At 33.9% G+C, this 113,982-nt stretch overlaps 17 protein-coding genes across 22 annotated transcripts in view; 6 read left to right on the top strand and 11 right to left on the bottom strand.

The window, feature by feature from the left end:
* The window catches only part of LOC133690911 (probable alpha-amylase 2), a 4,335-nt gene extending 758 nt beyond the window's left edge, over positions 1 to 3,577 (bottom strand). The window contains exons 1-11 of the mRNA XM_062111191.1: positions 3,392 to 3,577; positions 3,227 to 3,311; positions 2,745 to 2,769; positions 2,608 to 2,645; positions 2,364 to 2,490; positions 2,034 to 2,260; positions 1,687 to 1,832; positions 1,481 to 1,593; positions 987 to 1,075; positions 593 to 715; positions 184 to 219 (exon numbers count right to left, since the gene is read on the bottom strand). Of these exons, the coding sequence (XP_061967175.1) occupies positions 184 to 219; positions 593 to 715; positions 987 to 1,075; positions 1,481 to 1,593; positions 1,687 to 1,832; positions 2,034 to 2,260; positions 2,364 to 2,490; positions 2,608 to 2,645; positions 2,745 to 2,769; positions 3,227 to 3,244 (942 nt within the window). The 5' untranslated portion in view covers positions 3,245 to 3,311; positions 3,392 to 3,577. The remainder of the gene's footprint in view (positions 1 to 183; positions 220 to 592; positions 716 to 986; positions 1,076 to 1,480; positions 1,594 to 1,686; positions 1,833 to 2,033; positions 2,261 to 2,363; positions 2,491 to 2,607; positions 2,646 to 2,744; positions 2,770 to 3,226; positions 3,312 to 3,391) is intronic.
* A 7,174-nt stretch (positions 3,578 to 10,751) lies between these two features.
* Positions 10,752 to 12,934, top strand: LOC133690874 (uncharacterized). Its single transcript, XM_062111140.1, has 2 exons — positions 10,752 to 12,107; positions 12,212 to 12,934. The coding sequence occupies exons 1-2, from the start codon at positions 10,846 to 10,848 to the stop codon at positions 12,552 to 12,554; spliced, it is 1,605 nt and encodes a 534-aa protein (XP_061967124.1). The 5' UTR covers positions 10,752 to 10,845; the 3' UTR covers positions 12,555 to 12,934.
* Positions 12,935 to 13,296: 362 nt separating this feature from the next.
* LOC133691087 (F-box protein SKIP23-like) lies at positions 13,297 to 14,743 on the top strand. Its single transcript, XM_062111421.1, has one exon. The coding sequence runs from the start codon at positions 13,351 to 13,353 to the stop codon at positions 14,530 to 14,532; it is 1,182 nt and encodes a 393-aa protein (XP_061967405.1). The 5' UTR covers positions 13,297 to 13,350; the 3' UTR covers positions 14,533 to 14,743.
* A 4,382-nt stretch (positions 14,744 to 19,125) lies between these two features.
* On the bottom strand, positions 19,126 to 20,363 carry LOC133691102 (uncharacterized). The gene is made up of 3 exons (XM_062111439.1): positions 20,182 to 20,363; positions 19,822 to 20,086; positions 19,126 to 19,681 (listed from the first exon to the last, which is right to left on the bottom strand). Exons 1-3 carry the CDS (start codon positions 20,309 to 20,311, stop codon positions 19,459 to 19,461), a joined length of 618 nt encoding a protein of 205 aa, XP_061967423.1. The 5' UTR covers positions 20,312 to 20,363; the 3' UTR covers positions 19,126 to 19,458.
* Positions 20,364 to 25,487: 5,124 nt separating this feature from the next.
* On the bottom strand, positions 25,488 to 27,864 carry LOC133691653 (pentatricopeptide repeat-containing protein At5g40410, mitochondrial). The gene has a single exon (XM_062112254.1). It carries the CDS (start codon positions 27,773 to 27,775, stop codon positions 25,913 to 25,915), a length of 1,863 nt encoding a protein of 620 aa, XP_061968238.1. The 5' UTR covers positions 27,776 to 27,864; the 3' UTR covers positions 25,488 to 25,912.
* Positions 27,865 to 31,516: 3,652 nt separating this feature from the next.
* On the top strand, positions 31,517 to 33,907 carry LOC133691605 (thiosulfate sulfurtransferase 16, chloroplastic-like). The gene is made up of 7 exons (XM_062112184.1): positions 31,517 to 31,715; positions 31,838 to 31,906; positions 32,005 to 32,130; positions 32,322 to 32,395; positions 32,517 to 32,587; positions 32,674 to 32,727; positions 33,647 to 33,907. The coding sequence occupies exons 1-7, from the start codon at positions 31,633 to 31,635 to the stop codon at positions 33,719 to 33,721; spliced, it is 552 nt and encodes a 183-aa protein (XP_061968168.1). The 5' UTR covers positions 31,517 to 31,632; the 3' UTR covers positions 33,722 to 33,907.
* On the bottom strand, positions 33,313 to 35,726 carry LOC133691603 (U11/U12 small nuclear ribonucleoprotein 25 kDa protein). 2 transcript variants are annotated; one of them, XR_009841715.1, is made up of 5 exons: positions 35,096 to 35,721; positions 34,892 to 34,997; positions 34,641 to 34,740; positions 34,286 to 34,444; positions 33,313 to 33,765 (listed from the first exon to the last, which is right to left on the bottom strand). XR_009841715.1 is itself a non-coding variant. In XM_062112183.1 (5 exons), the coding sequence occupies exons 1-4, from the start codon at positions 35,487 to 35,489 to the stop codon at positions 34,349 to 34,351; spliced, it is 696 nt and encodes a 231-aa protein (XP_061968167.1). In that variant the 5' UTR covers positions 35,490 to 35,726; the 3' UTR covers positions 33,313 to 33,765; positions 34,316 to 34,348. The 2 variants fall into 2 exon arrangements, 1 of the variants encoding a protein (XP_061968167.1); XM_062112183.1 differs by having other exon boundaries at positions 34,316 to 34,444; positions 35,096 to 35,726.
* Positions 35,727 to 37,724: 1,998 nt separating this feature from the next.
* Positions 37,725 to 39,129, bottom strand: LOC133691091 (glutathione S-transferase F11-like). Its single transcript, XM_062111425.1, has 3 exons — positions 38,824 to 39,129; positions 38,696 to 38,744; positions 37,725 to 38,421 (listed from the first exon to the last, which is right to left on the bottom strand). The coding sequence occupies exons 1-3, from the start codon at positions 38,974 to 38,976 to the stop codon at positions 37,976 to 37,978; spliced, it is 648 nt and encodes a 215-aa protein (XP_061967409.1). The 5' UTR covers positions 38,977 to 39,129; the 3' UTR covers positions 37,725 to 37,975.
* A 4,789-nt stretch (positions 39,130 to 43,918) lies between these two features.
* LOC133692270 (glutathione S-transferase F11-like) lies at positions 43,919 to 45,156 on the bottom strand. Its single transcript, XM_062113087.1, has 3 exons — positions 44,860 to 45,156; positions 44,728 to 44,776; positions 43,919 to 44,615 (listed from the first exon to the last, which is right to left on the bottom strand). Exons 1-3 carry the CDS (start codon positions 45,010 to 45,012, stop codon positions 44,170 to 44,172), a joined length of 648 nt encoding a protein of 215 aa, XP_061969071.1. The 5' UTR covers positions 45,013 to 45,156; the 3' UTR covers positions 43,919 to 44,169.
* A 2,638-nt stretch (positions 45,157 to 47,794) lies between these two features.
* Positions 47,795 to 48,993, bottom strand: LOC133690496 (glutathione S-transferase F11-like). Its single transcript, XM_062110720.1, has 3 exons — positions 48,743 to 48,993; positions 48,590 to 48,638; positions 47,795 to 48,485 (listed from the first exon to the last, which is right to left on the bottom strand). The coding sequence occupies exons 1-3, from the start codon at positions 48,893 to 48,895 to the stop codon at positions 48,031 to 48,033; spliced, it is 657 nt and encodes a 218-aa protein (XP_061966704.1). The 5' UTR covers positions 48,896 to 48,993; the 3' UTR covers positions 47,795 to 48,030.
* Positions 48,994 to 54,390: 5,397 nt separating this feature from the next.
* On the bottom strand, positions 54,391 to 62,316 carry LOC133690640 (serine/threonine-protein kinase STY46-like). Of its 3 annotated transcripts, none has more exons than XR_009841485.1 (16): positions 61,923 to 62,316; positions 61,694 to 61,808; positions 60,556 to 60,653; positions 60,375 to 60,458; positions 59,530 to 59,584; positions 58,383 to 58,493; positions 58,055 to 58,105; positions 57,681 to 57,838; positions 57,495 to 57,602; positions 56,751 to 56,824; positions 56,429 to 56,604; positions 55,987 to 56,082; positions 55,777 to 55,857; positions 55,577 to 55,630; positions 54,997 to 55,085; positions 54,391 to 54,922 (listed from the first exon to the last, which is right to left on the bottom strand). XR_009841485.1 is itself a non-coding variant. In XM_062110875.1 (16 exons), exons 1-16 carry the CDS (start codon positions 62,099 to 62,101, stop codon positions 54,857 to 54,859), a joined length of 1,641 nt encoding a protein of 546 aa, XP_061966859.1. In that variant the 5' UTR covers positions 62,102 to 62,316; the 3' UTR covers positions 54,391 to 54,856. The 3 variants fall into 3 exon arrangements, 1 of the variants encoding a protein (XP_061966859.1); XM_062110875.1 differs by having other exon boundaries at positions 54,997 to 55,131; XR_009841486.1 differs by lacking the exons at positions 54,391 to 54,922; positions 54,997 to 55,085; positions 55,577 to 55,630; positions 55,777 to 55,857 and having other exon boundaries at positions 56,014 to 56,082; positions 56,182 to 56,604.
* Positions 62,317 to 70,099: 7,783 nt separating this feature from the next.
* Positions 70,100 to 73,273, bottom strand: LOC133692788 (uncharacterized). Its single transcript, XM_062113936.1, has 5 exons — positions 73,123 to 73,273; positions 71,613 to 71,792; positions 71,406 to 71,453; positions 71,063 to 71,296; positions 70,100 to 70,693 (listed from the first exon to the last, which is right to left on the bottom strand). Exons 1-5 carry the CDS (start codon positions 73,168 to 73,170, stop codon positions 70,394 to 70,396), a joined length of 810 nt encoding a protein of 269 aa, XP_061969920.1. The 5' UTR covers positions 73,171 to 73,273; the 3' UTR covers positions 70,100 to 70,393.
* A 12,948-nt stretch (positions 73,274 to 86,221) lies between these two features.
* LOC133692790 (ornithine decarboxylase-like) lies at positions 86,222 to 87,469 on the top strand. The gene has a single exon (XM_062113938.1). The coding sequence runs from the start codon at positions 86,222 to 86,224 to the stop codon at positions 87,467 to 87,469; it is 1,248 nt and encodes a 415-aa protein (XP_061969922.1).
* Positions 87,470 to 88,432: 963 nt separating this feature from the next.
* On the top strand, positions 88,433 to 89,594 carry LOC133691403 (uncharacterized). Of its 2 annotated transcripts, none has more exons than XM_062111893.1 (4): positions 88,433 to 88,606; positions 88,681 to 88,763; positions 88,854 to 89,111; positions 89,260 to 89,594. In XM_062111893.1, the coding sequence occupies exons 1-4, from the start codon at positions 88,492 to 88,494 to the stop codon at positions 89,371 to 89,373; spliced, it is 570 nt and encodes a 189-aa protein (XP_061967877.1). In that variant the 5' UTR covers positions 88,433 to 88,491; the 3' UTR covers positions 89,374 to 89,594. The 2 variants fall into 2 exon arrangements, with proteins under 2 accessions (XP_061967877.1, XP_061967876.1); XM_062111892.1 differs by having other exon boundaries at positions 88,434 to 88,606; positions 89,197 to 89,594.
* Positions 89,595 to 92,696: 3,102 nt separating this feature from the next.
* Positions 92,697 to 93,508, top strand: LOC133692416 (plastocyanin B, chloroplastic). Its single transcript, XM_062113330.1, has one exon. The coding sequence runs from the start codon at positions 92,861 to 92,863 to the stop codon at positions 93,365 to 93,367; it is 507 nt and encodes a 168-aa protein (XP_061969314.1). The 5' UTR covers positions 92,697 to 92,860; the 3' UTR covers positions 93,368 to 93,508.
* Positions 93,509 to 93,670: 162 nt separating this feature from the next.
* Positions 93,671 to 99,224, bottom strand: LOC133692415 (phospholipase D delta-like). Its single transcript, XM_062113329.1, has 10 exons — positions 98,134 to 99,224; positions 97,404 to 97,520; positions 96,525 to 96,719; positions 96,108 to 96,389; positions 95,945 to 96,013; positions 95,674 to 95,821; positions 95,271 to 95,419; positions 94,754 to 94,903; positions 94,328 to 94,528; positions 93,671 to 94,140 (listed from the first exon to the last, which is right to left on the bottom strand). The coding sequence occupies exons 1-10, from the start codon at positions 99,028 to 99,030 to the stop codon at positions 93,847 to 93,849; spliced, it is 2,502 nt and encodes an 833-aa protein (XP_061969313.1). The 5' UTR covers positions 99,031 to 99,224; the 3' UTR covers positions 93,671 to 93,846.
* A 3,266-nt stretch (positions 99,225 to 102,490) lies between these two features.
* Positions 102,491 to 110,341, bottom strand: LOC133691093 (uncharacterized). Of its 2 annotated transcripts, none has more exons than XM_062111428.1 (14): positions 110,021 to 110,341; positions 107,410 to 107,521; positions 106,484 to 106,596; positions 105,687 to 105,809; positions 105,383 to 105,609; positions 105,119 to 105,194; positions 104,884 to 104,970; positions 104,703 to 104,783; positions 104,524 to 104,556; positions 104,298 to 104,351; positions 104,168 to 104,209; positions 103,873 to 103,951; positions 103,722 to 103,792; positions 102,491 to 103,098 (listed from the first exon to the last, which is right to left on the bottom strand). In XM_062111428.1, the coding sequence occupies exons 1-14, from the start codon at positions 110,183 to 110,185 to the stop codon at positions 103,009 to 103,011; spliced, it is 1,353 nt and encodes a 450-aa protein (XP_061967412.1). In that variant the 5' UTR covers positions 110,186 to 110,341; the 3' UTR covers positions 102,491 to 103,008. The 2 variants fall into 2 exon arrangements, with proteins under 2 accessions (XP_061967412.1, XP_061967413.1); XM_062111429.1 differs by lacking the exon at positions 110,021 to 110,341 and adding an exon at positions 108,831 to 110,010.
* Between the last annotated feature and the right edge of the window lie 3,641 nt (positions 110,342 to 113,982).

Raw genomic sequence — 113,982 nt, forward strand, 5'->3', positions numbered from 1 at the left:
TTCAAAATTCTCCAGTTTTCTTTCCATCGAAACCCCTAACCTTTAAAACCAAACAACAAATAAGAACTGAACAAATGGATCCATGTTAACACAGGTTGTCTTCGCTGTCCAGTTTAAATCATGGGGAACACAAATCATTCAGCTTATTCAACAAATTTGCATAGTGAACATAAGTCGACGTACCTCCATAATATGATCCGAAGGGAAAGGCCAATGAGCCTGCATCAATGAAATGATCAGAAAGATATTACTTCCTATTTGAAAAAAGAAGAAAAAATCTTGATCACTGATATTGCACAATTATCAACTTGCATTTGAAGGTGATAAATAGATTGGATTAGGATGGGTGGGAGTGTGTGTGTTGGGGGGGTTGCCCAGCAGCCTATCTCATATGCTAATCAGTACTTTCTACAACCTTAACAAATCATCAATGGTGGAGAAACTCAAGTTCTAGCATAAATTAGGTTTAAGTTGCTCGGCTTAATATATCGGGACCGCAAGACCATAGAACTGCCCAGCAGAAGCAAAGAACGAAAAATAAGGAGAGACCATCTGTCTATTCTTTCAATGATAATAGAAAAATATTGGATACCTGTGTTGAGCCTGTGTCATGATTATCAATGAATGTGACAGCCCTCGAGGGCCACCATCCCAATACACCTGGTGGCTTTCCTTGCGGGTCACGCAGACGCCAGAATTGCCCCTTTACAGCTTCCTTCATTGAAAATCAGGAATTGGTATTACCAGAAAAGTGATGTAACCATAGAAGAATATAGCTTCTTATGCCACCTTATTATATTGAACACTACCCATTCGATTAAGACTTATTTTATCTCAAACGAAAGAGGCTCACAACTAAAATATAAAAAATTTCCAGTTGTCCTAGCATCATCCAAAAATTAGCCTGATAAATTAGTTAGTCAGTCCCATCAAGTCAAGAAATAATTAAAGAAAAATGTTCAGTGATATGATATCCCTCGAAGTACCTGAAGAATTCCCTTTGTTGTGAAGTCAAATGCAGCTGAGAGCTGGCCTGTTAAATCAATCCAATTGACTATCCGCTGCCTATGGCTGTCTGATGGAGGAATTTACAGAACAATGTTAAGCATAAAAGCACCCACAGGCATCACGATCAACAAAGCAGCATTTTAAAGTCCTATTCAAGATTTTTAATGAAGACATGTTTATAATAGGAAAGTGCAAATAACATAAGTGTAAATTGAAATCAAGAATTGACGAGCAAAACCTGAGAGTATGAAAAGAAACAAGAAGGAGAAGAGGGGGAAAGTGGGACATGGAAACAGTGAGTAATCCAGACACTAAAAGCTATGCAAGCAAACCTTTATTAATTACAGGTGTGACATTACCCTAGCTAATCCAGACCCCAAAACATTATGGAAAGAGAGTACTCCTATCTTTAGGTGGCATGGCTGAGAGTATGCCAATGAGTACGGATGCAGGATATATTTAGAAGTAATACCTTGGTTGTATTCCAAAAAATGGCCATTGTAATTGCAAGAATCCCAGTACTCTCCAACTGAAAATATGGGCTTCGCTCCTTCAATGTATTCTTTCACATATTTTGGAGAATAACTAAATTGCAGATTGTGGAGATGTAAGTGATGAATGCAAAAATAAAACTATCAGAATAAAAAAATACACTGCCAGTGCAAAAAAGATGTTTACCCTCTTGCAAAATCAAAACGGAAATCCTGAAAGCCAACATTCTTACGTAACCACTGCAGCCATGCAGTTATGTCTTTTCGAACAAAATGTTGAGTATGGTCAATATTTGGAACCCCATTGAAGTTGTCACCAGTGCTTCGATTACCCTGGAAAGCAGCAGTAACAGGTCAGCAATCCGTGTCTGAGACTCTGTATCCCATCTTAGTATCAAGGAATCAATGGTCAGATCATATTAAGATGCAAGCCTATTTACCCTGTTTATCATTCCTATTCATAAGGATCACCTGCATAAACTTCCCCCAAACTCCACACACACACACTGTCCACGTGCATGAAACTAAACTTACCAATCCACCAGTACAAGATGTAACAGCACGTTCATCCCACGATAATGGAACTCCATCATAACGATTGTACATTCCTCCGTGCCCTTGCGTTGTTCCAACCCGGTGATTGATAACAATGTCAGCCATTGCTCTAACATTGTACTGCTTCATCTTTTCAAGTAAAGCCTTTAAGAGTTGCTCGGAACCATATGAAGAGTTGAGGTTATAAAGGTTCTGTGGAAGATAACCTGAAAGAACAAAGAGTAAAATTAAAAACAAAGATCACCCCTTTCTTAGGCACATAAACAAAATCATAATCAGCCTCAAATATAACAACTTTATCCCTCTAACCTTCGGGTGCGAAGGAGTTAGTAGGCGGCGGCAACCATGCTGTGGTAAACCCAGATTTCGCAATATCAGCAACTTTCTTCTCCAATTTTCTCCACCAGTCATGCTTATGTGACTCCCAGTTAAAAGCCTGTTTAGCAAAGTTTCAATCAAACCTAGAAACTCCACTCCTGCCCATCGACTAAAGCAGCCTAATTTGAAGTCTGGCATGAACAGTTTCTTTCAATATTTTTCTACCCAAAATTACCTGAAGAAGGATTTCTCTTCCGCTCCGCAGCACAGCTCCTAACCAAAAGTAATTAACCCCGTCACAGTTCATAATTAATGAACAAAAACATCTAATTAGAGAGACAATTACTGAAAGGAATGATAAGAGCAGCATACCATTATCAGTCTGCTGGTCGTTTCCCTGCATTTGTTAAAAACAAAAAAAAAAATTAACCAAGCTTCTAGCTCAGGCAAAGTGATTAGTGACGGCTTATATTAAAAAAATTTCAAATTAAAATCATTTTTTATAAAAAAAAATCAAACCAGGTACTTGTCGTTAATCAGATTTGATTTGACCGTCAATTATTAGAGGTGTTCGAGTGTAAGATAAAAGATTATGGTTTAAATTATTTTTATTTAAAAATATATTAAAATAAATTATTTTATTTTTTAAAAAATATTTTTATTATTATCATATTAAAATAATTGTAAAAAAATAATTAGAAAACACAATTTCAATAGCGATATCAAACGCTACCTTAATTTAAAATTTAACCGGGAGGTTCTGGGTTGACAAGTCATCACAGCCTAATCGGGTTTAATAACACAGTATTAAGAGCAGGAAAGTAAATAACAACAGTGAAAAGCAAGATACATACATTACTGTTGTAAACCATGTCGGCCCACTAGGCTTCAATAATTCGACGCCGGATCGTATTATTTTGTTTTATCCAAGTAAAAATCCTGCAGTCACAATCACCTCTCGGTGTTCGAATTCAAGTGCGGAGACAAAATAAGACATTGGAATAGTGAGAAGGTATTACCGAGCTAGAGGAAGCGATCGCAGCGTGATTTTGCTGGGGTGCATTTGGGGCTATAAATAGAAAATGTAAGAGGAGAATTCAAGTGGGTGACTCCACTCGCTTGGAATCAATCACTTGGTTGTCGTTCAATTGAGAAAAAGCAAATTCGATTACAAGAGAATTTAAAATGGTTTCGAACATTACAGAGTGCAAAGGGAAAAAGGAGCGGAGTGGAGAATTTAGGAAAAGGGAATCGGTTTTTTTGAAATGGGCGAGAGAAAGTAAGTCTGCCTTTATGTTTCAACGGTTTGTTTTTTTTTTTTTTTTTGTCGTTGGGATCGGCCAATCAGGGGATTTGGCATCTTGATGGGGGAAATGCTTGGACGGTTGTGATTTGAAGGCCGTGGTGTTGAGAGCACGTGCTGTTTTGGGAATGGGAGGGACTCTGGTGATGTGACGGGAATGAGGAGGGCGCGTTTGCGCGGTGAAGATGTTGACAACTGAGTTCTCTCTGATGGTCAATTTGATTTAAGTAGATATTTTTTTGTTTTTTTAACTTTAACTAGTTTGGATCTAAAATTGATTGGGTTTTGAATTAAATTGCTGGATCAGTTCGTGTTATACAACTATGACCTAGAAAAAAAAATTATAATGAATAATAAGTAATTAGTTATATTCAATTAATTACTTTTTATTATTTGTTTTGAAAAAAATATATAAAAAAAATCATGACACGTTAAAAATTATAAAAATACCTTAACCTATAATTTTTATCAATCTATCTATTTCTTGAAAATAATTCTCAGTAAATAACTAATAGAATATGTACCATAAAATTACTCACAAACTATTTTTAGTTTTCTTTTCGAGAAAAGTAATAGTGTGAAACAAAAAATAAATTATGGCCTTTGACTTTAGTGGAGAAGAGGGAGGGTATGCAGAAGCCTAAAGAAAAGCAGAGAAAGTCATCCTAACCCATTAAAAAAAAACTAGTTGTGTGGTGATTTTAGTGCCGACACTGTATTGCGAATTGGAATAATAAGTTTTTTATATATAAATTTTTAATTTGGTTGAACTTTTTTCTTTACTTAATTTAGCCATCTTGGGTCCAAATTAATTGTCATCACATCTTTTTTAAAGAGAGGATGATATTGAAATGCAAAGTACTATAGTGAAAAACACAAAGAAAATAGATGGCCATTTTAAATCTCAACTAAAAAAATTAGTTTGGTCTCTTATTTTTTTTAATTCATAAGTGACCGGTTCTTTTAGTTGTCAAAAAATTAATTTTGATATCAAAATTTATTTTTTTCTTTTTTCAATCAATTATATTGTCAGAATTTGGCATATAAAAAAAGTTATTGTTGTTACCTATTTAAACTATAAAAATGATTGAGATCGGTGTTAACGAGATTTATTCAATGAAAAAGGTCTTATAATGATTGTTTTTAGCCTTGATATTGCATAAAAACCATATATAAGTGAGAATGATAAATTTTATTCGAATTGATTTTGTGATTTGAACTCTTTTTTTATTTATTAAGTTGATATATTTGTTGTTGATGTTTTAAAAGTGTTTTTGGACAAAAATAAATTTTTGAGTAAAAAACTCATAGCCCTAATTTTTCAGGTGACACAATGGTGTCCAAATTTTGGGATGGCAAACAATATGTTGCGTGCCATAACAAGTGATGTGTTATCGTTTATTTTTTTATCAAAAGAAATAGAAGCAAACAATAAGTCATCTATCTCTTTAAATGAAAAAAAAAATTACAAGCCCAGACACACGGGCTTAGGCTTGAAGGCTCACATGCCCATGCTCTTCCTTTCATTGGCATATATCGCAAGGTTGTTTTTTAAACTTTTATTTTAGTATATTTAGGTTAAATATAGATTTATATAAAAAAATGTTGGACGAGTTTGAGTCCATAATTCATATCACAAGTTTGACGGGTTAGGCTATAACATCCAATTTATTATATTTTTTCCTTCTTTTTGTTTGATATATTTTTTTGTCCCTTAACTTAAAAAAAATATAATTTCACCATTCATTATCAAGTGCCGGTTCTTTTAGTTGTCAAAAAATTAATTTTGATACCAAAATTTATTTTTTCATTTTTCAATCAATTATATCGTCGGAATTTGGCATATAAAAAAAGTTATTGTTATTACCTATTTAAACTATAAAAATGGTTGAAATTTGTGTCAACGAGATTTATTTAATGAGAAGAGTCTTATAGTGATTGTTTTTAGCTTTGATATTGCATAGAAACCATATATAAGTGAGAATGATAAATTTTTTTCAGATTGATTATGTGATTTGTACCCTTTTTTAGTTTATTAAGTTAATATGTTCGTTGTTGATGTTTTAAAAGTGTTTTTAGATAAAAATGAGTTTTTGAGTAAAAAACTCATAGCCCCAATTTTTCAGGCGCCACAATGGTGTCCAAATTCTAGAATGGCAGACAACATGTCGCGTGCCATAACAGGTGATGTGTTATCGTTTATTTTTTATTAAAAGAAATAGAGGCAAACAATAAGTCATCTACCTCTTTAAATGAGAAAAAAAATTACAAGCCCAGACGCACGGGCTTAGGCTTGAAGGCCCACACGCCCGGGCTCTTCTGTTCACGGGCCTACATCGCAAGGTTGTTTTCTGGGGTTTTTTTTAGTATATTTAGGTTAAATATAGATTTATATAAAAAAAAATGTTGGACAAGGTTAAATCCATGATTCATATCACAAGTTTGACGAGTTAAGCCACAGCATTCAGTTTATTACTAGATGCCATGCCCGCGCGATGTCGCGGGCTTCTGGCATGCTTGTGCGTTGTTGTGGGTTCGTGGAAAAAAATATATGGAGAAAAACTGTTGTAATTCACAATATTTTCAAGGAAAAAAGTAAAAAACTAAATTCGCAACCAGCTTAATATTAAAAAAATAAAATCGACAAAGATAATTTTGAAAAAAATCATAAAAAAAAATGAAAAGGAAAAAAACCAAGCAATGAAACACTGTAGCAATCTATAGTGTTTCATGAGGAAATCTAAAGTTGTAATTCTCAACCAGCTTAATATTAAAAATAATAAAATCAATAAAGATAATTTAAAAAAAAATCATAAAAAAAATACGTGGGGGAACACTGTAGCAATCCACAATGTTTTAAAGAAAAAACTACGAAGTTAAATTCTCAACTAGTTCAAAATTAAAAAAATCAACAAAAACAATTCTAGAAAAAAAATCATACAAAAAGAAAAAAAACATGTGGCGAAACATTGTAGCAATCCACATTGTTTTAAAGAAAAAAACTACAAAGCTAAATTCTCAACCAGCTCAATATTAAAAAAATAAAATCTACAAAAATAATTTTGAAAAAAAAACACAAAAAGATGAAAAAAAAAAAAGAGAAGAAGACAGTTTTGGGAAAAAAAGAAAAAAATAAGAAAAAAAAACATGTGGAAAAAGTTAAAGCTAAATTCTCAACCAGCTCAATATTAAAATCATCTAGGAAAACACTGTAGCAATCTATAGTGTTTTGTGAGGAAATATACAATTATAATTCCCAACAAGCTCAATATTAAAGAAATAAAATTAACAAAGATAATTTTAAAAAATATCACAAAAAAAATGAAAGGAAAAAAAAAATCATGCAGGGAAACACTGTAGCAATCTATAGTGTTTTATGAGGAAATCTACAGTTATACTTTTCAACCAGTTTAATATTAAAAACAATAAAATCGATAAAGACAATTTTAAAAAAAATCATAACAAAAGAAATCATGTGTAAAACATTGTAGCAATCAACGGTGTTTTAAAGAAAAAAAACTACAAAGTTAAATTTTTAACTAGCTCAATATGAAAAAAATAAATTCGATAAAGATAATTTTTAAAAAAAATCGATAAAAAAAGACATATGGGAAAACACTGTAGCAAGGCAAAAATCATGTGGGGAAACACTATAGCAATCCACAGTGTTTTAAAGAGCTACAAAGTTAAATTCTCAATCAGCTCAATATATATATAAAAAAATCGACGAAGATAATTCTGAAAAAAACAAAAAAAATCATTAAAAAAAACCATGCGGGGGAACACTGTAGCAATGCATAATGTTTTAAAGAAAAAAATTATGAAGCTAAATTTTCAACCAGCTTAATATGAAAAAAATAAAATCGACAAACACAATTCTGAAAAAAACAAAAACAAAACAAAAAAAGATGACAATTTTGGGGAAAAAAACAAAAAAAAAACATGTGGGGAAAGCTAAAGCTAAATTCTCAACTAACTTAATATTGAATAAATAAATTTGACAAATATAATTTTTAAAAAATAAACACATGGAGAAATACTGCAGCAAAACAAAAACTATGTAGGGAAACACTGTAGCAATCAAAAATGTTTTTTTTAAAAAAATTATGAAGCTAAATTTTTAACCAGTTTAATATTTAAAAAAATTGGTAAAGATAATTTAAAAAAAAATAAAAAGAAGAAGAAGTGAATTTTGGGGGGGGGGGGAAGGAAAAAAATGTAAGACAAAAAAAAAGGGAAAATAAGCAAAAAAAAAAACAACAACAACAAATACGCGGGGGAAGCTAACCTTTATCAAGCATATCACCATGACCTGGTACAGAACCAATCTTCACTTTTCGACATCCGTGATAGATATAACTAGTTACATGACCCGTGCGATGCCGCGGGTCAATAGTTTTTGTATAAAAAATATAAAAAAAAGTTAAAATCTAAAAGTATTATGTCTTTTTACAAAGTTATACCCGCGGGTCAATAGTTTTTGTATAAAAAATTTTAGGTTAACTCATCAAACCAGGTTAACCCGTCAAACTCGGGATCCGTGTCATGAAAGTCTGATAACTAAAAAAAATTAACATTAACAAACTAAATTAAACAAAAAAAATCATTAAAATAAAAAAACACAAAGAAAAAAAAAAGCAAAAAAAAAAACCCATAAAGGTATAAAAAAAAAAAAAAAAAAAAACAGAAAAAAATTAAAAATGAAAAAAAAACAGCTTAGCGTTTCACTGTGGACTGCACAATGAAACACTGAACAGTTTTAGTATATGTTATTAATTATAAAAAAAATTCGAGTTAACTCGTCAAACCAGGTTAACCCGTCAAACCCGGGATCCGTGTTATGAAAATATGATAACTAAATAAAAAAATTAACATTAACAAACTAAATTAAACATAAAAAATTCATTAAAAGAAAAATACACAAAGAAAAAAGAAAAAAAACCCATAAAGGCATAGAAAAAGAAAAAAAAACAGAAAAAAAATGAGAAAAAAAAAGAAAAGGCTGCTCAGCGTTTCACTGTAGACTTGTATAGTAAAACACTAAGCAGTAGTAGTTTATTCTTAATATAATAATAACTATGTGGAAAAAACAAAAATGTTATGTGGGGAATGGAAAAAAAGTAAAGGTTGCTTGGGAAAGTTACATTGCTTTCCCACGTGTTTTAGAATTTTTTATATATATTTTTTAGTTTGATGTTTTTTTTATCCCTCAACTTAAAAAAATATAATTTTACCGTTCATTATTAATGGTTTTTTTAACTTAAAGTTATAGTGCTTTCCCCACGCGTGGGGAAAGTTACAGTGCTATTTTTATTTAACTTAAAGCCAAAAAAAACACAACTTGACCATTTGTTATCAATAATCTGCTTTTTTTTAGTCCCATGCACTTATCATGGTTTTTTTTTAAAAAAATATCTCATATAAAAAAAATTCTCATACACTTTGTTGTCATATAAATTTATCAAATAAAAAATAATATACGAAATAAAAGTTTTATTTAACTCGATGTTATGCATGACTTGTTTCGCAAGGTTAGTTGGTTAGCTTGAGTTCACATGTTTTTTAATTGAGTTTTGTTTTTTTACCAATTTTGTTTTTTAATACGAGTTACTTGGAGATTTAACTTTTTAATTTATTTATTTTTTAAATTATCCCACACAAGTTTTACATGTCAACCCGGATTGACATAGGTAGATCTAATGCGTTTCCAACTCAATATTAAATAAAAATATCGTTCAATAAGTAGCTAATTTTAAATTTATGGTTAAAATTTATTTCTTTTTAGAAGACATGTTAGCAATACTCGAGTTTTTTTTTGCATTTGAAAAAAAATACCTTGACTCATGTCATAACACATATTAATAAACTAGTTTTATTTAAAAGTTGTGTTTTGTTTAGAGGCTAGGGCAATCTTAATTCTTAAATCAATCCTTTTTTCCTAGCTATTTTTGTTTTTTTTTTGGCCTTAATGCTTTGTTTGTCATTTATTGCCGTTTATGTTTTTCAAATTATTTTTTTAAAAAAAATATTAATTGATATTTTTATATGTTTTTTTTTTATGATTTTGATATAATAATATTAAAAATAAAAAAATAGTTTTTAAAAAATATCATTTAAATATAATTTCAATGAAAAATCACTTTTAAAAAAACATCATGAAGTATATTATCAAATACACAATTGGTCTTTGAAGGCTACGAATGTTACAACTTACAACTGCAAATAAAGAGTACCTGCATGCACAAAACTAGAAAAAAATAAAAAGAGAGAGAGGAGGAGAAGGAGAGCTAATAGCTTCCAAAATCTCTTGATTGACCGGAAACTGCTCCTTGAGAGATTATAAAGTTCATGCTACACTGATGAGCACAGACAATTGCAGGAACATCATCATAAAACCATCGGAAGGAGAAGGAGATTGGATCATTTCCAGGAACAAAAATGCTAGGTTTTTCACTCCCATGAACAAATCCAACAAATTCTACAGGAGCGACGGATGGGATTTGTTCCTGTCTATGCAATAAGTTCGGATTTTATCTTTGTCATGCATAAATTATGAATTTGTTCAAAAGATTAAAGCCAGCCATCGTTGTCTGAACGAGTTCAAATGGGTTTTTCATTTTTTTTATTAAGATTGTTTGAACTTTTAACTCGGATGACCGATCCAATTTAGATCCGAGTAACTTCATGTTAGGTCAACTAGTTGCCAGATTAATTATTTTAGTTTTTTTTTAAATTATTGAAGTTAATTTGATCAGGTTTAAATTTTACTAGGTGGACTGAATCTTGTATCAACTTCTTAAATTGCCTGGATTTAGCTAAATTAATATCCAAAAGAATTAAACTTTAAATTAACCTACAAGCTAAACCAAATTTAATAACTATTTATAGACAACACCAACAAGGTGATAAACTCCCAAGGCTCAACTGAAACTTTTGGATTGACCAGAATGTCCGAATACCATACCTTATGCTGACGTGGAGCGAACTACTGATTTTATTGATCAACGACAGATACAGTTCCTTAACTAAGGAACAAGGATCATTCCTGTCGAGCCTGCCGCACAGGAACGTGCCCTCTTAAACAATGTATCGTAGGGTTTTATCGGGGGATACAAAGCAAGCAATGTTAACACTTTAATGGATTCCTTTATCAATTTTTAAACCAAAAAAATGGAAACCCCAGCTTCAAAAACCACAGCATCACCGCCACCACAGCAAGAACCAGACCTCAAAAAGCCCAAAATGTCCACTACAACCTCTGACGACGAAGACGCCGCCACCATGACCCCTGGTGGCGACACAACCACAAAAAAGCAAAGATACAAGCGCCGCAAAATCGCAATATTCTTCGCGTACTGTGGCGTTGGTTATCAAGGTATGCAGAAAAATCCAGGTGCCAAAACCATCGAAGGGGACCTTGAAGAAGCCCTCTTTCACGCCGGTGCTGTTCCTGAACAGGACCGCGGCATCCCCAAGCGTTATGATTGGGCCCGCTCAGCTCGCACTGATAAGGGCGTGAGCGCTGTGGGTCAGGTAGTCTCGGGCCGGTTCTACATCGACCCGCCTGGACTTGTGGAACGCTTACATTCGAATCTTTCTCCTCAGTTTAGGATTTTTGGCTACAAGAGAGTGACGGGATCGTTTAATGCTAAGAAGTTCTGTGATCGGAGGAGGTATGTGTATTTAATTCCTGTTTTTGCTCTTGATCCGTGTTCCCATCGTGACAGGGAGAGTGTTTTAGCTAGTTTAGGGTCTGGTAGTGAGCTTATTAAGTGTTTGGAGTGTTCAGAGAGAGGGCGTAAGGTTGCTGGCGCTGTGGGCAAGCGCAGCTTTGAATTAACAGACATTTCTTCGAACGATAAAGATGCTTCTGTTAAATCTGAAATTAAAGAGGAGGTTGGTGTGCTTTTGGATAATGGGCTTGAGGATATTAGGAATTCTGAAACTGTAAATGAAACTAAGATCTTTCAAAATGACGGTAGCGGATCAAAACCTGTAATGCCTGAATCAGTCATTTCATCAAACAGTGAAGATGCTAATGTCAATCCTGAAAGCAAAGACGAAATAATAGTTTCCGTGGAGAATGGTGATGATGAGAAGACAAAATCCAAAGAGGAAATGGAGAAGAGAAGTAGTTTTTGTTACGGAGAGAAGGAGAAGGAGAGGTTCAATCGAATACTGGGTTATTACGTGGGGAGTCATAACTTTCATAATTTTACAACCAGAACTAAGGCTGAAGACCCCTCTGCTCGACGCTATATTGTTTCGTTTGAAGCTAAGACCACAGTTAATGTTGAAGGCATCGAGTTTGTGAAGTGTGAGGTTGTAGGTCAGAGTTTCATGCTTCATCAGATACGGAAGATGATAGGGGTTGCTGTGGCAATTATGAGGAACTGTGCACCTGAGTCGTTGATACAAACTGCTCTACAAAAGTGAGGACCAATATCTACTGTTTTTTTTCCCTTCCTCCTGTAATGGGTTGCATTCCAATGTCAATCGTGTTTTTCTCTAATCCATGTTTTACCAAAATTTACAGGGATGTTAACATCAATGTGCCTACAGCTCCTGAAGTTGGGTTATACTTGGATGAGTGCTTTTTCACATCCTATAACCAGAAATGGAAAGACAGCCACGAAGAAATTTCTATGAAAGATTATGAAGAAGAGGCAGAGGACTTCAAGATGAAGCACATATACTCACACATTGCAACGACAGAACACAAGGAAGGATCAGTGGCTCTGTGGTTACATTCTCTCAACCACCGAAACTATCCTGATCTGCGTGTTAGCAACACTGTAGATAACAACAACAGTGAAGATAATAACAATGGCAAGGAAAGCACTGGATTTGAAAACACGGCTCCGTGTACATCTCTGTGAAACTGATTACTCAGAAACTGTTTGCTTGTTCTGGAATTATTGCAGCTGGGTTTAGGTTATCCTTTTTTCCCTTGCAAGTTTGCTGATTAATTCTTGGCGTTTGCTTTCTGAAGCAACTTAGTGGTCAATGAAAATATAATCTCCTGGGTTTAGCTGTTCAGCAAATGTGTATGGTAAGGGACCAAGGGTGCTTAAAAACTCGGTCTGCTGTTTTAGGTTTCCATTTTCTCTGGAGTTTTGCTGGTTCTAAATAGCAGTAGTTCAAGCAATATCTATATGGTCGGGATATTTTTGGCACTCGTTGAGTTTGCGGGGTTTCTTTGTAAGATTCGAGTTCACATCATAAAATAAGAAGCTTACACCATGTTTTGCCTGATTAACCCGGTAGTTCTTTAAATTCTAAAAATGTTAATTTAATATATTTTAAAAAAATAATTTGAAAAATAAATATATTTTCAAGTGAAAATCAATTTAAAAAATAAAAATTATATCAATTTAAAGTTAATTCACTTGATTAACACAAGTCAATTTACAATCTAGTTAAAATTTATAAATTTTATTTTAAAAAAAAAATTATTATAATTTTTTTAAAAAATATTAATGAACTAGATCAACTCTCTATTAGTATGATTCGGTGAGGATTAATAAACATGTGGATTATATTGAAAGACTTTAAATTATCAATACCAAATTGCAATATTCCAAAATTTACCAAAGAAGAAACCCACCCCACATTATAAGTTCGTTGACCTCTCCCTCCCCGTCCCTGGGAACCATCTAGCTTCTCCCTTGTAAAATGGCCGTAGACTGGACTCAACTCCCACCTGAATTAATCGAAATAATCTCGAAAAAAATCACAATCTACTCCGATTATCTCCATTTCCAAGCAGTCTGCCACGCATGGAAATCTTCGATCCCCAAGACACCCAACCACCTTCCTCCACAACTCCCATGGCTCCTGCTTCCTCAATCCCAATCAAACCAATCTTCTTACCGTGCTTTCTTCAATCTCTCCACCTACAAATTCCACTCCCTTAACCTCCCAGAAGCCTCTCATCGTAAAAAACACTGTGGTTCTTCTCATGGCTGGCTCATAATCCTAGACGATTCTCCTTCAATTCTTGTCATAAATCCCTTAACACGAAGGAAAATTCATTTGCCTGCGATATCTAGTTTTCCTAATGTTGTTAGCTTCGATTACGCCAATGTGGGGCGAGAGTATTTGCTTGTTAATCCGCAGGGAGAGCGTTATACAGCTAGCTTGAGGCAAATGAGAGACGGGTTTATAAAGAAAGTTGTTATGTCTTCAAGCCCTTTGGAAAAGAAGGGAGATTTCTTCGTGGCGATGGCGATTCTTTGTTCAACAGGTGATTTGGCTTACTGTAAAAATGGAGATGAATGTTGGAATATAGTAGAGAATTCGCGTTCTTTTAGTGAAGATGTTATTTATTTTAATGGATTATTTTATGCTGTCAATAAGGCTGGCCAAATTGTTGTATGTGATGTTAATGGCAATTCACCTAGGGTTTCGTTTATCGAAACCCCACGGCAAATTGGTGGTGATATGCAGTATTTGGTTAGTTCGGGAGATGGGTTGTTATTAGTTACAAGGTATTTGGATCTTGATGTTGAGTTTGATATTTTTATCTATAAAACAGTGAGGTTTGAAGTTTTTAAGCTAGACTTGAATGGACCAAGGTGGGAGAGGGTGACAAGTTTGGGTGATATGATGTTGTTCATTGGAGAGAATTCTTCGCTGGCGTTATCTGCTTCAGGTTTGTCAGGATGTATGGGGGACTGTATATATTACACTGATGATTACTCTGCAAATAATTATGATGGTCATATTGGAGAACATGATTTGGGCATTTTCAAATTATCGGATGGAAGCATTGAACCATTGCCTTGTTATCCGCGGAATTCTTATTCGCGGTTGCAATGGCCTCCACCACTTTGGATTTCGCCCAATCCATGCTAATTCTGGATGCATGATATAAGTACAAGTGTTTGTCTTGATTGTGTAAATGTAAAATGTGTAATTAGTTCCTCTGCTCGAATAGTTCCTTGCAGAAGAAGGGTGTTTTTCGCTGTAAATTATGACTCCATATGCTCATGACCTTACTTGTAACAGTGTGTGATTTCATCTCCTGGCTTGTTAATTCCAGGCTTCTATCAAGCTTAATTAATGATCTTGCCTTGCATTGGTATGTTGCTATTCTTTCTATTAGTGTTCTGCCATGTTCTGTATTTAACAGATCTAGACACGTTTTCAAAGATCATAGAAGGAATTACTGTATTATTGTGACAAATATGGACTTTTTTATGTAGATACCTTAAAACAGTTATTCGTGTATTTGATGCAAATGGGAAATGTGCATGGCTGGAAATATTCTTGTTTTCTTTCTAGGTATGGATGGCACTATATGTTTTAGGTTAACAGCCCATTTCTACTTGGGCAAAGATGCAAGTGAAATACATCTTTAATTGCAATTTGACAAGTAATCATCCGTGTCTAGAAGTGATAATTGTAGATTGAAAATAAACATCTCCATTCTCATTGGTGTTCAATGAATGGACAGTGCATCCAAGTGCTAAATGGGTCGACTTAAAATACTAGGATGGATATGCATTATCTTGTTTTCTCAATTGATTCCTGGATTTAGTGCCAGAATTTGTGGAAATCAGTCCGATTCTGCAGTTTTTGGATCATGGTATGTTGCTGGATAGATGATATGTGCCTGGCAGCTGGATTTGCTAGAGAGTTTGACACCTTACAGTTACAAACTTAACAATGCAAAACAGCCAAACTAAAATTCTTGCAAATTGGATCAGGGTCCTGTTACTACCAAAGTTCTTTGGCAGAAGAAGGTACATGTATCTAATTTTTTGTTTTTGCCCTTGATATGTGTTTGCACAGTGACAAGGAGTTTTGGCTAATTTGGTGTTGTGGGTGAGCACAGTTTTGGATCGATTTCATTGTCCCCTACCAAGTGTTCTTACAGTTGTGTTTCTTTTTCAGTAAGCTTTCTACGATCGTCTGAATGTCTAAAGGTATTAAGTGTGGGAAGAAATAAGATCTTTTATTATATATATTGATAGCTATCTATTCACTCACTTGATGCAACTGGTGACTGTGGGAAGGTGGGCCGTGGCATACCTTTTCTTGCCCACAAGTGATTTGTTGTTTATAACCATTATATGTTTTAGCTTGAATGGTTGCTCAACATGTTAGCGGAGGCCTTGATTGTCGTATAGTTTCTTTAGCTATGTAGCTTTTCTTGGGAAAAGATGCTGAGTTTCTTTTCATTGGAATAAGGTGTGCTTTTGTGTATGCATGCCTGGAGGTCACATTGTGGATCAAACGCAGTTTCTTGATTTGCGTTCTGTTACTGTACAGAAGAGTTAAGTCTTATTCCTATGAGTGCCTGAAATCTTCTGCTTCTTTGTAATATATAGAAATATCTAACCCAAACCTAGGCCTATTACCTCTTATTCTGTCTCGTATTTCTCCCTTGCCATCTGTTTGGCTGCTGGGAGAAGAGAAAGAGGTGTGGGGTGGGGGGTTTAGAGTTTAGGTTTCATATCTTTTATTCTGCATTTCTCATCTCAACTAAGCTAATGGATTGTCCTCTAATAATAAATAAATAAATAAAGGAAAAAAAAAGTAACGAATTGGATTGGTAGAAATTAGATATACAAAGAATAAGGAGAAAAAGCAGAGTCGGTATTTAATTTTTCTGGATAGACTAAGATCGTTTCAATTATGGTAGCAAAATAGTTGTCTTCATCCCCTAATTCATACCCGGAAAAGTTTGACTTCAATAGAACACTGACAAAAAAAGAATTCGATTAACTGCAAAAATAGCATCGAGTGATTCCTCTCTAATAAGTACAATGACTCTGGATCGTCCACAAGGGTCTGCTGCATGCTTTAGGGTGACTGCTCTCTAATCCGTGACCATATTTGATTTCTGGAAAAATTCATGGGGAAGCAGTATACCTGGAAAGCGTTTTCCAGCATGAGCTTCAGTTTGCTCGGGAGCTTCGACTAGTTCATCGTTATTTTCTTTCTTGAATAATTGATGCGGGAGCAGTGGAGCAGGAGGGCATTCTTCAACTTTCTTTTCGGTTTGTTTGTGAGCTTCCACTGATTCCCAGTTATTTGCTTTCTTTAATACCTGGTGTGGGAGCGATGGAGCATTCGCGTGTTCTTCAACTTGAGCTTCAGTTTGTTTGTGATCTTCAACAGACTCACAGTTACTTGCTTCCTCAAACAGTTGGTGTGGGAGCAGTAGAGTGCTAATCCATTCTTCAAGTTGAGCTTCAGTAAATTCGTGAGTTTCAACTGATTCACGGTTTTTTCCCGACTTGCATGGTTTTGTTGGGAGCGGTACTGTGGCTTTGCCTTCTTCAACTTGAGCTTCAGCTTGTTTGTGATTGTGAGCTTCAACAGATTCACAGTTACTTGCTTTCTCGAACAGTTGATGTGGGAGCAGTACCTTGCCATCGCTTTCTTCAAGTAGAGCTTCAGTAAATTCGCGAGGTTCAACTGATTCATAGTGATCTTCCATCTTGCATGGTTGGGGTGGTAGCAGTACAGTGCCATCGCCTACTTCAACTTGAGCTACGGTTAGTTTATGATTACTTGCCTTGTTGAATAACTTCTGGGGTGGCAGTAGCTTAACCGTAACACTGTCTTCTGCAGGTAGTTCAAGATTACTTTTGTTGCAGAAACATTCATCAGAGATCAGTGGTAAGGCTAAGAAATTCCCCATTGTAGCCACTTGTTTCTCGGGAATACGAAGTCTTGAAAGAAAACTAGGAGAATTCTTGAAACAACGCTCACCCAGAATTTGTTGTGCAAGACTCGCAGCCAGGGTTCCTATATTTATAGATTTCCTGTGACAACAACGTATCCCCATTTCATACGGATTTCACCCTCCAAGACAAAAACCCTGAGCTCGCCAATCCCTTCCGCCTGCGGATTAATCTCTGAGACTGGACAGGCTAGTAGTAGCATTTCGGCCCAAGTTCGGAAGCCCTTTAGTGTTGGACTTCCTTTCTCCTGTTCTGCAACTTGTGGGGATGTTGGGTTCTGAATCATTCTTTTTTGGTATATGGACTTGGTGTTTGCAACGGCCTGCTTTCCACCTAATTTGCTACTGCTATATATATATATATATATATATATATATATATTCAATTATTGCTTTCACTCAAAATCCGTTATATCTGATACTAAAAAAAAATAACTTTAACAAATTAATTGTTTTTTTATGATTCTTAAAAATTAACATAAATTAAAAAAAGGAGGGGAATTCACTTTTACCCTCTTCACAAATCATTCTTCATTTGAAGAATTATTATTATTTATTTTATTTTATTTATTTTTATTTTTATTTTTCAATATTAGATTTTTTCGTGAATTAAGTTTTATAGCTTCTTTCAATTTACTTTTTATGAAGTCAATTTATTCTTACAACCAGGATCATGAGTTTTATAAAATAATTTGGTTGACTCAAGTTTTTTATTTTTATTTTTTAATTGAATATTTTTTTGTTTTGTTATTTAATATTAGATTGATTGAAATTGAGTTTTATAATATGTTTCATTTTTCTTATAGAGTTATCTTGGTCTCACGGGTTTGAAAGTTTAACTTAGGTTGACTCAAGTTTTTTTTTTAAATTGATTTTTTAATTTTATCTTTCAAATTTTGATTGATTAAGAATTATGATTCATATTTGATTTCTGATTTACTTTCTATAAAGTTATTACAATCTCATGACTTGAGTCACGAGATAGTTTGATTGACTCGAGATTTTTTTAATTGATTTTTTTTTAATTGCATCATTCAACACTGAGTTAATCAAGAATTGATAATTGTAACTTGTTTGAATTTTCTTTTAATGAGGTTGTCACAATTTTATAATCTAAATTGACTTGAGTTAATTTTTTCGTCATTCTTTATTGAATCTTGTTTTTAATTTTATATTTTAATATTTGATAGATTAAAAATTAAATATTATAATATTTTATTTTTTTGCTTTTCATGAGATTGTCATGGTCTTCCATTCAGCTTCTAGGTATTGTCAAAGCAATCTTAATAACATGTCAATAATGTTGGTCCCAAAATTCAAACAAGGGACCTTTTGAATTGAGCATTTATAATGACTTGAAAGCAACTGGTAAAGTGACAATATTTATTGTAAAAAAACCCCTTGGTGCAGCCCATATTCGTTGAATTTGACTGAAAAAAGAAGGCAAATTTATCGATATATGTAATTTGTATTGCACTGATTGGTCATGCGGTGGTTAAAAGCAGAATGGACTTCTTCAACTTTCCCTTTCAAAACTATAATCATTATATCGATCCAAGAAGTGACTACAGAAGGACCCATCCGAGGAAAAAACAATCTACAGAAGGACCCCATCCGAGGAAAAAACAATCGGATCATTAAATCTTCGAGTCAATTTATTTATTATAACGTCTTCCCAAGTAAGTTATTTTTATTAAAATATCATTTTTTTCACTCGATGATATTAATCCAGCCGAATTTGACAACATCAATCATATCATTAAATATACAGCTCTCGACTTTATCAACCGTATCATTAAATTGAGGTAATATTACTACAAACTCGAGCCGAGTTAGAATTACTTTTTTAATCATAGTTTTTCTGAATTCAAGCCAAAGACACTCTATGGGCTAAGCATCTACTGGGCCTAAACTAACTCACCACCTTATCCTTTTCCATAGAGTCGACTTCATTAGCTCATCTTGCCAAGAACACAGCACCCCTATCTACAAAGTGTACAGACTACAGAAACCTCCTAAAAGCCAGAACGAAAACGACATTCCACCCCTATTTTATACAGAGAAAGAAAGGCCAAACACATCCTATACTACGCAATGCATCGCATTGAATACAATGAAAGTGGATTATTATCCATTGATGGCCCACCGTAGACTCTAGGGTGATCACTCTCCAATCCATAATCCATCATCGGACGGTACTCCAGCTCTTCGTCGTGATCATAAGCGAATTCCGGTATCCCAATCTCATTCCTCCTCACATGGTCCCACAAAAACTCCATCCTCGTCACGTATTTCAGCTTCGAGTATAACCTGTTAAGAGTTGAGACAACAAATATTAACCCAACAATTAACACCTGCCAACCACTAATTAATTACATCCCAGATTTAATCACTGAGTGGAGGTTGGTCGAGAGGGCTCGAATGGGACCCCAAAAGGGCATGAATCTTACCCTCCACTGAAGAGAAAACGACCAAAGGTGGCAAGGAAGAGTCTGGCTTGGAGTCCCGGATGCAAAAAGTAAACAGATTCAAGATGAATCTTGACGTTCATTGGAATATCATCATAAATAGATCGAAGGGTTGAAATCCCAGGGAAATTCTCACTCCTTTGAACATCTGTGTGTACATACACCACAGAAAATGCCTTCTCTTCTAATTTTGGATATATTTTCTCCTCCAGGTATTTCTTCAACACGTCACTGCTCACCGCTCGAGCTAAAACCACAAGAGAAAAAAGCTACTTGGTCTTGAACAATCAAAACAACAAAAATAAAGAACACATCTTTATTAAGTAAACAAGAACTGCTTACCAGGGAAGAGTTTGCCAATGATGAGAAGAACCTTACGGCCATGTTTATCACGGCCTTGAATCTTGAAAGCACCAAGTTTTTCTAGGAGATTTTCTTGCTCAGAATGCGTGAGAGTTAAAGGCGAAGCCATGAGGAAGTTTCTTTCTTGGTTCGAGAGGGAAGGCGTAGGGATAAAGAGAAAGGGAAAGGAAAGTTTATATAGGGTAAAAAATTCAAGGTGGGGACTTATCCGTAATTGTTGGCATTATGGGAAGACTCACAGAAAGTGGGAATATTCTATAGCATCTTCCCATATTTGGATTGGGATTGAACCGAGCCTGACTTGGCTCGGTCAAGTATGACTGACACGTATGGAACCCTTTCGGGCACATCTGCGTTTTGGATGGGTCATGTGGTCCGGTTAACCAAGACATGTTTTGTGTGGTTAATTAAGAGGGTGTTAGGACCATGATTAACAGATGTGTCAAGCATAAACTTGAAGGATCCCAACTTTATTAGTGTGACTGTGACAAACCAACTATGTGTGAAGGGGGCCAGGATTTAGATGGATTTCTTTGTTTTTTTAACAGCACATTGTATTGAGTTGAAGATTCTAAGAGGAAGTAGACAAGAATAGGACTCGCCACTTTAGCCCTTTTATGGTACGTTGTTATTCCTTTCCCCTCTTGTCATGGTTTGAATTTTTTGCATCCCATTTTGTATGTCAAAATTCAAGAGTATTTTTGGTGAATATCTAAATTATAATTATAAAACTCGTAGTAGCCCGACTGCTTAATACACAACTTAGTTAACATAGAGATTAAATTAATATATATATATAATATTAGTTAACCGATGACATAATTAAAGCCCGACCATCATTTTATTATTTTTTTTCAAATCACAATAATGTTGTTTTAATTTCTTAGAAAAATTTGAACCAAAAATATTTTTGGATTTAATAATTATGCCAAGAAATCTGTATATCTTTTAATGTTTAATTATTTTTATCCCCACGGCATGACTTGGACATTTAAACTAACCGCATCTAAATTAATTTTTTTATCATCAAGTTTAAACAGGTTGTATTTAGACCAATTTTTTTATCATCGTAAATGAATTGATATTTTATAATATCTTCAAAAATACTAACCTTGAATGGCAGTATAAAAGTAAACTCATATACCAATTAGATTAAGCGTCCAAGAGTCGTACCTCTCCGAGGATGCAGTAAACTCTCTCTCTCTCTCTCCCTCCCTCCCTCCCTCCCTCCCTCTCTCTCAGAGGCAGATGATATATTTGTTATATCATAAGCACAACATGGATTTTGCAATTGGATCAGATAATATTGTTAAATCTGGTTTTGAATATCAATAACCTCCTCCATTTGTACCAAAGAAGACCATTCTATGCTTTCATGGCCAAGCACATCTGGACCCACGAGGGACCGGCTGCCATAACTTACAGCCATCTGCATGCATTGATTCCTCTAGAAACGCCGCTAGCTGCTGAATAAATCCAAATTGGCTTTTAGTATGATTGAAGCACTGTGAGGATTGGCTCAAACACTGTATCATCCCAACAACAAAAACGACAACGAAACCGGAATTTCCAACTCCGGCTGCTTCTAATGTTACCAAAAAATCTTCGGTTGGTTCAAATTTGAATTGTACAGAAAAGAATCCTATTTAGCAATGTCATTAAATTTAATTTGACCTGGCTAGTCAATTCGGCAGTCTCTCATTTGATGAGGTCAAATTTTAAATTAAACAGTGAAAATTAATTTTATCAAACTCAATTGATTTGGTAGATTCATTTCTGGTCAAAACTATACTCAACTATTTTTTTAAATAAATTTTTATATTGTATTTTTAAATATTAAAGAAATGTCATTTTAGATTATTATGGATCAATCCTCCTAATCCATTACTTGAGTTTTATATTGAATTATAGATAAAGTCAGGTTAAATAATTGTGCCATGTAGTGATATTTTGTTAATGATATGAAAAACCTAAACAGGTTGTGTACGCGACTACCAATCTTTAATTGTTCCGTCGATTTATCTTCAATTATCAATTGGTTATGAGAAATCTTATGATGCTTCAGCTGTAACCAGTAATATTTAGGTAGTGATATTCTTATCATTTTTAAATTTAATTGTGCCTCTTATTTTTAAATTTATCTTTTTCTTCAAAGTAAGTTTTATAAAATAGCTAATAAGATGCTAGTTATAGCTTGAATACCATAAAATTTTCCATCATAGTTTTTTTTTTATCAGGAAGTGCTACGGTAATTTTATTTTATTTTATTTTTCCTGTTTGGACATGATAATCCACTCAAGATCCATTAAAATATGAGAGATAAACAGATTATATAAAATAATGTTGCGATTTCTTTCTCTGGTCCACTACGTAATGTGCTGGTCATAAATGATGGAGAAGGGACCTCAAGCCAGCATTGGAAGTTACTTCAATGGTGGGATCCATGAGATTCTCGCTCTAGGTGGATAGACATGGCCGAAAACAACAAGTTTCAAACAAATAAATATTAGCTTGCTCGATCACGCAACGTAGGCAGTTGAAGTTGAAGGCATTGATGTGGTAAACGATAATGTATTAAATAGATGGCAGAGAAAAAAAGGGTACGTGCAATAGAAGGATAACGCTGGTGGATGGGTGGTGGTTTTTCTCCATTAGAAAAATAATCATGCGGAACCTACTATGACTTGGAATCTGGATTCCAAATTTCAACTCATTGTGATTGGCACCCGATCGATGTCTGGGTGGTCGATAAGCTGTGGATCGGAGGTCAAGCTTAGAATCAAGATCAATGGTTGAATGAGAAAACTTTCGTGGTTGGAAAAGGGGAAAAATCTCAAGTGTAAATGGTTGACATTCATGGATATGGTAAGCTAACGGGACAGCGTTTCAAGAAAACCATGAGCTAGCTGAAGACAATAAATCTGAGCATGCCTCGGAGATGAAAAGGGACGGTGATTCTGCTCTCCTTTTTAAGGAATCTATCTGTGGGGAAGTTTCCTTTCTTGATTAGAATATAGCCTTACCCGAAAGATCTTATATGATTCTTTTTTTATATATATTACAAAAATCTGTCTGGAAGGTAATGGTTTCGCCATCAAAATCAAATTTTAAACAAATTATCCACTAATCCAGGGATGTTTATAACTGTGATAGCATATGTTTTTTAAAATATTTTTTAATTTAAAATATATTAAAATAATATTTTTTTATTTTTAAATTTTTTTAATATTAGCACATCAAAAAGATTTAAAAACAATAAAAATATATTAATTTAAAATATAAAAAATAAAAATAAAATTCAAAAACGTTTTCTAATCACAGTGCCAAACACTTTACTGTCATGCAGTCATAATAATCATCTCTCTCATCATCTAGGTAGGATTTGATATTATAATAATAGTTATCTTTTGAAGTATTTTTTTATTTTGAAATATATCAAAATATATTTTTTTAATTTTTTAAAATTTATTTTTAATATCAACATATAAAAAAATAAAAAAACATATAAAAAATTATTTTTAAAAAAAATACAGCTAGCCGCATAAATAAATGATACCTTAGTATTTATTTGATAATATAATGTATGATACTTTTTAAAAGTATTGTTTGTTTGAAATATATTAAAAAAAAATTATTTTTAACATCAATCCATTAAAATTATTTAAAAAATATTTAAAAAATTGATTTAATATTTTTTAAGATAATTATATTTTAAAAATGCATATAAAAAAACCATTCACTACCAAAAACAAAACACATTAAAAGTTGCATGAGGTCGGTACCATGTATGGGTATGATCTTTTACATCTAGAAGTGAGCAAAAAAACTGAATTAACTGAATAAAAAATCATAAAAAATTTTTGGTTTGGTTTCGGTTTTCAAAGTTTGAAACTAATTGAACTGAACCGAACCGAACCGAACCGGTTCAACCAGGCTAGCACTTAAAAAAATACAGGTATAAATATGATTTTTTTAACCCTAAACCTAAAGTAACATTTAGCCGCACCCCCCTCCCTTTGCTCTTTACATCTCTCCTCTTTGATTTTGCTTCATGTTACACGATTATTACTTGTTAAGCTCCTACTCCATGCTCTTAAAAGGTTCTAAACCAACCCCTCCTTTTTCTCTGCCTCTTGTCTCTCCCCGTACCCCCCCGGGCGGCCTTTTCTTTATATCTCTCATCTTTTCAAATTCATCCCTACATCTTATCTTCTTTTTCATGATTAAGATTCTAACTCCACTTAAAGTTTATCCCAGCATCTTGTGAGTTTTTATTATTATTATTATTATGTTATAATTTGCTTGTACTTTAACAGAAATCGAGATTTGCTTGTAATTTATGGACAGATTTATTTTCCTGAACAACAGAAACCGAGATTTGCTTGTAATTTATAGGTAGATCTGTTTCCCTTTCAATTATGTTTTGGTCATGTAAATTGGAATAAGTTCTTAAATAACAGAAACAAGATTTTTTTTTGGTTTTATTGGTTTTTGAACAACAAAAACCAAACCAAATCAAACCGAAACCAGTCAATTTAAACTGGTTTCAGTCTTAAATTTTAAAATTAATAATGTTAGTTTGATTAATTTTTTCATATAAAAATCAAACCAAACAAAAAAATAATAACCCTTATTTACATCCTAATTAATTTATCTTTGTTGTACCGTGATGACGATTGTTATTACTAATCTTATGGTGCCGTGATAAATGGTGGTTTAAACAGTAAAAAGTCAACTCATTCACAGTACTGCTTCTATGGCCCCTCTCTCTTTCACTCATGTGGCGTCCGCAGATGATCTTGTAAGACCAAAGCAGTGAACTTTTGTTAATGATAATTTTTTAGGATTGATGATATGAAAATGTAAAAATTATCGAAAACTATTTAAAATAATTTAGACAATTTGTTTTTAATACATATTATCAAACAAACATTAAATCATAAAAACGAGTTTTCTTCCAAGTTGTGTGTGTATATATATATATAATACTTTTTATTTATCCTATCAAAATACAGCTCCATGATAATTTTTTAATTTTTTAATTAAAAAATATTATTTTAATTTTTCTTAAAATTAAAAAATTTTAAAAATTAATTTTTCCAATTTAGAACCCGAATCTTATCCCAAATTAACTCTCTCGTATGGGGATTTACGACTATATTTGTAAGTTTTATGTCTCCAAGGATGCATAAAAGGAAGGTGGACTCTTGGGCACATTGAAACCCTAATACTATCCTTTATTTCTCAGCACATGGAAGGGGATTTACCGCTAATTAAAAACAGTAAAAAAAAATCAACGTATAATAACTTAACGATATAAAATCTCTTGATCGAGAAGCTTAAAAAAATTACATTCTTAAAGAAGAAGAAGAAAAAAAAGTAATGCTGTTGGTGTTCGACCTCAATTCTCCAAGACTCGAGCCAAGCCATTCTACTAGTAGAGAAAAAAAAAAAAAAAGTCTATCATGGCTTAGCCATGTAACAAAACTTTTTTTTTTCCTTTTTTTTTTGTTGGTAAAAAGAAGTACCATTAATTCAAGTGGGTTGGATTCAGTTTTGCCTTTCTGGTGAGCTAATGAATCGTTTAACTACAATGAAACAAATACTCTGACAACAAAAATCAATGAAATCAGACTGCTCTTATCAAGCCATAAATACCAATTGTGAAACAGTGAAGTTTGCACCACGATATCACGGGTTGAGGATTTGCTTACCAGTAATCTCCACAAGAGCATAATCCATTTGTGAAATGGTGAAATCGCTTTGTATCTCTAATAATGATTGTACGCTTCTCAATCAATGATATGAGCTTTGCAAAGCCATGGCAATCACCACATATCCTAATGTTCTTTGTAATAATTAATGGCATACCAGCATTAGTCACCAAAAGTCCAAAGGCAATGGCTAACTTCTCACTGTGCTTATTGATCAAATCTTCTTTCACTTCCTCATCCACATCATGTAGAACATATTCTGTTTTTGACGCAAATCCAACTTCCCGATTCTTTCTAACGAGTTCTTCCAACTTGTTATATATTTGTTCTGTGTCAGGGTGAGATTGATCACCCATTACAAAGCAGTGTATTTTGTTCCCGTGCTCAATATAACTGCATCCAGGATTCCTGATCAGGACCCTTTCCTTCATTAAAGCCCTCACCTTTGAAGCATCCCTCCATTGACCAGCTGCAGAATACATATTTGACAACGTGATATAATTTCTAGAGTCTGATGGGTCTAAAGAAAACAATCGCTCGGCAACTTCCTTCCCAAGTTCAATATTACCACGAACCCTGCATGCACCAATAAGAGCTCCCCACACACCAGAATTTGGCTCCATTGGCATGCTTTTGATTAGCTTATAAGCATCATTCAGATGTCCAGAGCGACCTAAAAGATCAACCATGCATGAATAATGTTCCACTCTTAGCTCAACTCCATAAACTTCATACATAATCTTAAAGTAATTTTTACCCTCCTCCACTAGTCCTGAATGGCTACAAGCACTCAGCAAGTGAGTGAACGTAATATGATCAGGCACCACACCTTCTCTAACCATTAGCTCAAAATGTTCAATGGCTTCTCGCCCACGCCCATGCATAGCATAACTCGATAGCATGGCAGTCCAAGCCACTGCATCCGGATTAATCATCTCTCCGAAGACCTTGCATGAATCACTCAAAGTACCTAATTTAGCATACAAATCCAACAATGCAGTTGCAATTGCTAAATTCCCATCAAGACCACCGTTCAAGATATAACCATGAACAGCCTCTGCCAGTTTCCTCACACCTAAATTTTCACACGCTAGAAGCAAGCTCACTACAGTGGCTTGATCAGAGTTAATTCCAGCTCTCCTCATCATAATAAAATAACCAATCCCTTTCTCAGCCAATCCCATGTGAACATGAACTGCAACCATTGAATTCCATGACACTAAACTTTGCACTGACATTCCTTCGAACAAGTAACAAGCCGCCTCCAAACATCCACACTTTCCATACAAGTTAATAAGAGAATTAACAACTTTAACCTCTAAAAGCATGCCCGATTTCACTGCAATCCCGTGAATGCACTTGCCCACATCAAGTTCTCCAACACCAGCACAAGCTGAAACTACAGGTATAACCGTAACTTCATTAGGTTTCAAACCCATTTCAAATCTCATCCTGAAAAGCAAACCCAAGCAAATTCCCAAATCCGCCCGTCTAGAAAACCCAGAAATCAAGGAATTCCAGGAGACCAAGTCCTTGTCAGGCAATTCATCGAACAACTCAAGTGCATCTTTAGTACATCCCAATTCAACATAACTAGACACCAGTTGATCGCCAATGAACCCATGATTACAATTCACAGACTTGATTACTCGACAGTGAAGTGCCCTGCAATAAGAGATGGAACTGCAAGTGCTTATAGCAGTGATTAGAGCTGAAACAAGGGAGTCTACATTTGAAAAGGCGTGAAACGTGGGAGACAATTGTGAAGCAAAAGAATTGTGAAGCCTTATTGAGCTTATAAATTTGTGTAGAATCAAGAGTTTTGAAGCTCTTTGCATGTAAGGAATTAGCATTATCATCTGCCATATCTCAAACTCTCATAGCCATTAGAGCCCAGTTGATGTGATCACGTTGAAGCCTGAAGGCGGCATGTCCTTCGTTGACAGGACAAGAGAGTGGTTTATTTTAGGGCCCAAACGTTTAGCCCATATATATTTATAGTGGGCCCTCAGGCCTTATCAGCTTAGGCCCGTTTCATCTATGGTGATGATAGTTTGTTTATACATTGTTCTTGGATAATTTCTCTTCCTACTTTCCATAAATGACTTCCTTAATACCCAATTTCCATAAATGATTTACTTATTATTTAATTAAAAAATAATTTATTTTTAATGTATGAAAATTAACTCAAAAGATGCCTGTCCACACACACATATATGCCATTTAGATTTGTTATATGTTTTTGAGAAAATGACTTGGCTTGTTATTATATAAATGGATAAATCTTTAATATATTCCGGTATTTTAAATTGTGTTTATTATATTTTTATATAATATTTAATTTTTATAATATGTTTTTTGTTATCAATTTTTCTAGTTTATATTTACGTAATTGTATCTTTGGATTTTGAAAATTTCCATGAGCTATATAAAGATATGTTTTAATTTTTCCAAAAGAATTGAAATTCTTGTTTCTAAAAATATTAGTGGTTAAGAAATTTTGATAATCTTGAATTGTTTTAAAAATAATTTGAGAAAATCAATCAATTTTTTTTTATATCTTTGAATCAATTTTTTTATATATCTTTGAACAATTCGATAACAATTTTAAAATAAAAATACAATTTCATCAATTTAAATAAAAAAAATTTCAGAAGAATAAATTGGATGATTTGATATTATATAAGAATGCAATGTAGAATTATTCAATTAAGTAATATATAACGATGCGGTTCCTTCACAATTTTTCAAGAGACAGGGAGAGACAAGTTGAGTGTTTTTTAGTATGTTTAAGTAATGTAATTCAACATGTTTTCTAAAGTTTTTTAAAATATCTTTCATTTAAAATATCATATTAATGATTCTATAAATATTTTTTTAAAATATATTTTTAAATAAAAATATATTTTTTAAAAAATATCATACACCATATTATCAAATTCAAACTTAGTGGTTAACATGCAATGAAAATATACATAAAAACTCTCAATTTTCTAAAATACCAAACAAATATAAAAATCAAATAGCTTAATTATTTTTGAACATTAAGTTTCGTAATTACCATTTTCTAGATCGAGCTCATAATTAATTTACTTGCAAAGTAGCATGTTCAAATCACTTCCTCCCATGTAAAAATTAATCTAAGCACTCAAAGTTAATACTTGAATAGCATGTGATTGTGGTTATTTTTTAAAATGTTTTTTACTCGGAAATGTATTAAAATAATATTTTTTTTATTTTTTAAAAATTATTTTTGATATTAATACATCAAAATGATTTAAAAACGCTAAAAAGATATTAATTTAAAATAAAAAATAAAATAAAATTTTTATAATTTTTTAAAAAACATTTTTTTAAAAAAAACAAACCGAATTATTCCAATGCCGTCGAATAGCATAATGCATGCACTGTACTGCACCAGATGCCACTCCCATGGTCTAAAATCTTCATTTGTTCATGTTTGGTGGCATTCAAGTCAATAAATCAATCACAGATTTTAAACTTTCTGACGTGCTTGAACGAGTGTTTCAACACCTAAAGAAGTCCTACTTTTGAGATCTAAGGATGAATATTATTTTTTTTTATTTTATCAACTGGGCATATTCTATTCTTTCATTTGCTTGAGGATGAATATTTATTTTTTTATTTTATCAACTGGGCATATTCTATTCTTTCATTTGCTTAAGCATATTTAGGGCTCAATCACTTTGTTCACCTCTGCTCCTCCCGTTAAAACCAGCCCCCTTTTTTTAACATCAGCAGTAGCTATCTTTTCAAAAACATACATGGTCAGGTTCCGAAAACTCTAAATACCTTTGAAGTGAGTTTTATATGTTCGATAATTGATTAAACTTTTGGTTTTTATATATAATTTGATCCATTCATCCTATAAAAAGGTTTTCTTTTTATAGATTTGAGGACTTTTATATGCTTAAATAAATATTTTTTTAGAAAAATATATTAAATAATATTTTAGAGAGATGCTCTAAAAATATGTATCTAATAGAGAATAAAAATTATGAACCTTTTGCTTGAAGAATTCATGAGGTATATATAATCTACGAGTCTTGTTCTTTTATGAAGATAAAAATATGAAAAGTAATTTTCTTCAAATAGTATCAATAAGAGATAAATATCCTTTACATATAATTAATGTTGATAGAAAAATGACAGGTCCTTGTAAAACTATTATACACCAAGAGGTGTTGAGAGATGAGTATCATTGACCATAACATTTTATGTTAAGGATCACAAGAATAAACAAACGAAGTCTTGTGGTCTAATATGAGCTTAGAAAAGTTGTTACTTCTGTATTCATTTGGGCTTGGCATGATGCTGAGTATAGGAATGTTGGGTTCGACAGCTCGCCAGACCCATATGTACTTGGGCTCAATGCGTAATTGGAAAAAAAAAAATGTTAGATCCGACAGCTTCCAAACCCACATGTACTTGGACTTAGTGGGTAGCTAAGCTCAAGAATAGTGGATATGGTGGCTCGCTAAACCTATATGTACTTAATTTTCACACTTAACTGAACTCAAGGATGTTGGGTTTAGTAACTCATCAAACCGGTATCGGTTAATCTTTTAAATCTATTACTCTAATCTATTATTCTTAGTCAAGGTGGTTGATGCTTGGTAAGCCAATGTGACCGGTGATTAGTACTTACAAAATATCCTATTTGATAGATTTGGAACTTTTAGATATTTAAGTAAGTATTTTTTAGAGAGAATGTGTAATGATATTTTAGAGAGAGATGCTTTGAATATACGTATGCAATAGAGAATAGAGATTGCAAACTTTTCACTTGAAGAATTTATAGGGTATATATAACTCATGAGTATTGTTCTTCTGTGAATAGAAAGAACTAGAAAATATTATTTTTTTTGATAGTATCAATGAAAAATAAATATCTCTTACACATAATTAATAAGAGATAAATATCCGTTACACATTATTAATATTGATGGAAAGGTAATAGATTCTTATAAGACTTTTATACACCTAGGGGTGTTGAGAGATGAGTATCCTTGACATTAACATTTTATGTTAAGAAATATAAGAATGAATAAACAAAGTTTTATGGCCCATAAGGCCTTGAAAGGTAGTTAGTTCTATATCCATTTAGGTTTGACATGATGCAAAGCTTAAAGATGTTAGGTCTTGTAGCTCACTAGACTCATATGTAATTGGACTCAATTCATAATTGAGTTCAAGAATATTGGGTTCGGCAGCTCACTGGATTCACATGTACTTGAGCTTAACACATAACTAAGCCCAATGATGTTGGGTCTGGGAGCTCATCAGACCTATATACACTTAAGCTCAGCGTGTAACCGAGTCTAATAATGTTGGGTATGGTAGCTTTCCAAACTCATATGTATTCAGACTTAACGCGTAACTGAGTCCAAGTATGTTGGGTCTAGTAGCTCGTTAGACTCACATATACTTGTGTTCATCATGTAGCGGAACCCAAGAATATTGAGTCTGATATATTATTAAATCCATGTATATTCAAGCTCATTAAATAATTGAATACAAAGATATTGTATCTTATAACTTCTCAGAGTCACATGTATTTTTAGTATATAACGGAGCCTGAAAATATTAGGTTTGACGTACTTGGGCTCAGTGTTACACTTAAGCGTTGGGCTCAGTGTTACACTTAAGCGTTGAATCAAGGAGGCGTGAAGGAAACAAATCATAGAGGTTGAAGATGCCATCCTACGCTTCCCCTGCTCTCCTTGTTCGTTCCATGCGTTCTCTTTTTCGTCCTTCACAACAAGGCATTACCAGCAGGTTGGTTTTCTTCTCGTCCTCCTCCTCCACGTCCTCCTCCTCCACGTCCTTCTTCGTAAATACACAATGGTTACCATACTTATAATTAATTGAAAACAAATGGCATTCATGTTCTGTTTTAGGGTTTGGTGGCCAGGGTTTGCCAAAGGGCATCATCGTACGGGTGTAAGAGACAAGGTCTCCAACTTCGGGTATACTTTTATTTCTTTATTTTTGCATGTTGATTTATAGGTTTGTCTTCACCGAGGTAAAAACGGTAAATTAAAACTGGCATATTTTGCTGATGCAGATCCATTGCTGATGACAACAACGAAAATAATACAAAAACACAATCGTTTAATGTTCAGCCAAGATCAGTTCCAGTTCACGTTGCACACGAGCTTCTTCAAGTTGGACATCAGTATTTGGATGTCAGGTAATTTTCTTTTATTTGCCAGTTTTTTCTGGATTAATTTCAATTTTTGTTTTATTTTTTTTCTCCATGATCTAATATTTTAAAGAATTTCATTTAATTTTCTGCACTTTAACTTTGTAGAAAATGAATTTTGGTTATATATATATTACAATATATATACTTTTATTTTATTTTTCCATTTGATATGGTAGGACCCATGATGAGTTTCGTGCTGGACATCCTTCAGGGGCCGTAAACATTCCTTACATGTTAAACAATGGAGCAGGTAAATCTCTTGAAGAGTTTTCTCAGAAAGGAGAGAAGAAAAGAAAAGATTCCGGGAATAGGCAGCTTCTTTGATTCTAGCAAGAATTTGCCATGCTTATTGAACTTGCTTATTTGTGCAGAAATGTTCAAGAATTCTAAATTTTTGGAGGAAGTATCATCGCAGTTCGGAAAAGATGATGATATTGTTGTTGTAAACACCATAACCATAGATCTTATCCATTGATATTAATCTAAGGTCATCAGTTCTAGCCTTAAAGATTGTTTCTTGTTCCTTAGGGGTGCAAGAGTGGAAGAAGGTCGCTTATGGCAGCAAGTGATCTGCAATCAGCTGTAAGTTATTCTCATCCTCGCACATTCTAGTGATAATTGTTGAAGAAATTTCACGCTTTAAACACTCGGAGCTACAAAGTTGTTCAGCCACGGTCCCCAGGATCCTCACCAGGATTGCTGTCCTGTATCTGTTTGTTAACCCTCTTTTTTTCCTTAGAGGTGAAAATTGGCTGGCTTGCCTCTATATAGATCAAAAAACCCGACGGAATCAATTTTTTTTTCTTAATGAACTGAAGCTAATGATTGGTCCAAACTAAATAGTTTGTTTTGATTTAGTTTGGTTTGTTATTTAAAAAACCAAATTAGCATACAAGTCTTTAACCGTGTTTTTTTAACAGATTTTTATGTAATAAACTGGGTTTTTTTAGACTTTTATTTTTATAAAAGTTCAATTTGATTTGGTTTAATTTTTTTGTTTTCTCAAATTTGAAACCAAAACGGAACCATTTTTTTTAAAAAAAAAATTATAATCAATTTTTTTAATTTTATATCAGTTTTTTCACCTTATCTTGGCCACCCTTGCTTTTCATAATAAAAGTCACAATTATATTTGTTGTGCCCAAACTTTCAATCCCTTGTCAGTCGTTGTTTTGCTGGAAAATGTAGAGTCACACAATTGTATTGCTTTCAAAAAGATCTTCAAGAACAACCTAAAGCAAACCAATACCGAACTTTTGGACAATAATTTTCTGTCGACCATAACTTACAATAGGCATGCTTTTGGTCCAAGAAGATACTAAAATACCATGAATTTGGTGAGTGACCCACAGGAAACGCATACGGTCAAGCTTTAAACCTTCATGTTGAGCTTCTTCCCATGTCTTGTAGCCTACAGTGATGATGAACAGCTACTTTTTTCTAGCATACTTCTTAGATGCGGAAAACCTGATGTTTGATAGCATTGAAATTGCTTCTGCAGGGTTTTAATCATGTAACCGATGTTGCTGGGGGATACACTGCATGGACCGAAAATGGACTCCCTATAGCAAAATAAATGTGCTAGCTCGGTCTCCGCACACACTAGCTGACCTAACAATACTGAAAATAAGGAGAAAACAATTATGGCAAGGAAAAGGCATAGACAAGAGATAAGACAATTGTTTCCAGCTGAAACAATATTTGGCAGACACAATAAGGCAGATGCTCTATTACAGAAAGAAAACGAGAGTTAAATCTTTAATTGGCCTTTCTTTCTCTTCATGGTATTTTCTTGAATTATTTGCTCTGTGGATGCATGCTAATCAACTTCATTTGACAAGAGGTTTTGTGTTGAAGACTTGATTAATTCTAGGGTTCGAAACCCAATTATCTGTAGATTCCATCTTAGAATCGACACTGAACCATTGCATTGAATATAATCTTTGGGGAAAAAATTGAAAAACACACCCATGCTATTACCCTCTCTGAGCTAAAGAATCTTGCAAATCCCCCCCCCCCCCAAAAAAAAGAAAAAAAGAAAAAAAAAGAAGCCTGCTGCTGCAGCCAATTGAGAAGTCTAGAACTAATCTGAATGTAGCATTCAAAAGAGAAGATTTTTCTATAAATTCTGTAAAAATACCTATAAAGAAGGTTTACTTAGGAGCTGTACAGAATCATGAGATCAAGCAATACAATGGAGTGCTTAAACACGCTTGTTAAGGCCATGAAAGAATCGGTGCTTTCTCCGCTTAGAATGCCTTTGAGAATCCTTTGACATGACATAGGACGCAAAATGCACCTGCACAGGCACAACACACCTCTAAGCCAAAGGCAATGGAAGCCATAATAGGGAAACAAAAGTCAATAATTAAACAAAACTATGCAGGGGATGATCAAGTGCATAACTTTGGAGATTGCAACATCATCGAGATTCCACAGCTAAATAAACAGATAAGAAAGATCATACTCGATAGTTACAAGAATAGAACTGAAACCTGAGAATTATTTCGTATGCCAGAATCCTGAAGTGCAGAGTTGTCATCGAGGAGCTTTTGATTATGATACGAGAGAGCAAAATTAGCCCACACTTTCTTCCTGCAAACGTAATGAAACCAATACATCATGCAACTTGCTGGTTCAAAAAGCACTGTTACTTTTAAATGAACCTAAAAGTGGTCAATTACCAGTAAAATTGCAGGCTATGGTAACGATAAGCTCGATAAATTCTTGGAGAACAGTAGCTTACCATGAAATATGACGATGACCCATCTTGGATTGCTCCATCTCGATCAGTTTCTTCTTAATTGCAAGCTTCAAATCCTTCACCGTAGCCGAATTCATCAATGCCACATCTTCACCAAAACCAAATCAAAAGAAAGTTTAGTTCCACATACCGCCCGTTAAGTGTTTGTTAAAATGTCAAAAAGAAGACGGTTTTAGCTTTGAATACCAAAGGAGGTTCCGTCAAGTTTTTGAACCGATATGCGCATGGCACTACCCATTTCAAGGCTGATAAGGGTGTCAACATCAGATAAAGTGGGTTTCTTGGGGACATCAGAAAGTATAGGGTCGTCGAGGAGAGCAGCAAGAGTTGACTGCAGCTTGGCTTTTTTAACGTTGCTGCTGTTGTATCCTCCGACTTCGTCTTCTCCCTTGGAACTCGATTCCATGACCGTCTCTTTTTCTCGGATTGGATGCTTAAGCAGGGTGGACAAAAGTGGCGGCTTCGGCTTGCGTTTCGCAGTTACTGTTTTTGTTTTGGGTTCGGGATTATGTGGTGCCGGACAGAACCTGAGAATCGAATGCAAACGTCTAAAGTGGGCTTTCGACGTTGTTCGGTCCATTACTAGAATGGGCTTTATTCTCTCGATTTAGTTGGGGAAAAAAAGAGGGCTAAGGATATGTTTGGTGTTGGGGTAGAGGAAGGTAAAATTATAAGGGTCATCCTTAACTCACCATGCTTGTGTTTGACATTCTTTTCTAGGGAGGGGAAATCTTTAAATAGGGAAGGACTGAAGGAATTTTGAAGGGAAAGTGCTCTCTTTCCATTTTTTAAATATAATATTAATTTACTCATTTTTCTTTTACAATTATCATTTTGAGACGTATTATTTGATTTTTTTTTATAATTTTTTTATTAAAAGTTGATTTGATTTATATTAAGATAAACTTTTGTACTTTATTTTTTCTTAACTATTATCAAACATCTTTAATACTTCAACACATAATATTTTTTACACCTTTAACATTTCAATTTTAAATCTTGTTCCTTTGATATTTCTCCTAATTCTTAACAGCATCCCTTACCACACACAACTTAAATATTATTTTTGTTATTGTTTGGCTATGAAAGGTATCATTGAACAAGACCCTATTTGTCATTATCGAGGTATAATTTGTTAAATTTTAAATTTTATTTATTTTATATTTTTAATGTACTGATGTTAAAAATAAATTTTTAAAATAAAAAATTATTATAATATATTTTCAAGCAAAAAATACTTTGAAAAACTTCCTCTACTACACTTTTAAATATCATGTGAAGTTTTCTCTCTGAATAATTTTAAAAATATTATCCTTTATTTTTTTCTTTGGATGATTTTAAAAGCATTATCCCTCCTTTTAACCCGATATATTTATAAGAATTTAATAAATTTCTAAAAGAAAAAATAGTTTTTACTTCCTAGGTTTCAAAAGTCTGGTAACCTTGGGCTACAAGTCATCTTCTTTATGCTGCCTTCATGTCTCAACTCCTGCAAGTGTTTTTACAGGATTCAACACCAAAACTCCTACCCGAACTCGATCGTGATTCCTAACTCTTCATCCTGCTGCGCTGCGCCATAAGAATTCATCAATTTCTCTAGTCGGCTCTACCGTCTCTTATGACGACTAAGCAATAAAACCCATGGATAGACCACTAAGACAACATAGAAAGATAGGAATTTCTTCTAATTTGTTGTGAAAATAGAAGGAAAAAGTCAGCACCAAATTTAAATAAAGGCTAACAGTATGAAGAAGCTTTTCAAGGTAGAGCATTATACATTCTTAAATAATCTGGAGTGTAACAACAGAAACTTGATTGTAGCTACAAAAGAAAAAGGAAAGAAAGAATATAAGCTAGAATGCCACTTTCAACAGCTATAAGGGATAATTTATTGAGTTTGAAATCTAATTAACATAAAAATATAATTTATATTATTTTTTAATATATTTTTAAAGAAAATCTAGTTAACATTGTGTTTAATTTCACGTAACTTTTATGTTTACGGTGAAATAAACATAACAAGGTATTTAGTAATAAATCAAGCTACGTTTTATACTGTGAGCCCTACTAAAAAATTGAATTTAAAAAGTAGTTTTTATGCAGCAGTTTTTACATATTTTTTTAACTGAGTTCGCAACTCTGTTTGTTTTTACGTTTCAAAAATATTTTTTAAAAAAATTAAAATTTTATTTTATTTTTTTTCTTTGCTTCAAATTAATATTTTTTTGATATTTTCATATCATTTTGATGTTCTAATATTAAAAATAATTTTAAAAAAATTAAAAATTATTATTTTTATATATTTTTAAATAAAAAATACTTTAAAAAACACTTTTAACCGCACCGCAGTTCATGGACACTGCTGTAACTATGGTTTCAAAATCACCATTTTTATGGTAAATAATCTAGCTAAAATCACCAACATAATTTCCAAATTGCCATTTCTACGGCAAAAGTTTCCAAATCATCATTTCTACAGTAAAACTTTTCGCCAAAAACACCAACATAATTTCTAAATTGCCGTTTCCACAGTATATATTTTATAATGAAAAACAAACGTCCATGGTTTGAAATATTTTTTATTTTTTAAAATTTATTTTTTAATATTAAAATATTAAAACCATAAAAAATAAAAAATATATTTAAAAAAAACACAAAAAACTCTAAATATCCCTCTTTCAGTTCATTCTTCAAAATCTGAATTAGTTTATTTTTGTATTTTAAAAATATTTTAAAAAATAAAAAATTTTATTTTTTATTTTAAATTAATATTTTTTTATATTTATGAAATGAATCTAAAAGGAAGAAAGGGTCATCAAGCCCAAGACATGGTAGTTTTTATTGGATCACCAAGAAACAGGCAACCTTTCGTCTCGATGTCTAAAGCACACATGCTACAGACAACATCAGCTGAAACACATGGAAAAGGTTGGACACATAGATAATTGCATTGCAAAATTACAAATCACACCGAGAAAGGTAGAGACCGCCAACTTATTTAAAACCCTCACTTGAGACCGCGGAGTGCAGACTGCTGGCAGACCGAGCAAAAAAGGACCACCAATTTCAAGCATTTTTCCTCATTTCAAGAACCTTCTTCCAGGATTCCCTGTTAGAAATCTCAGTCCACCACCTGTTTACATTCTTCCTGGAAGTAAACAGGTATCCGTACCTGTCGGTTGAATTCACCAAGTAGTCCCCATGAGGCAGGTGTGAAAGATCAGCAAAAGAAAATTCATCTCCAGCCAAAAACCGAGTCTGGCCAAGCTTCTGCTCATAAATGTCAAGCACTTTCGCCAACTTATCTACATTCTTCTTTACCAAGGCTTCGTCTACTGGGACACTACTAAATAGGTCAAGCAACAAGACCCAGCTTGGTGGACCGAAAGTCTGCCCATCAGTTTCTACCCATTGATCTATATTTGCTTTTGATAAGATGTCTGTGCCGTATAAGCTCTTGTTTCCCTTGTCAGCATATTTGTCACATATATACCTGCATATTGCTCTTGACTCTGCAACAAACAATAAAAAAACACATGTAAAAAGAACAATTAACAAGGGATTATGAAGAGGATTAAGATGTTTCCTTAAATTTTGATTTTTTTTTAAATGAAAAATTTTTTATATTTTAAAATCATTTTAAACATGTGATAATGTAAAATAAAAAAAAATATTTTTAAATAAAAAATAATTGATATAAAATCACTGCCACAATTCTAAACACCCTATCCCTGAGTAAACAGTGAATGATGTATGATGATCAGAATTTAATTTGGTGTCGATTACCAAAGAGGGTGATGCTCTCGTCTTTAAAAGCTGGTACTTGGCCAAAGGGCTGTTAAGAGTCAAAGGAGGTGGTATGTGAATGGAGGGAAGAAAATGGCAATAACCAGGATAGAGATACTGATTAGTACCTGGATCTTGAGGTACTCAGGCTTCTTCTGTTCACCTTTGTAGAGGTCAATGGGAATGAGCTGAAAGGGCACGTCTTTCTCGATCAGAGTAGCTACGACTCTAGACACTGCTGTGGACACTGGTGGTCCGTAAATAGTCACCGGAGTTGCCATTAGATTTGCTAGTTACAGGAAAGATTACACGTCTTGCTGCTGGAGTAGATTTTAGTGTGCTCTGGTCACTTGACTTGCAGCCACACAGCAGGAAGAGCCTCTGAAACTTTATGCAGTGGATGAGCCTGGTTGGTGAGCCCAATAATTAAGAATCAATTTATGGTGCATTTAGTCCTTTTATCGATTTAATCTTAGTCTAGTCCCCCTGGCTCTTGCTTTTCCTGATTCCATCCTCTTATTATATTTTGTAATCATTTAATGGCCTAGTGCTTCCATCAATAATAGATCCTTTAAAAATTGATTCCATGTGGCATCATTTTAGAACACAAACGATAGATATAAATAAAATATAAACATATTTGATTAAAAAGATGATAACAAAAATCTAAAATAAATTTTTCTTGAGAATAATTTCAGAGTAAATATTTATACTTTCAAAATAAAAATAAAAGGGTGAGTGTTCATTTTATATTTATTGTCTGTCTTTTCTTTTTCTTTTTTTGACAATAAACAAACATTATCTCATAGCATTGAATGGCAGTATTTAAAGTGTCACTGATGGAGTGATGTAATCGCTCAAGACAGAGAATAAGAGGATGAAATTGGGATAAATGAGAGTAAAGGTGATCAAAATAAGATCAAATTGATAGTTGAAGGACCAAATTCACCACTAATCTTTTAAAAAATCCAGAAGAAATGTCAGTTTATTAGGGTCCACCGCATTACGAAGAGTCCAAAGCCAAAAAAAATGTCCCGTGAAAAATGGAAATGCATATGGACCATGGAATTGAAAACAGATATGGTCGCTCTTCTATCAGCTTAGATTTTTTTTATAAAAAAAAAAACAAATTATATTACGATTAACAAAACTTCAAAACATTTGGGATTTTTACTATACATATATGTATTGTGAATGAAGAAATAATTAATTATGGACTTGCATGATTACTTTACTATATATATTAAAATATATGAAAAAATATTATAGAAACACTGTAGTTTTACTGTGGACAAAGGCACACTGCTCTGTGAACGACACTGTAACAATATAGTATTTGCACTATGGATGACACTGTAACATTCTAGAGACGTTCCTTTTCTTTGTTTTTAGTCAAGAATTACGGTTGGAGGCATGATCTTCTCTGCCAAAAACCGCTAGGTTTGGCTTTGGTAGCCGGACCCAACGTTGTTGGGTCTGATTGACAAGCCAGACTCAAAACACTTTCAAAACATATAAATAACTTTGGGTCCTGCCTCCCAGCCAGACCCAACAGAGTATTTGATTGTGGATAACACTGTAACGCTTGTGGGGAGCGTTGTCTTTGCTGTTTGTAAGTCAGAAAGAGTTGTTGTGGCATTGCTGCACAGCCCAATAACTTTGAGTTCTGCTTCACCAGGACCCAATGACATTGAGTTCTGCTGGAACCATTAGCGTTACGTCCTGCCCCAGCAGGACCCAAGACTGTAATTTGTTTTATACGGGTATGACTGCGTAGCTAGATCCAGTAGTCATACCCTATTAAATTTCTTGGATGTTGTCTTCTATGATTTAAATTTATTTTTCAAAATAAATTGATTGCATTGTGAATAATACTGTAGCATCCCGGGAGGTGTTCTCTGCTATGTTTTTTGTCACAAATTATGGTTGGGGGCGTTGCCTTTTCTACCAAGAGCTACTAGGTCTGGCTTGACAGCTGGACCCAAATCACTTTCAAAGGTATTGGGTCTCGTTGCGTAACCATACCCAAGGATATTGGATATGGTTGTATAGTCAAACCCGGCAGCTATACCCAATTAAATTTCTTTTGTCGTTGCCTTCTCTGATTTAAATTTATTTTCCAAAGTAAACTGATGAGATTTTTTTATATTGTATAAAAGTTGGGTGATGATAAAAAAAATTTCGTTTCAGGTTGGGTTGAATTTTCTAATTAAATCATGTTTGATTTTGCGTTTCAAAAATTAAAATTGTATTTGGCTACGAAGCTAGACCCAAGAAATTTTAAAATTTGAATTTTTTTTCCTTTACTTCATTATTAAGATTGTGTTTCGCCGAAAGACGAGACCCAAGAAATTTAAAATTTTAATTTTTATTATTTACTGCAAATTAATATTCTTTTGATATTTTTGTATTATTTTTTAAATATTATTTTTTAAAAAAATTGGGTGCTGCAGTAAGCAAGACCCATCCAGAAGTATTGGGTCTTGCCCCCAGCAGGACCTAATATTGTAACGTGTGTTTTTTTTTTATCATAGAGTAAATAGCAAATATTATTATTACTATTTGATTATTGTTATTTTTATCATTAATAAATTAAAATAAAAAAGTTATTACAATCAAAGAAAAACCATAAATTTTATCTGAAGAGATTAAAAAATATAAAGACTTTGGCCAAACAAGTTTAACATTATTATTTATATTATAAACATTATTTTTTTTATAAATATTATTTTTTTCTTACAGGTAATATTATTAATATAATAATTAAAAAATTAAAAACAAATATCATTAATATTGAAAAACAACCATAAATTTGATATGAGGGTTAGAATTAAAAATTATTATTGTTGTTATTATTACCATTGATAAATTAGGAAAATAATATTATTACTATCAAAGAAAAATAATAAATTTTATCTGAAGGGATTAAAAACTTGAGCCAAACAAATTTAATATTATAAATTTTATTACTGGTAAAAAAAACATAGATTTGATTTGAAGAGCAAAATTAATTATTATTATTATGATTATTATTATTATTAACTTGGGTTTTGACATCCTCTTCCAGACCTAAGAAATTTGGGGCCGGAAAGGAACACCTAATCTAAGTTTTGGATCTGACTGAAATTACCGGCCCCAAGCTTAAGAAGGTGGAATAAGCTGACACCAGGACCCAACAACAACAACCTTGCTACCAGCCCCACTTGCTCAACATAACCCAATGTTGCTGGGTTCTTCTGTCAAGCATGACCCAATAATGTTGGACCCTACTGCCTAACCCAACTTTAATGGGTTTGGATTGTAGCTAGACCTAAGGCTCTTGGATTTGATATTTATCAGGGTTCAAATCTCTTAAGTCTAGTGTTGCAGCTAGACCCAGTTATTCTTTGGAAAGTTTAATATTGATTTTGAAGGGAAAGTGCCTTGTTTCTATTTTTTAAATCTAATATTAATTTACTCATTTTTCTTTTACAATTATCATTTTGAGATGTATTATTTGATTTCTCTTATAATTTTTTTTATTAAAAATTGATTTGATTTATATTAAGATAAACTTTTGTACTTTTATCATTTCTTAACTATTATCAAACATCTTTAATACTTCACCACATAATATTTTTTACACCTTTAACATTTCAATTTTAAATCTTGTTCCTTTGATATTTCTCTTAATTCTTAACATCATCCCTTGCCGCACACAACTTAAATATATATTTTTTTGTTGTTGTTTGAATATAAGAGGTATCATTAAACAAGATTTTATTTGTTATTATCGAGGTTTAATTTGTTAAATTTTAAATTTAAGCTGTTATGTAAGATATAAATATATAATTTATATAATTTTTTAATATATTTTTTAAAAGTTAATTGAGCTTGAAACTTCTATAATATCATATTATTTTGTATTTATTTTTTATTAAATAAATAAAAATAATAAAATTTAAACTCATAACCATTTAATCATCTAAATTTTTATATCATATTAAAAACTAATAAATCTAAAATTATAAATTATTATATAAAATTTTAAAATATAATTTATATTATCCTAAACTCAATCTGCTTTCGTATAATCTCAGCATCAACGAGATCAATTCAAGCTCAATTTTTTTTTATCAAGCACCTTATGCGGTGAGCATTAGCAAGTTAAAGACAAACTATAGCATTATCTCTTTCCTTTTTCTTCTGCAGATCTTCCCATTTATACTTTCCCACCTACCACGTCCACCCCCCTCCCCCCGCTCGTTTAACTCACGCGCCCTCTCTCTCTCTCTTCCAAGTCATCCTTTGATCTCCTCTAGAGAGAGCAGAAAAGGAGCATCAATTAGTTCGACAATGAGCAGATAATTAACCTCTAAAAACCCAATCAAGGTAAACGGAGATTCTCCCTTCATCCCTGCAAGAACAATAATAATAATAAAAAAGATAATTAATAAGAAATTTCTAGTCTTTTTTTTTCAGATAAGCTCAAAGAAAAATGTGGTGGCAAATAAGCCACGTGTAAAACAAAAAACATTATTTGCAAAAAAGTTAAAGAAAGACCATTTCGTTTTAGCCGAAAGCCCCTCCAACCACCATTTCTATGGTAAACAATCTAGCCAGAATCACCCGCATAATTTCCAAATTGCCATTTCTACAGCATAAGTTTCCAAATCATCATTTCTACATAAAACTTTGAGCCGAAACCACCAACATAATTTCTAGATTGCCATTTCCGCAGTATATATTTTATAACGTAAAACAAACGTCCCATAGATTGAATTAGTTAATAAAGCGAACTCTTATCCAGACATCATATCATATGTGATTTTTAAAATATTTTTTATTTAAAAATATATTAAAACAATATTTTTTATTTTTTAAAATTTGTTTTTGATATTAAAATATTTAAAACACAAAAAAAATTAATTTAAAATAAATAATAATAATTTTTAAAAAAAGAACACAAAAATCTCTAAACGACCCTCTTTCGAAAGCTCTAAATGAACCTATCACTAGCAAGACCAGCACCGTACATTCTTCAAAATCTGAATTATTTTGTTCAATTGTCAGCGAATAGCATGTCGAGTCATTAGAACATTGAAGTTTTAAGCTGTTCACATTCATCTCCGAGCTTACAATGCAAAAATTCCGTTTCTATTCCCGACTAAAATCATGCATCGCATTGGAAGCGTCGTTTGCCAAATCTTGAAGAGCACAGAATCCAAAAGGAAGAATGGGTCATCCAGACCAAGACATGGTAGTTTTTATTGGATCAACAAGAAACAGGTAACCTATCGTCTCGATGTCCAAGGCACACATGCTACAGACAACATCAGCTGAAACACATGGAAAAGGTTGGAAACATAGATAATTGCATTACAAAATTACAAATCACACCGAGAAAGGTAGAGACCGCCAACTTATTTAAAACCCTCAATTGAGACTGCGGAGTGCAGACTGCTGGCAGACCGAGCTAAAAACGACCACCAATTTCAAGCATTTTTCCTCATTTCAAGAACCTTCTTCCAGGATTCCCTGTTAGAAATCTCAGTCCACCACCTGTTTACATTCTTCCTGGAAGTAAACAGGTATCCCTTGTCAGTTGAATTCACCAAGTAGTCCCCATTAGGCAGGTGTGAAAGATCAGCAAAAGAAAATTCATCTCCAGCCAAAAACCGAGTCTGGCCAAGCTTCTGCTCATAAATGTCAAGCACTTTCGCCAACTTATCTACGTTCTTCTTTATCAGGGCTTCGTCTACGGGGACACTACTAAATAGAAGGTCATGAACCAAGTCCCCGCTTGGTGGACCGAAAGTCTGCCCATCAGTTTCTACCCATTGATCTATATTTGCTTTTGATAAGATGTCTGTGCCGTATAAGCTCCTGTTTCCCTTGTCAGCGTATTTGTCACATATGTACCTGCATATTGCTCTTGACTCTGCAACAAACAATCAAAAAACACATGTAAAAAGAACAATTAAAAAGGGATTATGAAGAGGATTAAGTTAATGGTGAATGATGATCAGAATTTAGAATTTGGTGTAGTTTACCAAAGAGGGTGATGCTCTCGTCTTTAAAAGCTGGTACTTGGCCAAAGGGCTGTTAAGAGTCAAAGGAGGTGGTGAGCATGTGAATGGAGGAAAGAAAATGGAAATAACCAAGATAGAGATACTGATTTGTACCTGGATCTTGAGGTACTCAGGCTTCTTCTGTTCACCTTTGGAGAGGTCAATGGGAACGAGGTGAAAGGGCACGTCTTTCTCGATCAGAGTAGCTAGGACTCTAGACACTGCTGTGGACAATGGTGGTCCGTAAATAGTCACCGGAGTTGCCATTAGATTTGCTAGTTACAGGAAAGATTACACGTCTTGCTGCTGGAGTAGATTTTAGTGTGCTCTGGTCACTTCACTTATAGCCACGCAGCAGGAAGAGCCTCTGAAACTTTATGCAGGAGATAAGACTGTTGGTGAGCCCAATAATTAAGAATCAATTTATGGTGCATTTAGTCCTTTTATCAATTTTGGCAGTGTAATAATTTTTTTAAATAACTTTTTATATTAAAATATATGTCAAAGATATTTTTTTATTTTTAAAAAATTATTTTTAATATCAGCTCATCAAAATAATCCAAAAAATACAAACCACACTCAATTTTAATAAAAAAAAATTATTTAAAATTTGACGAAACACAGGTTGAAACACACAGCCAAACACTCTCTTAATCTTAGTCCAGTCCCCCTTGCTCTTACTTTTTCTGATTCCATCCTCTTATTATAATTTGTAATCATTTAGGGCCTGTTTGGTTAAAAAGATAATGATAGAAGTATAAAATAAAAACAAATTGATTTGTAATCATTTAGGGCCCAAAGCGAAAAGGATGTCACGTGAAAAATGGAAATGCATACGGACCGTGGAAAGAGATACGGTCGATCTTCTATCAGCTTAGATTTTGTTTTTTTTAAAAAAAAAACAAATTATATTATCCTTTAAAAGACGTGGAAAAATATTGTCCTTGAAATGTGTGAGTGGATATAAAATGTTTGGAATGTGGATGACACTATAACAGTAATTTATTTATTACTCAAAATGTATTGCTGGTCTCACTAGTTAACTGGACCCATTGTTCTGAACCCAATGTTACGAGGTCCAGTAGGATCCAATATTGTTATGTCTGGTTAAATTGCTGTGTATATATTTTTTTTAGATTTTTTTTATTTTTTTCATATGATAAATAAGAAATAAATTGATAAGATTTTTTTATACTGTATAAAAGTTTGGTGATAATAATTTTTTTTTCATTTTAGGTTAATTTTTTTTAATTTTTATATTATTTTGATGTGATAATGTAAAAATTAATTTTAAAAAATAAAAAACTTTTATCTCAATATATATTTTTAAAAAATAATTGTTGCGTAATAATATAAGAGCTAGCATATTGGCTCGTACTGTACAACGGATCAATAACATTTTTTTTCAAATAAAAAAATGATTGAGTTGGGTTAAAAGCACACAATGTATTTGCATCATCACCGTCTTCAAGTAAAGTATTTTCTATAGTAGCATCATGAATAATACATAGTAGAGTATCGCTCAATACACCAACAACTAATTTCTTTCCCTTTAATCTTTTCATTTTAAGATATTTTCAATTTTATCTTTTCCTCTTAATTTTTTTTTTCATATTGTAAAGAGAAAATAAATTGATGTGACTTTTTTTTATATTGTACAAAGATAGGGTGATGATAATTTTTTTTCCATTTTAGGTTGTGTTAAATTTTTTTATTGAAGCATGTTTGTTTTTGCGTTTCAAAATGATTTTTTTAAAAATTAAATTTTATTTTATTTTTTTCTTTACTTCAAATTAATATTTTTTGATATTTTTGTATTATTTTGTTGTGATGATATAAAAAATAAAATTTAAAAAATAAAAAATATATTATCTTTGTATATTTTTTTAAAAAAATATTTTAAAAAACAGTATTGTGAACATAGACTCATTACACTATAGGCAACATTATTGAACTTGAGAAGGCATTGTCTTTTCTATTTATTAGTAAAAAAATGTTGTTGAACCGAGCTGAGTTGCCCGACCCAATAGCACCCAACACTATGGGCCGGACTTGCAGCTAGTCTCAAGGTTATTGGGTCTAGTTTTCAGCTAGACCTGTCAATCTTGGGTCTAGCTGGGCAGCCCGACCCAATATTATTGGGTTTGGTTGAGCCGTTATATATTTTTTAATTTTATTTATTTTTCTTTGTAGATTTTTTTATGTAATTTTTTTTCAAACAGTAAAGAGAAAATAAAATGATGAAACTTTTTTTATATTGTATAGAAGTTGAGTAATGATAATTTTTTTATTGAGACCATGTTGAATTTTTCTTATTAAAACATGTTTGTTTTTGCATTTCAAAAATGCTTTAAAAAATTAGTTTTTTTAAATTCAAATTTATATTTTTTAAAATGTTTTTGTATTATTTTGATGTGATAATATAAAAAATAAATTTTAAAAAATAAACAAATGTTATCTCAATATATTTTTTTAAAAAATAACAATTATGTAATAATATAATAGCAAGAATATTAGCCCGCACTCCGCAGCGGGTCAATAATTATTATTTTTTCAAATGTAAAAATACTTGAATGGAGTTAAAAGTACAAAATGTATTTACATCACCATCTTCAAAGAAAATATTTTCTACAGTGGCACAATAAATAGTGCATAGCAGAGCAGTGTCCAATCCACCGACATCTAATTTATTTGTCATTAATTTTTTTTTTTTTAAGATATTTTTAATTTTATTTTTCTTCCTTATTTTTTTACTGATAAAAAATAAATTAATGTCCTTTGAAAGAGAAAAATACCATCCACCACGATATCAAACTCCATCGCCATATAACCATCCAGAAGTTTAGTCTTATTATTCCAACTAAAATGGTGCAAGTTTGACCTCAAACTTCCTAGAAATAAAATTTACTAAGAGCCAACATGTTTTATTGCGAATTTGAATTGCTTTGTTCTGAAGATTATTGAATCCAAAACACCAAAATGAAAGTGCATCACACGAGTAAGGAAAGTTGAGAACATGAGACAAAAAATGAAGAACAACAAAAGCCACTGAGTCCAAACACATGGAATAAGATTATTGAATCAACAAGTACTAGGCAAGGCATGGCAACTCCTAGTTTCCACGTCCAAGACACACAGCCCACATGAAATTAGACGACACATGGGAAATGACAATACAACGAAAGATACACAAAACACAGCAACCTCGTAATCACAGGTTACAAACGCCTTAAACCCTCACCGCCGCTTCCGATGTAACCTGAAACCGATAAAATATCACCAATTTCAACCACTTTTCCTCATCTCAATAACCTTCTTCCAAGATTCCCTGTCAGAAATCTCATTCCACCACCTCCCCACATTTTCCCTGGAAGTAAAAAGATGTCCCTTGTCCGTAGCATTCACCAAGTAATCTCCATTAGGCAAGTGTGAAAGATCAGCAAAAGTAAAATCATCTCCAGCCAGGAACCGACTCTCTCCAAGCCTCTGCTCATAAATATCAAGCACTTTCCCCAGCTTCTCCTCGTTCTGCTTTATCACACCGTGGTCTTGTGGGATATTCATTCTTGGTGCGAATGCAAGCTGAAACACCAAAGCCCCACTTGATGGCCCAAAACTCTGCCCCTCAGCTTCTACCCATTGATCTATTGATGCCCTTTCTAATGGGTTTGTACCGTATAACCCCTTGTCTCCTCTATCTGCATATTTCTCACACACATACCTGCATATGGATCTTGATTCTGGGACCCAGAAAGGAAAAAACCCAAAAAGCATTAATATAGAGGGATTACTAAAATAAATCAGTATACTTTTAGTTTGAAATCGATAATGTTAGTATCTTTACCAAAGAGGGAAATGCTTTCATCTTGAAAAGCCGGTACTTGGCCAAAGGGCTGTCAGATATGGTCAAAATTACGCAATTGATGAGTGTGTGAAGGAGAACAAGATTAAGAGTAACCAAAATAGAAGTAATATGTGTATTTCAAGACAAGAGTACCTGAATCTTGAGGTAATCAGGCTTCTTGTGTTCACCTTTGGACATGTCAACAGGAATGATCTGAAAAGGCACATCTTTCTCAAGAAGAGTAACTAGGACTCTAGACACTGCTGTGGATAATGGTGGTCCGTACACCTTCACTGGAGTTGCCATATGATTTGGTAGCTGAATGAAGATTGGTTATTGCTGCCTTTTCTTTCAGTTTTGTGTCTTCTGACCGCACAAAAAGGAAGCCTGCCACTTTATCCTTCGCTTTAGATGGTTGGTCACCAGGGTCAACCGATCAAGACCCGAAAGAGCAGTGAAAATGGGCTTGAAAACCCAGATTATGGGTGTCACCTCTTTGATCCATCTTTGCTATAGGCCTGTCATTATTAAAAATTATTATTATTAATTAATTAAAATTAAAAAAAATTAAAAAAGATAAATGATTTTACCATATATCACGTCACAAAATACTACTAGCAATAGTTTTTTTTCTTTATTTTTTCATTTTTTTCTTAATTGCATCCTTTAAATTTTAGTTAATTTATTAAAAATTAAACTTTATAATTTCTTGCCGTTTGATTTTTATGTGATTATTTTAATTTCATGACCCGTGTCACAGATTTAGTTGGTTAACTTGATTTTTTTTCTTCTTTTCTATAATTGAATTTTTTTTTCTAACTTCATCATTTAACATTGAATTTATTAGAAATTAGACTTTAGAATTCATTTTGATTTAATTTCTATGAAATTATCTTAATCTCATGATCTGAGTCACACGTTTTGTAGGTTATCTCAGTTTCATGACTATGATCATGGGATTGATAGGTTAACATAGGTCGACTCGAATTGTTTTATTGGTTTACTTTTTATGAGGTTATCCTAGTTTCAGGACTCAGGTTAACCAAGGTTGACTAAGATTGTTTTTTGTGTTTTTTTTTAAATTTATTTTTTTCTAAACTTTATCCATCAATATTGGATTAATTAGAAATTAGATTTCATTCTTTGTTTTGATTTACTTTCTATAAGGTTATCTTGGTTTCATGACTTAGGTTGTGGAATTGGTAGGTTAACTTGTTTTGAGTTTTTTTTAATTGAATATTTTTTTGATTTATCCTTCAACATTTGGTTGATTGAGATTTGAGTTTCATAATTTATTTTAAATTGTTTTATATGGGTTATCATGGTCTCATAACCTGAGTCGTGAATTTAACAGATTAACCCATATTGATCTAAGTTTATCTAATATATTGTTATCTCAATATTTTTTTTAAAGATATTGTCTTATTTTTTTTAGTCAAACTGTATTTTTACCAATAGTCTGAGTTGTTTTTGAACTCACCAAGTTGATCGAGTTATATCGCGTCAACCCTCACATGATTTAAATTTTTTCTTTTTACTAAAAAACATTAGCAAGATATTTTTTTACATTAAAAAAAATTTGATCTGATCCCCAATATAAAATGTGCCAAAAATCTATTTGTGTTTTTTAATTGAATGTGGAATCTAGCTAGTTTGCACACTTAACTATTAAATCATTTATAGGAGATGAGGTATGAACATTACCTTTTTTTTGCTTCGCTAGTAAGAAATACTTCATTCTTATAATTCAGATTAAGTATTCCTCCATTAAAATGCTCTTATTTAGTCTAATCATAGTACAAAATGATTTATAAACTACATCCATTACATTTTTAGTTTACATTTTACAAGGAGGCAAGCTACATATGTTGTTCTCATGCTTGGACTTGGGAGTAATCTTTATTGAATCACATCCTACTTGTGTTGGGAACTCATAGTAATCCAAAGTTGTCTTCTAAGTACTAAATATATGGTCACAACTCTTATTTATGTTATAAAATGATTGATTAATTAGCACTGGTGGTCCAGTTTAAAAGAAGCCTAGTTGAGATAAAAGATGAAATATTTCTGATGTTCACATCTAAGAGCAACCCGCGATATTCAATATTAAGCTCTATGAACACTTTAATAATTTCTTCTAGGAAAAAAGGTTTCCTAGCCCATCTCTCCTCCGTTTCCTGATGGTTTATCTTGTGCATAGCCAATAATAAAATCATCATTTTATTTATGTCTTCTACATCTATTACAACCATCATTGAGCTTAGATGCCAATGGTTATTGTTTCCTTCAACATACTTATATCAATTACGACAATGATTTACTTGAGCTAGGATTTAACTATGAAATGAGAAATGTTAGGTGAAGATTCATACATATTTACATACCTTTTTATTTTGTCTTTCATGCTAGTAATTTTCTCTACTGGAGTGGAGATTTGGACACAGAAATCAATTGTCTCTATCATATCTGGACTGCGATTAAAATTAACAATAAGCTTGTTTATTAGAACACTATCGAGGTACTTAATCTTCTGGTTATCACTCCTAAAACATTATTATTAATATACTCATATCTTTAACTCTTATATAAAAATCAAAGAAACATAAGTTAAATCTAATTTAACATTTTTATATAAAAAACGATATTGCAATATAATTTCTATATATACCTAAATTCCATTAACCTTTCATTGATCATCAATATCAAATGTGTGCATTACAAATAAGAATATGATTGCTTAAACTACAGTCTTGTAGGTATTTTCAAAGATAAACACCATCAGAAGAAGTTGAGAACTTATGAATACTAGGAAACGAGTGATTGGAATTCCAAGTATGATGAGCTAGATTATCATAGTGATGATGTTGACGATCATGTTTAACATAATGTGAAGTTCATCAATGACAATTTATGTTTCATTGAGAGATAATGTCAATGCCTTTCGCTTTCTGAATATGTTAACCTAAAACAGTAGATGAAGACATAAAGAAATTCTAAATTAGTAAATGTTCAAGAATATCTAGAGATTGAAATTTGCTAGGAAAAGGAATAAATTTAAAGATTAACTACTAGCCATTTGTTAAAAGACAACTTGTTTATTCCCTTGTTCTCGTACATTATTCATATGATGTACATTGTTCTTAATGCTTTTTCTTAATTTCAAAATATTCTTCAATTCAAGCATATATAACTTTTCAAAGTCATCATGTAGCTTTTATAGATATACCTTTCTCACATTGTCAGCCTTTCAGTTTGATTCTTTCAAAACTTTTCATGTTTGCTTAGCAGTGGTTGCATAGGTTACTATCTCAAAAGTGGCATCATCTAAATATTAATGGATGATTATTAGTGCTTCTTGATCCTTCTTTCGTGCCTTTTACACGATCTCTATTTGGGTTAAAGTTAATGTTGCTCCATCTATAAGTTCCTTAAAGCCCTTTTCCAAACATTTCCCATACATCTTGGAGACTTAGCCAAGCTTTTACTCGAATACACTAAGTTTTATAGTTATCATTTGTCAATATAGTTGACACTAAAGTGGGAAGTTTGGAAAATAATCAAACCTAAACTCTGATATCACTTGTTGGAAAAAGGTAAGTGTGATAGAAGATCAAAAACAATAATACAAAGTAAAAAACTCAAGAACAAGAAGAAAATTCAGGGGAATGTATATTTTTATGAAGTGTTTCTCTCTACATGTTTTTTTATAGGCATAAAGTCCCAAATAATTAAGGAATTAAACTAATACAAGAAATTTCTAATATGAATAAGAATTGTATTTTGTCGACTAAATCGGTCAACCGTTTCTCAATTAATCGATTGATTTATTTAATCTAATTGATCGACCGATTTCTAACTAGTAGACCAACTTCTCTGTTCTTTAGAAAAATCAGAATTCAATTTTTATTTTCAACACTTTCTCAAATATTTTATTGGTTGTCTCTTTTTCCTGCCACTCACTTTTGATATAGAGGGAAGAGTCATCTTTGATGTCTGAATCAAGTATATGCTCATCTAAAGTAGACAATGCACCATGGCGGACAATGTTAATCCTCCTCCTCATATTCCAAGCTGATATATTCTTCTGATTTAGATTTTGCAGATTGTCGATTGAAATCTCTTCATCTTTCTTACCAGGCATTGTCCTAGAAAATCTGGGTTTCTTCCCGACGGTGGTGCATCGTTGTAGCTTTGTTGCAAGTAGTGTTTCTTTTAGTTCACCAGGAGCAGTACTAGTAGACCCAGAATTTCTTACCTGCTGAACCTCGGCGACTGTCCCTTCCTCTTGGTGCTTCGTCTTTCAAACAATGGAGGACCAGAGAGTGTCTCAATTACATATTGATTGAACAGAGCCTCCTGGATTCGGTCAAAGAATGCGTTGACATGGAAGGATGAAGTAAGAGCCTTAACAAGGAGGGTTTTCAGAAGCCATATCACTGTTCCTATAAACAAACACGCCAAAATCTTGGTCCCATAAAGCAAGATCTTGCTCTTACTCTCCTCAACCTTATGATGAAAAACAAAGTGCCAAATGAGCAAAGACAAATCCAACCAGAGGGAATTCTGAACTGCTCTCCTCAACCCATAAACAAAATACAGAACCCGTTTCCGCAAAAGAAAATTGTGTTCATTGAAGATCACAACAAGCTTAATTCCCCAACCAGACACCAAACGACCAATCTTGTTTACGACTAACCTCCACGAATTTTGTTCAAAAGCACCGAAAGATGGTTGGTTTGCCAAGTCCTTGCTTCTTTGCTGGAAGGCTTCGTCGAGTACACCCTCAAACGACACTTTGAATTTCTTTGATGAACCTTTAACTTTACTGCTTGGAATTTCACTGCTGGATTTTGAAGCAATAGTAGTTTCTTAGTCACAAACATCAGCATTGTTGATGTTGACAATGAATTGTTCATTCTGGTCAAGCGAACTAGAGGACTGTGCCATGTAACAATCCCTGTCATGGTGCGGAGGAGCTTGTGAGTATGTGGTTTCTTCTTCCAGGTGCTCTGGTTGTTGTTTAAGCCCGAGCACCATGAGATTTCAGGGATTTTCTCAAGGGTTCCATTAGAGGATCTTCGGGGAATCTTCAAGGCCTCGTGTGGGTAATAAATTACCGATGTGTAGTGCTTTTAAGCATGTAAACTATAGTTGATAGATAAACATTCGAATTTTGATAGTGCAGCATCATCACTTTACTCTTTGCACTAATTGAGTGGACACGGACGCTCATGGAAGCTACAGATTTGCAGAACAAAGGCAAAAAAAGTGTTTTGGAATCAGCATTCTGGTTAACTTGCAGTGTGCACTTTCATATCTTCCATTCTTTGTGAAAACCACCTATGTCAAATATCAACAGATTGAGATTCTAGATAAGCATGTTAACCCGGGTTTTTAACAAAATCAACCAGATTTTGAATCAACTTATCAGGTCATCTCGGGTTTCTAAACTATGGTTTCATGGTATAAATTCTCTACTTTTGGCTTCGCTAAAGGAGGGAACCTCAAAATGCATTTCCTTCTCAAAAGTTTTTTGCTACTTTTGACTTACCTGAGACTCGCATTCGGTTTGGTGGGGCTGAAATGGATTATCAGTTAATGAAACTTTTCCTTTAGCATATGAAGCTTTTTGATGGATAGTCATAGCATGGAGTTGTCCTTATTTCTCCAGACACGGTATAGCTAAATACACACCCTTGGCCTGTCCTTCCCAAGCCAAGGCATGGAGAAGGCCTACTTTATAGTGTATACAGGTTCTAGTCTTTTCAGAGAGGAAGAAAAAACAGTTCTACCATAACTGGTTCGGGTTAAACAATGTTGGCTCTGAGATTCATTGCAACTGTTAAATGACAACTTCAGCAAAACATCAACTCCTAATTCCGAAGTCTTTAACAGAAAAAAGATCGTAATTCTATAGAACAAGAAGATTACTGAACACTTTTCTACATTATCTACTCTCTCGCTGAGCTGGTTTATGATACAACCCCAGAACTAGGACAACACAAACTAAAGTTACGCTCTACGCTTAGTGAGCAACTGTAAGACCAACAGTTCTACTTCTAGGTTAGGTAAGATGCGTGCCTACAATATATGTACCAACGTGTATAAGTATATATATATTTCTATTTGTATTTGTATTCGTCAACGGAGCATACCAACCCACACCTGATTGAACGAAAGCAGGATGTAGAGAGAGAGTGTCTCCAAACGAAAGCATTACGATGGATGTAGAGTATTCAATTCCAGTGGCTTCACCGTCTTTCTCGTCTAATTGGCAGTCACAGCCCTTCTAGGAGACTTTCCTTTCTGCTTGTCGTCTCTTCCATCAGCAACCTGTTCCAAGACTACATGAGTTTCTAAATATGCACAGCAACAAGAAATGGAGAAATTTTTGAATCTTCCCATACCGTTCTCTCTAATTGCTGTAGAAGCTCTAAAATTTCAGAGAATTCAGGTCTCAAAAATGGGTCTCGCTGCCAGCATCTCTTAAGCAGGCCTGCCAATTTAGGATGAGAATGGCTTGGAATTGATGGTCTTAGACCCTGGAAATCCATGTCAGTAGCACAGCAGCTCTTTATTAGTAATTTAGCAAGTCCTTTTGTTAATTTGAGCTCATGATAACGCTTCTATGGCAGCAGTTCATATTACCACCAAGCAGCATGGCCGCTGGTTGATCATGAAAAGAATTTGCAGACATGAAATAAGTGCCCTAATCCTTTTCTTTTTTGGGATTGCTGACCGAATTAAGATTTTGACCCCACCCCCACCCGTTTTAGTTTTGATGCAAGGCATTAGAAAGCATGCTTAGAGCTGTTTGTGATCTGCCCAGCATGTGGGCCATGGTTTATCTTATACCAGGCACAAGGTTGTGTTGGTCGAGAAGCAGTTTGGCAGTTGACAGACAATGCCAAAGACCGGCTGGTTTCTATCTGAAGGAAAACTAAAATCCCATTCAAAGCAGAAAGAAAAAGCGTTCTGGAGGAATACCTGCTGGACCACGCCAACTGCCGCTTGTAACGGGGACAGCTGCTCATATGGAAGCTAGGATATCATTCACAAGAACTTAGATTATTGTCATGAAATCTGAGTGATCATAAATTTGTAGAACTTAAGATAAAAAGAATACATTTGGAGAAACTAAACATATGAAAACGAATTGTCTCGTTAATTCTGTTGAAACAGATTACCTTTCCAGTAAGCAACTCCCACAGCACAATGCCAAAACTGAAAACATCCGCTTTATGATCATATGGCTTGTGTTCAATAACCTTATATGCATCAAACACCAAGGGAACATATGTTAGCGAGATATGATGTAACAACCAAATGCATAAAAAAAAACTCTGCACTCATCATGTGATTCATCAAACCATCTTATTCAGTGCAACAACACCAACCTCTGGAGCCATCCAGCGGTAAGTTCCAGTTTCTGCAGTCATTACACCAGTCTGATCTTGCACTCTAGCAACACCAAAATCAGCAACTTTAACTACCTGCTAGCCAAATTTTAGAAATTTTAAGAAAAACTGGTAGTCAGGGCCAATAAAGCAAAGTTGTAAACTTGTTTTCTATTATAGAAAAAGCTGATTCACCAGGGTTGCCTTTCTTCCTCTAAGAGGATTTAATCAGCTCTTGCACCTTTTCAATTTGAAACACAATTTAGTTCTGAGAGAAACAGGAAATCTTGAGGCATCAATCAAAAACGAATGCAAGATGATAGTCAATTGACACAATAAGTATAAAGTAATGTTTGAAATAGAAAAAAAACTGATGCGGTTCCAGAACTCGGAAGAGCAAGAACAAACACAGGAACACGGACTGAAGAAGTGAATCACTTACTCCATTTTCATCCATCAAGATATTGGCAGATTTCAAATCTCGATGTATTATATGATTTTGGTTCAAGCAGTGCATTCCCTTGGAAACATCAATTGCTACTCGTAGTAAAGACTGAAGATTTAAACCTCCCTTCTGTTTACGCAGAAAGTCATACATGCTTCCACCAGACATAAATTCTGAGAAGGGTTTTATATGCAAACAGAACAACATCACACACATTGAAATGGTAATTCATTAGTGCAGTATTAAAATTACACTACAAACCAACATATAATTAATTAGCTAAAGGCACACATATATCTATGAGTTCATTCCAAATCACCTGTCACGATGCACAGGCTTGGAGGTCTGGCACATGAACCTATGAATTGCACAACATTCTTGTGACGAACTTTCCTGCAAATTGCAAAGGAGTTTGAAGGGGAACCTAGAAGAAATTTGTGCATGTAGAAGTGCAGTGGCAGCATTTATTTTTTCTTTAAGATCCCAAACGATTTAAGAGAGACTTCACAAAGCAGAAATGAAACACTGAAAACACTTTAATGCAATATTCATGCTCCCAGGATAGATTATGGACCAGAATTCCTAGAAAACTAGATTACAAGAGAGATTTTGGTACTCGATACTGCAGAAACATATCATATGATGCATTTGTGTACAAATTTCTAACTTGTCACACAAATTACATGAGAATTAAGAAAAGCTACTTCACTTGTGCCACAAATTACATGGCATTAGATATGGCCTCTTCAGCACATAAGAAAACATTACCCATTGCTCACTATTTGTGAGTTGAAATTGCATTTTCTTGGGATTCAAACTACTAAAAAACATTTACAGAAAATATTTGTTAGGAATCATGACAGCTCATTCAATAATTAAATTCTCTTAACTGTCAGGATTGTCAACCTGGTTAGTTTACATTTGGATATAGTGCCAGTATATAAACATGATTCCACTGGTATATTTGTAAGTTCCAGATGTAACTGCAAATGTTTTCAGAATTTCAGAGAGCGTCTCTGTAAGCATTCAGATGGATCGATAAAGAACCAAAGATATAACCGACCTCATGATAGAGACTTCTTGAACAAATTCACTCTGAAGTTTATCATCTAGATGCTCACCCCTGAGCACTTTAATAGCCACATCTTGACTGCAGAAGGTGCCTTTGTACCTGTTTCAATTAAATCATTCTATTAAAAAAGCACTCGTATGAGAACAGATCACAGGTCTTACGATGACAGGAACTCACAGATCTCCACTAGATCCAGTTGCAATTTTTCTCTCAAATAATAACCGGTGTGCATCAATTTCCCAAACATCAATTGAGTCAGCGGGAACGTTCATGTGACTAGAGACATGGCGGATTCTTCTTTGATCTTGCTCCGCCACAGGATAAACAGCATTCTTCTGCATTGTACTTCAAATTATCAACTATAGATCATTTAAAAGAGTACTGAAGTGGCACTAAGTTCATGATAATCAGTGCTGCTCGTTTACCATTTTAATTACATTAACATAATGAGCAAACAAAGCCCTAAAAATAACACAGGAGAACACGAGCTCGCTCTGGAAATTAATTACTAACATCCAATTCAGTATAAAAGTAACATTTAGAAGGGCTACCTCGATTTTGGGAATTTCCTTAACCAGCATGCTTCTAAGCCGCTCTGTGTCCTGTAAATAATTATGGAAGTAAGTCGTGAGTGTTGTCAGAAGATAAGAGACAGTTTAAGATTCCACTATAGTGTTCTTTTATGATCTTGTAACTAAGAGGTGACAGAAACAATGATATAGATTAATGTGCTGCTCCCCACAAAAAATTGTGAATGATTACAAATCAAGAGCTGATTTCCATCAAAACTGTACAGTGAATCTTGGAAACCACATGATCATTCTTAAAGGACTAGAAATCTAATGTTTTTCCTAAGGTGGAGCAAAATGGGGGCAGTACCTCGGGTTCCCAATTATTAACAACAAAAACATCCAAGGAGTAGCCATCTACTGTGGAAAAAGCATGAGCTTCCTGAATGTTGAGCCCAATCTCAGACAGCAAGGAAGTCAACTGAAAATTCAAAAATTAGAAAAACAAAATTGATTTTAATAGGTCAATCACAACAATAATATTATATGCAGATAGTTCTGTTGCACTTAGAATTATTACTTGAAGCTATCGCAACAATAATATTATATGCAGATACTTCTGTTGAAAAACAACGATATGTATAACATGTCATCTTGAGGCTAGGAATCCATGTGATTAATAGAAGAGAAGATCAAAGTGGAGAGACACTAATCTCTTGACTTGTGGTAGAAAGTAAAATCAGAAAATAAACCAGAACTTGTGCAACAATCTAGGAATACAATAAAAATGCATACAAATATTTCATCTAAAAATCCATATGAATGCTAGCAGAGAAGATTCAAGAGGAGAGGCAGACTATGGACAGTTGTTCTTGACTGGTGGTAGAAAGGATCCATTCATAAAAAAGATTAGAAAATAAACTGGAAGTTATGCAAGATATAGGAATACTACAAAAATGTCAACAATGAAAAATGCAGAATAAGTAGGAGGAGGATACACAGAGCAAGAGCTATTGAAGTCTACTCCCTGGGCGGTGGAAGGACATGAATAAGATGAATTACTGAGAAACATGAAAGAATAAAGCTATAGATGGGTTCCCAAACAGAAGGAAGAAAGTTATTAAGAAAAGAATGATTTGTAGAAGATCCTTCAAGATTAAGTAATTACATGACAAATGTTTCAGTAAGATTGATCCTCTAATTGTAACACAGTGAATGGAAATGCACACTTCATCCTTTACATCATGCACACTTTATCCTTCAAATCATGATGTTTTTGTATGTCAGCTTTCTACTTCAAAAATAAATCTGAGGTCAGATGCCTCGTATATGTCAAGACTGTTCCTGCACACATGTCCAGAAGATGTCTAAAAAAAAGATGCTAGATAAGGATGCAATAAATTCCATGTATGCAATGCTCATTGCAGAATGTCAGCAAAAACAATATGCCTACCAAGACTAATGCTCATTGCAGATGACATCTACAAATGATTCAGAAACTAGAAGAGGTCAGCTACCTGACTCAGGAGTTTTGGCTTATCATTAGTTGAAATTGTAATTTCATGCATCAGCCTACAAAATCATGGAAGTATTGCAGTGTTATTTTCACAATAACTAAAATGCGTTCCATAAGCTAATGAAAATATTTGCCTCAAATGGCGTATAGCAAAACTACTCATTCAAAGAAAGCAAAGGATTAACACAGCTAAGGAACAAGAAAGGGAGAAAGCAACGTGTCTACCATCTATCGGCCTTCATAAACACTAGAATTTAAAGGATCCCAGCCTCATAGTTCAGAACTCCTGATATGCAGAATTCTGAATCTGCTCGTACTTTTAGCATCAAATGCTTATGCTACTGATCGCATGAGTTGGCAGCACATAAAACAAATGACCAGTTAATTAATTCTAATGTTGGGGCTAGTTGCATCAGGAAGCACCGACAAACCCAGCCATCTTCTTCACGTGTCACATATATAAGAACACATTTTGATGGAGCGGCGCATCTCTTTCTTTTTTTTCTTTTTTCTTCCTTTTAAGCTAAGGAAATATTGGAAGAAGAAAGGACTCCTCAAATTTCATCTAGAATATCCTGAAAAATCCAATTTGATTCAGAATATCCCCCCACATGTTTTCCTTTCTTTGGTTGAGATATAAAACATTTTTCACAAGACCAGAAGCTGTTTTGAATTTCGAAGGTCACATTCAGAAAAATTACATGCAAGCCTAGTCTGGGTGAGGCAATACGGAAACAGAACAGCTACAAGATAGTAAATCACATCAAGTGACCCAAGAAAAATTAAACAGAAGAATGATTGTGAGTTCACAACCAGGAAAGAACATTTTGACCCAAGTAAACTTGCCTGGTAAACGCAGTGATATTGTCATTCTGATTTTTATGAAGTTCAAAATCAGTCAATGAACCAAAGGCCGGAGGTGGATGAATGCTGAATATGAAACAAAGAGACAAATGCAAGACATTAATAGTTGCATATTTTCATAAAGAAAATGCAAATCCAAATAATATAATTTGCATAACCATGCCTCTGTTTCTCGAGATAATCAAAATGTTGGAGCTGCCATTTCCTTGGAGAGTCTGAATCTACCGAATCACCAGAATGTCCATCATGTGCAGAAGGAACCTGCATATAAAAAATAAGACAAGATGCCATTTGCCAGCAATGAAAGGTTGGCAAATTGTAATCAAAGCGGCAACGGCAATGTAATAATGCTACCATTCTTAAAGAAGTTGCATAAAAGGAAACAGGGTAAAGGACACAAGAGGCTAAAACAGTAATTACAGTACAGCTTTATATGACCCTAATATAAACTAGAATTCCCAGGAAAAATAGTTCAAGCAAAAGTTAAAATTATCAATTTCATTCTTAACGAAAATTCACCATTTCAAGACAATAGATTAACCGTTTAATTATAACATGAAAATTATTTTTTTTCCTTTTAGATAAAAACAATTATAGACCGATCAGCATAGTCTGTATTTTGACTCCTTCATCAAACTTGCTATTAATATCAAGTTCTTCTGCCACCCTGTTCTAAAGCACTACTAGTATGGATTCGTATTCCTCTGTTCCAAACATATCAATTTTATTTTTTTTTAAATTCACAAATAGAAACATTTTCAGTCAACTCTTGAGTATGACCAGGGAGGAATTCTACTGTTCCATTCCCCAAGACACCTCAAGATTATCCGAGATCTAGAACAGCACACACCATAAAGAATATATATATATAACCTCAATTAAATAATACTTTTTTGGTGTCAACTTAAATACTATCTCGATTAATTAATAAATTTTTATGGTATAAGTTATTAATTTATAGAGGTTAAATTGTATATATAAGCGTGAGAAATTAGACTTGGTCTCGGTACGTTGCAAGCCGGTTCGAAGATATCAGGGACCATTGAACCAAAACAGAAACAACAGCAAACGTGCAAACATGGATAATCATTAATTTTATTTTAAATAATAATACTGTAGAGAGGGCAATTTGCTAATAATATTTAATCGCAGTATTTATGGAATAAGACACACCTACCCTGCCAATAAATAATTCTACCGGAAGAATCTACAAGAGTATCACACAAAGCCAAACAAAAGAATTAAAAGAGTAGATACCAAAAGTCATGAAGGGATCTTTAACCGAATCTTCGTTTTCATACCTGAACAAGCCGCACTTCAATCGCCGGCCGAGTAGCTGGATTACGTGCCATCTGCAACAACCTCTTGTGCATAGTAACATCTTGTGCTCTCTCCGCATTCACATCCATTGCATACCTAAATAATAAATAAAAAAATAGAAAATCAGTAAATTAGATCAGAATTACAACGAACAAAACGATAAGAAATAAAATAAAAATCGAGAGAGAGGAATATTCCGATTGAGATTACCGAGTAGGTAGTCTACAGAAATGAGTCCAGAGTTCATCTTCGAAGCCAGGACGAGTCGCTTCTTTGTCATTCGATTCTTTAAGATGCCAAAGAACATCGTTGAAAACATCGAGTTTTTGCCTCTGGTTTCGAGGCACGAAATATACTGCTCTGCTGCTGCAACTCTCGGTGTCTCCCATTGAAAACAAAGAAAAACGAAAGGCGGAGTGGTTTTTTGAAGAGGATCAGTGGCGGTGGTGATCGATCACGTGAAACGGTGAATTTTTTAGCGGTAAACGACAAGGAAGATTCGAGACCTGCTTGCATGAAGAAAGAGAAGCTAGCAGTGCTCTCTGTCTTTCTATTTATCTCTCGCTCTGTTTCCGTTTTTCCTTTTCTTTTTCTTTTCTTATTTTTTCTTTTGTGTATTATAAACATGATTAGGTTACGGAAAAATTAAGACGTTTAGCTGATGGCGTAATGCGCACCCATGAGCGCGCATCTACGTGGATTCTAACAATGCTTTCTTGCCTTGCTTGTTTCACCGGTTTGGTTCAAAGAAAGAATCCCATTTTTGTTACCAATATTAAGATAAATAAATAAATAAATATCCTCTTTCTTCTTAAATAAATAAAGAAATCTTCGAAATAAAATTCCAAAATCCATCCGGTTTTTAAGTAGATTTTCTTTTTCATTTATTACGAATAAATTAATTTGGATATTGACGGGTCCACAAGAAAAACCAACCAATCCGTTTGGGAACCCAGTAACTATCCGCAGCAGGCTGTCCTCGTGGATAGTGGTACATGAAACAAGGTCGTGCTACGAATTCTAAAAGATCATAGTAAAATATTTACATGTACAAGTCTTCTAATTGGTCCGCGTGTCTAGGTGAAAAGATTATATTCTCTTCACCACCCACATGATTAGGCCATCCTTATTGGTTACACGCGCCGTCTTCGCTATGATATTTTAATTATGCCACAATTATTTCTGGGAAATGAAACAACCAGCCAATCGCCAACTGCATAATACCACGGTATTTAATAAAATAAATCGCAATAAGAAATTATGTATCTCTGCCGTCACTCATCGGGCTAAAAGTCGATAATTAAAGAAAAGAAAAGAAAATTAATGGAAGGGTCTTTGTCTCTGGATAACCTTGATATTTGATGGCATCACGCCCCCCCACTCCTAGCCAATGAATTTCTTCTGTTGCCTCGACATTCCACTTAACTTGCACACATAGAAGCACCGCCAATTAGATTCCTCATTGCATGTTGGCAGTTAAAATAAAATGTTCACTGAGTCATCACTCATCGCACTATTACTGGTATTGGTGGTGGCTTTTTTAAAATAAAATAAAAAAAATCCAAACGTGGAGATAAATATAAAAACAGAGCAAGACGTGAAATATAAAATTAAAAAAAAGCATAATAAATAAAAAATATTTTTATTTTGCAATTTCCTTGCAAGACGGAGCAATTGCTTTGCAATTTCAACCAGATGGTGCGACAATGGACTTTATCTTTGCTTTTTCTATGCTTTCTAGGCCGGCAGACTTGGGGATTCTTGCTAACACCGGCCTCTTCTTTCATGACATGAGGTTAATTTATATTTTTAATTTTTTATCTTACCACACCACGCCAATTCCCTCTCTTATTTTCGTGCGTCCCAAGACAGATTAGCCGAGTCCCAGGCCATACTACTGGGTGTTTTGGAACAAGATCAGTTGAGAGGTTGCCAGCAGGTGACCAAGATGGTAACCTCGCCACCATAAAAAGACATCACTTTTCATTAGCTTTAAATGTTTGACGTACAGAAACCTAGAGAAATCAGTGACAGGTACGCTTGTGTCTAGCTAGATAGGCATGCGAGGTATATTTATTTTTGTTTTTCTTGGTTGACGGGATCATCGCATCCCTTTTCGTGGATAATGCCTAGGAAATCCAATATCTAATGATTCTAAATGTGATTTAAAGACAAAAGGTCAATGAAACCCATCGAAGTTGCTGTGCATCTTACACAATCTAAAGAAACAAGGTCCAGAGTGAATATATTCTACTAATTCCAAGATTCAAAAATCATTATCAAATACAGTTTAATTCCTGCTTTAAATAGAGTGACGCCTACCGCCCAACAACTTCAAGACCACGAGTGACATTCTCCCTAACAATTCCAATGGTCCCTTCATTCTAAACCTTATATCATACCCCAAAAAACAACCTTCACATAATTATTTTTTTTTTTTATGTACATCGTAACCATGAGCTAAGATATATGGGCTTGAATACAAGGTTGATTGTAACACCCTAATATTTTTATGCACTTTAATCTTTATTTTTTAGATGAATTTTTTATAGATTTGTGGGAATCTATAGAAATTTCAGTAGAATCTTTTCTCTATCAAAAGATCTTAAGTTATTGATAAATATCTGTAATATTTTAATATATTCATCTAACAAACTCAATTACTGTCTAGCCATCCTGAACTTATCATTTCACAACACATCTGATCACAATTATTATAATTCATTTTAATGTCACATCATGTATATAATTATAATATTCAAGATTCAAATCAAAATCAATAATTATAAATTATCTGATACTATTAGTATAAGCCACAACAAAAACATAAGTATAATAGCATACACTAGCTCAATTAAGTTGGATTTATAATTACATAATTTAAGGTAGATTGACATTCAGTTACAAAAATATAATTATTACAATCCCTTACAAAATTAACAAAGATTCCTAAATATCTATTATGCTGCTTAAGAGTGAGAGGTACCTGTAAATTAATATACGAGTAGAAATTAAGTACGCAACAATAATTTACCTAAACAATTAGAATAAATACATGGACATATTTGAACACAATTAATCATAAGGTTTATTCAATTACATTCACGCAATCTACTTTTAACTTACACGATTTATTTTCTATGTAAGTATTTCTTATTTGTCACTATTTCTAATACACATTCTCTTTCCTAGACTATATTCTTCATATTAAGCTTTTTTTTAACCTATATCCAATATTAGATAATTCACGGTTCGCATAGATGTATACGTTATTTTCACTTCTAAACAATCTAAATTCTCTACCCATTACTTGGTAAAACTCCTACATTCTAAAATAAAATTTATATTTCTTATTACTAAACATTAATCCCAATACCGGAAAAGATTAATTCTTCATGTCTGTTGCCGAGACTTATTTCCATCATCATAACTAATTTTTAATCCCTTTATTAGGATTATTTTTTGTTGCCCTTTACCATGTATTAATCTCATCGCTGAAATTAATTTCACTATCTTTTACTGGACATCAATCTCACCACTATAAAATTTCTTTCTTTCATTGTATGTTTTACAAATTAAAAATAAAATAACATAATATGTCCAAAATATTATAACGACAATCTTACAAAAAAAAATGGTAAGGTATGGAATACTTACTTGCGATCAAAGATTTCAGGGTGCCTCTCTACTGCAGCACAACTCTCGAAGTCTCTTATATATCAACAAGCATATCAATTTTTTTTTTTATATTTGTTTCCAGATAAATTCTCATTTACAATTTTTTTTAAATGTACACATATAGTGCAATATCATTAATTTCAAATCTCTAAAACCCTTCACGCTCACTTAAATATTTACTCAAGTATCTTAAATTAATTCACTTAAATATTCATGTTAACAAAATCTTCGACTATACAATGACATTTCAATTAAAATTTCAAATTATATTTCAAAAATTATTTCCCCATATAAATATACATTATTTCACAACAATTTCACTTGATTATATATAATTATACATCACGAGTTTAACTTTCTCTTTGACTGGCCACCTGGGTTCTTAAGGACTCTATTTTTTTTTTATCAATTCTACTAAATTTAACACCTAATATGGCCTAATATAATTAAATTTGATCAATTTACAGTCAATTTGTATTTTTCCCAAAAAAATTATATAAACTCTAAGTTAAAATTCATGATTTTACCTTAAATGTTATTTGAATTCTAGGAAATTAGGCTTAGAACCCCTTACCAAAGGTGGTTCAAGTCTTCGAATCCTAATTAGTTAAAAAAATTCTGAATCCCTTTTTTTTCTTTCTTGTTACCATGACCGTGCAGCCCCTCTCCTTAATTGTTTTTGCTTCTCTTTCATTTTTAATCAAGTGTTTATAGGTGCATGTATGATTTCCCCTTAATTCCCCTATAAATCCCTTAATTTTCTCTTAGTTTTTCTAAGATTTTAGTGAGAAAAATTGAAAATTTCCTCCCTTCTCCTTTGTTGTAGCTGCTGTCTTCGAGAGAGGAAAATCCCTCCTTTTTATACTAATTTATAGAATATTTTACCCTTTTGCCCCTCCTCAAGTATAATATGAATTTTTTAAAAATCTTAATTTAATCCTATTTTTTTTGGCCAAGAGTTTACATTGATTAAAAAAAAAAAAAAGTTCCTCACGAAATAAGAAATTCTCCAACGTTTAAGTAAGTAAATATATAAAAAAGAAAAAAGAAAATATAAGAACAAAAGTACGAGTATGAGAAAATTGTACTCTGTTATGTTTACTTGGTAAAATAATATACTTATAGCTTCACATTCACCTCAAGATGTGAAATCGGAAACGTTGATGCTTGTAAAGCCACTCATTTTATTGGTAGTTATCTGTTGTTTAAAAGTAACCAATGGCTGAGATTTGGCGAGAAAAATGGTGTCACCCTGCATGAAATAGGTGTTTGTAAAGAATTTCTTCATAAAAATATAAAAAATCGTGTACGAGTCTGAAAAACTTGGCCGTTTAAACCTTGGTCTAGACAGTGTGGCGTGGGGTGGTATCCTCAAGCAGCGTAAGGGCGGGCAGTCCGTTTTGGTTGCCAACAGCACAGACAAACTGCTCTCGCTGTCTTTCTATAAAACATTGGCTATCATTCTATTTTAATTAATCAGATTATAAATTTATTTTTTAAAAATTATTAATTTAAATTTTATAAATCTCAGAATCATTAGAATCTAAAAACTTATATAGTTGTTAACTTCATAACTCATGAGATTAGTCAAGATATGTACAAGCTGATCCGAATATCCACGTTAATAATAATAATAAAAAGCTTATATTGATCTTTTTAATTTTGATTTTATAATTGTTTGTCCTCATTTATTTTTATTTATATTAATATCAACCCTTTATTTTCAAAATAATTTTGCTCGGTTTTTATTGGACTAGAAGATTCTGTTATTCTCAAATCATAAGGTTACGTGGAATAACATGTCCCAAACTTATTTTCATCTTGACACCTGTCTAATAAAATGAGATGCAAGAAATTATGAAAATTTAAGAGTAATCTAGATTTCTTATCAAAAACGGATGAAATAAATATAATTTTGAAAATAAAAAATTGATATTTATATAAATACAAATAAAGAGGGCAACCAAATGTAAAATAAAAAATTATAAGGATGAAAAAAAAATAAAAATTTCAACCCACTAGAATAGCGCTGCCTATTCCAACTCGTTTTGCATGTGTCATGCCAGTAGCGACATTAGGCACAGATTCCTCGAATCTTTAGTCCTCGGGACTGAAAAGAACCTTTTCCTTCCCGTATGGCAATATGAATAGCGTGGTGCCACTAGTGTCAAGGTTTCGGGCTTCTTTCGAGAGAAAAATTAAGCAAATTACCGCATGTTGCAAGGATGGGCCAGAAAGATGCTTCATCATCCACAGTAGTAAGCATGCCTGTCCGGGAAATAGACAGTGACTGGTCTCTCTGGATATAACAAGAACACCCGACGCCCCACCTTTTCAATGAATCCTAGGGCAGACCAAAGATCAATGATTCGAGCATGGTACGATGTGTAAATTCACGAGCACCTCTTCTTTCCCATCACAGTCCAACGTGGGATGTGGACTCGGTTTGGGCTGTTTCTTTAACAGTGTTTTGGAGTTTACACACACACAGTGTGGGCAAAAACTACCACTGACCCTACAAAAATTTCTTCTCTTTTCTTTTCCGAAAGAAGCTTGAGAGTCGAGAGTAGATACATTAGGTCATGACTCGTGACAAATGAATGCCCTCGCGGAGATGCTATGCAATGATAAGATCAACAAAAGAACTATTATCCAGCACGGTGGAATAATAATCCATCCACTTGAATTAAAGTGGAGCAAGTAGAGTTCATGAACAGTCGTGGTAACGGATTTCCTTTTGTATGAATGGATGAATTGCATACACCCAGAGGATTAGTATTTTCACATGAAATGAATTGTTGTTATTAAACACGGCGTGGCTTGATAAGCTATCTAGGACTTATAATTGACCCAATTAAAATTTGATTTAATTTTTTTAATTTTTTTTTTAAATAACTATCTCAGTTAATCCGTATAACCCCATTACTCTAGCTTTACACCAAATTAACCACGTTGCTACGTGAAATAATTGTAAAATTAAAATATGCTTTGCAATATCTTATGATTTTCCAATACCAGGACACGCAGCGTTCCTTCTCTTTTCTTTCCATCTTTGCTTCTCCCAAGGTCTTATACTGCACAGACGAATACCATTGAGCTTTAAAAAATTTTTAAAAAAATTCCTAGGATTATATCTCAATTATTCTGACTCAAAATTTATTTTCTAGAGATTATCACTTTGAGTATCACAAATCTTAAAGTTATTAAAAAGATTGCAAATTATAAATCCTATGAGATTAATCGAGGTACACACAAGCTAGTATGACATCTATGTTAATAAAAAAAATTAAAAATAGATTCAATAGATTCTTCCAAAAAAAAATGAAAAATGAAAAGAAAATCATGACATTCACGACATAAAATTTAAACCATTAACACCAAGCAGAATACTGTAGAGCCTATACCGGTGAGAACATAGTTTACCAGCCCATAAAACTACAATTTGAAAAGAAAAAAAAAATTGTATGAAGTTTTTTTAATAAATCAAGGAATAAATCCAAACTAGTTATTTATACCACCTTTTACAGCGGGTTTGGATAATTTTTTTTAACAAAAACTAAAAATAAATATGCAAGTTTTTTAAATGTATTTTTTAAATACAATTATAAATAAAAAGGTCTATACATGTATTTAATTAAATAAATCAAGAATTATATGTGTCAATAAATTAAAAAATAAAGTGTTAACGTGTTAATTCAACTCGCTTCAATGTAAATTGAGTAATGTTTTTATAACATAAAATAATTAATATGTAAGTGTTATTAATGTATTTTTTGACATCGAATAAAAAATATAATTATGAATTAAAAAGTCAATACTTACATATAATAAAATATAATAAAGATCATACGCGTTGATACAAATATGTAAGATTTCAGGCTAATTTTTAATGTAACAAAAGAATAAAATAATGTTGTAATTGTTATAGTAAAACACTATTTCCTTAGATTTTTGTATAAATTTTTTTAAAAGATAAAGTGCAAAGAAAAGTTTTTTTACAAAAGAATAAAGATAAGAAAAAAAAAGAATGATATAAATAGATAAAGTATAGAGTGATAATTATTCAAAATGTAAAAAATAAAAATAATATTTTTTTTATAAAAAAAGTGTAAAGAAAAAAGGAAGGAAAAACTAAAAAATATATTAAAAAAAGATAAGAAAAAATAGTGATAAATGGGTAAAGTGTAAAATAATAAAAATATCAAATAGTTTTTTATTAATGTATTTTTTGACATCGAGTAAAAATTATAATTGTAAATTAAAAAGTCAATACTTACATATAATAAAATATAATAAAAATTATATGTGTTGATATAAATATGTAAGATCTCAAGCTAATTTTTAACGTAACAAGAGAATGAAATAATGTTGTAATTGTTATAGTAAAACACTATTTCCTTAGTTTTTTTGTATAATAATTTTTTTTAAAAAAGTGCGAAGAAAAAAAATTACAAAAGAATAAAGATAAGAAAAAAAAGAATGATATAAATAGATAAAGTATAGAGTGGTAAATATTCAAAGTGTAAAAAATAAAAAATAATATTTTTTCCAGAAAAATTGTGTAAAGAAAAAAAAGAAGGAAAAACTAAAAAAATATTACAAAAAAAAATAAAAAAAATTATGATAAACCAGTTAAGTGTAAAATAATAAAAATATCAAGTTAGAAAACCTGAAAATTATAATTTTGATATCACTACAGTATGATACAGTAAAACAGAAATTAGCAAAATTTATAATTATATTATTTTTACATGAAAACATCATTTCTTTTATATATTTATAATAATATAATAACCGTAAAAAACACATAAACACATGTGCCTAAAAGGAATGACCTTTTCGGTTAAAGGGAAAGAAAAAACAAACCCTACTGAAATACGCCTATAAGAACTAGCCTCGACCTACAAGCTAAGCAAGGAAAAGGAAAGGTAAAACTTTAAAGAAAACTTAATCGAGTTTTAATCATATTTTCTTTTTTATTGCTAGAATTAAAGACCAAATCTTCAACTCTCACTTTGGGAGTCTTTGGCATGAAGTGAAGAGTTTTTTATATATTCCCATTCGTCCTCGTTGATTTCAATGCCGAATTTAAGTCCTTTGTCTTTCAATCCTTCAACTTCAGCCCCTTGATTTTGGACATTGTTCTCGCCAACTCCTTCCTCTCCCTCCTCCAGATACTCAGCTTCAGAAATCAAACTCCTCTCCTCACTTCTCTCTCTCTCGTCATCCTCAGGACCCAATATACGGTGATATAGCTCTTCAAATTGCTGGCCCCTGTCTTCCGGCGAAGCAGGTATCAATGTCTGCACATTAAATTTTCAAAATTTTCACGAGTACTATTTATTGGAAAAATAATACTTAATATCAAATTAAAAAAAAACAAGAAAATTTACAACCACTATAGATATGAAATCCGGTTCGAATTAATGAATCAACTTGATGACATATTAATTTAGAGTTTATCGTTAGTTGAGGTTTAATTTTAAACTATTTTATTATTAAAATAACTTTGTTTTGAGTTTTTTTTTTAATATAAAACGTTTAATTTTTTTATTAAAAAAATATCATAGTTTAAATGGACTCAAGGGTCAACCCCCATCTTCATGTCTTTATAAATATGATTAATTTCACTTAATGTCTTGAAATAATTTTTTTTAAAAAAGAATCACTACCTTGCACAATTTCAGGCCTGTCCATTCAGCCCAGAAATCAAAGGCTGGTGAATTGACAGGAGATGGAAAAAACAGTCCATACAGGGCTAAGAATGAGACACATGCCATAGCCACAAATCCCAAGCCCACGATAACGTTCTCTTCTATGGTGTAAAACGCTGCCAGGGAGGGCAATATGACAGCGAACAGTACGGCAGCATGTGGCTGATCGAAAGGAGAAAGAGTAAATGTCACCTGGAGAAGAAGAGTGAATTAACATGAAACCATTTACTAACATGGAAGACATTAAACAGTTTGAAAAAAGCCTTTGGAATAACAATAAAGAAACAAAGGGATTGCATGCCTGATGCTCATCTGCTGTCGAAGCAATAGAAAACAAGTCCTCTGAATCCTGCTGATGTAATTTCGCAATTAGAAACACTAAATTTAATCAAATAATGATTTTTTTACAGTAATTTTGCAAAGACTTGGAATCAATTAGTCTGTGTATTGTAAAATCAACAGGTAGAAGAATCAATTTTTTTTTCCTTTTTTTTAAATATTTGATTACCTTGTGAACTTGGTCCAATTCCCACAAAGATATCTGCATTAAATTTAACAAATATGCCATGATCATAAGCAAAAAACTAGTATAAAATTTCTCTATAGTGTAGATAGCTCCACAGGAAAGTAGTGAAGTGAGGAAGAACAGCAGAATTGGCAAGAGAGAAAAGCCAGCTTTGATTGTCATCTGCGAGAATCAAAGTAGAAAACGAGATAGGGAATTAGCCTATGCAACAATGAAGTAGCATCTGATAGGAAAGGAGGGGTTAAAATTGAAAAAAAAAAAACTATAACCACTGATTCAGTCAAAAGTTTATACAAGGTACGTATGCATACGCATAAAAAAATTATTTATTTATTTTATGATAAGAAATATTTTCAACCAGCTTATACAACAATTATTATTACTGCAGTAGTGTGAGGTTTCAATTACCCGTCAAAGATTAAAAATCCATGTAATTATATAAATTAATGGTAACTAGTCCATTAGAGGTGAGTAAAAAAATTAAAAAATCAAGAAAACTGAAAAAAATAATTAAAAAAACCAAACCGTGAAAAAAAATCGATTAAAATTTTTAAAAAACTGGTTGGTTCTGTTCGGTTTCGGTTTTATAAGCCTAAAACTGAAAAAACCGAACCGAACCTAAACAAAAAAAATCTTGAGCCAAACCAAAAAACCCGAGCCAAACCGAAAAAGCCGAGCCAAACCGGTTTGAACCGATTTTGTTCTAAAAACCGAACCGAACTGAAACCAGTCAATTTGAACTGGTTTTGGTTTTTTTTAAAAAAAATTTCAGTTTGATTACTTTTTTTTTTATAAAAACCAAACCAAACCGAAAATGATGTAACTTATAGTCCATGGAGCTAATGTTAACCAAATAAGATGTAAAGAAAGCTTAATATTTATCCATGAAAATAAAGAAAATAAATCCAAAATACAGGGTTCTTTTTAAACCCATTGGTATTCAATATAATTAATACATAAGACTTTTCTTATAAAGCTTGGATCGCCTTCATAAATTAATTCTAAACTGGTTTGGATTAAAAAAAGAAGAAGCTTGATCCATTAAAAAAATCCGGATTGAGCAACAACTTGATTGATTTTGGTAAACAAAAACATGTTGACTTATTAATTTATTTAATTTTGTTAAAATAAGATTGTTTTAATACTCAATAAAGTTAACTCCCCGATAAGGGCTTTGCACCAAGTTGAATAAACTAATAAATTATACATAAAAGTGTATAAATTATAGCTATACAGGAGGTTACGTCGAGTGCATCCCTTGTAACTTGAAAAAAGCAATATGTGCAGTCCAAAATTTCTTTTCTTAATTTCGAGCAATCAGAAAAAACCCCCAACCCGTAGTAGCTCATCGTCGAGTTAAGGTTTTATTATCGGCACATTGAAGAGTTGAATTGTTCCAGAAAGAAAAGAAAAGGTGGTTTAACAAGAAGGAAAAGAAAGGAGAGAGGACAGCAAAATTTGCAACGAGTAGAAGGGGGATTTAGAAGGTTACCTGGCCATTCCACGTTGACTTATCCAACGACAGTGCTAGCGAAACCATTGGAAAAACAAAAGAACTACAGATTGAACACTTTAAACCGATGTTTCGTTGTCCTAAAACAGAGATAAAACTGAGGAAAACAATATAGGAACCAGAGGAGAGGGTTGTCCGTGCAACAGCAAGCTATGCACTTATATAATGACTTCAGGAAGAAGGAATTTCAGTTTTTATCTTCTTTTTTTTAGGTTGCTTACCAATGAAGAGTAAGAGCCGAAGAGGACATGAAATTAGATTCGGATTCGGTGGCAAAATCAGGTTGGGAAAAGGGGAACAAAAAATTAGAGCAGGGTGGGCCTAATCTTTTTATTCGAGGTACTATGAATCAAGTCAAATGGCATTATAGATCCAGTGACAAAATCGAGCCCGCGGTGCCAATTAAATTGTTATGATTCACATGGAACACATCCATAAAACTCTTTAGCACCATACATTTTTTGTGGAATGCCAAACGGTGCCTATCTTGGTTTTAATTTTTTTTTTCAAAATGATATATTTTCAATTATTTTTTAAATATTGAAATAAAACTGTTTTGGATTTTATAATTATGGTTTCTAAGGTTGCTGTGGAGCTGCTGCTATCAAAAGAGGTTTCTTTGCAGGACTTTTAAAATACGCGCTTTGGTATTGTTTTCTTTGGTAATGCCCCTATGCGTTGCTTGATTATAACTGTAGAAGACATTTGTGCAGTTGATTATGACAATTTGTCCTTTGAGATTTTTTAGAGCCTAAGATCTTCTTCGAATTATATATATATATATATATATATATATATATATATGCAATGATAAAATAAATTGAAGTTACTAATTTTTTTAGATTTAAAAAATTTAAAAATGCCTTTGTAATGAGATATAAACTAGCCCAAACCCCAATATAATGCAAGTCACTTCGTTGAAAAAAGGGCTTGTTGTTGGCCCTAGTCACCTTCTTGATATTTTTTTAAACTTTAATTGTTTTTTTTTTTTTTTGCTTTCATTTCAAAATTCAAGTCATGGGAAGGGGTCAATGGTTGCTAAACACCGGCAGTTAAAATGGGTAATAAAGAGACAAAAACTGATGAGATTCCACAAATAGCAATTAAGATGCAGTTCAGACTGGAGAGTTATGGCCTTATGGGACGATTCCCTTATTAAAAACGGTTTCAGCACTGATCAGTTTGCTCTGGTTTGTTCGTCTAGGGTCAAAAGAAAGGCTTGCACAGAATCATGGAGCCATTGCCATTATTAATACGAGAGGGCCAAGGCCCTGTATCATACAGAGAGACAGAGAGGAAATTTATTGCAGGGAATATTATGGAGGTGGTGGTTCGTGGGTTACCATTCAATGCTCTGGTCCTTGATGCGGGTTTAGGTTGTCCAGGGTTTTTAATGCACACACCAGCAAAGGCCCTTCTCTCTCTTTCTCATCCTGCATAAATTTGATAGGGCACATCCTCATTTTGTTTCATGACTTGTATTCTCTTTCTCTTCAGCCTTGTCTGTTGGTTCTCTCTCTCTCTCTCTCTCTTGCAATACAGAATGCAGCTCTTTCTTGAAGCTGGGAAGACAGTCTGTGCGTGCTTGAAAGTGTCATTGCGATGTTGGCCCGGTTCACTCAGAGAAAAGACACCATTTTTTTTCAAGAAGATCATCAAAGCTTGAAAGAATAATGGTGGTCGGTCGTCTCTGATTGAGCCGTGCCAATATCTTAGTGCTCTTTCATTTCTTTCTCTATTTCAAGCCATCTCTCGTCTACATGCCTAAACAGGCCTGCCAGAAGGTTTGTGCTTCTTCACCTTAACAATGATCAGAAAACATAATTAACAAGAATGCTCAGGAATTTTCAGGCTCCGCACTAGCATATGTGACACAGCTTTCACTGCTAGTTTTTTCGGATTTTCTTAGTCCAAACTTTTAGTTTCTATCTTCCTTTCAGCACTTCAGGACTGTAGTTTGGGCCGTGTAGAGTAATATTTCCAGTGCTGTGGTGTATCTTTGGGAATTTGGCAATAATCTCAGAGCCCGCGCGCCTCAGTCATCTCTTGTTTTCCTTCCTATACGATAGGTAGATGACGGCTAGATTATTTCTTCTTTCGTTCATCAATTTGATTATCTTAAAACACGAACGGATATTTCATGTAAAATTTTTTATACACAAAAAATGAAAAATTTATCTCAAAGGTTATCGACTCGTAGATTTTGGATTCATCTTCCAAGAAAAGGGATGAATTTTCTTTCTTTTAAGGCTTAAGCATCACGAGTCGGTTTAGTCCTACTTTAGTTGCAAATCGAAGGGATGGTATTTGACGGTCATTTACTACTCTTGTTGCCTCATATTTTCATTATTGCTGCTGAAGTAGGAGAGAAATTAATGCATTAGGGATGGTCATCAATTCAAATATTTCGGTTCGGATAGAAAATGCAACCGTGCTATTTTTTTTAAAAAATTTAAATCGAACTAAATCAAAAAAATAAAATTATGAAAACAATGAGTTCAATTTTATATTTGCTAAAATAAAATAATCCAATTTAAATTAATAAACATTTAATTGGCTTATTTTAAAAAGTTTTTATTTTACGGGCCTTTAGTTTACAATATATATTTTTTATTTAGCTTGTCGGTTTAGTTAGTTTTTTTTTATTTCTAAAACTTGAAGTTAAAACTAAATTAAACCTTTATTTTTTAAATTTCGCAACCGAAATTATCAACAAATTCAAAAAATTATTTAGTTCAATTAATTTTATATTAATTTCTACGGATTATTTTGGTCGTTCTCATTAATAATACGCGTCCCCGTGAAAATTAAGTTAGGATGTAATCATGAACAAGATGGGGGCATCACTAGCAAGAACACCTGATTAATTGAACCCTCTCGGGTTGAGTAACCATAAAAAGTCTGCATTACATCACATGAAGCAAAAGACAAGTGGATCGGTTGATTCGTTGAAGAGAGGCACCTTTTCCCATCACCGTCTCCATCATCACTTTTCATTTAACATTTCTTTGCTTTTCTTTGCAAGGCACCGCATATAATAATACAGTCTGGAGGACAGTTAAACGATTTTGTTTGTATGTAGAGAAATAAATAAGCATGGTTATGCAGCACCAAGTTGATCTCAGAGGTTAGTCCCAAGGGATATACATGATAGTTAGAGAAGTTCTCTTCTCCTCTTGATTTGTCGAGTTCGAAATCAATGAGTAGAATCCCTTAAACAGAGTGTCTTTTCTAATACATTTTCGTTGCATGAGGCGGTGGCAAAGGAAGGACAATGTTTTCTCTTTTTATTTTATTGCTGGGAAAAGTTTGGTGAGGTGAGTAAATGTGTGAAGATGGAAGGTCGGGCGGTCTTCAGTAAGAAGAGTAAAGGATGCCTGCTATCATCACTTCCACAGTCAGACAAAGATTCCCCATTCATACTCCTAGCTAGCGTGCATGCTCTTTCTATATATTTACTGCCCTGTACTACTACTGTTACTTTCACAATTCCATTTTCCCCTTGCTCCACATCCCCTGCAGGAACAACACAGATACTGTACATTTTCCTTACAGGCATTTCATGAAAATTGCAGACATGTAAATGAATATATATATGTGGTCTAGATATAATAATATTTTGCTGTTTTAATTATATATATATATATATATATGATTCATGTGGGGTGTCCGAGCTAATTTGCGCGCATTTCGACTAACTCCACGGGTCCAGTTAACGACTATATAAGTTTTCAGTGACCATCAATATTGACAATTACAAGACTTAAACCTAAGATCACAGGAGAAGCAAATTCCTTGATCTCAAGTTCAAGCAAATTCTTTCATCTCAAGCTCTTACTGCTGTACCACCTACTACTAGATAGTTATAATATTTCTTTGATGTGGTTTCGTCTGGTGAGGACAAAAAGGATAGAAATGCATTTGGTTGGAGGAACGAAGTCGGATAATTTTTGTTATTTCAAAACTGGAAACACACAAGAATATGTTATCTCTATCTTCACTTCACTGCTTCGTCTCTCCTGTCTTGAGAGTTGGTACCATATTAATGCTGTACCAGCATGTAGATGTAACCAATAAATAGTATATGCAACATTTAGCCAGTGAAATAGACAGCATATTAACTTTGTTTACCTGGTGGAGGGAAATCAGAGAAGTAGGGAAGCAGTCTAGATCACTAGCACTAACAAATCGATAAAGGGCTGGGAGTTTCTTCAGTTTCCTTTGACTATTCTGATAATTGAGTTTTCTTCATTTTTTTCAGATTTGTAATCTGGGATTTCCCTTAAATACAAATATAAAACGTCTCTATGTAGAGATTTCAAGTTTTGATGTGAAGTAAAGGTCGCGTTGGTTCATTTTTGGTGTGCGGCATAGTGTGAACGCAGCTCTATAGTCTCGTATATTAGCGTTGCCGGCAAGGTGATGATGAGATGGGAGTATACACTGCAAGCAACTTGGGATAAAAAATTCTGAGCAAGCCAGACAAAGACAAAAACCTAAAAATGAATCTGGACAAGAACTACTTTGGCAGATACAAATTGTTTTAAATTCTTAATTTAAAGCACCGAAGGTCAGAAACTTTAAGGCAGATAACTGAGACTTTTCACCAAATAAAGCACTCACTAGACAAAAAAGCTGAGAAACATCAAACGAGTCCATGTGGTCGGAACTTCCATCAGAACTTCTGCATCTAATTGCCGAAATATCGCGATAGGTCTTTGTACATCTTACCACCTCCTGTTTGGGTTACAATCAGTCCGTGAATCAGGTGTAAATATATATATAGTCTTAGGAGAAATGATGCAAATTTTCCTTTCTTTTTATCTCTTTGCCCTCTCAGAAAGTATTCGTTCCTGGACATCTCAATTTCGAAACAATTGTCTATCATCACATGAGAGCTTCTTTACTTTGATCTGGCCAGTTCCCCATAGTCAGATTCTTCTTATTTATGAATTATTACTTCAGAAGCAAAACTTTAATCGAATAACCGAGAAGGGAACTTTACACCAGAAACAGATTAAGAGCTGTTAGTGTAGAACAAAATGCTGCGCAGAACCAATGACCTTTGTTCCTAAGCACCTAAGCAATGCACTTCTATCTAGTGGAATTGTAGCAATTCATAATTGCCGCAGACAATCTCCAAATGAATTCTCAATCGATAACCTCTAAAACTAGATTGAGAAACATATAAACCAGTGCGGGGATATTAACAAGAAACAAACATCTGGTTCTAATCCTCCAGGAGTATTCCTGGATGCAAAAACTTGTATCATGTGCTTGCGTATGTAACAAAAATAAATATGGACTAGTACAAATGCCGAGACTTGATTTATCATCAAAGAAAAAGATTTGATGGACAAGAAGAAAATGCCAAGAAGAAAAACTAAAACACAAGGAGATTGCCGAAACACAAAATGATTGCACATAGAAACAAGTAAACAACACATCATTTTAACATTTCTCCAAAGTCGAGATTCCTGATGCGAAGCTAGGGACATTAAGACTTCCATTAATATTTCAGAAAGCTAACTTTTGGCAAACTCACCAGAAATCATGTCCAGGTGGTCAGATCTTCCACCCGAGTTGCTACAACTCATAACCTAAAAGCAAACCAACTATGTTGATTACCTTTGTGTTAGAGCTGTTTGCAAATCATGGAGATCAGCTTTACCCAAGAAACCTCATGACCTTCTCTGTCAGCTTCCATGGCTATTGCTTCCTTACCAAAACGACAGCCCAAACCACCGAGGCTTCTACAACTTTGCAGACGGAAAAACATACCGCCTGGAATTGCCTGAAGCTTATGAAAAACGGTGCTGTGGTTCTTCACATGGTTGGCTGGTTGTGGTCGAGGAAACCCCCGCGATCTTTAATTTCTCCTAAATCATTAACAAAAGCCAGAATCGATCTTCCTTCACTATCCACCTTCCCTAATTTCCCTACTGAAGTAGTGTTTAAAAATTCACGGAACCTGCATCCGAGTTCCATTAGGACGTCCAAACAACGTCCAAGAGAGAGGTTTATAAGAAAAGTCAGAGTGTCTGCAGTCTGCTGATCCTTCCTTGGTTTCCAACTTCATGGTCATGGCCATATATGGTACTGAGCATGAAAATTTAGCCTTTTGTGCATCAGGAGACATAGCATGGACTATCATCAAAGAAACCTCACCACCATTGAATTATAAAGATATTATGTTTCATGAAGGAAATTTTTTTTGTAGTTGATAAAGTGGGAAGAGTTTCAATCTGTAAAACAGACAATCCTCCGTCATTGATCCATGTTGCAGATCCACCGCCTGTACCACCAAAAATGGGATACAAGCAATGGTACTTGGCAAACTTAAATGGAAGTCTTTTATTGGTAGGTCGGATCGGGAAATATCATGTTCCTGTTTATGGATACGAAACTTTCAGTTTTGTGGCTTACAAGCTAGAGAGAGAGGAATCAAAGTGGTCAGACGTAGAGAGTTTGGGGGATAAAATGTTGTTTTTAGCCTGGAATTGCTCACACTCTGTATCAGCTCTGGATTTCAACAAATGCAAAGGTGATTGCATTTATTTTACTGATGATAATCTTATGGTCTGTGCTGATTTCACATGGGAGGGTCACGACTTCGGCGTTTTTGACTTCCACGGTGGAAATGTCCGACGTCTAGGATTACCCTTGTAACGGATTAAGCAACCGCGCAGTCCATGCACTTTCTTTTACGAGGAAAGCCTAAAACGAAATTGGTCCTCGTTCATTTTGCTACCACCTGTCTGGGTTACGATCAGTCCGTGAAGGACTGAACTAGGCTGTCATTTGTGAATTTGATTTTGCATTTTCTTTTTTCAACTTGAAGCTTTATGTAGTTGAATAACAAGACAATCAAGTAAGTCTAATGACTACCAGCAGTTAGAATGTAAATCTTAAACTCTTTTGATACATAATAGGTATTGAAAATATGCATTTAGTTTTTTTTTTTTATTATACAGATGACAATTAAAAATAAAAATAAAATTAGAATTAACCATCTAAACTCATTTTAATAGTAAAAAAAAAATAGAAGTAACATCTAGCATAGATCTGGTCAAATTTAAGATCTAGATCACTAGATTAGTACTAAATCAACTTATAAATCATCAGATCAGTTATTTGTTATACACTAATAACAATTAAAAATAAAATTAATCATCTAAACCCATTTTAATTGTGAAAAAACATAGGAATAGCATCTAGCAGAGATCTGGTCAGATTTAAAATCTAAATCACTAGAATACTAAGTCAACTTGTAGATTATCAGTTCAGTTATTTTATCTCCAATGAAATTATTTTAGTTTTTTTTTTTATTTCTTTAGAGTTAACATAACCAATTCTTATTAGATTTGATCATATTAACTATATCATTGAATGAACCTAAAAAGTTAGATTGTGAATAACCATATAAAAAAATTTGATTTGTTTTGAAAAACAACTACCCAAATGCATCCATTAATGTACATTACATGATACAAGTAATTTTGTCCATCTTCAGTCTCTCCTTGCTGTGAAAAATGGCCTGAATTAGGTGAAAGGGATTTATAATACTACAATAGTCTCGAGCCATTATCTAGGTCCTCAAACAACTTAAACGAATGTGCAAATTAACTAAATAACCAAACAGTCATGTGTGCTTGGTTATGTCCTAATGAATGCTAGTTGATTGATGCCTATGATAACTCCAACCAGTCCAGCTACAAAACTTATCATTGTTGCCTAAGCAGTGAATTGTAGCAAAACAAGGAAAAGAAAACGGAAGGAATAGTAGCCAAAACTTAAGCAGATTTCACATAGAAACAACACACCAATTTGAAATTTCTCTAGGACCAAATTCCTGGACTTCTATATAATTTCAAGGCCGAAAACATTGGCGAAAACAAGAACAATGTCCAGGTGGTCAGACATTCAACCGGAATTACAAAAAATCACAACCTGAAAACAAACTAACTACGTGGATTGCATTTGCACAAGAGCTGTTTGTAAATCATGGCACCCAGTATTACGACCCGATTCCCGGATCCATGACTGGCACATAGGCAAGGTTCCCCTCCAAGGTTCCATACCTATGCGAACCCAAACTTACATACAAACTCATCCTTCAAATAAGTCAATCAGAGTTCAACGCAGCAGTAACAACAAACTAACTTTATAATATAATTTTAATTGTCTTAATACAAGAGTTCATATAAATTTCATAGTTTTGGAGCACTAACTAGACATAAAGAAAAGGTACAAAATACAACCAAAGAGCAGGTTCTGAAGGTCCAATAAAAGTGACCTGCTATCAAGCTATAAGCTTGAAAAGGATAAATAATAAGATGGTGAGTTCAACAACTCAGTGAGTAGATAACGTTCAATATATACACATGAGGTAATAAAACAATGAGAAATATATATACAAGTATGGTTATAGGTTCTTATAGGAAGGTTTCTTAAATAGGCCATAACAAGAATATCAGAAGGTAAAACTTGTCAGAAAATCAAAATGCAATGAGCATGAGGCTCCGTACTGTGGGATGATCAGTCCACACAGGTTGGTAACTCCCCCGACCAACTAGGGTTCAAATACGATATGCATAAAGACTAACACTACCCTGTTAGCATGGGTATTCTGACTGACATACCATAGGTTTATAATCATAATTAAACAGACATATTCATATCTCAAGGCTTAACTCATGACATCAATCAAATGAGGAGCTATCAATTCAGAATCAATTCAAAATATATACTGGTTCATATCAAGAATTCAGATTTAACAATTGATCATGCGTTATCAAAACAAGGATAATAATCAACATATGTATTATCAAGAAGCATGATCCAATTCATATTAACAAATCAAATATTTATAATATTTCTCATGCATATGGAAAATTATCCACTCACCTGACTCGAAAGCAAACAGAATTCAAAAGCAGACATCGAAAAAAATCCTACTGACATCCCGCCAGTAGAATATCAGGATTATCTGAATATAAAGGAGACATATTCAAGAATGACTCAAAATAATATATAACCTATTTAATACACTTATCTAAGGGTATATTCCATAACCCTATATGTTTTCGAACTAACTAGTTATTTTTTCTAAAAACCCAACATGAAACGGTTTTTCCCGAAATCCAATCCATAATAAAACAAATAATAAAATTGGTAATAATTCACTAAATAACCCTCAATTATTCATCAAACCAATCTGAAAAAGCTAATATTACAGCTAGGGACCAATCTGTAATTTATCATATTTTTAGGGCCAAATTGTAATTTTCATCTAATTGGAGGACCAAACTAAACATATCATAAATTCATTAATATACTGAAATTATGACCATAATTAATCCTCATTTATGTCCAGATCATCTCATTATACTCCGGGAACCATTCTGGAATTTTTTCCAAATTTTTAGGGTCAAATGGTAATTTTTGTCAAATTGGAGGACCAAATTGAAAGTGTTAAAATTTCATAACTATACAGTAATTATGCCCATAATTCATATCTTATTATGTTCACAATCTTGGAATATGCTCCAGGGACCAATCTGTAATTTTTTAAAGTTTGGGGACTAAACTGTAATTTTCCAAAATTGAGGGACCAAATTGAATTTTCATCATCTTCAACCTCAAACCCAAAATTTTCATAGATTACCTATTGTTATCCCCTGATTTCTAACACAAATTCATCATTCAAACAAAATCATAACTTAAAATCATCATTTTTATCTACAATCTCTCAAATTCAACTTAACAATTCATTACCCGCAACAATCAACATTATAACATTCAATTTAATTCATCAATTAAACCCAAAACACAAATTTTCAAAACCCTAACATTCATCAAAACTGAAATTAAAGTTCAATTAACATACATTTATACATTTAACAACTTAAATCTTACCTTTAAACTTATTTCTTCAACTCCTTTCTATTTCCCTTCTAATTTCCCTCTTTTCTCTTCTTCTTCTTTCTCCCTTCTCTCTCCTGCCGATTCTCTCTCAAATTTTCAGATCCCTCTTTTTTTATTCTATTTATATTTATTTTATTTATCTAATTACCACACTACCCCTCATTCATTTATACCCACACTTTAAGCCACCAAGGGCTTTGTTGCCATTTCCTATCTTTTAATACAAAACATTACACCCAGCTTTACCTTAGAAGCCTCACGATCTTCTTTGTCAGCTTCCATGGCTATTACTTCCTTACCAAAAAGACAACCCCAACCATCGATATTATGTTTCTTTCAGGAAATTTCTACATAGTTGATAAAATGGGAAGAATTTCAACCTGTAAAACAGATAACCCTCTAACATTGATCCATGTTGCAGATCCGCCTCCTGTCCCAGTACCACAATAGGGATACAAGCAATGATCCATGGCAAGCTTAAATGAAAATTTATTATTAGTCAGTCGGTTCAGGAAATATAATGTTCTTATCGATACCAAACCTGTAAATTCATAGCTTAAAAGCTAGATGCAGGGGGGTCCAAAATGGTCAGAGGTAGATAGCTTATAGGATAAAATCTTGTTGTTGGGTTGGGATTGCTCACATTCAATATCTGCTTTAGATTTCACGCAAAGGGAACTTTATCTATTTTACCAATGATTGTCTCAGGAACTGCTGTGAAGTTTTATGGGAGACTTCCATAATAAAAATATCCAGCGTCCAGGATTGCCCTCGTATCAGATTAAACAGCCGTGCGGTCCATATGTTTTCTTTTATGAGAGAGGCCTAAAAGACAACCAGTCCTTGTTCATTTTGCCACCACCTGTTTGGGTAACAATCAGTCCCTGAACTTGATCTCATTTGAGAAATTCTGATGATTTTGCATCTTCTTTCTGAATTTGAAGCATATCTAGTTAAAATTGCAAGACGATCAAAGGGTGTGGATTTTAGAGTGGTGTTAAATAATTAGTAGTGAAACTGTGCAGTTTCTTTTCTTTTACTGGTAAACACGAATCCCGAGAGAGACAGTACCAGTAGCATCTCAATGCAAAGCAATAGTGCTAACGAATATGGACAGGACATCCCATAGAGATCAGGATACAGTTAGTTTGGTCCATCTTCATTCTGTCGGTCTCTCCTAACTAGGAAGTCCAGAAGCAGCAGTGGCCTGAACTAGGTATCAAAATGGACCATAAAAAGCAGCAGTTACCGCAACAATATATTAGCACTATTTGCTTATATTTGGATATAGAAATTTATTCAATAAATAGGTATCCTTTTTCAGAATGATATTATACTCATCAGTCATCAACACCGTGAAATCTCAATATGTAGGGAATTCCGACCGATGATGTTATGATAGTTAATTGGAGGCCAAGCACACTAACATAATATTTAATGTGGTTCGGCAAATCATCTACATCCATAGAAGAAGCCATTTGATTATATAGAAAGAGAACAAGATTTACAACAATAGAGAAGGAGAAATCATCCACTCTTTGCAACCCTCAACCTCATTATTTCCTCTCTTTGCAGTGATGCAATGACAGTCACTGCTTGTTGCCCTTGGCAGCTCACTCTCGCCTATACTTCTGATATCTTTCTCTGCACTTTCTCTCGTGTTTATCCAAGTGATGCTTCTATTTATAGGCTTCAATGGTAACTCCTCTTGCTCCTTTATCAACCATGGTGGCTGCCACATTTTGACATTTAGTAGTTTGCACATGAGCTGCTGCATTTGTTAATGGACGGTATCGTCCATTAATGATTGTTGTACATTAATGGCATCAATCCTAACACAATATGACATTCTCTTTTCTTCACTTGCCCTTCACTGAACTAAACCAAAAGAAACACGTGATCCAAAGCATAACCTTCACCTTAAAAAAATTACTCACTCAACTTCAATTTGGCTAATTCATTTCCAGTGGACTTAGAAAGGGAGTTTTGCGTGCAAATCATGGGGCATGTACATTGTTTCTTGTTATAAAACAGAGGTATTCGTGAAATTTGACAAACTGAGATAGTCCAATGAAGACTTTAGTGAAAAGAAATCTAAGCTAGGTTGGTGTGGTCACTGGTCACAGAAGGAGTGCTTTACTAGAACTTCAACCACATGCCATGTTCAAAACAAAAGGGTAACAAGGTACCTAGAAAAAAGCTTCGAATGATGTAAGGGATGAATCGATTCAAGAAAATTAGTCTCCTTTACGCTGTTCCAATGGTCATAATCGTCAGATCAAAGCAGCTATAGAAATTCAAATCCACCCTTGGTATCTCTTGTATCCAAACCCAACTGCCAAAAGTTTTGAGTGTCAAAGTGAAGAAACAAAGAAAAAGAAGAATATTATTTCATATCAATTCTGTTACAACAGCAGAGGTATATATATACACACTTGATTTCTGTTACAGTAGAGGAAGTTATGGTCATATCAAAGTCTATGTCTATTAACTACTATACTATCAATTATATGCAGAACAATCGTAACATTGCAGTAAGAAGGAAGCTCTGCAACTTGTGTTGGACTTAAACTGAAACTCTGCAAGTTGTGCAATTTGTGTTGAGGTTAAACTCTGCAATCTGATCTACAGGAGGAGTAGGAATCTGCTGCTGTCCTTCAACATCTGTTGTTGTCCTTCAATACAAAGTATAGAGAATCACGCATTTTACACGCAGACTCGTCCCTTCACCGCTTGCACGCAAATTTCACGACAAGAATCATTTTGAACATCCCATGTTATAGCTGCCCCACAAGAGTTCTAATCAACCTCAAACTCTTCATCAAACGACCACCCACGTTTATCATCCATAAATTAATCAACAGCTTGTCTTCACACACTAAACCCTTTAACAGGCTTATACCAAACTAGCTAGGTAATTCACTTCAGAAGGAAAAATGTTGTTGATTCTTTTTAGCTCTAAAGGTAACTCTATAATTCACCCTTTTTTTCCTTCTTTTTTTTGCACCAAATAGTGGTGCAAACACTAAGTGTCTTGACTTCTGTTTCTTTCAATTATCACTATAAATACCCTCCAAATATCCCTTCCAATACTCTCAAATCCTCTTCTTCCTTGGTAATTTTCCTTTCTTCAAGCCCTTAAATTTTAGACATGGGGTCGATCACCAGGAACCTCCAAGGTGTTTTATTGGGTGCACCAGGTGTCACGGGCAAGAGGGTCACGACGTTACCAAAAACCGGCCTGACTGATTTTATGCGGTCAGTAATTTCTAAGGAAAAAGAAACCAAAGAGCCCTTTTACGTACTAGATTTAGGAGTGGTGTCTGCCCTCTTTGACAAGTGGACACGTACCCTTCCCATGGTATGTCCCTTTTATGCCGTCAAGTGCAATCCTGAACCAGCTCTCCTCGGTTCATTGGCGGCTCTTGGCTCAAACTTTGACTGTGCTAGCCAGGCCGAGATAGAATTGGTTTTATCTCTGGGAGTCTCTCCGGACCGAATCATTTATGCGAATCCATGCAAGCCAGGGTCACACATCAAATACGCAGCCAGCGTGGGTGTCAATTTAACTACATTTGATTCGAAAGAAGAGCTCGACAAAATTCAAAAATGGCATCCGAAATGTGCATTGCTCATTCGGATTAAAGCCCTTGATGATAGTATAGCAAGGTGTCCATTGGGTTCCAAATATGGCGCGCTTCCTGAAGAAGTCACGCCTCTTCTCGAAGCCGCTCAAACGGCTAGGCTCAATGTTGTTGGTGTTTCGTTCCATATAGGAAGCGGAGCCACATATTCTCAAGCATACGAAGGAGCCATAGCTTCGACTAAATCTGTATTTGAAGCCGCAGTTCGTCTTGGCATGCCTAGAATGACGATACTGAACATCGGCGGCGGCTTCACCGCTGGATCCCTATTTGACGAAGCAGCTACAACGATTAAACCCGCCCTGCAAGCTTATTTCCCAAATGAACCGGGCCTAACCATCATTTCTGAGCCGGGCCGTTTTTTTGCCGAGTCGCCTTTCACATTAGCCACCAACGTTATAGGAAAACGTGTTAGAGGAGAGTTAAGAGAGTATTGGATTAATGACGGTATTTCCGGCTCCCTGAACTGTATTTTAAATGATCACGCAACTATCACATGCACACCTCTAGCTTGCAATTCTAACAGTGCGAATCCCACGTGCAAAGGAGAAAGGAGCTACAGTTCGACGGTTTTCGGACCGACGTGTGATGCTCTTGACACGGTTTTGACGGGTCATCAGTTGCCGGAATTGCAGGTTGATGACTGGCTTGTGTTCCCTAATATGGGTGCTTATACAGCGGCTGCTGGGTCAAGTTTCAATGGGTTTAACACAGCTGCTATTTTGACTTACCTTTCCTACTCGAATCTGAGCTAGCCGTTTGCTGGTGGTGGGAGTTCTGAGGTTGCTTTTATCTCTCCCTTTTGTAATAAAGCAAGAAATTCTTAAACTAAAAAAATGCAATAATATTTCTTGTTTTTTACCAATAATGGATTTTGTATTCATGCATGGAATACCAGTTTTTATACTTTTATTTATTTGATTATTTCAATCTCAAGTATTTGAAGTCGAGAAAACCTCTTTATATTCTGCATGCAAATATCCATCTCTTAATATATATATATATATATATATATATATATATATATATATATATATATATATAACTCCTTCTTAAATCTAAGTCAAGTTAAATATTCGATTAGAATTTAGTAGAACAGAGAAGTAACTACCTATTTAACTATAATAAATTAATTGGATGATATATTTTTATAAATTCTTAAGATTCAAATCTTTGGTACGTACGACATCTAAAAAAATTATTAAAATTATTGAATACATTGTGGTAATAAGAAAATGTTCTTAAGATTTGATTAATGTTCAAAATAATCCGAGAATGCTCTTTATTATATTTTTTTTGAGTAAATATTAACCAATTGAATTAATTTAGTTCAAGTTTCTTAGTTCATATATTCTCAAAGATTCCACATATTTTCAGCCAAATTCTACATTTTGATAACTAATATTGGATTTCTTCTTTCAAGCTGTACAACAATTTCTTTATTTCCGTGAAAATAGTTTACAAACACAAAAAGGATACAATTTCTTGTACAAGCTATGGTTTTTTAGTAATAAACGTTGAAATATTGGACCCTATAAATAGTCAAATACTATTTGGTTAAGCACCATTAAAAAAAAATAGCAAACACGTCAATAGTATAATATCTCTTTATTTCCGTACCTTGGGCTAGAGATTGAAAAAAGCCCACATGTGTTAGTTTGGGCTAATAATAGGTTCGAGATGAAGCCCATAAACTATGCATCGGCCGACACTAAAACCCAACTCCACACGAGCATTGCTGGCGCTGCCATTGCAAAGACATTCGCGTCTCTCCGCCATGGAAGCTCTAATTTCCTCCGCCGCAATCTCCTCCTCTCTCTCCTCCTTTTCTCCAAAACGAAAGGAACTGAATGCTCCTCCCATACTCCTCCGATTCCACGTTTCTTCGAAAAGTAAGTCCCCTCCACACTCTCTCTATCATTTCTCTCCTTTACAATTCGTTTTTATTTTATTTTTATAATTTCAGAGGATAAGAAAGATTCGGATCTCCCATCCAGCTCTCACGATTCCAGCATCGTCCCTCTCTTCAACAACCCCTCTTTCTCCAAGGTAAAAAAATTAATTTTTCTTTCAATTTTTTTTTTTAACTGTGACAAATTGGTAAATTGATGATTATATCGGGGCAATTTCGGGAATTAGGATGCGGCGATGGGATTGGTATTGAGTGCGGCATCGGTGAGAGGATGGACTACAGGGTCAGGCATGGAAGGACCTTCAGTGACAGCTGTGTCCGAGGACGGATTCAATACGGAGAAAGTCTCGACTCTCCCGTGGTCTCTCTTCACGAAATCTCCACGTAGGCGAATGCGCGTGGCATTCACTTGTAATGTTTGTGGTCAAAGAACTACTCGCGCTCTCAATCCCCATGCTTACACTGATGGCACTGTCTTCGTTCAGGTAATTATCGGGTCAATTTGGTTATTTATTTGATTTGGAGTGTTAGGGTTTGTTGTTAAATTTTATTTATTTATTTCTCTTGCAGTGTTGCGGTTGCAATGTGTTTCATAAGCTAGTGGATAATTTGAACTTGTTTCATGACATGAAGTGCTATGTGAACCCGGGCTTTAATTATCGAGACGCTAAATGGGATGGTGGATTCAAGTTGTTTGATGTGGATGATGATCGAGATGATGGTGGTAGCGATGTGTTTCCGATCTAAAGAGGTGAAAATTATTGATCGTATGATGTACATTCTGTTTATTATACTGGGAACTGGTGTATATTGGGGTTGTAGATGGGGGTCTTTCATGTTGTTATTAGTTCTAGATGGAATGTTAGTGTCATTAATAACAAGTGAGGTTTCATTTTGAGCTGAACAGAATGTTATAATGTAGGAGTGAATATTTATAATGAAAAAACTTTATCTGGAATTGCGTACAATGTTGTCGATGGAATTTGGAAGATCAAGCGTTGGTATTGTTGAACAGTAACCTTGTGAGATTAGAATTTTGATAGTATGCATAAGTTGTGATAGGTCTGCTTTGATCTCTTGAAATTTGTGAGTTGACAAGCATTCTAGTCTAAGTTTTGAGGATGCGTGGTCTCCTGTTTGCATTGCTCTTAATCATTTTGTCCTCATATATATTACAAATTACCGTTAGAGAAATGAAAATCTTTTCAATGGCCCTTTTGGTGGGCACAATATGGTATTGTGGTTGATATTCATATATCTTGAGGAGAAATTCATCATTAGAGCCTAAGAGGGTAGAAGATAAATATGATGTCAGTCTGCGGATCTAGGAACCCTGCTCTATTTGGTTGATGTGCTTGAATGCAGAGTACCTAAGCCTGTGCTATACTTTCTATGGAGACCTATTAGTGGATATCAATAAAGCTAGTTTGGTAGTCACTAATCATAGCAGTTATTGTTTCTTATCTGACATTTTTCCCGATTATTGGAAATAGAAAATATTGTAACTCTAACATGTGCGATTGGAGAATGATATTTGTCAGACCAATGAATAGTGTTGTTTAACAAATAACGGTTATTGGAGACACTTCTGGTGATATTATGCAAGAAACCAAGTGAATTAGCTGTTTATATTCAAGAATGAGATTCTGTGAGCAAGCAGTTGGGTAGGTCAGGTTTTGCTGAATGAAAGACAAGCAGATTGAGATGTTCTTATTTTTCCAGTATCCATCTGCAGTGCTTAGCATCTCTTATTTTTTTCCAATGGATTTTTAGTTTTGACATGCGTTTATGTTAGAACTGAGATTTTAAACCTGTCTTCTTTGTTTTCTTTCCTTTTTGCTTTTTTTTTAGAAACTAGATCCAGGGTGGAAATGGTGGGAAATGGTGTTTTGGGATTTTCTTTTGATTTTTTAAAAAACTTGGTAGTTGGTGACTGCAAAATCAGACAGTATGTGTGTGCTTTTGGATGAACCATCTGTAGATTGCAGTGGATCTGCAGTCCTTCAGGTGGCAATATGTGAATCGTAATAAGTTACTTGTAGTTTGGCTGAATTACTACCGGGTAATCATTTGCTGTTAAGCATCTTGCAAATAGGATGCGCTAGCAACTGATGCATTAAAGTGCGCTTGCTTCCTTCCTGGGACATAATTTGATTAAGCCAAAGTTTCTTGACTTTAAAGTCTACACTGTGCCATCTGCAGTTGCAGGTATTGGGGATGGTTGAAGCAAAGCATAGACCTGATATCAGAGCCCTTCCACGGGATTTTGTTGGGAGACCTTGTAAATTTTTAATTTCTAACAGTAAATATTCGTTTCAATATCGGGTGGTCTATTGATCTATGCATCTTGGTAAAGTGATGACTAATGGTGCTGTGCAAGCTTCTCTAATTAATCTACGGTCTTATTTGATGGGCTAGAAAGAAGTCTTGACACAGCTTTCATGCATAGTTTGTTTTTTGGTAGGAGTAGGACCATCCGCTAGTGAATGATGCTTAGAATATCTTTACATGGGCAGTACATCGTTAGTACATTGCAAATGCGAGCCCGAAAGGGGCTGAAGGAGTAGGGAAGAGGTTCACTCTTGTAGTTACAGTCTGCTCTGCCTCTCAACTATGAGAGGGATTTCTTGGGCCTATTTGAATTGAAGGTCCAACAGGCCTTCGATTGCTCCAGCGCCTTGCATTTCAAGTGTGATCACTCTCGTACGACTACTTTCCTGACTGCATTTACGTGCATCTTCTAATTTATAGTATTTTTCAGTGCTTATTAGTTGCATTTAATCCAATTATTCAACTGCCCTCTTCATGTGTGCATAATGAAATGTCTAAATTAGACAGCATCTTGTGGTTAAATTTGTTGTTATTTATGGTGAAGTGATCTTGGACTGGCACTGCCCTGGTGATATCAATGATTATCACCAAGTCACCAAACCTTCCTTTTTAAATAAATAAATAAAACTCCTGTGGTTTTCAGGTTTTCAAGGCTGTCTGAATCGTAAAAAATTGTTTTTTTAAAGTATTTTTTATTTAAAAATATATTAAAATAATATTTTTTTATTTTTTAAAATTTATTTTTAATACCCGCATATCAAAATTAAAAATATAAAAAAATTGAATTAATAAAAATTATAAATTATAAATTATTTTCAAAAAAATATTTTTAAAATGTAAAAATAAATGAACTCGTAAGGGTCGTCATTAGCCAAAATATCCGCTACAGAGATGCCATCTTTACCATATATTTTGTTTGGAGGACATGATTGAAACAGATGGTGTGCAGCTGTGGGAAAGAACAGCACGAACCTGCTTTGATAATTGTAGTTTGAAAGCCAGCCATGTAGCTAATTGTCGATCGATCCCATTTCTAGCTTCATTTAATAACAAACTAGGATAACAAAACTAAAGAAGTGAAGTCGTTTTGTTGAGCAGAAATGCATGGCAATGTTAATGTGTGATTAGATAATGGATGGCAAAGTGAATGGACCTAGTTTGTCCACGGATTATCTGTCTGATTATACGATTTAACTTGTTTTTTAAATTGATTTTTATCTTAAAAAATATCAAATTAATTTTTTTTAATATTTTTTATATAAATATTAAAAATAAAAAATATAACAATACCCTCCATCTCATTAGTAACACATGTAAGATTTAGGATATATTTGGAAACGTAGTGTAAACTGTGTTTTTAAAAATTTTAATTTTTTTTATTTAAAATAAAATTACTTTTTATTAATATTAAAAATAATTTTTTAAAAAAATTATTTTAATATATTTTTAAATAAAAAACATTTAAATCATACTCCCACAATATAAATCAATGCCCAAGGGTTTAAACTTCCTTATCACCCTCTTGGTCAAGAAGAAAATATTTTTCTCTCAAAAGGGCAAATAGTGGTGAGCATAATTTATTCCTGAGATTTCAAGATAAGGTAAAAATCAAGGACCAGTTTCTTGTCCAGCTCAAACACTTATGCCACGTCAGGAACATCCGAACCAGCCAATGAGAGCAATCCTCAGAGATAACCCAGTTCGTCTGCCCATTCACTTTGCCACGCATTATCTAATCACACATTCAACTGCAAAATTTAAACCACACAAAAAGAACCTCTCAGCCTCACATTTGCACTCCATCGCCATTAAAACCAGCTAGATTCCCTTCTCCTTCCGATTAATCGCCTTCAGCACACAACACAAACAAGACCAGCAAAAACCAGGACAAAAAAGTTCAAGAATGGCCGCTGTCACCTCTGCTGCTGTTTCTATCCCATCTTTCACCGGTCTTAAGGCAGCCAGTGCCTCCAATGCCAAAGTCAGTGCCAGTGCCAAGGTTTCAGCCTCTCCACTTCCAAGGCTCAGCATCAAGGCTTCATTGAAAGAAGTCGGTGCTGCTGTTGTCGCCACCGCTGCTAGCGCAATGATTGCTAGCAATGCTATGGCCGTTGACGTCTTGCTTGGAGCTGATGATGGATCATTGGCTTTTGTTCCCAGCGAATTCTCTGTACCCGCTGGTGAAAAGATTGTCTTCAAGAACAATGCCGGGTTCCCACATAACGTTCTCTTCGACGAGGACGCTGTTCCAAGTGGGGTTGATGTGTCAAAAATCTCCATGAGCGAGGAGGATCTCCTCAACGCCAAAGGAGAGACTTTCGAAGTTGCCTTGAGCGACAAAGGTGAATACACTTTCTACTGTTCTCCTCACCAGGGAGCTGGCATGGTGGGAAAAGTGATCGTTAATTAAGTTTAATTACATGAAGAATCTGTAAGGATCATCTCACGTGTCTCTTCTTATTTTTTGGAAAGCAGTAATGAGAGAGTGTTTGGGATGGACAGAGATTGTATGATGCCCTTTAATTTTTATCAACGTTGTAGTTTTTTGTGATGCATCATGTTTCATCTTTGAGCATTCGTGTGCAGTTTGAATCCTATACATTAATTACCAGATAATTCTTGCAGATCTAGTTTCCCCTTTTCCCTAGCTGCAGAATTATAAAATATAAGTGGAAAATGCACCGTCGAAGCTCTTGCTGTGGCCAGATCTAGATACAGAATTCATCAGACTAATCTTTTTATTCACCATTCCGTTAAGTAAATTCAAATTGGAATTATAGTACATTGGCAGCTACCAGTAAACTGCACAGTTGAGAAGGCTCTAGACCTTGATTGAATCAGTATAAGCTGTATGTTGTTGTTTCTCGTAAATGAAAACAAAACTGGAACCTATGTGGTTAATGCATCAGGGAGGTTTGTACGGACTCCGAGCACCTTACCACCAACATCTGGGAAAGTCTCTTGTCCTGGCAAGTGGCTTACTTTGCCATTTCCATCTACCTGCACAGGGTATTTAAGAAGGTGTCCTTGCAATAGTGTAAAATTCTCCGCCGTGAACTTCTTCCAGTTATCTTCAGCGATTTTGTTCACACTCTTGACACAATCCAGACTTTCAGGCTCTTTAAACAAGTTATCAACCAACCCCAAGTGTTCTGCCCAGAGAGACATTCGATATCCGTATACCTGAAGAAGACACATCAATAAGCTTGATCAGCTAACCGAGGTTAGAATCCTTACAAAGGCATATCCAATGAGAATATGTTCAATAGCAATTAAATTGGCTTGGGCTCTGGGATATCCTAGAATGGAGGCAATAAAACTGAAGGACGCAATTGTTTCAGGTTTGAACTACAATAATGAAGGTATAAACCTGGCCTAGTGGATGCCTCTTCTTATTGCTCCATGTATGATGGGGCTGATATGCACCCATCGCAATCTCAGTATCCCTTGAACCGGCCATAGATCGTTGGTTAATGTTGGCAGACCCCAGTATTACGTACTCATCATCGACTACCATTCCCTTTGCATGTACGTAAATCATAAACCGTTGAAATTTTTGAGACATTGAAACCTGAAAAATGGTCACCACAAAATTATCAAGACAAAAGGATCATATATGATGCTATGCTTGAAATTAGCTAGTGTATCAATGGAACTCTGCCTCTTCCCCGTTTTCCACTCAATGAATGAATGGAAGTCGATCGATCCTTTTTAGTCATCAGAAGTTTTTATCTTATTGGAAAAGAATATGTGATCATTGGATAAGTGGAAGATAAGTTCCGTGCAGTATTGTTACCGTTTGATCACCAGAATTGTTTGAACCTGGCACCTCTTCCCTATTACCAAGACAGTAGAAATTTAAGTAGTCTTGTGGGTGTGAATTCTCAAGATTCATGGATTTCAACTCATTTGCTATGACTTCATACATCATTTGCATTGTCTGTCCCTGTAACAGAAAAAAACACATTAGTCACATGGATAAAATTCATATGGCAAATAAAGTAGGACACAATTTCCCTCTTGCAAAGAAAACAAATGACTGCCATAGCTCAAGAAATTAACAGCAGCAAAATATGGAGATTTACAGAATTGCCTTTACCAGCAGAAAGCGTGGCATAAAGGTAGGAAAGCAGATTAAATTTTTTTATAAAAATGCAACAAAAGATACAAAAGGTTTATCTGGAACATAGTCTCACTCTTAAGCGATGCAAATGTGGTAAACTTTAAAAATAAAAAATTGAATCTTCCTCTCCATCCTTGCAGTGTTCTCAACTTCACGCTTAAGAAATGACAAAAATTGCATGTAAAATCACCTGCCAAAAGAGGATTTCTTGAACAGAGGCGGAAGTGGGAACGCCCTCGGGCCACATTGGTATTACTACATAAACAGCAAATCTCTCCTTTGCTCTTATTTTACTTGCAATCTTCAATGCCAACTCCATGGGAATTAAGTTTTCAGCACCTAATCATACCAAAAAGAAAAAAAATGGTTAAAATAAAAGGAAAAGTGCCTTTTATGAGAATTTCTGAGGCAGTTATGAAAGTCAAGTAAACAATAGGTATTACTGTGACCTAGACCTAAATTAATAGCTGAAATGTTTTTAAATCCAGGATTATGAGTTTAAGACAGAAGACATATGCTCTGTTAGAAAAGGTTTATTTTAGCAGTATAGATGAGGTGACTGTTTAAGCATATTTTTAAGACAGTGAAATAACCTGCATTTTTATAATCCGACCACGCAAATGATGACCCAAGGAAATATTGATTCTCAATATATATGAAGTGTTGGGCAGATCTGATTGCCTGAATGTATGCTGTCTGAATGCTCTTGTCAATAACCAGATTTTTAGCACAAACGAGATTCTGCAACAAAAAGATGAAATAGAATTGATCAATTACGGTAATGTAAAAATTCAAATGCGGTGATGGTCATGCCAAATCAACAGAAAGGTCACACACTATTTTCCAGTCTACAAAAAAATTAACCTGTTTTTCAGCTTGATAAACATCTTTGGGAAATCCTTTCAAAGATCCTGAATCTATAGATCGGAAAACCTGTCAATTCACAAGAGCCACTAATGAAAATTTTATGTTACAAAGACTTTAAGAAGTCCAAAAGGTTTGCATAGAAAAGTGCATGCTAATGAACCTGAACATGCCAGTTTTCAGGGTCATCTTCCTCAGACACCCATAATGTAGGATCATCATTAGGGACTGATGGGGAAGGACCAAGTATCCATGAGATCCGTTCTAACTTTATTAATGCATCATCACGCCAATGAGTTGCCCTTTTGAAACTTCGTCCAAACTCTGACCATTTTGAGGCTTTCCTCCATCGCTGCTCAAAGTTAGTAAGCACATCATATGCAGCAGGCCCTTCAATTTTGCAATGCAAATCATGCCATGGTTGCCTTGGACCCTTTGTTCCTGCCTACCATTAAAAGAACGTACAAGGTAAATGGATAGTTCGCTATGCTAGCGCCAATGATCTGGAAGAGCATGCTAAATATAAATCCTGAACATGAAGATTGATCACAGTGTATCATCACAGAAATTGAATACTCACTGGAAAAGTTGGATTATGATAATCATCCTGAAATACAGTGTCAAGATCCCGAAATAAGCGATGTTCTGGTGTATCATAGCGGCCATCACAAAGATCTAGACCCCCTATAAAAGCAGTTATCTTCCGGTTGTTTCCAAATGCCTGTGTATCCACAAGTACACATTTCTGATGGTGTGTATAGAGGGTCCCAATGACCTGAAAATAGATATCACAATAAAGCTGTCAGCAAAGGTGCTGTTCAATCAGAAAACATAAGAGTGAAATCTATGGATGTTAGACTTATAGAGGCATTCCAAGTGAATTTTATAGATATCACCAGCATCGAAGAAACATAACCTTGATTAGACAATGTTAGGATATCACCTTTTCCCATTTAATAGTTTATATAACAGTCACTAACAAATTCATTTAAAAATGATACAGACATTACATGGACAACAGATCTCTTTCAAGAATCACCTGGCTAAAGAATGAACCAGGCTTTCATTCATAATCAAACCAAATTTGGACATTTTGACACACATGTCTAAGTTTGATGATTTGTTAATAATTCACTCTGGATTGAGGATAAAATACAATAAACAGGTGTGCACATGTTTTTGATCTCTGCAGCAGGGAAGACTTCATCTTTAATAAACCTATTTTCCTTCTATTTCTAATTCCTCAATCCTTTATTAACTTTTTAAGAAACAGGACAAGATAGCATGATCAAAGATGTGGCTAGAAGTATCGCCCTGTCTAGGCCCAGAAAAAACTGCAAACCACTGCTCATATGATAAGCAAGCACTTCTAATAATCAAACAATCACTGTATTAGTGATTAGTCATGTTAGAACTGATGAAGAAAATGATGGTACAGTAAGTGGAAAACTAAGCATGCCTGCTGCCTGAAAATGCTGAGCTTACTGCTAGCATAACGAGGTGACAACACACAATTCACTGAAGAATGCTTGAAAAACTTCCGAGTTTCTTCATCATGAGTCTGCATCACTCCATTCTGCAAGCAAAACCTTTTCAACATTACGATTAAGAATCTCCAATCACAATTCAACCAACGATAACTCAAGTATAGAATCACTTTCAGCAAATAGCAACAATTTAATTCTACAGTAAAAATTAACCAAAACAGGAACATATAATAAATCCTCCACATTCACTAAATAAACCATGTATATACAGAGAAGCCAGTTGAACTTCGAGCAATTAATAACAAGTCAATCATCTGTCCAATTTTAGCAAGAACCCAGTTGGTATAAACAGTAGACCAAGCTGCAACTTCTTTCCCACCAGTAGCCCTATAAACAATCAATTAAAAAACAGAATCCAAGAATCAAAGAAAACAAATCCTTCAATTTTTTAACCCATCAAACACCAACTGTGAACAGACAAAGAAATCCAAATTCAAGAAAGCCAGAAGTATCAAAATCCAAATTTAGCAAGATTCTAGTACTGTACAAATTCCAGTCTCAGGTATCACTGTCACCAATTATTTCTGTCCTTTCCAGTCAAGAACTCGTCATAAACATCAATTAAAAAAACAAAATCCAAGAATCCAAAAACATATCTTATCCCATAAAAAAAATATTCAAACAGTCAAAAAAAAAACATACCGTACGAAGAAAAAACTTATTATGAGAAGTCTTATCATCCCAAACCAACAACAAAACTCGCACACCTTCTTGTGATTTATACTTAAGCAACTCTCCCAAATTCAAATCCCCACCTCTCGGCAATGGCTTCGAAGGCTCCCTCACCAATTTCACCTTATGAAAAATCGACCAACCAGCTATATATACCAAATGATGTGCTTCTACTATAGCATGACAAATATCCTCCCAACATTTCCCATGCCTAAACACATTCCCATTCTCCAATTCAATCTTAGGCAAGCCCGAATCCGGCACATGCGCATCCTGATAAAGGGTAACGTTCCCTCCATGCCTCACCGGAAAATAACAATTCTCAACCCCGAGTTTGTCATCAGGCTGCTCACATTTCGTAAACCTCATCTCGACGTAAAGGGCACAATCAGTTTTTGGCGGTTTTCCGTACAATCCAATAATGGGAAACCAAGCACTGATCGTTTCACCTGACAAAATCTTCTCAACTTCAACACTTGCGGTCCCTATCAACTCAGCACCGAACATGTCATTATCTTTCACGTAAAAATCAATCTTTTCTGCCGGATGAGCCAAAGGAATCTTGAAATGTTCGTTCCAAACCGGGTTTTGACTGTTTGAAATCACTCGCGTGCGGGCGACTTTTGCTCCCGAGACACAGACTGTTACGTACGGGTCGCTGGTAATGATCTTGCGTCGATGGTTTTGCTGTTTCTTTCTTTCTTTAGAGAATGGGTGCCGGCATGGGTCGAATGCGCTAAAACACCGACGGAGACGCTCTGATACTAAATCCATGTTTGGTAACCGTCGAGCTTCGATTATTTTTAATTCGAGGTCTCCATGGAGAATCGATGTTGCTGTCATCGGATTATTGTCTGCTGCTGCCATTCTAAAAGCAAGTCAAAAAACCTTGCCGAGGAACGTGAAATGTCGGATACTAAAGTGTAATTATAGTAACCGTATCGCGGTATGTTTCTCGGTTTATCCGATGAAGCCAAACAGGGCTTAAACTGAAGGCTTGGAGAACGCGGAAAGAAACGGGGGAGAGTCTGGGGCGGTGTGAGCTGTATTAACAGCGAAGAATATAGTGACACGTGGATGGTTTTAGTGTTGTGTTTGTGCTAAACATTAAATAAATAATCTACCTGACCGTAGAAGTTAATTAGATGTCGACAGAAGTTTATTCTAAAATGGCAAACTGAATTTGGCGTGAAAGAATTAAAAAGCGAGGAGCTTTGTTTTAGCCAACAGGTAGTGTTATATACCTCGGATTGCCTCGTAGAAAATGGTTGATTTAAAATCTAGATTAATTCAAATTTAAAATTAATTAATTAATTCAGATTGATCTAATTAAAAATCTAAATTCATACATGAAGCAGTTAAGATTAAAAAAATATTATTTTAATATATTTTTAGTGTTGTGTTTGTGCTAAACATTTTAAAACATTTTAAAACAAAGCTCCTCGCTTTTTAATTCTTTCACGCCAAATTCAGTTTGCCATTTTAGAATAAACTTCTGTCGACATCTAATTAACTTCTACGGTCAGGTAGATTATTTATTTAATGTTTAGCACAAACACAACACTAAAACCATCCAAATATTTTAAAATCTAGATTAATTCAAATTTAAAATTAATTAATTAATTCAGATTGATCTAATTAAAAATCTAAATTCATACATGAAGCAGTTAAGATTAAAAAAATATTATTTTAATACATTTTTAAATTAAAAATATTTTAAAAAGAATGATGCTGGACAGTTGTGAGTTTCGAAAACCATGTGATGGTCCGGCAATAAATAAAAAGGAAAAATCAAAATCAAGAAATTTGCCAACCTAATCTGATGCTTCTTGAAGCGTAATTAACAACTCCTAGTTTCCTTAAATGCAGAGAGTTAACAGCACGAGTTGGCACGTGGCGTGGCAGCTCTGATGACGGGGGATCGAGGAGGATAGAAACCTTTTTCATTTCTGTAACGTACGGGTTCTTCAAACCATTCACTTTGCTGCGTTTTCTTATCTCTCGTATGCAAGATAGCTATTATTACATTATTATTATTATTATTATTATTATATTATATTATAGAATATATTAAAAGGCGTGCCTGATTAACTGTAGCTTGGCACCATTGAAACACTCACGTAACATTATTTTCTAGTAACTCATTTTGGTTTTCAAGATTTTATTATTAATTAAAAGTCAATTACTTTTAATTTTCTAATTAATTATGAAATTAAAAAAAAAAGATCAAAATGCAAAATATAACTAACATAGAAGGCATGCCAGAAATTGCATGAAAAATACACTTAGATCATTTATCTTCGAAATAATACAATTTAGGTCCTCATATATTTTTAAAAATCAACTTTGATATAATTCATTTGTGTTATTTTTCAGTTCCTTGTTAAAAAAAGGGGTTGCCGAATTTCAGTGATGAGAAAAAAAATCATCATTCACTCCATTTCCAACCTCCAAAATGAATTTTCTTGGTTCCCATGAGTTCCATGAGATGAAAAGAGTTTCACGTTGGTTGTTTATAGTCTCAATATTGCACAAAAATATATATAAGTCGACGAAGTCAAAACTAACCCAGTTTGATTTTGAATTTTTGAACTATTTTTTTAATATTTGGAGTTGATGAAATGATTTATGGGTGTTACAAAGGTGTTAGTGAGATGTTTTTAAGTTGAAAAGACTTAAAATTAGGTTTTTTTTACTAAAAGAGTCATGACCTGATTTTATAAGCTCCACTGTGGTGGCTTGAATCTTAGCCAGCATACAATACGCCATCTGCCTTGATGAGTGACGTGTTAGTTACTTTTTTTCTAGGAAAAAAAATGAAAAACCTGTAATTCACCCCTTAAAAAAAATAAAAAATAAAAACAAGTATACCCACGACCTCAGCTTGGAGGCCCACTAACACTCCTAGCCTTTACATTGTAGTGACCTAGGCACACCAGGCTATAGTGTCGACTCCTTTAAATTCTTTTTAGGTTGGATATAAATTTAAGGGAAAGAATTTATTGAACCTGGTTGAGTTCATAGTCTGAGTTATAAGTTTAACGAGTTAAGCCATGATACTCGGAATTTTTTTTCTAATATTACTTTTTTAAAATCAATATTGTTTTTTAACATATATTTTTTTAAAATAAATTTTAAATTTATATTTTAATTAATATCCCTCATATGTGATTTGTTTTTTTGCTTATTTAACATGTTTTGGACAAAAAATATTTTTTTATGGTGTTGTGCATATTTAATTTTTAAAAAGATTATCTTGATTCATCTATAGTATTTTTTTTTATTTTGTATACAAGAACTTTGTTTCTTAGAATAAAAAATATTTATTTTTAGATGACATTTCTAATATATGCTACATTGCATAATACTTTTTAACTTTTATTTTCAATCAATTTAATATATTTTTCTATTGTTAGTAGTGTTTAATTGAATAAAAATTTAATTTAAAAAAAATCAGTAGAGACTATCGGGTAAATATCTTGTCTTATAAGATTAAATATTTTGATTTATACCTGTCTTGATTTTTTCAATTTTATTTTTAGTTATCATTAATAATTTTTTTCGATTATTAATATATATAATTCTTGGTTTATTTAATTACATGCATGCATAAGCTTTTTAATTCGCATTTAATTTTTTTATATACAAAAATATGTCAAAAAAAAAACATGCATGTAGAATATTTTTGTAAGAGAAATTTTTTGGCTCATGACAGAATGTTGGTCAATAGCTAGTACTGGGCTAAATTCGATAAGTTATTGTTTTGAAATTTGATTTGAATCGGTAGGTTGATTTGTAACTGGAGAGTGGAGATCTAGGTTATGTCGTGTATCAACAAAAATAAAAAGGTCACGACCCGATTAACATAAGAAAAAATTAGTCAAAACCCATCAATTTTTTTTTAATTTCAATTTTTTATAAAATAAAAAAATAAATTAACTCAAGTTAACCTGATTCAAGCCACCTACCATGTCAAGTCATTTGTCTCATGACCCATAATTTACCTTAAGTTGATTATTGGATTGGATTTAAAAATTGTGATAGAGTTGAGTTTAATTTAAATTAATTTTAATATTGATTTGATTAAATTTAAAAAATATAATAAATTAATTTATAATTTAATTAACCCAATTTAAACCAAATAAAAATAAAAATGAAATAACTCGATTACTCAATAACATAAACTCGAGTCAAACTTAATAAAACTTGTGACACTCAACTTCGTGTATATTTTATGTTTTATATTTTGTTAGCTGGATTTCAATCATTAAATTTAATGTCACGTGTCAATGCCAAAAACCTTGCTTGATCTCTCAAGACATGCAGATTAATAAGAAAAAAATAATTTTTTTACGTTGAGATCACGGGTCCAAGAATCTGCTTGCAGGGAGCCAAACTAGTTTATATTTGGCTTAACACGAACAATCCGTTTACACGTCTCCCTTTCTTCCTCGGAGAGCAGTGCACATGAAAAAAAAGTAATACATTGCTTCCCATGTATTAAGTTGTTTGTTACTTTTCGGGCAAGCGATCCACAGACCCTATATAATAATACAAACTACACTGTCAACACCTGACACTAATGCCATCCAGAATTTAAGCTCTGGCATCTTGCTGTCCACTCTTGGAGGTTCAGGTCTAGAGATGAAATGGTTTGGAACTTACATTTGGCATGGATCCAATGTAGCTAGACGAGACTTTCGATTCTAGAAATTCCAATCTTGGTTTCTAGTACTCCCCATAAACAAATATACCAGGGAGGTTTTGAGGATAAGATATAGAACACTAGGGCTCAGCTTAAAACCAGAGAAGCTATGACTGTTGTTTGAGAAACCTTTTTAATAACTAGGCATCCACATAGTTGGAATTAACGACCTTTTGATTTGCAATGGGAGGAGCGGTCCTCATCATGAGACTCTGAATGAAGGCTATCATCTACATAAAATTGTTTAGGAGAATGAAAATTATCAGTAAATAGTCAACACTACGTTTAATAGCAACACAAAGAGCTTACAGAGTCCTGCAAAGATTAAAATGCACACAATCCTCACACTAAGATACAGGGGAACTGGGAGTGAAAATTGAGCTGGGATGCCCCATTTTGGAGGTCCAGTTGATTGAATGGTGTTCTCATGCTTTAAAATTCAAGCTCAGCTTGCAAATTGAGTCTCTCAAACATAAGTTTCATAGATATAAGATGGACAGTTTGCATCTCGGTATCATGGCCAAGTTTGAACAGACTGGAGTTATGGCAGTTCTTGTGCTTTTATATTCAATCTCAGCTTGCAACTTGACAGCCTTAAACAAAGTTTTCATCAATTCCATATGGGCTCTGTCAACTAGATACTATGGCTAGGTTGGATAGACTGGAGTTATGGGCAGATCAGGCTAAGCCTTAAGTGTAGACTTAATAGATTTGTGTTCGACAGAGTCTGGTACCATAACTCCCAACTAAATTGGACACCTCACTAAACTGACTAGATTCCTAGCTCATTATAGAACAGATTAAGCTTTGGCTATTGCTCAGTACTAACAAAACATAATGTAAAAGCTCTTACCGATGCAAATCCGACGCACATAATACTGAAACCAGGGAAGGGGAACGGCGCCCTTTCAGAGAGGAATAAAGCTGGAAAACAATTTTGACTTTTTTAGTTTTCGTTTGAACTTTAGGCCAGAAAATAATTTCAAAAATGAAACTCCACTCACCTGTTAAAGGAGAGAAAACCAAGGGAGAAATGACATTGGCGAAGGAACTTATTCCAGAAATGCACCCTTGAGCCTTCCCCTGAAAAGGAAAAGAGAATTATAAGCATTAAAGGCACTCAGGCTACACAAACAGGACCCATATCCATATGCAAATAAGAAGACATTTGGTGTGTCTTGAACTGAAGAATATTGAATGCAAACTACAGGATAACTTCATTTGTTGTTTAACATGCATTCTTTTCTGTCAAGACTCGGTCTACCGACTAAAATCTTGAACCACTGGTAAATATAGTACCTGCTCACAGGATCCAACTTGCTTGGACACAATGCTTCGCATCTGCAATTTATCTTTGTAATATTATTTAGAGAATGCTGTAAGCTAAATGAAGACGAACTTCACAATAACAAATGAAGCAATTACTTACACATGGTTGTGAAAACACAAACAAAAGAGAGAACATGGAAGCAACATAAGGCACCTGTAAGGATCAGCTTTGAAGAAGTTAGCAATGCGAAGACATAACAAAAATTAGAGAAAGCATATACCAGAAACAATGAGTAATATTGAAAAACCTAATACAAAGTAAAAGAAAAGGCATAAAAAACAAAAGGAAGAAGCTTGTTGTCATGTCTTAAGTTTCAAAGAAGTACCCAGAAGGTCCACGCTATGCTGTAAAGAAACACCTGCATCCAATGCCATAAATTATTCAATGACACGACCTGACATAAAGGTTACAGCTTATAGACCTAACAACTAGTTGAGGACATTATTCTGGTTTCAAATAACATTTTGGGCTCAATTCAAATTGTATAGAATACAAGGTGCTTACATGTACACAGGTAAAAAAGAGCCCCACTGCAAGCAGCCTTGCTTCTCCGAGAGCAGGAGTCAATATAGGCATAATAACCAACTGCAGGTTGTTCACCAATAATTCTATGTTGGAAAGCACTATGGGAAACAAGTGACAGAGAATGTCATTAAAACCGAAACAAAATAGAGTTTACAATTACCTGTGAAACGGTCCCTGCAATCCCAGAAATCACCATCAAAACAGCAAATTGATCCTTGCTAAAGTGAAATTGCGCCTTCAAATAGTACTGCAAAGAAAAAATTACCATTAAGTCTCATACATAAATATGATGAATTTGTTTTTAAACCCAAATGATAATGGGGGCAGTGCGCCTAATGATATTGAATCATTCTTACAACACACGGTAAGCCTAATTCATGTAATTAGGAAGGTACCATTAATGAAGCATGAAGGCCAACTTCCGCAAGACTGTAGAAAAATGCAACAACAGCAGCTTGCGAAAGGGTCACACTGCATATAATCACTATACATATAAATATTTGCGACAACGTAAGCTCCAGAAAAACTTCAGAAGCGAGTAAAGTCAAGCACTTGTTACAAGTAGAATGCCTTGGCACAAATTCCCTTTCTCCCACATATTCATCAGTTGAAGCATCAATAGAAAAAAGTTTACGATTTATAGAGGAGGAGCCACTAACCTGCTCTTAAGCAAGCAGAGCATATCCTCCAAGGAAGGTGCTGATTTAAAAACCTGCACATTTTTGCTTGGAATTTCATGTGCAAAGCATGCAGCATTAGCTTTTCCTTTTCCTTTCCCGTTCCCCTTATATGTTAGTATTGGCGTAGAGAGTTGTTCATCGATGATGGAGTCCTGAAGAAAAAACCTCATGTACACTAGAGCTGCGATTGCCACTAAGGCAGAAACCTGATGAAAAGGTTAAGTTAATGATAAAAACGTTAAGAAAAGGAGACGGAGACGGAGAGAGAGTGTGTGTTTTGTACCTGGAAGGTGGAGGAGGTGGAGAGGAAACGAGTGGAGAGGTTTCCGCATACGAAAGCGGAGGATGCAATGCCTGAAAGAATCCCAAACGTCGAGGCTCGCCGACTCTCCGGAACATTGTCTGCCTGGAGATAGAAAGAGATGATCTAAAGGGAAACGAAGACAAAAAATGGGCCGCGTTGTTTCATATTACTTTAGCCCAGTTCACTTTTTAATCAAAACCAACCGACCCGATTCCAAGCCTGTTCTTTGTAGTTTAAAATAGGGCCTGACAATATTCAGTGCTGAACATCGGTCAACAAACACTAATTTCGATCTTGATTCGTTAATATGTCGACTCTAGCCCAGGTTGGTTTTTTTTTTTTTTTCCAATCATGATGGATATTGACCGGTAAAGTCCAGTGGTCCGATAGGTCTAAATCTATAAAAACAAATTTAATTTTTTTTTAAAATGATATTATTTTAAAATACAAACAGGTTAATCATGGATTCACTTAACAAAATCACGAGCCCGAGCCTCGACCAATTCAGACCCAAGTATGATAACTATATCAACAAGTGTGACTGACTCGGACGAATCGCAGCGCTGCTTAGCAAATAATTGCAGACTTTCATTTTACAACATTGGGCCTGTTTGAGCATGATCCAGAAACAATGTTAGGCTTTTAACCAGTCTAAAAAAACTGGTGGGCTTTACAGCCTGTGGAATGAAAGTACCAAGCCATACAGTATATCCAGCAGAGGTACAAGTATAAATGTACAGTAATATTCTTCGAAAGAAGGGGGGGAAGGTGTTTACCACATAGGCGAGAGCAAGGCATTGGACACTTCCTTCACAGACCATGGCCACGAGAGTCCTGACGACATAATACGCATAAAAGAAGTTCCTGGTCCTGCTGTAGGCCAATATGGCTGCAATAATATTTCAACTCAAGTACGGTTCCCGCAAGCATTTTCTTAAAGAAATCGATTAAAAGAAAATTGACTTCGATCGGTCTTGCTAATTAATTCAATAATAATGGCGTGAATTAGATTCACTGAGTACATTTTTTTGTTTGTTTTTAAATCTATATTTTGGTATTTTATAAAGGTGTATTTAGTTATATATATATATATATATATATATAATTAATATTTTTAATGCTTTTTCATGGTTTTGATATATTAATGACAAAAATAAATAAAAATAAAAATATTTTGATATATTTTTATTGATTAATTATGTCATGAGCTTCTCATTTTCTTTGATTGAAGGGGGTTCAGTCAAATAATTAGGCTTAAAATCAACGTAATCGTTCTAAAGTTCTTGTCATTATTTTTTTTTTCTCATCTTCATTTATTGAAACAGCTTGTATTCACAATCAAGTCAAATAATGACTAGCCAACCATAAAGTTGTAATTTCTTGAACTTACTTGATTGAAGCAGCTTATATATATTGACAATCAAATAACAATTAACCAACCATAAAGTTGAAAATCCCCAACCTATAACAAGGAAAGTAAAACTATGTATAGGAAGCTTGAAATGAGTCGATCATGACAGTTTAATTATAAACTTACAAATCTTTTCAGTAATAGTTTTTTTCTTCAAAAACGCTTTTTTTTTCATAATCAAAATTAATTCCCTGCTAAATTATTTGCTCTTCGAGGACAGTAGATTATTGAATTACCGCTCGATCATTCATAGAAAATCTCCTGGAATCCAACGAAACAGTACATGCTTACCTGAGGGAACTATTATAAGACTCATTGGAACAGTAAGCAAAGCTTTCCGACCATACTTGTCCGACATGTTCCCTATCAAAGGCATCGTTACCAGCGTCCCAAGCCCTATAATCTGCATAAAACAAGACATCTTTATTAATTGCCACCAATTCTTTACTTCCATTCAGAACAATGTTTCTTTTTTTGGAGTTTTTTAAACTAAAATTCCAAGCTCCTAGTCTTTCTTCTTTCCGTGGAAAAAAATAAAAAACCTCAAAGACCGGCATGTTAATCAAGTAACCGGCCGATCCAAAACTTGACTCTGGCCAAGTTCATCTTATCTTAAATATTATTTTTACACAGACATCAAATCATAGCTTAGATTAAGCCACAAAAGTGACGAAACAATACATGACCGACGGTATAACTATGTAAGAAAGGATATGAGCGTAAGAGGGCAGGCAAGCGAAAGTTCTTGAAGAAAAAGGAGTTCCAAAGAAAAAGAAGGGAGATTGCGACAACCTACATGTCACTGTCGACTATTGTCATTGTTCCCCAGGAGACGGTCCAGTGGTTAAGATTAAGTTTCAGGTTTGAATTTTATAAAAAGTAACCAATAAGCTGTGTGGTACTTCCAATGAACTACAAAACACGACACTCGTAACACAATATAGTAGGCAAAATGTGATCGTGGGTCCTCAAAGGTGATGCTTTTTTATGAGAAGACACTTGGATATATTTTATTTTATTTTATTTTGACAAGAATCTTAAATTGAAAGAGCTAAAAGGCTTGGCGACACGCCGACACCCATGGGAAGTTTCGTTTCACGAGGTTGATTTAATTCATGTCATAGAAGACTGAAACCTTTGCTTTGCACGTAACATTGTGTTTTTTTAAAAAAAAAATATTTTTAGATTAAAAATATATTAAAATATTGTTATATTAACATATTAAAATTATTAAAATATATTTTTTTTCAAATAAGATACACTTTAAAAAAAACATTCAAAACAAAAACTCTAACAAAATAAAATTATAATCAGAACCTAATAATTAAACAGGCTCGGGAAAAAAAATAGCATATGCATGGAAGAAATTAGATAGAGATAATAGACTCCACCAATTTCATGGTTTGAATTGGAGAGTTTTATACCTGCATGATTATCCTTAAAAGCAGTCACTATTGTTGGCCTAAAATTAAATGGAAAATGCTTTTGATTAAAAACAATAAGCACAATTAATTAGCAGGGAAAATTTTCTTCTTCTTGCACAAACTCACTAATTAAGCTTATATTTTGGTAGATTGAATTGGAAAGGAATTTTAGCACGGTCGAGGACTAGAAATTTAACTTAGGACGATGATTGGTTGAGGGTTAAACACCTGAAAAGAAACAAGAATAATTGATGATAACAAGAAGAAAAAATAGAAAACAAAAATTACCGTTTTTTGAAGTCCACTTAGATAAATGGCCAGGGAGCATTCATCTTCTCCAGGACAAAGTGCGGACATAAAAACATCAGTCATGGCTGGAGTCACCATGGATGTTGAGGAGTGAAGAAAGTGAGTCAAGAAGAGATGGCTTAATGCCGAAAGTTTTGTTTTTCCATCTCTCTTTCCCTTGCTTGCGAAGGCTCTCGAAACACAAAGAAGGAACTAACTAAAGCAAAAGCTACATACCAAAACCTATAAAATTAAAACATGCAATTAAAGCACCACCAGTAAATAACGTCTACATATAACCTGGAAAAAATATGTCTTGTGTTTAGGCTCGAGGCATCTGACATTTAAAGCGCACTATCGTAGTTGAGCGTTTGGGAGGTAGTGGGTGTCCATTTCACTGCTGTAAACGCTAGCACATGACAGCAAAACTACCACTATTCCAAAAACATGTCAAAGAAATCAGCAACCTTGTAAAGTCAGTTACTTCTAACTCTTCTTTCTTGATTTTACCACAACCGAAGCGGGAAGACCAGTGGCAGTGTAAAAGGATTCATTATGGCTTGAAATTCTTGTCCTGAACTTCATAAGAACCTGCTTCGTACTCATGTACCGTAATTTCTCTAGGCGTGTGAGTTTTGAGTGAGCCCATTTCATATCGAGTCAGAGATGGATCAGTCCAGCAGAATTCTTGGTTAGGCTTATTCTAGTCTATGTTAAGTTAACATGGGGTAACCCTAAAGTTGACTGTATCAAACTCAAATTAACAGAAAAGTGAAAAGGTGGGGTATGAGTTAGCGGTTAGCAGATTCTCCGCATACGGTGGCAAGTGCATCCAAACTGTATATCTACTGAAACTGAAAGGAAACTTCCTATGATTGGAGAGGCAGAGAGGACAGAGAAACTCTTTTTGTTAACTGCATACACCACACTGTGGCCTCATGATACTGGATTTTGGATTCAAGAAGAATATATGTTTGACACTTTAACCAGAATTTCAAGGACTAAACTTAAAGTAAGATATATTATGCCTGTAAATGATTGATGGGAAAACAAATGGTTCATAATTAACAAAGAACAGAATCATGCATCGTGACCTTAAATTAGCAGAGAAAGGGTGAAGACATGAGTGAAATCATTAAGAATGTTTAATGGGAAACGGCAAAAAGAAAATGAGAAACAGAAGAGCATACCGCTTGTTGGAATCCGGTTAGGTAAATGGCCAAAGAACACTCATCTCTTCCAGGGCATAAGGCCGACATTGTGACATCAGTAATGGCAGGGATCACCATAAATGTTGAGAAATTATGCAGAAATATTGTCATGAAGAGATGACTTAAACCTGACAACTTTTCCATTTCTCAACAACAGCTGAAGTGGGACTAGGAAGGGAAGGAGCAAAAGAAAGTAACCCACTCCTTGCCGAAAGAACCCACAAGTGACACATAAAGCTGCAGAGATTTCTTTGGATGAATAAGTTAAACACGCACTTCCATATTTATATTCGTGAGAGCAAGTGAAGTTATTTATGCTGATAAATTGTGTGATACTCTAGCTGTAATTAATACCGGAAGATAAAAGGGAAAGTTTTATCATTTCTTTAGATTAAATATGATTTCTTTTTTCTTTTTTCTTTTTTCTACAAGTGTCCCGTAATTACAACGTAAACACCCCAAAGTTCTTTATTTTTTGCAGAGCCATGTAAAAACAATAGTCTAACAAAATTCCAAGAATTTTATTACATGCCAGATTTATTACAGGGATAAAAACTATCACATCACAGTGCAATTCACATGAAAGTGAGATTTCTAAATAATTTTCATAATAAATCTAATGTTTTCGCATTTAACGAGAATATATCACATCTGTGCCTAATAAATTTCTTCCATAAAATACGATTCTTTTGTTCCTCCAAGATCTTTAAGGGAAAGATGCAAGAGTTATTAAAAAATAAAAAAGAAGCAAATTAACAAGTTAAAGTCGTGCCCATTACACTTTTCGTTCCTGTTTCTTTCTTCTACCAAAAACATCAACAGGGAAGTTATACCTTGGACTATGACACTATTCTTTCTTTTTTTAGGATAAATAAAAGTAAAGTGTGACAGTGATCGGGTGAGTGATACGTTGCTTGCAAGTTCATGCAAGAAAAACCAGCCCCAATTATTCAAGCTAGGATTCCATTTCGGACTCTGAAAGGGGATAATTACGCAACGAAGCGTGCAAGTTTACTTTTGCCTCACCGAGTAAGGTTGCTAACTGAAGGAGTGCTGGCAAAACAAAATTGGTCGCGAATCTAAGAAGGCAAGCTTCCCGGATCAGAATCTTAAGAAAAATTAAATAAAAAATCTATGATAGAATTTGTCGTTTATATGTATTCATAATTTGGGTTCTGTACTGCTCTTAATGAGGGTAATTAAGGGGGTGGGAGGAAATTTAGAGTCCAAAATGAGAAAGATGACGAGGTATAGAGATGGAGTGCAGAAGGAAGTTTGAATCCGGACCAGGACCTTAAACCTGATCAAGCCTTACCTTCTTGGTGGGTTATGGCTCAAGAAGGCCCCGATGAGTCAGCCCAGTTCAGTATTCGACTCCAGCAACAGAAACCATGTTCGAGTTTCACGTGAATGTTACTTGTCAAGTTTGTCATGATGGAAAAATTTTAAAAACCTTGAAAATATCTCTCGGCTCTGCGCGTGCTAGCAAAGATGCTTGATGGTCCGCAACGAATAACGTGCGGTGGCCGACACTCGTGCCTGTGCAAGATTACGGTTGCGTTTATTTTGCGACTGTTTTTGTGTTTGCTGTGTAATAAATATAATAAAATATTAAATAATAAATTAAATTGTGTTTTGTACGTGAGATCTATTGAAAAATTGAATTTAAAATATAATTTTTATAAAGTAGTTTTTATATGGTTTTTTAACTGAATTTCATAAAACCATGTTTAATATACGTTACAAAAACGTTTTTGAAAAAATTTAAATTTTTTATTTACTTTAAATTAATATATTTTTTATGCTTTTATATTATTTAGATACGATAATATGAAAAATAATTTTTAAAAAATAAAAAATATATATTTTAATGCATTTTCAAGTAAAAAACACTTTGAAAAATAACCACAATCACACTTCCAAACATAATATCAGATATTTTATACATGTTTTTTGCTACACATAAATCTCAATTATAATTTTTACCAAACACGTATCTAAATTCAACTAATCATACTTTTTTTAAACTCACTTTTTTAAATCATGACAATAAAAATTATCTCAAAAACAAAAACACTTACAAGCAACAGTAACAGTGGAGATGCAGTGGCGTAACTCAACCAAATATAGTTATAATATCCAATCAAGATAATAAAAAGATTAACCCGATCATCAGTTGATTCAGAATTTAGTCCAATTCAAGTTTTATTTTGAATTGAATTTTTTTTTACATCATCATTTTAAAAAAAAAGGATTAACCCGCTAAATAACAGGGTATGAGCATTTATCGGCCTGGATGATAAAAATTAGGGGCAAAATACAAGTCGATTTTATTCAGTACTGGTATAAAATTTTAGATGCAAAGATTATCTGTATGTTCGCGGGTTCATAAAAAATAAAAAACCGGATTGTGTTTTTGTCAGATAAGTATTGGGCCGAATGTGTGTGCATGAGATAGCAGGCCTGCTAGTGTCACTTTGTTTTCTTGTGATGAACGCCCACGTTGTCTCTTTTATTAGGGTGCTCGGTTATCTCCGTGCGTGTGGACTGGTTATAGGAGTGTTTTTGGTAAGTTTGCATATTTTAAAAAACCTAATTTGTAAAATAATATAAGTTCAAAAATAATTAAGAATCTAGCATGCTTAAGAGATTTGCAAATGAAATCTGCCACATTTAAATCACAAGTAATATAAAATAATATATGTGACTTATATTTTGCAGATGTCATCTACAACTCCTCTAGTAGAGACATTCAAGGATAATATCAACTCCCTGCTAAAAAAAAAACAATTTGCACAATTAGCATATAATATATTTAATCACAGATAACAAATGTACATTGACAATTAAGATAGCATTGACATTTTATTAAAAATTAAATTAACTATACATCTATTCACAATTCCCATAAACATATAATAAAATGTAATTATAACTGATAATCTTCTCAGCTCGTCCAGCTCGAGATCGGGTCTATAATATTTATGTAGGTTTGAGGAAGACCAATATCATCTCAGCTCATGAATGGACTTGGATCGCTCGTGGATGGACCAACATCCCTAACACTCCCACGATAAACAATTTCATATTTCGCTAATGCTGCTTCAAGATGCTTATTGAAGTTCACGTATAAATTGAGCGTGTGTTTGTCACAATACATTTCATTTCATTAACATCTTCATGGATAGTCGTTGTTACTTTCTAAGCTTCTCGTACACACATTAAAAATCAATCAGTAGTCATCATCCATGATAAAGCTGTTATGGTATTTAATAAATGTAAAACAATATTTCATACCAATTGATTATGTCTTGGATATCGGGGGCATGGTGCACAAAGTTTGTGGATGTATCGGGAAACGCGACCAAGTCAGTGTAATGAAATGGCGCGTAACGAACAAATACGATGTTATGCAGGTATCTATATCAATCGTGGATTGTCGCTTATCAAAAATACAATCTCTCCTAACATCTCATACATTAAGGTAAGATGTATAAATTATCAATCAACTCTCCTCGCATTTACCTTGTCAACTAATATTGTGTAGCTCCTCCCCAGTACATGATAAGATAATCTAAACTACTGCATTATCAAATCTGAACAATGCATCTCAACAATATCGAAATAGTGCAAAGGAACATGTGCTAACCAAATATCACATCTCTCAAAGCATACAGGTGAAACTAGAAGTATTAAGTTCTTTGTATATGACATTCATATAACCTATTAGAATAAATAAAATAATTTTCTCAAACAATCAATGGAATCTAGAAAATTAACTTTAAAATGACAGAAACAAAAAATACTTTTGTAATATATACGTAATGTAGTTGTTATGCATCCAACTTATTTCGATAAAACTCATGTACATAAGTGAAATTTACTGTGAAATGTCTAGCCACATATCATCCACAAGATAAACCACAAAGTTGACCGATCGC

Source organism: Populus nigra, chromosome 4, assembly GCF_951802175.1.
Source record: "Populus nigra chromosome 4, ddPopNigr1.1, whole genome shotgun sequence".
Classification (NCBI taxonomy): domain Eukaryota; kingdom Viridiplantae; phylum Streptophyta; class Magnoliopsida; order Malpighiales; family Salicaceae; genus Populus; species Populus nigra.

Coding starts and splice junctions, on each gene's coding strand:
- LOC133690874 (XM_062111140.1), top strand. CDS start 10,846: ATGGAAACCCCAGCTTCAAAAACCACAGCATCACCGCCACCACAGCAA. Junction 12,108..12,211: donor ATACAAACTGCTCTACAAAA/GTGAGGACCAAT, acceptor CAAAATTTACAG/GGATGTTAACATCAATGTGC.
- LOC133691087 (XM_062111421.1), top strand. CDS start 13,351: ATGGCCGTAGACTGGACTCAACTCCCACCTGAATTAATCGAAATAATC.
- LOC133691102 (XM_062111439.1), bottom strand. CDS start 20,311: ATGGCTTCGCCTTTAACTCTCACGCATTCTGAGCAAGAAAATCTCCTA. Junction 20,087..20,181: donor CATTGGCAAACTCTTCCCTG/GTAAGCAGTTCT, acceptor TTGTGGTTTTAG/CTCGAGCGGTGAGCAGTGAC. Junction 19,682..19,821: donor CGTTTTCTCTTCAGTGGAGG/GTAAGATTCATG, acceptor AACTCTTAACAG/GTTATACTCGAAGCTGAAAT.
- LOC133691653 (XM_062112254.1), bottom strand. CDS start 27,775: ATGATAATGCTAATTCCTTACATGCAAAGAGCTTCAAAACTCTTGATT.
- LOC133691605 (XM_062112184.1), top strand. CDS start 31,633: ATGCCATCCTACGCTTCCCCTGCTCTCCTTGTTCGTTCCATGCGTTCT. Junction 31,907..32,004: donor GACAAGGTCTCCAACTTCGG/GTATACTTTTAT, acceptor TTGCTGATGCAG/ATCCATTGCTGATGACAACA. Junction 32,588..32,673: donor AAGATGATGATATTGTTGTT/GTAAACACCATA, acceptor CTTGTTCCTTAG/GGGTGCAAGAGTGGAAGAAG.
- LOC133691603 (XM_062112183.1), bottom strand. CDS start 35,489: ATGGACCGAACAACGTCGAAAGCCCACTTTAGACGTTTGCATTCGATT. Junction 34,741..34,891: donor GGTCATCGTCATATTTCATG/GTAAGCTACTGT, acceptor TTACGTTTGCAG/GAAGAAAGTGTGGGCTAATT. Junction 34,445..34,640: donor GCATACGAAATAATTCTCAG/GTTTCAGTTCTA, acceptor GTGCCTGTGCAG/GTGCATTTTGCGTCCTATGT.
- LOC133691091 (XM_062111425.1), bottom strand. CDS start 38,976: ATGGCAACTCCGGTGACTATTTACGGACCACCAGTGTCCACAGCAGTG. Junction 38,745..38,823: donor CTGAGTACCTCAAGATCCAG/GTACTAATCAGT, acceptor GACTCTTAACAG/CCCTTTGGCCAAGTACCAGC. Junction 38,422..38,695: donor CGAGAGCATCACCCTCTTTG/GTAATCGACACC, acceptor TGTTTGTTGCAG/AGTCAAGAGCAATATGCAGG.
- LOC133692270 (XM_062113087.1), bottom strand. CDS start 45,012: ATGGCAACTCCGGTGACTATTTACGGACCACCATTGTCCACAGCAGTG. Junction 44,777..44,859: donor CTGAGTACCTCAAGATCCAG/GTACAAATCAGT, acceptor GACTCTTAACAG/CCCTTTGGCCAAGTACCAGC. Junction 44,616..44,727: donor CGAGAGCATCACCCTCTTTG/GTAAACTACACC, acceptor TGTTTGTTGCAG/AGTCAAGAGCAATATGCAGG.
- LOC133690496 (XM_062110720.1), bottom strand. CDS start 48,895: ATGGCAACTCCAGTGAAGGTGTACGGACCACCATTATCCACAGCAGTG. Junction 48,639..48,742: donor CTGATTACCTCAAGATTCAG/GTACTCTTGTCT, acceptor CATATCTGACAG/CCCTTTGGCCAAGTACCGGC. Junction 48,486..48,589: donor TGAAAGCATTTCCCTCTTTG/GTAAAGATACTA, acceptor TCTGGGTCCCAG/AATCAAGATCCATATGCAGG.
- LOC133690640 (XM_062110875.1), bottom strand. CDS start 62,101: ATGGGAGACACCGAGAGTTGCAGCAGCAGAGCAGTATATTTCGTGCCT. Junction 57,603..57,680: donor ACTGGATCTAGTGGAGATCT/GTGAGTTCCTGT, acceptor TAATTGAAACAG/GTACAAAGGCACCTTCTGCA. Junction 54,923..54,996: donor TACAGCAATTAGAGAGAACG/GTATGGGAAGAT, acceptor GTCTTGGAACAG/GTTGCTGATGGAAGAGACGA.
- LOC133692788 (XM_062113936.1), bottom strand. CDS start 73,170: ATGGTTTCGCTAGCACTGTCGTTGGATAAGTCAACGTGGAATGGCCAG. Junction 71,793..73,122: donor AGTCAACGTGGAATGGCCAG/GTAACCTTCTAA, acceptor TGATTCTCGCAG/ATGACAATCAAAGCTGGCTT. Junction 71,454..71,612: donor AATTGGACCAAGTTCACAAG/GTAATCAAATAT, acceptor TTACATCAGCAG/GATTCAGAGGACTTGTTTTC.
- LOC133692790 (XM_062113938.1), top strand. CDS start 86,222: ATGGGGTCGATCACCAGGAACCTCCAAGGTGTTTTATTGGGTGCACCA.
- LOC133691403 (XM_062111892.1), top strand. CDS start 88,492: ATGGAAGCTCTAATTTCCTCCGCCGCAATCTCCTCCTCTCTCTCCTCC. Junction 88,607..88,680: donor ATTCCACGTTTCTTCGAAAA/GTAAGTCCCCTC, acceptor TTATAATTTCAG/AGGATAAGAAAGATTCGGAT. Junction 88,764..88,853: donor ACAACCCCTCTTTCTCCAAG/GTAAAAAAATTA, acceptor TTCGGGAATTAG/GATGCGGCGATGGGATTGGT.
- LOC133692416 (XM_062113330.1), top strand. CDS start 92,861: ATGGCCGCTGTCACCTCTGCTGCTGTTTCTATCCCATCTTTCACCGGT.
- LOC133692415 (XM_062113329.1), bottom strand. CDS start 99,030: ATGGCAGCAGCAGACAATAATCCGATGACAGCAACATCGATTCTCCAT. Junction 96,390..96,524: donor ATCATAATCCAACTTTTCCA/GTGAGTATTCAA, acceptor TTTTAATGGTAG/GCAGGAACAAAGGGTCCAAG. Junction 95,420..95,673: donor GTCGGATTATAAAAATGCAG/GTTATTTCACTG, acceptor TGGTATGATTAG/GTGCTGAAAACTTAATTCCC.
- LOC133691093 (XM_062111428.1), bottom strand. CDS start 110,185: ATGGAAAAGTTGTCAGGTTTAAGTCATCTCTTCATGACAATATTTCTG. Junction 104,971..105,118: donor GCCTTCATGCTTCATTAATG/GTACCTTCCTAA, acceptor TTTTCTTTGCAG/TACTATTTGAAGGCGCAATT. Junction 103,793..103,872: donor GGTTTTCTCTCCTTTAACAG/GTGAGTGGAGTT, acceptor ATTGTTTTCCAG/CTTTATTCCTCTCTGAAAGG.